The sequence below is a fragment of the Ciconia boyciana genome, chromosome 2 (genome assembly GCF_034638445.1).
Source record: "Ciconia boyciana chromosome 2, ASM3463844v1, whole genome shotgun sequence".
Lineage (NCBI taxonomy): Eukaryota > Metazoa > Chordata > Aves > Ciconiiformes > Ciconiidae > Ciconia > Ciconia boyciana.
The window spans coordinates 13882051-14026229 of record NC_132935.1 but is presented as its reverse complement, the minus strand read 5'-3'; the positions used below and the strand labels follow the sequence as shown (position 1 = coordinate 14026229).

Below are 144179 nucleotides of genomic sequence, written 5' to 3'. Positions count from 1 at the left end.
GGAATAAAATGTCAAGATGGATGTCATCACATCCCAATGGATGTGATCAACAAAATAACAGCTATGTCTCTCTCCACCAACTAGCTAAAAGGAAACACAAGCTTTCTTAGGCATTGTGGGTTTTTGGAGAATGCATATTCCAAACTACAGTCTGACTGTAAGCCCTCTCTATCAAGTGACCCAGAAGAAGAATGATTTCAAATGGGGCCCTGAGCAATGACAAGCCTTTGAAAAATTAAATAGGAGACAGTTTGTGCAGTAGCCCTTGGGCCAGTCCAGGCAGGGCAAGATGTAAAAAATGTGCTCTACACTGCAGCCAGGGAGAATGGCCCTACTTGCAGCCTCTGGCAGAAAGCGCCAGGAGAGACTCGAGGTCGACCCTTATGGTTTTGGAGTTGGGGATACAGAGGATCTAAGGCCCACTATACTCCAAGTGAGAAATAGACAGTGGCAGCATATGAAGGGGTTTGAGCTGCTTCAGAAGTGGTTGGTACTGAAGCACAGTTCCACCCAGCACCCTGACTGCCGATGCTGGGCTGGATGTTCAAAGGGAGGGTCCCCTCTACACATAATGCAACTGATGCTACGTGGAGTAAGTGGGTTGCACTGATCACACAACAGGTTTGAATAGGAGACCCCAATCGCCCAGGAATCTTGGAACTGATCATGGACTGGCCTGAAGGCAAAGATTTCAGAATATCGCCAGAGGAGGAAGTGACGCGTGCTGAAGAGGTCCCACTGTACAATAAACTGCCAGAAAATGAGAAGCAATGTGCCCTGTTCACTGACGGGTCCTGTCATCTTGTGGGAAAGCATCGGAGCTGGAAGGCTGCTGTATGGAGTCCTATATGACAAGTCGCAGAAACTGCTGAAGGAGAAGGGGAATGAAGTCAGTTTGCAGAGGTGAAAGCCATCCAGCTGGCTTTAAACATTGCTGAATGAGAAAAGTGGCCAGTGCTCACTCTCTATACTGACTCACGGATGGTGGCAAATGCCCTGTGGGGATGGTTGCAGCAATGGAAGCAGAACAACTGGCAGCGCAGAGGCAAACCCATCTGGGCTGCTGCATTGTGGCAAGATATTGCTGCCCGGGTAGAGAACCTGGTTATAAAAGTATGTCACGTAGATGCTCACATACCCAAGGGTTGGGCCACTGAAGAACATCAAAACAACCAGCAAGTCGATCAGGCTGCTAAGATTGAAGTGGCTCAGGTGGATCTGGACTGGCAACATAAAGGTGAATTATTATAGCTCAGCGGGCCCATGACACCTCAAGCCATCAAGGAAGAGATGCAACATATAGATGGGCTCGTGATCGAGGGCTGGACTTGACCATGGACACTATTGCACAGGTTATCCATGAATGTGAAACATGCGCTGCAGTCAAACAAGCCAAGTGGTTAAAGCCTCTCTGGTATGGAGGATGATGGCTGAAAGATAAATACAGGGAGGCCTGGCAGATTGATTATATCACACTCCCACAAACCCACCAAGGCAAGCGCCATGTGCTTACAATGGTGGAAGCAACCACCGGATGGCTGGAAACATATCCCATGCCCCATGCCACCGCCTGGAACACTATCCTGGGCCTTGAAAAGAAAGTGCTATGGTGACATGGCACCCCAGAAAGAACTGAGTCAGACAACGGGACTCATTTCTGAAACCTCATAGACACCTGGGCCAAAGAGCATTGAGTGGGTATATCACATCCCCTGTCATGCACCAGCCTCTGGGAAAACTGAATGATACAATGGACTGTTAAAGACTACACTGAGAGCAATGGGTGATGGGACATTCAAACATTGGGATACACATTTAGCAAAGGCTACCTGGTTAGTCCGCGGCATCTGCCTATCGAGCTGGCCCTGCCTCAGGGACTGGCTGGGCGTCAGTTGGCAGGTGGTTAATGGTTGCATCACGTGGGGTTTTTTGGGTTTTGTTTATCTCTCTCTCTATTGTTGTTTTCCTTTTCATTACTATTATTATTACTATTATTATTATTATTATTATTATTATTATTATTATTAAATTATTAAACTGTTCTTATCTCAACCGGTGAGTTTTCTTACTTTTGCTCTTCAGATTCTTTCCCCCATCCCACCGTGGGGGAGGGTGAGAGAGTGGCTGTGTGCTGCTTGGTTGCCAGCTGGGGTTAAACCATGACACCCTCCCAGCATCTGCACAAGTTGTGCACAAGTTGTCCAGTTGTCCAGCAGTTGTCCAACTGCACAAGTTGTCCAGCTGTGGGATGAGCAGGTTCATGGTGCGCTGGGTGAAGAACTGGCTGAACGGCAGGGCTCAAAGGGTTGTAGTGAATGAGGCTACATCTGGCTGGCAACCAGTCACCAGCAGTGTTCCTCAGGGTTCAATTCTAGGGCCAGTTCTGTTCAATGTATTTATCAACGATCTGGATGCAGGAGTTGAATGTGCCATTAGCAAGTTTGCTGATGATACCAAACTGGGAGGTGCTGTTGACTCTCTTGAGGGACAAGAGGCCTTGCAGAGGGATCTAGATAGATGGGAGCATTGGGCAATGATTAATGGGAAGAAATTTTAAAAGTCCAAATGCTGGATTCTGCACCTAGGATGGAGTAATGCCGGGCACAAGTATAAATTGGGAGAGGAGTAGCTGGAGAGCACCCCTGCAGAAAGGGATCTGGGGGTGCTGGTCGACAGCAGGCTCAGTATGAGTGAGCAGTGTGCCCTGGCAGCCAAGAGGACAAACTGCATCCTGGGGTGCATCAAACACAGCATAACCAGGCGGTCAAAAGGGGTGATTATCCTGCCGTAGTCAGCATTAGTGCAGCCTCACCTTGAGTACTGTGTGCAGTTCTGGGCCCCACAATTTAAGAAGGATGTGAAGGTCCTTAATGTGTCCAGAGAAGGGCAACAAAGCTGGTGAAAGGGCTGGAAGGCATGTCCTATGAGGAGTGGCTAAGGACTTTGGGCTTGTCTAGTTGGGAGAAAAGGGGGTTGAGGAGCGACTTCATTGCTCTCTACAGCTTCCTGAGGAGGGTAAGTGGAGAGGGAGGTGCTGATCTCTTCTCCCTGGTATCCAGTGATAGGACGCATGGGAATGGTTCAAAGGTGTGCTAGGGGAGGTTTAGACTGGACATTAGGAAGGATTTCTTTACCGAGAGGGTGGTCAAACACTGGAACAGGCTAGAGAGGTGGTCGATGCCCCAGGCCTGTCAGTGTTTAAGAGGCACTTGGACAATGCCCTTAATAACATGCTTTAACTTGGTCAGCCCTGAATTGGTCAGGCAGTTGGACTAGATGATCGTTGTAGGTCCCTTCCAACAGAAATATTCTATTCTATTCTATTCTATTCTATTCTATTCTATTCTATTCTATGCTATGCTATGCTATGCTATGCTATGCTATGCTATGCTATTCTATTCCATTCCATTCCATTCTATTCTAGGGAAGAGCCCCTGCAGCCTATGTCTTTCAGGACCTTCCCTCCCAGGAAACACGCCTCTGGTCCTCTCTGATCCCTGGGCCTGGGACCCTATTTAAATCCATCAGCTGGTACTCTTGCCCCTTGGCTGATTCCCAGTTCTTGTGTGCTGTTGTCACATAGCAGGCCAGCTGCTTCCCCAGGTCATTTCAGGGACCATGTGCTCCATTGCAATGGGACATATTTAGCAGGGAGGGTACTGGAATGCCAGTTAGGCTTGCAGAGACCTCAGTGGGAACCAGTCTCAGCCCCTGATGCATAGGAAAACAGAAGGTTGCTTCAAGGGCACTGGGCTGGTGTCCAAAAAGAAACAAGGTCAGGAGTGAAAAAGGGGGAGAGGTGTTGATGTCAGGCTCACCAGCATATTCTTGTCACCCCCACCCCCTTTTTTCCATGAGGGCACAATATTAGCTGTCTTCCCTGGTATTTCCCTGGTATTCCAAAGTGTATTAAAAATGAACATCTGCAAGCCAGAGAACACTTTAGCCAGCTGTCGTGGGACCCTGGGTTTATTCTTATTTGAGCTTCTGCTTTAAAATATTTATCTCTAGAAAATGCTACCTAATGTTGTCTTCGGCTACTAATGGCCTGGAAAATCTGTCATCTTTCTCCTAAGATATAAACTCATCTTGCGCTTTCTAGGTACAGAACAGATATTTATTGAACTTGTCTCATCTGCAGCAGTATTAATAAGGTTAACATCTTTGTGTAGTAATAGGCTTATGTCATCTTTAGGATTTGTTCTATTACCAACACACTTAATGTACTTATTGTCCCTAATCCTACCAAGCATCATTTTCTCTGTAATAGCTTTAGCTTTGTGTAGGAGTGTATCTGCAAGTGTATTATTGTCTTTTCCATTTAGCTTGCTGTATATTTTAACATCTGTGTTTATCTCTCACCAGATTTTAATAGATACCCTCCTTTTTCTTGATTGTGGAACTGTACCTCTTTGGCCATTCACAAAGTCCTTCCATCAAAAAATTTCAATTTATTTTTGACTGTCTAGATTTTCCTTCCCCATCCACCCCTCTCACAAGTTTCATGTCTTTAGTCTTTCTAAATCTCTGTTATACATTGAGACTGTTTTGGGTCTGCCTGGACTGAATATACTCCCCTTGGTAAACATTAGTCCTGCAGCAACCGTCAACTTGTTGATCGATGGTAAGTCTTTATCCATTATGACGAGAACTGAAATAGTACTAGCCAGTTGTGACAGAATGTCTGCATTTTGGCTGTTTAGTACAAATATTTAACAGCAAAATATTAATTGAACAAGCACCACAACCTTCTGTGGCTTTTTTTATTTATTTATTTTAGAAGACATTATGGACAATGGAATAAATCTGCCTTCTGGGTATATGAAGTGAAAAGCCAGAGTTAACCCACCTGATCAGTTATTCACATATGAATTTTAAAGGTGCCTTTCAGAATCATAGCTGGCTGTGACGGAGGCCCTTTCCTCCAGTGCTTTTGCTGAGCTCTTGGTCTTAAAACATTTATTAATTGGGCTCTTAGCCCAGACCTACGTGTGTATTGGAGATGCAGACGGTAGCAAGTGACTCTACGGTTAGCCAAAGAGCTGCTGCACAGACTGATGAATATTTAATGGCAAAACACAATTGAAATATTTCTACAGCAACAAGCACAGCGACTGATTTGGAATTGAAATTAATTCACCCTTTGTACAAGCATAGTATCTTATTTCCTACCATGCTTGTAGCTTTAAGATGCTTTTGCCACTAGGCCTTTTGCTTTTAAGGTTACAGTAGCAATGATAGATCGACACAGTTTCAAGACTGCAAAGACTGCTAAGCCTGCTACAGGGACTAATGCAGATAAATGGCATCCTTTCCAGGCAGATTTTATAGTCCAAAACCAGACATACAGGACATTCCTGGGTCACTTACATTTTATTACTTCAGCTGAAATAAATCACATGATCTGCCTCTTTTATTCATCCTCCCATCCTAGAAGCCACCTGGCTTCTTCATCTTCTGTTTCACAGGCATTTACAATACAGCTGGTAGTCAAGGTTTACTGAGAGAGAAGCCAGATAAGGGACAGATGTGCATTTAATTGAAAATAAAGGCTGCCTGTTTGTTATCAATAAATCAGTGAATAACACAGCCACAAGCACATAACTCTGGTCCACCTACTCACTGGTTATGGTAATAACTTAGCTTTTCCATAGCTCTTCAGATTGCTCCATCTTGCATAGGTCATGCTGAATAACCTTCTGAAGTTGTTTCACAAACAAGGAAGTGTAGGATACAGAATATTTAATTGCTCAAGCCCATGGAGGCAGCATAGTCCACAATAAACCTGCATAGCACTTGGGCAGTAGGCTTCCTCCAGCACACAATATAGTTGGCCGTCACCACGAGCTGCTTAAAATTTGTTCCTTTGCCCTGACTTGTTGTGAGAGTCTTCATAGGGGCAGGACTGTCAGTGGTGCTGCTTCTAACGACCTAAGCTTGGTGATGGATGGCTCCAGGGGTTGCTGGTGGGGTAGATGCCTGTGAGATGTCTTGGGAGGTCCCAAAAAACAACTGAGAAGGATATGGGCTTGGGAGTGAAGGTGGGAGTGGCAAAGGTAAAATCTAGAGAATATTGAATATGAGAGGTAGGTTTTGCAGGAGGGAGAAGCGTGGAAGAGGAAAAGGATGCTGTAAGTGGAGGGGAGGTAAGATTGGGGTATTGGGTACGGGAAAAGATTGGGAATACAGTGGGTGTCCTGCGATGGAAGTCCTGCGATGGAAGTCAGGTAGGAACTATAAGGCAAGGGGGGGTGTAAGAGTGTCAGTCTATATCAGACAAGCTATTCCCTATACCTCTGATGTAATTTACTGTGCAGTGGCTGAGTATGCACTCTGGTGACCTATTCACAGTGGCTGCAACATCAACCCAGCAGCTGCTGAGCCAAAGCTGCTGCCTGTGGCTGGACTGGACGTGAGGGTTTGATGCCTACCACCATTAGCAAAACAGTTAACTTCCATGCACTCATCTATGGTAAGTGCTTTAATTCCTTACAGCCCTCAATGTCCTGCCTGAACCATCTTTTCAGGAGATGGATGCTTGAGACATGGGTCACAGGGCTGCAGGGACACAGCTGTACAACATAGGGTAGGGAAGGTATGTGAACTATATAGTCAAGGAAGATTATTTTTGTCACAAAGCCAGTATATTCATCTTAACAACCTGGAGTGAATCCAAGTGTCATTCTCAGACATTCTGGTATGACTGTGGGCAAACAATCTAGCATCTCTGGTCCAAGTTTAGTGAAGAACATAAGCCAGGCTTGATATTAAGCATATAGCAATGGGAAAAACATAAAATGGTATACATACACTTCAAGACCTCTAAGGAAAAGTATTTTTAGGATAAATTTTTATAACTATTTTCCATGGATGCAGACTATCTAGGAAAGACTATTTGGACGTCCCATGACTGGAAACAGCCTTCAGTCCAAACCCAAAATCTTGGATTGATTCTTTTCAGCTTAAAGCCAAAAAGTCCAACTCAGAAAAGTTTTTGCAGTATCACTTGGATGTGCTTTTTGCTGCTTGACAAGTAGGAGGTTCCTTGACCACAGAGTAGCTCCTGTTCTGCACAGAGATGTTGCCCTCCCAAACTGCAGTGGGATGCTATGAAAATCCCTGGTAGCTACAGTCCTTGGGGAACTCAGCCCAGGGAGAGCAATGAGCAAAGAGCACAGAGGAAACTGGCAGAAATCACTCCCATAGTGAGTTGAAATTAAATATTTGTGTTTAGTGTAAACAAACAAACAAAAAGCCTAACACAAAATCATTTTGCCCTGAAAAAACATTTTGATGAAAAGCTCTGTGAAAGCCTGGTAAACTGCCTCTTCTTCTCACTTCAAACAACCCCCAAAGCAAGCTTTTCATTGAGTGTATATGTTTCTGCCTCCTGATAATGGCTTCGCAAGCAGTGAAATATGGCCACTGCTACTAGCTCACTAATGCCTTGTTTGGGGACAAAAGGGACATCCCCATGTGGGTAAAGTGGCATCTGTTTTGTATGAATAGGCAGAGGCCCTTAGCCAGCTTGTGCCAGTATAATTAAGGCAGTGCAAACCCTTATCCCTGACTTCTACACAGTGAAGAGGCTTTAAACAGATAGAAGAGTAATTATTCCAATTTAATTTATTTCTGCGAATTCAGATGAGTAAACTCTACAAGACAAAGTTTTCTTTAATATATGTTAATTTGCTTCTACGCTGCATTTTTTTAATTATCTATTTTGGCTAAAAAAATCATGCCTTCCACAACTCCAGTTACTGCAGTTATTACAAAAAGTGTGCAGAGTCTTGCCATCTCCGCTCATAACCTGCTTTTATCTTGCTCACATTTTGTCTTTGAGTCTAGGCTCTGTACTATACATTCTTACAGCATCTAGCACAGTATATCAGACATGGATTTTAAATCCCATGATAATACACGTTAGATTAAAATAATGGGATTCGTGGCTTACACTTACTGAGTCACTGCTTTCTGCTGCAGTGATTGTGATTGTTTCACCTCTGCTGTTCTGCCCGGGCACTTGAAGCTTCACATAACCATGCTTTGAAGTGCTTCTTCCAAGTTCACAATTTACTGTTTGAAATGTCTGATGTAATGCTATCTAATCCTTTCCAGGGCTTCAGGGAAGACAAGCTTTCAATTTGGTGAAAAATGTATTTCTGTAAGGCGATTAGAATAAAATGAAATAGAAACCACTTGTGGAGTGATCATTGCAAGGCAGCTTGATAAGGGTCTCTTTTTGAATGAAGCAGAGGCCAGCTCCTGCCCCACTAAAAGCAATGGCAGGTTAGCTGTCAGCCTCCATAAGCTCCAGATCAAACTACAGCTTCCATTCAGGACATATTTTTATTTGTTTTTAATAAGGTTGATGTTCAGGAAGAGGTCAAATGTAAAACATAGGACCTGTTTTATAGGATACTTGAATCCCTCTTTTTTTTAAGCGGCCGTACAGATTAGAAACCATACGTGGAGGACCTGAGTAATCTCACACCTGGTAGCAATCACTACTCTGCATTATGCACTCCCTTCCTAACATCATATGTGAGCAGATGGGGTCTTTCCTCCAAGGGTGCTTTTTATTCATGTTCTTGAATTGAAGTTATCACTGTGATCTTAAACCATTTTTATTAGAGAGTCTGTTTTAAATCAAGAGAGAAGGGGGGCTTGCAATGAAGAAAAAACACTGGTGGGTAAAATGAACCACTACAGAGACAAAAATAAACAAAGAGGAATTTCCTCAATGCCCTATTTCATCTTCCTTTTTCCTTTTTATTAAATAAAACATACTAAATAATTTAACATTATATTGTTTTTATAAGCACTGTCATTAAAGTAGTTGCTTGTTTAGAACTGAAAGAAACAGCTTAGCTTCTTTCCCTCTTTCTTACTCTTCTTTTTTTCTTATTATTCTTTCTTTTTTACTATTCTTTCTTTCTTTCTTTCTCTCTTTCTTTTTCTCTTTCTTTTATTTTTCTTTTGTATATATTCAATTCATTATCAGAAAGGAAATAAGAATCCCTTAAGGGAAAAATTTAGTCTCAGGACTCAAACTGTACCAACAAGTTAAGGTAATGGGGTGTTTTGCTGCTTCATTTTCTTGGTCCTCCTGTATTTGACTCCAAAATGGTACCAGTAAATATGAGAGGAAACTCCATGTTAATTTTAAGTGTCTCATCTTTGAAAAATAAATGTTGATGCAGTTATCAAACAATAGTAACGATAATAATACACTCTGACAGTGGTATTTTATGGCGAGTCCAGCTGAGAGCTGGACATGAAAAATGCACAGCTCAGGTTTTTCCTAGATTAGGGGAAGTGTCTGAAGATTGATTACAAGCTCTGTGTAACTGCAGTGGGGTAGTAGGAGATATTTTGCCAGTGCAGCCACCTTTTCTGTTCTTCTGCCTACAGTTACCAGCCACTCCATACAGGCAGGAGGACAGGAAGGGCATCTACCTTCACCCAGCCCAGAGCTGGTAGCACTAATACATGCTGAAGGGCTGATTAAGCCAGTGTGCCCAACTGTGGTGGCCCACTGGCCACATCAATGGCTCAGCTGCAGGAGCCACCTCTCTTGCAAAGTCCTGAAATCTGCCCAGCACGATTCATGAGTAGTAGCTAGCCAGAGCTGGAAGTTTAGATTAGACTACGCCAACTCAAGCTAGCTGAGCCCAGATTAGGTTTCAGGTGTTGACATACAGACATAGCAGATGAAACACCGATAGCTGAGGCAGTTGTGGTCTCCAGCTGCCTCCCTGGGTGCCTCACTCTTGTCTGTTCCCATCTTTTGTGGCAAGAACGGGCAAATCACAGGTAGAAATGAACACCTGTAGTTCATTGAATTAGGAAGTCAAACTGAATTTGTCACTGGGCTGGGGCAGCACACCACACTCCCATCGTTTAGGAGCAACTTCATGCATAGTTCAAGCTTGCAGGCTGCAGTGGCAGTGGAAGAGAGAGATAGGGAAGCTACCACAGCTGGGGGTGATAGCTGTTGCTGCAGGCTGGGTTGTATCCTGCTGCGTTTGTAAGTCAACTTCCTTAACCACTTTCTTCAGGGTAAATGTGCCATGACCCCAGTAGTTGTATTTTTAGCAAGCTGAGTTACAGCATGGGTGGAACATAAACTCAGCCATTTTTCCATGCTCACTGCAAGCTAGCTTGACTTGATCCCTAACCTGAAATTCTTACAGTCTCGACAGATCTTACAACTGGATGCAAATACATTCAGTTGAGTTCTAGTGAAATGCTGGGGCTAGCTGGAGTGGACAAAACCAAGATAAGCTTTTTAAAAACAGCTCAAACCACATCATATCCTTTCCAGGGCAACTGTGCAAACATAGTAGCAGCAATGATTAAGAAAAATACTGAAAAACACTTTGCTAGCACTTTGGGAACTACAGAGTGGGTGAACTCCCAAGAGATCTGGGTATTTGGGTGGCCTGTGTACGGTACGTATATCTTATGCTCCAAAAATCCATTCCCCCCAAATTTAAATTATTGCCTTTCCTACTTGCACAAACTCAAAAGGCCAGAGGAACCTGTTCTGAGTTAGCTCGACTTTTCCAGGGAAAAAGGTCAACCTAGTACAGTAAAGCCACCTCTTCCAGCTTCGTGCTGGGAAGTTGCAGATCTTCTTGGGGATGGGAATAGAAAGACGTGTAAATAATTTCATCACCCATCATTGAAAGGAGAGTGAAACAGACTGAACAGTTCCCAAAATAAAATTATATCAAATTTTCCAGTTTTTAAAGTGAATTTAATAACTTACATGTACTTTCAAAAAGCTTTATTAAAGTTGTGACTGCAAGCAGTAACCTCTTCTCCACTAACTTACAGAGCCTGGGATTTCAGTAACTTAAATACATTTATGAAAACCAGGAAATCTTTGATTAAAACTTCCTTTATATACTTTGCAAGAGTAGTTCAACAAAAGGTCAAATGTCCCACTTGCATGAACCACATCTCAGGCAGGCCAAGGCGTATAATGTTGAATATCTCTCTAAATAAATAGTCCTCATCACTTTATTTTTCTAAGAAACATAACCTCTCACTATTAATGTTTGAATAGTTGGGGTAAAATTAACAACTTGAATTTTCATTGCCCACAACACAGCAACATTTCTGAGTTTAAAAAAAGTCGCATTTAAAAATAATTTGGGTGCCTCTTTTAACATCCAGATTTCAGCTGGAAGTCACAGAAAGTCAAAGATAGAAGCAGCAATACCGTGAGAAAAAATAAACGCATAGTATTTCAAGCCGAGTGCAATACAAGAGGTAAAGGAACTGTCTTTCACAAGATTAACAGCTAGGCCTGTGTGCCAAAAAATTAAAGGTCTCCCATCGTTATCTTACACTCTCCCTTACGCAGATTCCTGGACCAGATCCTCAGATGATATCAGCTGGTGGGTGCAGCTACATTCATGCGAGTAGCATTACAGTGATTTAAGCTAGATGATAATCAGCCTCACCGGTTTCGGGAAGTGAGTTTTATTATTCATTTGATTGAAAGGTATTTTCCAATTGTTGTGAAGTGGGAAATGTGTTTCGAATTCATCATTTTTTAAGCCTCACACACATTGTTTGGCAAACAAGGATTGTTTTGGTTGTCCGGGACTCCTCCATCGCATCCTCCCAAATGTGAGATTTTCCTCTGTTCTCCAATGGGCCATTCTGGTCCAGTTAAACACACAGTGGCCAGCTTTGCAAAGCAGTAAGCCTTCTTTAGAATGAGGCCTTTTGGTTTCATCTGTAATCTTTGTGGAAAAACTGGACATTACAGTAGAAGGATTATGCTAAATTGCTTTCTGCCACTGAAGAGCTGGACAAAGCAGTAGTTCAAGGCATGGAATGAGCATTTTGAAATAAGCACTTAGTCACTGAATTCAGTACCAAGAAATTAACCTAAACGATTTCAATTTACATATGTTTGTAATTTGCATCCCAGCTTTACACCTTACAGAGACTCCCTTGTTTGCTGTTACTGTAGTAAATGTTTGTTCACAGGCTGCTTAAAATCAAGCAGGGAGGTCAAGCTGGGACCAAATCCAAGGCTGACTGCCTTGCCCTGTCTGCATGCCTTGTCTGAATATCCTCCGAGGGCTCGAAACTGTTTGGTGGACTTGAACGGTGCAAGACTGAGTCCAAAGTCTGTTACTGCAATACAGGGGTTCCCCAGTCATGCTGGGATCTGTGAATCAAACCAGAGACCTTCATGCAAATGCTTTCTCCTCCTACCACTCCTTTCTGTGGTGAATTGCTCTCTGGAGGATACTCTGGCTTTCTCTCTCGCTATTGCTCTATGGACATTTTGCAGGGAATATGTTGTCTTTCCTTGGATACATAAATTCATATCACCTTCAGATGATCGTATCCAATAAACAAATGTGGGTGCCTGTGAGTTAGAAGAGGTAACCTTCATGTGCATGGCTTTCTGGCTGGTATTCAGAATTTTATTCCTAATCTTTCTGTATCAGACATTAGCCAGCCTCCTGCTCCTTTCTTCTCTCATTCTTCTCCATCAGATGCCTTTGCAGATTGATACTGCTCTCCTATGAGGTTTTACCTTTCTATTTTCCATTTGGCACAGAGTAATCTCCAAATGGAAAATCTCCATGGCAGGACGAGGAGCACCAACGTTGTGCCCATCAACAGTACCACTCAGTTCTGTCCCAGGTAAAGGAAGGAATCAACCAGGGGTAATGCAGATGCAGATGTCTGTAGAGCCCAGGGGGCTGTCTGTAGCTTTCCAGCTGACACTAGATGATGTAGTCTATGTGCTTGTGCATCTTGTGCTGTGGTCACAGCACATGACTCTCCTTCATTCTCCTTTCAAACTGAGGCTCCCTCTGCCCCAGCAGTGAAACTGAATGGTGCAGAGAAGGTTTTATGTTTTCAGGTGCTAAATTCCCTTTAGAATGACAGGATTTGTATAGTATCTGCGATCAGTGTCTGCAGAGATATATGTATGATGTTCTCTGGGGTGCCAGAGAGCATAGTAACAGGGTCATGCAAGTCTATCCCCAGTGTCCGACAGCTGCAGGGGCCCATTTCAAACTGTTAGTGCACTTCAGAACACAGGAATATTTATCCATGCAAAAATAATAGTGTTTTACAGAAATGGCCCAATATTTCTCAATCAGGGTCACGAACCCCTTGAAGGTCACAAGACCATTCAGAAGGGTCATGAAATTTTAGGCAGCAGAAGTCAGCAGCAGCTCAGTTCCTCCAGAGAGGCAAAGTGAGAATAGTCTGTAAGTATTGGCTGTCAGTGCTTGCAGTAGCAAGGGAATTGCTAACTACACCACCTTTAATTGCTGTCAGCGCTCAGTGCTGGCAAGGGCAGGGAGGAGAGCACAAGCATGTGCGCCCAGCAGTAACACCGCTCTTGCTGTCTCGCCCTGAAGGAATGGACCTGCAGTGGGCTTGGGAAGGGACTGTCACATGGAGAAAGATGAACCAAAAGGGAAACGTGCTTTGTAAATGCTTGAGAAACCCCAGCAGAGTATAATGCTTTTGCATCAGAGGAGGGTAAGGAAAGCAGTGCCTCTGCTGCTGGGTAGGGTCTGCCTCGGGGCTCGGTGTTCGGTAACACCACCTTGTCCATAGTCTTCAACAACCTCTGCCATTTTGTTTATTGCTTTTCTGCTTCCTGCAGTGTTTCATTTCATCAGCTTAAGGGTCACTGCAGTCTTTTCACTTAATCACTATACAAATTATTTAGCTGGCTCACTTATTTCCTTTTTTTCTTTACTCCCATACTCTGCAGACCCTGCAGAGCTAAATTCCAGTGTGAAAGGTTTAAGACTCCAGACAGTTGTGAAACTACTTTGGCAAATTAGCATCTTTGGTTGAGATTAGTCTCAAAGTTGTTATGTGACATCTGAAGACAAAAACCTGTAAATCTTTCTAAAATGCTAGGCCAATAGATTTGATATATAATAAATACTGAAATTCTGTAAAACATTGCAATCCATTTTATCATCTTTTCTAAACAGAGAGAGCAAAGTCAGGAAATTCATTGCTGAGGAGTTATACTTTTCTTTGAACCTACTTGATACTAAACATTTGGGGAGTTAAAGCAGCCAGGTTTCAATGTAAACAGGCAAATGACTGAATTAAGTGCACAAAGTGAACTATCCATTTTTTCCTTATGTGTTGAGTGAGCTCTTATGATAATGGGATAATAATGCTTTGTAATCATTTAGTGCTTTCCAGCTAGAGAAGTACAGTAAAGCCTTAATCTTTTTAGTGTCACTACTTAAATGTTATTTGTCTTACCTGCCTACCCTCTCTCATACGCTATAAATGTTATATTCCTACCTTCCTGTCCTCTGTTAGGCCATAGATCCATGCTTTCTACGTGTACCAGCAAAAGGTTTACAAACCCCAGAGACTCACAGCTACCTCATCATCAAAAATTACCACTTTCTCAGAAATGCCACTTAAATGGCTCTTTGTTCATGACCTAATCAATTTTATTTAAATCAAGCCAGCCTAGCTTAGGCTAGGCTTTAAATAACAAACTTTTACTAAGCAAGATTGCTTTGACTAGAATAATTGAAGGAGACGCTCCAAGAGCTATTCAGTCCCTGCATCTGAGGAGGTGATGTCCTAGATTAGGTGGGAAGTGAGGAGTGGAGATGACGCCTGGGGATGTAACTGCTTCAGCCATTACAGCTGGAACTTGAAAAGAATATATGCCAACGACATTATTAGCATGCTGCTGTCAAACGCCCTGCGGGCTTTTCCACTTTTTATTACCTGCTACTGTAATTTTCTCTAAAAAGTTTGGATCATATCCCCTGCTGCATCCTATGCACAAGAATGACTCCCCAGTTCCCCCAGTCTGTTATGTTGTCTCTTTAAATCTCACCTCTGTTGTAATGCTCAGTAACGGCTGGTGGTCTGTGCTCTCTGCTGGGTGCTCTCATCCAAAGTAGTATCTATATCCTTCTGCTCTGCCTGGTATGTCCATCACTTTTCCTTCCTCCTCACCCAGATTGAGCGATAATTTCATATCCTTTCATGCTGTGCTGACGACACTTAGAATTACATGACCACGATCAGACAGGCATCCCTAGATACATAGCAAAATAGCAGTAACATCAGCAGAGGACGTAAGCGGCTCCCCCTAACTCATGCAAGTGGACTGCCGTGCAGATGGGGAAAGAGCTTGGATCTTTTCTCTTGGTTATCTGCTGTAACTGCATACTCCTCCTTCCTAGCATCCCTCTCCAAAACATACTGACATCAGTTAACCTTTTCATTGCATTGAGCCTTTGCTTTTGCCTTTATGGTGATGGAAACCTCTGTAATACCAACAGTCCTCAAGGAATGCTGTTAGAGCCCAAAGGATAGTGAAGTTGTTTATTTTAAGGGTTAAAATCTGAGGAGACAGAATGAAATAAATAGGACAAATTCACATGCCAGAAATTGCATCTTGCAAGTACAGAGTGGAAGGATGTTACCGACTGTCTGCAACTGTGAGGGCAGGAAGCCTTCAAGGGGCTGCCTGGTGGCCTGGCTGAGATGTATAGGCTAGGATGTACAGTCACTGACTCACCTGGAAGACAAGATTTGCCATGAGGGGTTGTTGCCAAGGGGCTCCCTTTTCCAAAAGCACTGCCTTGCACCAATCACCTGGATGCACTCGCTTTGGCTGGGCTCTGCCACAGTCCAGCCCTGCAGGCTCCAGGCTCAGAGACACTGATGACTGACAGCCACACTTGCCATTTTGAGGGGGCCAGACTGGTGACAAGCCAGGACAACTGCCTGTGTTTAGCTATGGCAGTTGTTACAACCAGCATATCACATGGTGGAGAGAAGGCTGAAGCTTGTTGTTTCAGAAAAAGGTGGCTGGGGGGTATGTCCCACAGGACAGGCACTTTTGGGCACAGAGATGGGTGTAATTGCACCAATAAAATGTCTATAGACACCCTGCTTTCAAAACTTTATCTTAATACAATCCCCCAAACCATGGGCCATTATTGAAAGTCTTCTCCCAAACTGCAGTTCTTTGCACTAACAACTCCTTTCTTGTCTAGGGGGGGGCTTACCAAGAGTCCACCCTGTGCTGCGACCTTTGTGTATTGGTGTGGACTCCAAGGAAAGCGGTAGCCAAGCCGCCTACGTCATCTCAGCTGTAAACAGAGCTCCCTCTCACACCCCTCCCTTGCTGCCTGCCACACATCCTTCTGCCGTCCTCCACAAAGACATGGTTTTCTGGAGGAGGCCAAGCTCCGCTTACCAATTACATCAGCACCCCTCGGTGAGCACATATGCTTCCACTTCAGAGCCTTGTTTCATTTGCTTCTTGTCTCTGTAAAAAGAAGTTTCCTTGAAAACTGTTCTTCCAAGTGCGCTGCCTACGTTTTTCTCATTACAAATAATATTTTCCTATTCTTTCTCTTGGGAATGTTTTCATTGTCCCCTGTTGTTCTCTGTATCATTTGCTAATAAAATAATTGGGAAGTGTTCATAGTAGCTGAACTGTGCAGAATTTCTCCCTGTTATGTTCTTGCCTTTTTCCCTTCCCTATCACAAAAGTGGTGTCTTATTCCCACTAAAACAAGATTTAAAGATGACAGCTATCTTCGTATGGTGTCAATTGGTATAAAGAGGAGAAATGTGGACTGATTTCTTTAACCCAGTCCTGTACATGCTCATTACTGCAGGTATCCAAATGTTCTCTGCTTGCTGAATAAGGAAATATCAGAGGGATTTCTAGCTTAACAAAGAGCTATTTGGCTGACTACAGGTTTGCTGGATCGAGCTCTCAATAGGTTCTGCACAAAATCTTCGTTTATTTTACTCTGCTGAAATTGTTCAAATGGCTTCTCATTATCATTGGGTGGGACTGAAGAGAAGCACTGATGTCAGTTTTGTGATAAGTCCTGTTGTTTAAGTAATTCATAGTTTAGGCTGGGACACATTTGACCCTTCTAAATAATTGGCTTTTTTTTTTTTCCTTTAGCATCAATAAAAGAAGAAAGAACAAACTAACTACCATTGGCAAGGGAAGAAATTCTAGTAAACAAAAACAAATGAGTTCCTTGTAAATATCACTCTGGGCCTGTCCCTCCTAAATCATATAATACCCTATATCAAACCTATCTGCAGAGTTTTTTGAAACTCTTCACTGGGAAGGGACTTCCTAAATTCAAAAGGCTTCAGACTCTGTGTTTCAAGGATTTAAAAAAACCCCAGTCCTCTGCTGAGCTTCGGACCTGTGAGTAGCCACACTGAAGTTAATGGGATTACTCACGAATTTAAAAGTTAAGCACTTGGTGAGAGAGCCTGGACACTGACCCTGTGCTTGCAGGAAAGAAGCTGTCCTGAGCTGCTGTCCCGTCATCCCTCTGTGACAACTGCTCATGAGGCCCTCAAAGATGAATGAGGGGGTCATGTTCTCCCAGGAGGTTTTCAAAGCAAGAAGCCGTGAGTGAGTCTACATCCTTCACTCTCACAATTACACTGACCTAGTGACTTTGGTGCTTGGGTTGTAATCAGGGAAATTTTAGTTTCCCAGTACTTGTACGGCTGCTCGCAAAGACATGGGTGCAATTTTCACATCCACACGCTGGTCTAATATAGTGTTCACATTAGTGCATCTGCTCATGGAGCTAAAACATAGTGGCGGATTTGGCCTGCACTCTATGAAAGAGGTTTTAGAGGGTTACTGCTGCGTCCAAACATGTTTCACAGCTGACATTTGTCAATGAAAAAGCAGAGCTCAATGAAAAGCCTAAATGTTCACAAGGAACCTCTTTACTGTGGGGTTAATGAGGACTTGAAAGGACTTGCACTCTGGCCTTAGCTGTGTATGTTTGTCTTTTCTTTTACTTTCATCTCTCCTCCCTGAGCCCTGGTCTCTTTTCATTCTTTTTTCCTGCTTTTAATTTGTGCCTCTGTATTAAACCAACCAACCTTCCTTCCTTCCTTTGCTCCTTCCTTTCTTTCTCTCTTTCTCTCTCTCTCTTTCTTCATTTACACTGTTTTGGGAGTCTGACTTTGACAGATTGTTAACAACAGAAACCACAAAAGTGTCTATTGCTTGAACCTACTCATGGCCTCTCTTGCTAACACGCAATGATTATTAGTGATAACATTACACGGCAAATGATGTAATAGACTCAGAAGGAAAATTCTGTTTTTGTTTGAAGATGTAAAGGTTTAACTTTGCAGGGTTTAACTCAGTCTTTTTTGATCTGCAACACATGGCCAGATGAAATACAGTATCTGCCTGTTTTAATGCTTTTTCCTTTCTCCTTTAAATATAGTAAGCTCATAAAGAATTGTTACATCTCATACTTAAGAGAACAAGAGTGCATATTGTCATGCAAAGAGTACTATGTATCCTAATGGAACAAATTATTCGATGTTATTGCACATACACTACCTGCTATGCTCAATAATGCATAGTATAAATAAAAATATGAACCTGTTAGAATACTAATTTTTCCATATTTCCCCCCCACAAAGAGTAGTCTAAAAACTCATGCAGACAAAGTGAGGCTGCTATAACATGCAGGAAAGAGTTTTGTAAAAAGGCTTTAAATTAAAAACTAAACTTTCAAACATAGTTCAAATGTGTAAATAGAAGAATGTCTCAGCTTGCTGATCCTAATATCTGTAATTGCATCAAACTTCAGTGAAGCTAATCCCTGCTCCCAATGCTCCGATATACCCTTGTGTTGTCTCCCAGTCCCTGGTTTATAAAGACAACATTTCTCCTCCTTGAGCCTAATTAAATTGTACTTTAAAATTAACTATGGAATAATTGGGAAATAATAAATGAATGCTTCACCACGTAAAATGCTTTCTAGGATGACATACTTAATAAGACTTAATGTAAGGTTGTAGGTAAATGGGTGAATTGACTCACCGTATTGAGTGGTCCAGATTCCCAGTATAGATCAGTTATCCTAGTTTCTATAGGTCCTTACATTGCCTTCATCTCTACAGGCTACACTTACTTACAGTATAAATTTAACAGTGTGAAGGAATATTCCCAGGCCCTGCAAGTCAATCTTCTATAGTTTTAAATTATTAGAGAAGTTTCTGGCATATTTTTGGCCCATGTCAGCAGTTTCTCAAATTGTTCCCAGGCATGGTTCTGAGATTAGCACATGGCAGGAGCTATTCCCAATAGGCATTCACCCTGTTTTGCAGAGCAGAGATTTTAATATACTGATGTAGTATTTAATAGAATTTAGTAGTATTGGTTTTGGCAGTGCTCTATACCAGGTGGCCTCAGTGCCAGACAGGAGTCCTGGCCACATGTAATTTTTATTAGAGATGTAGCCTTAGTGCCGAAGCACCCACTAGTTGTATGTTAAGTGGCACAACTGATAGTATGATATATAACTGCATTAATTCTTCAGGAGAACAGCTAGGACAATATGTAGCCTTTGGCTTCAGCAGACCTAGCATAGTTGCTCTTTTAGTTGTATGTATTGTTCCTCTCTAGAGGGCAGGTTGAGGAAATGCAGTGAACTCTGAAGATCTTTCCTTCCTTGGGGAGTTTATTCCTGCTCCTTAGACAAAAGTGTAGCTTAGGCCAAAGCATAATATATTGTACTAGGAAGAGAAAGACCCTTTGTATTAAAGGAAAAGGGTCATCAACCATGTGCCTTTGAAACTTTTAAAGATTTTTAGGGTATGCTGATGTGTAGTAACCTAGACCCTTCTCTTATCAAGGCTTACATTCCCACAGAGATGTCCTCCAACATTCATGGCTTGCAGAATTTACCTACCTCCTGATACCTTAATGCTCAGCTATTCTGGAATGCAGTGATACACACACACCAGACAGCAAAGGCATGTACAATTGCAGTCAGTTTGTTGTCCACCAGAATTAGTCAGACCCTGGAGCTGCTGTGCATGATTGTCATTAACAATATCAAGAAATTAATGAGAATTTTTTGAAGCATTTTTGCTTGCCTACCTGCCTACCCTCTGCTTTGATAGGATTAAGCCTTGGTAAGCTCTGTTTGACCAAAAACTGATCTCGTCCAAGATTTGGACTACACAGTGGAAGAGGTACAGACATGAGGAAGGTAATGCTGTGTCCTCTGCACGTTGATGGTGTTCAAATACTTGTCCTCTGTATTGGTACTCCTTTTGCCAGTCTCTGGGTAAACTGGACATTGTCTTGGCAATCACATTTTCTAAACCTAATAACTTAATAAGTCACCTCCAGGACCTTAATGACATTTTGCTGCAACATGCCTATTAGCTGACTGTATTTGTTCTAGTTTTCTGCACTGGAAAAAGAGGTGTATTCCCTAAAATCCTGTGCTGAAAGACTGTAATGCCAAACTCTAGTGGCAGCCATAGTAAATAAAACGCTGATCTGAGCCAAGTAACTGACAAAGGTGATAATTATTTGCCCTAGCTTTGCATGCCTGTAATGCAGAAATCTGTATCTGAGCGAGGCACCAAAAAATCCTTAAGGACAGAAATAGACTTCTGCGGAAAGCAATTCTTCTGTTCTGTTTTGTTGTTGGGGTTTTTTTTGCTATCTACCTTAGGCTGAGATAAATTGTGTGCATGAAATCATGGCCTATTTGTCTCTACTGACTGTAATAAATGAGCAAATTCCCAGCTCAGATGAAGATGTCTACATCACAGACATCCAAAGATGTTATGAACTTCATCCCTACTCAAACCATGTTTCCAACCTTATTAGTAATTTTGAAGAATGGATCTAAAGAAAACATATTGTTGAGATTTACATTGGGATGAAATGTCAATATGGCAAATATATTCCTATTAATTTCTGTCTTTTTATCATCTTTATAGGTTTTTAAAGTCCTTCATACATGATAAAATGCATCACTGTTCTGTGCATTTAGAGATAAAAATTAAGCTTAGCAGAAATACCTGCATTATATACACATGTACAATGTATACACACAGCCATGTGTTCATGAGCAACAGTTTGAAAAGCAAAGACATTCATAGAATAAGCTCTTTCAAGCCATGGGGCTAGAGATTCTAGCTACACCCAATAAAATTAATTTCTTTCAATTAAACAAGAAATGCCAACAGCATTAAAAAAAACTTTATAGAAGGACAAGATAGTTGGAATGGCTTAAGAGGGAAGTGATTGAATCAGCTCAATGCTTGCTAATATTGACTACATATTAAAGGAAAATCAGGAGTTTTTATATTTTTCTGACAATCTGTGAGTCTGGGTCTTGTAAACATACATTTGAAACTAAATTGTTTATCTTGGTATAAATTCTGGAGAGGATAGCTGTAGGTTTGGGGTTATTTTTGCTCATTTGGTTGGGGTTTTTTGCTAAATTAAGGCCTGCTTCACAGAGAATCACAAAGAAAAATGAAGTCATTGTTAGCTGATTTCATACCTATGCAGTCCTGCTTGGAAGTCCTGCCACCAACGACGTGTGCCATATGAACAAAATCTGGGACTAATTAAGTGAGAGTGAACTCCTAACCCATTTGAACTGTCATGCTGAAGGTCTGGCACAAAGGATCCGGGAGTTTACAAAGACTAATCAGCATTGCAGGGTCCTGTGGGCTACTCTTCACACAAGTGCCTTTGTAGTAAAATGAGCCTTCAAAGTGACTGTTGCACACTGAGAACAACAAAGACAGCGACAAGGAGATGCTCATTGGACATCGACTTGCTTTTGTTCAAAGACAGTTCTTTGCTCTCTTTAGAAAACAAGAAATTATCTCAGCCTTAAAGTCATCTGTCTAATCATAGCTCCATATCCACTGATGTCTGGTGAAAATAAAAGCTAGAGAAGACAGGTTTTCTTTGGTAAAAATTGGCTACTTTTTCCATGTAGCATACCTGCTGCATTCTGATTATGATAAGGGCAGAATTCACAAAAGTTTCTCAGTTAAATCACCTGGAGATTTCAGCAGTAAAGTGAGCTAAATATAAGAGCCAAGAAAAATTTTCCTGTAATTCCTGAGTTCAAGCAGCTGCATCATGAACTTGGGCATAGACACCAAACCATGGAGCAGGGTCCACACTGCAAGGTCTCCTTGAGACTGCAGGGTCTTTGCATGGTCTGTAACTGCTATCAGGTTTTTTGGGACTTGTTTTGGGCTGTGATCTAACAGTTCCAACCCTGTTGGTGTCCTGTCCATGTGTCACATGATGTCAAACAATACAGTTTCTGAGTTTATCTAGTTTTGTTTTGTGAGTTGGGCATTTAAAAAATCTTGGGTAGTTATGCACATCAAAGAAAAAATAAAGTAATATTGACAATAACATTACTGAAGTGGCAAAGTCAAACACTCCACTCTTAAAACCACAATTAACTAGTGTTTAAAATGGTGGGATAATTACAGCATCTTAGAGGGATTTGATTGAAAGATTTCTGGATTTTTCTGCCACATAGTTTGATAACCCTTTAAGTTCTGAACAAAACCATCCCACTTTAATCTCCTACTTCCACACAGGCTGTTGCTTTATTTGTTGGGGTTTTTTATTAGTTCTGTTACAGCCTCATGTAAGTCTTCTCATCAAGATCTGAACCCCCTTTTCTTTATTTGCTGTATCAGTGTATGAAGATGGTCAATACACCAAAGAGTTCACTGCAAGAAATCTTGACAGAGATTTACCCATTGATCCTCCCAACAGCCCACTCAGACCTAAAGGTAAAGAGAAAGGAGCACAAGCATTGGGACCACCTGGAATATCTTCAGCAGTGAGAGTTCATCAAAAGATGGTATTGCATCAATTTGAAAACACTCCAAGGTTTTATATTTGCTTCAAATGAATTTTATTCAGAAGGTATTGTGGGTCTTTGAGGTGGTGGTGGTGGGACACAACACAGGGTTTGTAGAAAAGCTTGTGTTAATAACCTGAGAAGCAAAGTTCTGATGGCGCTCTGTTCCATCAAAGCATCTTTAAGGCTTTATTTCTATTTGAATTCTGAACGGAAAGCAAATTTTAAAAGCAACCCATGAAAAAGAGTTGTGGCCAACTTTATATGATGCCTCTGCTATATTTATGAGGAATAAAAGCCAGAGTATCTAAGTGTCTTGCTTAGATTTAGGTAGCTCATGAAATACTTCCCTTTCTTCTTTACTCTTTTCATATGCATTTCTTCTGGGTTGCTTTTAGGCACAGTGGGTGTGGGCTTGATAGAGCCTGAGAGCCTAGACCAGTGTCTCTGTTCCTGTGTTGTAGCAGATAAAGAGCTCAGGTCCTTACTGAAAAGTTTTCAACAATCAAGGATGTTGAAAAATTTGAATTAAAAAGGTGGAATGAAGTTTCAGTTCTACAGAGTTCAGACAAAGAAAAGAAAGCAAAAATAAAACCTTCAACTGTTAAACCAGTTCATCCTGTTTTCAAAAATGCAAGCAAACCCAAATGCCTAGAAGACAGCAGAGCTGGAAAGATCAAAGGGAAAGCAAAAACAGATCTGAAAACAAGTGGACTTTGCTTTCACATCCTACACTTGGCTGTGAAAAATATGGCTGTGGCTAGACATCCTTGGCCAGCCCCGGTGGTGCCGGCTGAGGACACTGCCATAGCCATCCCACTCCTGTCAGCTTCCTACCATGCCCTCGAGGGAGGCTGCTGCCTCCTCAGATCCTCTGTCTGAGACAGACGACAGGCTAAAACCAACACTTTTTAGTCAAAATAAGCTGTGTAAGAAAGGGCTTACTGTCAATATTCCTGAGACTTGCCTGGCTGTGTGGCCACACTGGATGAGGAAACACCATGCTGAGCTCTGGAGCCAACATGTTGCAGGGGCGACGACCATGGGTGGTGGGGCAGAGACAAAGCACCAGTGGCCAGGGTGTGGGGAAAAGAGGCTTGATCGCCCCATGCCACAGAGGTGGCAGGTGGTGCGTGAGCATCTCGTCGACTGTTCGGACAAGTTGGCCAAGGGGATATGAAGCAATTGAGGAGGCACAAGCTAACCCCCATGATCCAGGATGGGTTACAGTCCCCAACAGGATGAGAGAAGAAACCAGAGGAGGTGGCTTCCTCAACTGGCAAAGGTGTGTGCAGGGGGGGTGCCTACGCACAGCTTCAAGTTAACAACAGTTTCCCGGGAAGCAAAATTCACACTGGCTGCAACAACATGCTTGCTGCTCCCCACATATACACAGTCTTTTGCTTTGCACTTTTAATAAATATCTTCCTCTATATGCCATTAATTGTGTAGTTTGTCAGAGGTGATAAGGAGTATGGGATTTGGCTCACTGGCCAAGTACACTTTTGTCTTGTGTGGTGTGTGTTTACTCATAAATTCATCATTTTGGTATACTTTGGGTTCCAGAGAGTTAATGCTGAAAACGTCTTTTAGAAAAAAAATGGCCTGAGGTGGTTGCGAAGCTATGGGGCAACAACACGTGGCAATCCTCTGTATAACGGCTCACGGCAGTATTTATTTTCATTTGAGAAACAGCGAGAGCAGGGCCTGCCCCAGACATCTCTCACGCCATTCAGAAAGCGATGTTTATGGACAGCTGCAGGGAGTTACTCACAAGAGGCTTAAACAGGGAGGGGAAAAAAGGGCCATTCCTCCAGGCCCACCCAGCCACTGGGTTTTTCAGCTGAAGGGCAGGCTCAGTTTCATCCCAACCGGCCGGTGAAAACTGAGCCCAAACAACTGTCAGGATCACAAAAGCCTCAGAGATGGAAAAGACGGTGATAAATGTGGTGGCAAGTTGTTCCCTTGGAGCCACCCGACGTGACTCTTGTTTGGACACTGTCGTGGGGTTAACAGTGGTTTGTGGGCTAACACGAGGAAACAAGAAAGGGTCATTCACAGACATCAGAAAGATGTTTGGAAAAATGTTTAAAGTGCTTATTAGTTCAGAGGCCCTTTCAACACCAACAGCTCCACGTGTTTCACCGGAGATGCAGCTGAGTTGCACGAGTAATCCTACGCTCAGTTGAAGCAGCATAAATCCAGTTTGGGCAGCGTTTTGTAGCTCCCACAGTGTTATCTGTCTGTCCATCTCACTGCCTGTTCATCTGTCCATGCTGTTTTTCACTGTTACCCGTCACCATGTCATACAAATATCTTCCGTATAAAGCTGCAGGCTGTGCCCTTATTGTGCATCATGGTGTCTGTAGTGTTTCCCCTGTCTTAGTGAGGGTGGAGGGATAAAAACTCCTCCCAGCAGAGGGATTTCTGCCTTTTAAGACTTAATGACTTATTTTAATGCCTTACTGGTACACAGCTTTTGTATTTCTTAGATGTGTTTTGGGGTTTTTACTGTTGTTGGTATGCTGGTCAGATATGGAGAGGTTAAAAGAAAAGGAGGGAATTTTCTTATTGTCATGACCAAAATGGAGCCAAATCCCAGTTCTTTCTCAACCTTCTACAGACACAAAGTACCAGCTCTCCCAGTATAGAAATGGAGAAACACCCACACCGCCCCCCGCTTCAGTTACTCCACTGTGTGCTGTGATGATGATGTGGGGTGAGTAAATTTAAAGAACTCTCTCTCACTTGACATTTATCTAAGATTTTAGCAAAGATTCTGCCCTTTTATACCACCTAGTTGCACAGTTATATGCCATAAATCTTCTGTGACTTATGAAAACGTGATGTATAGTACAAAACAGTTTCTCTTGCATTCTAGGGAAATCCAAACGCCTTGTCCATGAGTACCTTGAAATTGAAAACAAGATTAAATCTATATTGCCTTCACCAAGGCTTTGGTTATGGTTTCATATTAAATACAGGTAGTCATCTGCTTGACCAGAATTTAAGTCGGTTATGTTTTCATCTTGATCAAAGCTACTGAACAAGCTGGAAAATGTTTCATGTTTCATATTTAATTTTTTGAGAATTAAAATAAATCTATCAAGTATGGAAAATATTAGTGGTTTCTGCTCTTCAACATGTGGAGTCTGTGCACACACAGACAATACGATTTTCAAATGCACTTACCAATGGTCTGACTAAAATCTTTGCACGTCAGTGTAAAAACAGCTACTATTAATTTGCTTCAGAGTTAAAATAATAATATTGATAAATGCACATAACGCATTTCACCACAGGAGTCTAGTCAAACATTAATAAGATTTAGAACATCTATGAAAGTGTTAATTTAAATCTGTTTTATCAGTTGTCATAAACTCAAAGCTCCAGTGGGCCTGTAAGTATTCTGTTCTGCTGCTGCCAAAAAGGAGTTAACACTATTATGTGCCAAAAGCAGAGAGAGGATACAAACATGTAAAAAGTGTTCATAGCCACGTACTGACGTGAAATCGGTATGTCAGATCCACCTTGCCACTGCTGGCCCAGCGCCCCGCACTACCAAGGAAGGTAATGAATACTAAGGGTAAATGTCTTCCTACACCCATATTTGGTGATCACTTTGACCCCAACCATGGGAGGAGACACAACAACAAAACATCTCAAAAAGGACTCTCTCTGTAGTGTTTCTGCTACTGATTTACCCCATCTGGTACTGTCTCCAGGGATGGTAAGTCTCTGAGACTTCAGAAGACTTGAAACATAAACATGAAAAACATTGCTGAGAACTATGAGGAGCGCCGTTTTCTTTCCTAGGACCAAAAGGGAACAAAAATGGGAGAAACAGACTCAGAGGACCCAATATAGAAACAAACTGAGCCAAAGAAGTAAAAGACTGCATGTGATGGTTTTCACAGTAGCTTCTTTGACAATATCAATATCAAGCCATTGCTATGAAGAAAACACTGAGATTGTCACTCTGCAGTCATGCCTAGCCAACAAAGCTGAACTTCAGTCAGGTCCTTAAATCCCAGCAACATTTACCATGTCCATAAATGTTTTGCCAAGGTAGGCTCATAAATACCTGGCAGCACCACTTCAGTATTACTCAGTACCCATCTGTCAGGAGTGTCACCACTTCTCAAGCAAATGCTTCAGGTAAAAAATAATCTTTCAAAACTGTGAGAAAATTAGCTTTTGAGTAGATCCAAGAATAAGTTCCCAAAGAAAGCCACAATTCTAAGCTCTCATATAAATGTCCCCTTGGCATTTAAGGTTGCAATTTTCTTTCTTTAAAGACTGTATGTTTTCACTATACTCTTAGATGAATTTTTAAGTAAGTCTACTAGTGGTATGGCTGTTTTCGAGAAGAGCTAGTGCCATGCTCTCTACCTGTCTAAAGGAACATTCTCCAGTAATGAGATGAACCTCACAGTGACATACAAGCAAATTGCAAATGAGCTTTTCCCTGGAGATCCATATGCTACAGTGAGTCCAGAGTGCCTGACCTGCTGAAATGAGAGTGGCTGCAAAAGGTAGAGTTGGATTCATCTGCAAGATATACACCACAGGGAAGAACAGCTTACAGGTTTCCTTACACACTGCCCTGTGAATGAGTTTTGTGTTTTTCAGGAAGGATTGTCTGGAGGGGCAGACTCAGCCTCCTTACGCTATCTATCCTGCTGTTTTGCCTATAATTTCCTGCTTTGTCATCCAAATAGCAGTAAGTGCAGCGTGGGCTGTCCCCATCTGAATTCTGTACACTTGGCTGTTTTATTGGCATCCCACTGGAAACTGGTGCACAGTCTGTGGGCCACAAATTCTGTGCTAACCAGCCAGGTGTGCTTGGCCGCAAGGGCTCTGCATGCTCTGGAAGGTATGCTTCAGCTGCTGGACTTGCCACAGTGCTCTCTACATGGAAGGGCAGGCTGGCCTTGAGGCAGTGCAGACAAGCCCCATACGCCATGCTGTTGTTAAGGGTGAACCCTGGTAAACAGAAGCTCCATGTAAAATGATGGACCTTGGCTACATGCCCCCACCACCCAGGGAGCCCTGCAGGGAAATGACCTAAGTGTACCCTGGCCCTCCACCCCTTCGGCTTGGTTTCCAGAAGGAGGAATGCAAGAGCTCAGGCAAGATGGAAACAACTGGACGTTGGCCAAGGCCTTACTCAGATGGCCAGGGGCAAGAGACTGGAGACAGCCTGGTGGGGCTCAGTCGAAGAAGAGCCAGCTCTTACCCATTTCTGACGTGGAGAAAGGCCAGTTTTGCCACTCCTTACCGCCTGACCCAGAACATCAAACCAGTGAGTTAGGTCACTTTTAAAATGTCCATTTTCTTTAAAATGTCCACCAGCAGCCATCTGCACTGTGAAGCTGCCTTGTACCCAAGGCAGCTTTAATCCCACAGATTCAGGTAACCAGACCACCATGGCTATGGCAGCTCTAGGCTTGGTGTGGGCTGCACAAATCCACATGGGACTGTGGGGACCTCTACAGCAGCTGCTTAAAAACAGACACATCATTAGGCAGAACACAATTTAATGAATAGCAGTGTCTCACAGACCACATGCCTGGTTTTAGCCCCTTTCTAATGCAACTAAAATGCTCACACTAAAATAATACATGCTTAAGCTACCAAAAGGTACTTTGCATTTGGGAAGTCCATACCATCAGTTCCTGCAGCTCAGCTAGATACAGCCACATCTTTTTCTCTGCTAACTTTACCAGGCACCTAAACACTTAAGCTCTCGTTCCAAGAAGTACTCAGCAGATTTCCAATGATAATTCAAACTGTATAAGTTTCTGCTGGTGTGAAACAAGGTAGGATATTACCCTGATCTCCATGCAATGTGGGAAACCTGAACTGAGCTGAACTGAGTAGCTATGTCAATCACCCAGAGTACAGGGGACATGAAAAAGGCGGGGGAAAGGATGATGTCTTAGTCTGCACATGAGACTCTCAGGATATGGTAGGAAAATAAGGTCTTTTAACTTCTATGTGTTTTATATGTTTACCTTACATGTTCTGACTGAGCTTTCCAAAGTTGTGCAAAGATGTTGGACCACCGTCCCTGTTAAAGCTCAGGAACTTAATAATCAAATCTCCTAGGCAGATGTGAAAACTTCAGCCAAAGTATATCATCTGTAATTTAACTCGTTTTACTGTATTTTCCAATAAGTGGAAGAAAACTCAAAATGAAACTTCCCGTGCTATTTTTTTGCCTGCAGACCTGAGCAAGGCAGCTATTTGTCCTGCCATTGCTGTGGACTCACATGTGTTTTCCAGTTTAGATGTTGGCATATTCATTACGACCAAAAAGGCAAATGCGTGCTCTGAACAGCCCGCTTGTTTGAATCTGATCTCACAATGGCCTGTTTTCTTTCAAAATATGCCCTTTGAGAATGTTATTATGCTTGTTATAAAGTAAATGAACTTCACTTCCTCACCGCCATAGCCATTAGGCTGACAATGACAGCAGGCAAACATAATCAGCAAGTGCAGTCAACAACAGAAGGAAGCAAAATCAACTTGCTTTTAAACAGCCCTTTACAAATGACAATAAGGAACATTCCGCACCTCAGATACTTATTTCCAGTTCAGTACGAGAGGAAGCATATCCAAGATACCATCAGATGTAGCCAAGAAATTCTGCTCTAATTGACACTCCATCCATAATTCATGGTGTTGTGGGAAATGAAAAAGGAACCACAGTATCTGTTTGAGATAGATAGACAATCACATATGAATTTTCCTGATCTTCATAGGAGACTAGAGGTGAAGAGCTGTGAAGAGGTTATGGGGAAGAAGGTCAGGATAGATATTAATGGTCCACATCTTTTTTTTTAATTGTCCTTTTAATATATTTTTTGAAACTACACTCACAAAAATTGTCCACTGGAAAAAAGTTATAAACTGCTGAATATCCACAGTTTCAGTAAGTAAGTTATTTTTCAGCCTCTCAGGAAATTAAGTCTAATCAAAATTATGCAACTCACTCAAAAGTTATGTAGCAGTCTAAAATCTTTGACCAAATTTGAATTAGCACTTTATCTGTGCCTGATTTGGGATAATAATGGTCCCTGGAATACCTCGTTATGGAGTCTCATGAACCTACTGGGTCATTTCCAATGCTGTGGTCCTTAAGGAGCCTTTGGCTGTGGTTGAATGTGTAGGTCAAAATCTCTGTCATCTTATCTGTCACACTCACCTATCTTTCATGGAGTAATTTTGTTGAAGTGTCCCAGGGCAGTGGATCCTGGAGTTCACAAATTTAATAGGCACATGTAGGAAACACGTACCTCTTAAAGCAATTTTTATGCTTTTTATCTGTGGTGTTTAGAAACATTCATTATAACATCAGAACATAATCAGAAGACTCCAGGAGCTGATGTCTCTTTTACAAATGGATTTAGTGTTATAATTGTATTTACTGCATAGAATGTCACCTAGTAATCCCTGCTTCAGATCTGTAACTTGTGTTTGAGGTTAGGATAAATTTCAGGAAAGCCCAGACGCTTAGCTTTAGAAGTCCATGAACAGTGGAGAAGGTTTATGAAATCCAGGACACAATACAAAAGGGAAAGCCTGGAGCAGTCTCTGTCATGAAAGTTCTCATGTTCCCAGGTAATGTGGCAATGCTGGGAAGCCTAGTCTTAGAGGCTTAAATATTGTGAGCCAGATTCTCAACTGGTACAGATAGGCAAATCCCACTAAAGTCAATGAAAGTGTTCAAATATATAATGGCTAAAAATACAGCCTGAAATTTCTCTTCTGAGTTTTCTCTCTTTGTTTTTGACCAACTGTTCTCAAGGGCACTGTTCTGAAATGTAACCAGCTAAGGCTGATGTTAAAGGGTAAAAGAAAAAATCCCCAAGCTAGATTTTAGAGTTTCTTGACAGCCAAAGACACAGTTGTTTGATTTACACACTGTGAAAAGCCATTGAATTAACCTAATTAATTAATTAGGATTGGGGTTTCAGCTGAAGAAAAATCCCACCCCTGTATTTGTTTTCATCAACTCAAATCCCATGGAAAAGTATTGCCTTCTTATCTATTGAAGGTAATAACTTGCATGTTTGAAATAGAGGGCCCTCACTGACATAATGTATGACATAATTAGCTTTCTTCATGTGTTGACCTGGCCAATACATTTTATCCCTGAGACAAAATGGTTGAGTTTTCCTCCAATATACTTTCAAGAACTAATGTGTTTTCTCAGACAGACTGTAGTATGCTTCAAAGTTACTTTCTCATGCCAGATTACTTCTGGGGTGTAACTTCTTTGCCTTCAGCAGAAATACAATTCCCAAATGAATTGGTCCTATCTGTGAGTTTTAAAATCAGATTGTTTGTAATTATACATTTTCATTAACTTCAGAACTCCAACTGGTGCATCAGTACAGCTGTAATGTTTGGGAGCGCCCTGAATGCATCAAAAATGTTAACACCAGCCCTCTGTAGTTCTAGACTGAAGATTTCCACATGGACTGGAAAGAAATACGGTCACCAATTTAATAGTTAAATCAAAGCTTGGGAGGTTACCAAATTGCCCAGATGTATCTGTCTTGCTGCTGGAATCCCTTGTTGCTTTGCATGAATACAGGATTCTCTTCTAAAAGTGATTACAAGTGTTTGAGTTTAGAAATGTCAGGAGGAAAAAGGAAAATAATGATAGAAAAGTTCATGGCAGTCAGCCCTTCCTTCATTCCAGCCTCCTAACACACAGTGTAAGGAGGGACTTCTTCATGACTGCATCAAGAGTCTTACATGACAGCAGCTGCACATAATTTCATCAATAACAATAGATGAAAAATATGCTCATAACTTCCTTTGGTTGCTTGTTCTGTGGCCAACATAAATGTCCATGGATAGCAAGGATAAGTAAATAAATGGTTTCCACAGGATAAGGATAAGGTAGGTTGGATAAGGATGTCGATAAGGTAGCTGTTTGCTTTCTTCTCTGCCTTTTGATACCTCTTTTCTATACTGTTCTTTACTATACCCTTGTCTGAAACATTATTCTGAATTAGGTTTTGAATGATTTAGTATTTGAACTGCAGAATTGGACACAGTCATGGACCAGGATCCTAGTGTGCTACATGATCAAAGAGAACAAAGTCCTTGCCCAAGAAAGTTTGTAGTCTATAACTTGAGAAACAACAGATAAAGAAACAGACAAATACAGAGAATCAGTGAGCATAATATGACTGTATTTGCAGTGGTAAATTATAGCTGCCCAGGACCAGTCGGTGGCTCTAATGCCACCAGGCACACTTATCTTCTGAAACAAGGGGCCCATACTCTCTCCACCAAAAGGAAATGTCTTTGGCCTGCACTAATCTCTTAAATCCTGCCTGGGGATTATATGGGAGATGAACCCAGACAGCACAGTGCCATGGACCATCCTAACAACCTGCCAGTAGAGACCATTGAGTTCCTGTGTCCAGAGCATTGTTTGGTACTGCTTTATTTGCTAGTATAGATGGAGTCACTGACCATCCTGATGGGGCTTGATCAAAGCAAACCAACTGCCTTTCCAATGACATAAAATATAAGAAACTATATACGATGTGTCCAGATCATCTTAATAAAAATGTAATCTCAGCAAATAGGCTCACTGTTAGGGTAAACCATATGAACAAAATTGAAATGCTTTGTTTTTTTTTCTTCACCAGAACAGTTTGTAAAACAAACATATCCAAGAGTTTTGGAAAGGTTAGAAACCCTCAGGCTTTTGTGCGTAAATCAGCCTCTAATGAATAGGGGGTTAGCAGGTGATTTTCTTCCAGGGCAAGTTATTTCTCTGAACAACTTCTTTTCTCCCTCCAGAACAGATGGTAGTGTTCAATGTCTAACACAGATTACCAAAAGAGATGGACATCTTATGTTTCATTTGTGCATGCATTTTTGTACATTTGCTATGTTAGACAAATCTGTTTTCTTGAAACACATCCCCACACATACGCATTAAGCCTACAACACCCAGGGTTTGTGCGTATGTGATGTATATAAAACAAAGCCACAAAAGCAATCAAAGACACCTTTAAACCATCTATTAGTGTACTGCAGTGTAAACCGTTTATGCCTTAGTCTAGAGGAAAATGTTTTCCCAGTCCTATAACCACTATATTTCAAGGCAGTGCATCATAACACACTGTCTGTCCTATAGTGGTGGTGATGGATTGTATGGCGAGGTTGCTACTGTAATCCTACAAAAAGAAAGTGAGAAACAAAAAAGGTTTTGCAAAAAAATTGGACTTGTTCACATAAGGATTTGCAGTAGATTGAAAAATTGTAAGAATTGAAAAAATATAGTCTGTTATGTGCCTTGATGTGGGTCATGGTCCCTTCATGCTGATAACTGGATCTTAATCCAAGTGCATCACTAGCTGTACTAGCACAGTCATACTGCCCTATGAATGTCCAGGCAGATGTATTCAAACCACCCCTGTTTAACTATGCATTGACCCTTCTCCATCTCCCTCATGCCCTCACAGCTTTTTTCTTATTCATAACATTTTTGTTTTTTCTTTAGAGGAACATGAAGGAAAAGATCCCTCTGGCTTTGCAGTAATGAGGTAAGAAATTGAGTTTCTGTTTTCATAGCTGCAGCAGTAGCAGTATTTCTTGAGGAGTGATAGTCACCAGAGAAATTACAATACCAAGATTTCTCTGTGTTCTTTGTGAGTTTTGATGGTGGTTATTTAACTGTGGCACCAAACCCCATTAGCCCTTAGACTCTTTGCTATCCATTCGTATCACTTCAGTTGGGTGTAATGATAGCATCCACTCATGTTCACAGACAAGAACATTCTGCATGCAGTACAAATGACTGGCAGATCCTTTTTAGACACTATGGACCATTTAGTCCCTTTATCTCCTCAAGACAACACAATTTAATTGGGCCAGCCAGAGACACAGCATTGATGTTTGAATACTGCAAGAGTTTCTTGCAGCCAAAAGTTCTGTGATTTAGCATCAAGCTAAGCAATCTCTGTTTTAAAGAGCCAATGCGCTTCAGATGACATAATTTTCTTCATTAGTGAAACAGGACTGAAGTGTTTTCCCTGAAGACATGGTGACCATAGAGCTGCTGGTTGGAGGTATGCTCGCTCTGTCTCCTCATTGGCAAAGACAACTGCTGGCTCCCTGTCCCCAGATACTGAATCCCACTCCCCTGTTGTCCCCTTCTGTTGGACCATGGCATGTAGTGGAAATCAGTTCAGTTAAATTATTCAGACTTAATTTAAAAAAATCTATTTTTAACCCAGACCATTTCACTAATTCAAAGCCCAGTGTGGGCCCGTAGGCAGTGTGACCAGCACTGAGAAGGTGAGGGCTTCAAGGGTCAGGGACAGAGCAGGAGGGGAAGGGAGAGGAAAACGAGGATCCAGCCATATGGGTGGCTTGAGGTGGCATCAACAGGGAGAAAAAAGTGGAATCAGTTTTCCTGTATCGTGGGAAACTAATGAGCAAAGTACCATTTCAGAAACTGGACTTGAGACCAATCAGGCTAGAACTCAATTGCTGTGAATGGGGCAGAAATACTTTCTAATGAGCACCAGGCTTTACACTGTGATTTAAAGCATAAACCCTCAATTTAAGTGGCATGTAAACTAATTAATGCAATGCAATGAAAATGAGTAATAGTTTTTTTAAAGGCCACAATGGAAAGAAGTTTAACTGCTGCTTCTTGTTAAGTAAAGAGTTCCAAACCTCAAACATAAGTTGCAGCACTTTTATTAAAAGTCTTAAAAAATTATACAGAAAATCTGTCCCTATTCTTTTTAAATAAAGAAGATTATTCACCTTCTACTATACTTTCTACACTTCTCATTTCTAGCTTACTGCAAACTTTTCCCAAGAAATATTTTGGGCTAATACTTACTAATTTCTCAATGCCAACAAGTTTAGTCCTAACCTAGTCTGTCTGATATTTGTGACATAAAAGAAGGAGCTTGAGGAGAACCAGAGCCAGCCTTGAACATGAAGCAAATGTTGCTCCCACTAAAATCAATGGAGATGTACAATTCACTGTAACGAAGGCTTTTGTGTATTCATTGCTGAGAGAATAAACAGGTTTAATGACTTTAATATTATGATCATGTAAGACTCTGCCAGAACATATATTAGTATGCTTTTTTCAGATAATTTCTTATTTTTCCAAAACCAACTTGATGATGATTGTCAGAACTGTTTTATTTATCCACCTGAAATTAAATCAAATACACCAAAGACTCATAAATTGGTTAGAAAACAAATCCAACCAAAGTTTTCCAACTCCCCTGGACTCTGCCCTAGTGCCATACATAATTTATGAGTTAAATTAAATCTCAAAGCATGTCAGTGAGCTTTGTATAAGGCAAAGACCATACATAGGTGCTGGAGAAATTCACTTGGCCTTTGGAAGGGATGCTAGACACGTGCAAGGGCTTATGCCTGCATGGGAGCAGAGCCAGGCAAAGTACAGGTATGAATGATGATAGCTGTCTTCCTTTGCAGCCAGGGCATCTAGGGAGACTCCCTATGTGGCATAGCCCTCCTCAAACAACTTAATTTAATCCTTCAGCTGTGACATCCCTCTTGTCATTCCCTTTTGCCATCACCTCATATGTCACAGAAGTGTTATTCATTCATTTATTATTAGAACTGGGCATTGACAAGTATATTTTAATAACTTGTATTCCTTACAAAGGCTGTTTATTAAGCTAATATTTCTAGGCCTCTTTACAATTAATCATAAAGTGTCCAAGACATATATTTTCATTATCTCTCTGTCTTTTTGATTGGATGAAAGCCCAAAAAACTTGTATCCTAAGATGAGAGTCTGCTGGCACAACTCTGTGTGTTTGATATCATGTAATTCCATTGCTGCAAGAACAATAACCAGTATGGCAACTTTGCTGATTTATTGACTTGGCCAACTGAAAATGCACCTTTTTCACTCTGTAGAGGAAAAAAGTGTTCTAGTTAAAACAATTGGAAAAAAATGGGTTTAATGCTATTTGTTTGAGAACTGAGGTACATAATGTGAAAATAATCTTGAAGCTGACAGCATTTTCACTGGCAGTGCTTTTCTGGTCTGAGCTGCACGTCTTTGATTGATCTGAGAGAGTGAGAGAAAGAGAGAAGAGCCAAATTGCCATGATTTTTTTCCAATATGACATTTTGACTGCAGTTTTAGGTCTGATCAGGATTTCTTCAGTTGAAAGTTTTCTTATGGGAAAAAGATGATTCACACAAATCTGACTTTTCCCAGATATGGACCAGTTCTGAAGACATTTTCATTGAGAAAAAACTCTCCCACCCTACAGACTAGCCAGTAGACCAGTGGCAACATTGCAGGTAACACTGGACACTGACCTGGATGTAGGAAACCAGCTGTACCTCTCCTCCTTGTCCTGGTTAAAGAATTGGAATTTCTGAAAGAAATGCAAACAAATTAGAGATCTTGTACTCCTTTTCAAATGTAATTTGGTGACAATATAAATTATTAGTCCTGCAAACACAACGTGCAATAGTAGAAAGCAGATGTTAGGGAGAAAATAGAGTATGAAAATGGCAAATTATCAGTGGGTTTAAAATTAACCCCTTTTCTGCAAACACATCTTCCTAGAGATATTAATCCTGTGCAAAGTCCAGCTGAGATCACTGGTGCACCACATGAATCTGGGCATCTGTCTTGAGGGAGAGGACTGTGGGTTGGCGGCTTATGTCCCTTACATTAGTTTTCTTTAATGAAGCAGGGCACAAAGCTTTTTAAAGTAGATGTTGCTCAGTTTCTTTTCCACAATGTAACATTCTTTGAGTTCGTCTGGTGAAAAATGCTAAATAAAAAAAGTCAGGTGTTAGAACTACTGCACAGCTTTCACTGCACAGCACTTCTCACCTATTACCAATTTGGAGAGATGCTTTTCAGGTCAGGATCCTTTTTTTCTGATGTGTCAAAACAGCTCCTACAGTAGTAAAAAGTGAGAACATTTAATACAAATAATATATAAAATATATATAATATATTTTTAAGAGTTCCTAGATTAGTATTTTACAGGAAACATTTGTCTAGAATGAAGTCATAAATGAACTTTGTTGGCTTCCTTATTTTTTAAATGTAGTTAATTCTTCCCAAATTGTCAGTGAATACATTTTGCAATGTTTCTGCAGCAATCTATCAACAATCACTTCATCTGAATCTGATTAAATAGAGCAAAGTCACTGAGCATGACCAATTCCTTCTTAGTTTGCCCTGAAAAGCCTAACAAGAATAAAAGTTTCTTGCATTCCTTGTTTCCACTCAGCATTGTATTTGTGTGCAAAATCCAGGAAAAAGATCGGATAGGCAACATGAGCATGTTGGGGCTTTCTCTCCTTTGAAACAAGTTCCTGAAACAAATTCCAGGTACGTGACCCTTACAAAAAGAGCTGAATTAGAAGCTATTTGGGATCTTTTGTTAGTCAGTCACTTTCCTTTCCCCCATGACTTTACAAACTCACACAAGCTGGGTTTCCAGTCCTTTGTGTGAAGCCAGGGATACATTAAGGAAGGGGAATCCACAAAGAAGCAGGTAAATGGTTACTGAAGAAACATTTGTGTCATAACCTGCAGCCACCCAGAAGCAGCTGTCAAAGAGCCAGTGAGCCATAAAATGGCAAGGGTCAGCTATCCACCGGGACTAGTTTTCCAAAGAGAATATAGTCATAAATCCAGAGCTATGCTCAGAAAGAATTTGGATTCCTTAGGTGCTGGATACAGATGCTTTCTAGACTTCCATAACATGATCTTCAAAGACCCTATTCTTGTAAAAATGTAAAATGCTCGTAAAAAAGAATGTTAAAAGTCTTGTAAAAATGAATAAACAAAACAAAATTTGATATTCAGCAATCTTTCTTCTCCTAGCCTTGCTCTGAGATACATTTGTGTTCATTGTCAGGAATTAAATGCACCTGGCAAATCTAGGATATGGGAGAGCTCTAGTGGACACAGAGGTATTAGTTTCCCTCACTCCCTCAAAATAGTGAAGACTTGTTTTGGGTAGTTTCACTTGCCACAGGTCTTTCTTTTCAATATGCTTCTGATGCAGTGTTTTGAGAACAGGAGAAAATAAAAATGCACAATGACATAATTTGGTGGGATTTTTTTAATTAGATAACACTGTCAGACTTGTTAATGAATGTGCGTTTGTCTCTCTTTATCTGATATTGTTTGAACTTCTTGTTAGCTTTGTTTGGAAATCCCTTACCCATCTCTGACCCACAAGTTCTCATCACCCTTTTTTCTCAAAAGGTCTAGTAAAGTCCAGCCCAGAGCAGTTGTTATAACCTGGATTGAGTTTGGAAGATCACTGTTCTCATTTCAGACCTGAAAGCAATGAAAGCTTGTCTGCTTTTTTGCAGCTATACTTATTGGTTTAATACAAGATATGACCTCTGCCTATACATCTTGCCTGTCTGACTGCAGTCATCTGGTCCTCAAAGTTATAATCTCAACATCTTCCTACTTCAGCCATCAATATATGAGTTCCTCGTAATAAAAATGGCTGTGTGAGCTTGTTTCCTTACAAGCTTGGAAAATGTTAAGCTTTTGCTTAGATTTTCTGGTAATATTAATTATTATCTATAATTTAAGTTGGAAATGTCCATATTATATCACACGGTTGCAAAGAGATCAGCCCATTCCCCCAGTGGACAAATGTACTTGAGCACTGTGGAAGGACAGCAGCTTTATTTATCCAGTTTGACTTTTCTGTTAGACATACAGAAAAAGATTGCGCTGATCTTACATGGTGCACAGGGGAAACTGAATTAAGCAGCAGTAGGGGCATGGAAGAGCAGCGCCTAACACCAGATGCTTGAGGCCTGAAAGTGTAAGTTAAATTGCTGAAGGACACCAGAGGTACAGGAGTGAACCTAGGGACAGAAGACAAGGGTAGGGCAGCCTGGGTACAACACTGGGGTGGAGTGTGAATGGCAGGTGTGGGATTCTAATTAAATCAACAATAAGTTGTAGAAATTAACTGGGAGCTGAAGTGTGCATCAGTAATTAGTGTTCCTGTCTCTCTAAGTCTTTCCAAACCAACCTTCTCTAACTCATCCACCATACTGATATCTGTGCTTTCATAGGCCTTCATTATCTTCAACTGTTTTGTTTATCATCTGTTGCTCACTTTAAGAAAATCCATTTCCAACTGAACAACCCACCTTTTGTTTATGAAATTTCAAGCAGACACTTCAGTGCTTTTTCTCCAAGCTGCCTTCAGTCTCACAGAAGGAGCTCCTATAAACTCCTGCAAATTAAACTCATCAATCTCTTTCACACTATTTGAGCTGCTAGACTGGTAAGATCATGAATGTGCTGCCTATCTCTCTGACCAATATTGTCTCACTCTTTCTTTATGATTGTTTATATCTATTTATTGTCTCTGGTCTTACCTTTAGTTTGCAATTTCTTGGGGAGGGCTTCCTGCCTGGTCACTGCTTGTCCAGGGCTCAGGTCAGTGGATCTTGGCTCTCAGCTGAGACACTCGGGCATAACATTAGTGCCACCAATAGATGAGGATGGCATTGGTAGGGATGGCTAACTGATGCCAAAATTTTTATCTGCATAAGAACTGAAAATTGTTTCAACAGGCAGAAAGTTGTTCAGATTCATAAAAGCCTTGAGAGCCAGCTGGAGCCTATGGGACCCTGGTAAGCTCACTCTTACACCAGTGTACTCAGGAGAAAGCTGGAAGGACTCTTTCCTATGCCTGCTGGGAATGGGTAAAGTAGTACAAAAAGGAAAGCAAAGGACAAAACTCCCACATGATTAGGATCAGACAATCAGAGAATAGTTTGTATTGGAAGGTACCTCAGGAGGTCTTCTAGTCCAATACAAAATTTGAACTTTTGGGGGAAAAAACATCTCATAAATTTAGCAGCAATCTCATTTTTTTCTGTGGAGGGGAGAAGCTGATTTATGATATTTGAACTCTCTGGATTGGCAAGAGGATGGTGGCAGGATCACAGGCACAGGTTCTGACAGTCCATTTGGAAGCTGTACAAATGGGAAGTTAATTGGATAAGCAGGCACAAATAGCCCATATAATGCCAGGATTTTCAAATTTATGCCTTTGAATGCCGCCTGGTTTTTTGTCCAAGTTATTAAGGCATCTCATTTTCTGGAAGCACTGAACATTCGAACCTTTGAAAATCAGGCCCTGGAAAACTGATGCAAATCAGACACCAAAAATGTATGTTTCCAGAACCACCAACTATTTTTTAAAATCTTGCTGTGATTTAGATATTCCCTTTGTTGATAATCATTAAAATATGGTAATTGTTACCAGGCCTCTGCTAAATTTCAAAAGAAAACTGATACTCACTTTAAAGTAACAGGAAAGCTGCTTATTTTCAATTTTAAAAAATAAGCACATCCCTATCTAGTGATCCTTCCTAATGAAGCATGCCTGACATCTCCAACTGCCAAGCAAACAGGGAAATAAGCTGTCCAAATTGCTGTGCAGCCAGATACTTGCTCACTCCAGGAGAGCTGCCAGATCGCTCTCATTTGGAAAGAGCCACCTTCAGTCTGGAGGTAACTTTCATTTCTTCTAGCTGTGGTGGAGGATTTAGCATTGTGTACATTGCAGTAGGGCTTTATATATGTGAGGCTGTCTCGTGTTGTGCTAGGCTGCCTGTCGCTCACTCTGTCCCCATCATAAGTCAGTTTTAATATTGCTGAAGATGCATTTCCTAACTGATCCACAGTTCAGTACAAAGAATTTATTTCCCCATTCCCAGTTTCTGCCTCACATGAGATGATTTGGAAATGGATTGAACTATTTTGTGCTTACCTGGAAGCAACTATACTAGTTGCTGTAGGGGGGCTTCCCCCATGAAGGGGAAGGGAGAAAGTCTGTCTGATTGCAAAGAGGGGATATGGCAAAAATAGTTTAAAAAATATTTTTATTAGTAGATAAAGACTTCCCGGTCACAACAACAAAGAAAATGTCATCATGGTGGTTCATCTAGCTGTATTTCCTGCCTCTAGAGTTGAAGGCAGCTTAGATGTTTCATCTTAGACATCTGAGTCTGATCTCACAGACTTCAAGTTTGGTCATAGGTATGAATTAGACTGTGACAGATACTTGAGTGAAAGGACACCCTCCCTTAGCAGCAGCCATTGCAGCATTACTGTCTCTTATGACTCAATTACAGAGCAGATGTGCTCCAAAGGGGTCTGATTTGCCACCTAGGTGAAGATATGCACATAGCTTGGCAAGGGCACTCTGAAAAAGATTGATACTCCTGGTGGCCTTGGGCACATGGAAAAGTGCTACAGATTAAATTGAGAGATATTATAGAAATGTAGTTGGGATGCTTGACATAGGGGCATGGGTCCTTTTAAAACAGGGAGAAAAGAAAAAAAATATTTTTAAGTAAGTGCTACATAGCAGGGGCATTACTTTTTCTTCACCTAGAGAGGATCTATAAAAAGTAATCAGTATCATAATATGCATTTTCCATACTCATTGAAGAAATAGAATAACTAGAGTTGCTTGTGAAAAGTCTGCTCTTGCCTGAGCATGCACTGGGGCTGCAACTGTGTGTGTACAGATTCATGCAAAATATCCCAAAGGTTCAAACAAAACAGGTGCTGCCTTCTGCTGACAGCTGGTGGTGGACAGTCCACTGCTTTGGGGCTGGAGGTCCCACATCACACCTCTCTCACAGCCCAGGATGGGGTCACCGCATAGGCAGAGATTTTCACACTTGTCAGTGTAGGCTGCATCCTAAAAAATAAATAACAATAAAAGTAGCCTCTTAATTCTTCCAGAATAAAATCCTTTAGCAATATTATAACTTCCTTCTATTCATCTTCATATTAAAAGAAAAATTAAACCAGCAAATCAGCAGCTCATGTTATTAGCCATACTGGTTTCCGATAATCTCTGTCACCCACCAGGTTCACTGGCTAGTTTGATGGATAAGGATCTGCGGACAATTAATCATTGTCTTTGTAATACTCTAGTCACCAAACATGTATTTATGTGTTGTACGCTTGTTGCTAAACGAGAATAATCCAGAGCGGCTGCCCGCGTCATCACCCCAGGTTGCCATGGAGATGAGTCACAACATCTCTCTCTCTCAGGATGGCTTCCCGCTCGGGGAGCTCTTCGAGGGTTTTCCCTGCTTTCGTTACACAGTGAAAAGGAGCTTTGTGAAGCAAAATTGATGATTTAGTTCTGCTGTGCAGTCAGAGATATAATTCCTCCAGCGGTGCTAAAACTTTTATGAAATCTACTTCTGTGGCCACTCAAAAGCTCTCAAACATATCTTTGCATGAAAACAGTTTAGATGTGAATCCTAAACATTCTCTTTCTCTTAAGCAAAAGGTGTAGAATGAACTTACCACCCTTTTTCTGTGCACTAGAGTTTGCAAAGCAGGGCCTGGTAAGGTCTGTGGGGGGGCACCTAGCTGTGTGTCAGAGAGTCTCTATGGATGAGCTTCAAAGGAGAATTTAGATAAAAATTTACTGGCATTTGTGGCTTCTCCACCATTACCCCAGGACCCGCACGGTGCAAGCACTCCCCAGCTCCATCTGACTCCAGATCAGTCTCAGCCTGTGATCTGATTTCCATTGATTTTGGCAGAGCGCTTCATAGATTTTCTGCTGAGTTTCATGCCAGCAGCAGGACAGGTAAGTCTTGACCTGGATGAAGCCAGAACAACAAGGACAGAAAACAGAACTGGAAAATGTAATATTGCTGCTAACCGTGTGTGCTTTCTGAAAGACGGCATATAGTTTCCCCCTTTCTCAGCGGAGTTCAAGGTCATGAATCCTCCATGGAAGGTAACATCATCTAGCGGAGCAAGTAGCTATCCAAAGCTACTGCACAGTGGAGAGGGACTTAAGAAATCCCCTTGTCCTCTGACGTTTCTAGTGGATATATTTCCTCAAAGCACTGCTTTTGGGCAGCACTCTGCTCCTTTGCTTTACTTGTCAGCTCCAGTCTCCTCACTCAGTGCACAAACATCTGTCTCAGGATGAAAATTAAATGCTGTAATGCTGAGCGTTGCAAAGCACTAAATCCTGGAGATTAGCATTGCTGGGGAATGGATGCAGAGCAAAAACTGCAGGTTGTGTGCTACAAATACCTGTGCTGGTCAGGTAGTTACAGTCACAGGCAGATAACCACAGGTGGTTACTTGGACACTTGGGCTTTAAAAAATGCGCATTGCCCAAGCACTCTCCTCACACAGGCGTATGGTCATAATGTGCAGTTTTTAACCTCTGTAATAGGATTTTTTGTCAATTCAGAACAAAAACCACCAAGTTTTGAAACTCCGTTTAAAAGAAATTGGATACGAATATTGTTGGATTGAACAAAGTGTTTCATTTTGATCTGGGATTCTTTTGGTAGAAGGATATAACATATAAAAGAGAAAAATGGCATAAACTCAAGGTTATTCTGAATTGAAAACTCAAAAGGCTCATCATAAAAAATGCTTAAATGGGACAGAGATTTCAGCTGTGTCAGACCATTTATTCCTGGTCCACTCTCAAAAGGAGATTCAAACGTAGTTGCAATGATTTCGCAAATGGCATTTTGATTTCAAAGGAACTGCATTTTCCAATTAAAAAAAAAAAAAGCTGTAGCATGAAAGATTTCTTGATCAGCCCCAGTGAGTGAGAAAACTTCAGCAGTTGAATACAACACGCAAAGCCTGGGAAGGGGAATTAAAAGTTCCTGAAATGTAAATACAGAGGATTTTTTTTTATTATTAAAAAAAAAAAGAGGTTTTGACATCATGCGATATTGGAGTGTGAGGGCTGCAGAGGCCCCACCCTGCATCTGGCAGGCAGGGAGGTAACTGAAAGCTGCTCCGGTCTCCCGTGGGCCATCTCCTCACTGGTGGGAAGCCTGGGGTAACGGAGGGGGGTTTCTGGGCGAAAGCAGTCGGGAGCACCCTGGGGAGCCCTATAAAAATGACTCACTTGCAAGGGGTGGGGGCGTTTTTTGGAAGAAGGTTAGTGGGGAGCAGGCTGCTCTGCTAGCCCTTGGGGACTGGGACTGTGAAAAGACTGGGAGTTTTTATAGCCTGAGCAGGCTGCTGCTTCTCTTTTAACACAGGAGGGAAGGGGAAGGGGAGGAGGATAGAGGGAGGGAATTGTTTTGGTTTTTGTTTGGGTAACAAAATCAGGAGAAACCGTTTGGTAGAGTTATCTAGCATGACTTATTTTTGCTTGCATGTTTTGCTGACATAAAGTTACAGGCGGTTTGCCGTAATCAAGGCTTACGCTGAGGTTTTTGTTAAGTGCTCGGTACAGAGCTGTTTTAGCAAAAGCCCCCATGTTTCTGCTGGGAAAACCTGTGCTCTTACAGACAGCTTATTTCACTCAGTCAAAGTGGATGTTAGGGGAGAAAGATTATCATAAATATGCTGCTAAAAGACTACTTCTGCCACAGCTGTTCACACCAGAGCACTTTCCTGATTTTAGCATCCCCTCCACAGTCTTGGTAATTGTCTTGAACGCTATATTTATGTGACAGTGATTTGTTTTGCCTTTTGCGCTATGGTTGCAAGCAGTGCCATAAAGATTTTTTCAATGTGGTGGAAAAGTAGTTCAGGTTAATCTGTGTTTCTTGAGAAATGAGGGCAAACCAAATGCTTAACTCCAAATCCTATCTTTCATTGAATATTTTTCTGGAATTCACTTTAGAAATAAAATAGAAGTGAGGTAAATGCCAGTTAAACTGTGGACATTAAGTCTGGACTGAATTATTTTCATTTTCTCAAAGCTGAGCTCTTGTAGTGACCCAAAATGTATAGCTAATATTTTTTTTTAAATATTCCAACTTCAGTTGAAAATTAGTTGTCTTCTGATCTCAGGCAAAGTGATTTCAAATAATAATATTACTTGTGGAATGGAAATTATGCTACTCTCACTGTTCTGCTTTTGTTAGTTTTGTTTTTCATGACTGGCTTTTTTCCAAGCCAAAACTAACAGGTATTAGATCAGTGAAATTACAAAAGAACTTTGCATGAATGCCCTGGACTGAAACCAGTATAGCATTTTACATAAATTTGAGTATAACACTTTGCTACATCTCCTGTTGTTTGCAAAGACACGGCCAGATTCTTTACAGATTGTCTTTTTCACCTTTTTGAAGGAAGGGCTCAACATTAAGAGAAGGAAATATGTTTCTAAACAGCTTTTGCAAAATGTCTTATGACGCATAAAAACCAACAAAATAATCAAAAAACCCCAACAAAATAATCAAACTATATCTCCTTTGTTGTATACTTTGGACTTACTGCACCAAAGAGAAAGTACGAGCATGTGACAGGTTAGGATCCGAAAGAAGATGCAGCAAAGATGTATCTTTCATTTTAGATGTGTCCACACACTCCCTTTGGTTATGTTGCAGGGTGATGTGGCCATGCTAACATTAGACTTGCTAGTCCAGATGTTGGTAGCTGTCTCTTCATAGTGGTTAAGAGCTGAGCATTCACTATGCTGCTCTGGTGATTTCATAGCCAGCCCCAGTTCACATGGTTTTCAGGATGCTGATGGTAGCTTTAAAGTTAATTTGGGTATGTCTCCACTATACTGTCATCACTGCCATGGCACTGACTTATTTCTACAGGAAATGTCAGGCCTCCAGAGGAAATTTGGTAGTTACTAATGTCTGCAATTTTCTTATTTTCTGTCCTTCTCCCATTCCTGCTTTCCATCCCCACCCCCATTCATGCTTTGCTCCAGACTCACAGCCTACAGCAATATGTGGAGGATATAATATTCCAGTACAACGCCAAACATAAAACAAGACGTGTGGCGAATTGTAATGACAAGGTTGATCTGGGTCTGTGTGTGGAGGGACTGTTTGCAGCACACGACTCAGAGAGCTGGGTTAACATGATGAATGCATTTAAGCCATGGCATCTGAAGGATCCCAGCAAAATAGCTCACTGTCTTCTCCCCTAAATGAGGCCTTTTCAGTACTCAGCTCTATAAACGTGGAAAACTGAGTTCAATGTTTGCGGGTGTTTGCTGTTTCAGAACTGGCTTAACTTTCTAATGGCAAGCAAAACAATGTGTTACTTTTCTGGGTGTCCCATGCCCCCGTGCTCCCCAGCTGGTGCCCATGAGCACTGCCAGGCACTCTGTCCCAGTTCCTGTCCCTTGGTGGATGCGCCCTGAGGTCTATGGGTTTGTTTCCAGCTGGGCATGTATTGGTGGCTGGCTGTGAAAAGATGGCATTTGCAGTTGCACGGGTCTAGGCCCTGCTCCTTCGTTATCTTGTGTGTATGTCCCACCACTGTCTGTTTTTTTGACTCTCCCACCTGATTCCTACCTTTCTAGCTGATGGTGGGGGTAGCTCAGGCCCTCCATGAAGCAACATGACTTCTCGTCTGCTTCCCCTCGCTGTGCTGCGCATGGTGAGTATCCCCCCACCCTGCACTGGCCGCTCAGGGCTGCCGAGTCCCAGGGTACCAGAGAAGCCGTGGACCTGTGCAGACAGATAAACATGTGATGTCCCAGATACAGCATCCTACTACAGCCTCCCTCCTTTGTCAGAGCCAGGGCAGAAGCAGAGCTAGAACCACATCACCCAACATGTGGAGCCTTATGCTTTGAGCAATTGCAGCCTGAGGTCTCTGATTTCCAAACTGCTGTGCCTGGTGGAGCACTGAGCCCATACATAAGATAATGCCAAACTGAAACCTTCTTTGAGTTTTGGGTTTCCAGGGTTTGAGCTGAACTTATTGACCTATAGAAACTTAATTCCTTCAGCCAACACATGAATACATATAGACAGGACTGAACTTCAGGTACATCCTTCCTCCCTTATGTTCACTTTAAGTGGCAGCATCACAGAAATGTTCCTGAATGATGAACTCTGTGCCAAAGGCATTCCTGGCAAGTCATTTCCTCCCTTTCCTGAGCCTCAAAAAATGTAGGAGATAAAGACTTATCTTGGTAGCTGGTATTTGTTGTAACAGGGTGAATTGGTAGAGCTGTATCACAGAAATCATGACTCAGAAAAAAAGCATCTGACAGATGGAAATGAAGTGTCTTTTCAGTAAATGTCATCTGATTAGACTACTCAGTTTTTTGTGTAAGTAAGTCCCTTTTTATTGCTTCTATGACCAGGTTAAGATAAATAGCTAGAAGCAAAAACATTAAATATTTTTCTTTTATTTTCTGTTTTCCTCTATTACATGTAATTGTTGAAATGACAAAAATACACAGAAACTCTGTGTATCAAAAAACAAAGTATCTCTGCTGCCATAGTTATAATGCCATTTCCCTTCTACATACGGGAGTGCATCCCTTGCTTGCAGGGTGCTGCAACCTTTTCACTGCCAGAAGGTACTGGATTTTGTAAGTCAGCCCTGGCCCAGGAGGGTCTTGTTTCACCAGCGAGCATATGAAATAGACGCTTATAGCCGGGCTTCGTGTGCTGCAGCAGCGCAATTCCCATCCCATCAAAGGACTGAGCAGGAGGTAATCTCCCTACGGGGTGCCTGTTGGACCAGAACAAAGTGACAGTATTTTCTCTCAGTGGCAAGAGGCATTCATAGATGGGTCTGCAAGAGATTAGAAAATGCTTTTAATTCACCCAAGAGTGAATTTCCTCTCGTTTCTGGGACTGTTTCCTCCCCTGCGATCGCTCATGAACTTTCTCCTTTTGGGTGACAGTAGCAGTGTCCCAGTAGAAAGTACTTCTTGGGATGGTTATGGCCATGAAGGAGACACAGGTCCCTTACCTTCTTTGAAGAGTTGCTCAGAAGAAATAACTAGTGCTTCAGCAGGCCGGATTTGTTTCACACAACGTCTGAGACATCTTGAACAGTGGTGGTGCTCTTACCCACTTGGAAAGCGTATGAGAACCAAAGATCCCATTTCCAGGATGCATTCGGCTCCAGAAGGTTGCACTGCTAGGCAAGCCTTGGCCTTGTTGTTGCTGACCACCTGGACGCGTTTCACATCAGGGAGAAAGTGGGGGCAGTAATGATTATACAGTACACACAGGAGAGTCAATAATAGTGCCAAAAGGCAACAAACAAAGGAGTATTGAGACAGGGTTTGTTATTGTAAGATTATACTCAATTTAGTCATTCTATGACTATGTATATTCTTCTGTTTATTTATGTAATAAGCTGCCCTTGTAAGGCTCTGGCAGATTAAAAAATGGAGTCTTTCCAGATGTGTGAAAAAGGCAGTTACTTGGAGAGGATTTTATACACTGTGTTGCTACAAGAGATTTTAACTCACCAATCATCATCAAGAATATTTGGATTTTCCTTGCTAAACCACAAAAACCTTAATGGGGAAAATCATTAAACATATAAAGTTATAGCAATATAAATATTTGACTAAAACCATTATTGAGATGGCTCTTGGGAACCTGTGTTTCTGTAAACTTTAAGGTCTATAATGAATACACACATACCCTTCTTCCTCTCTTCTTTCTCTCCCGCCATGAAAGGCCAAAATTCCTTCAAGTTACGGATGTGAGGCTGAGTAACTTTATGAAGTTTTCCTTCCTTGCCTTGTCCTAAGAACACAATTTTCATCCCAGTGTATGGCATAGCAAAAGGTAGGTTAATGTCTGATGAACAAATGTAAATGTTTAAAAATGAGCTGAGAAAGCCATATAATAGCAGAGCCAGGGAGGCCACCTTGTAGCGCCTGTGTTTTATGATCTGTGCTTTTAACAGCACAAGTGTGAGTATATTATAGTTCGTATTTGAAAGGAGAAGAAAATCTTTTACATGTCTTTCCTAAAATGTGCGATCACAGCAAACCTCTGCAAATTAACCCCTATGAAGCCAGTTATACGAAGGGCCTCATTACACAGAAAAGTTGTATGACCTTCAACATCACTGATCATTTGTTTTGGAGCATTTTTTTCTTACTGCTGGCTTCACAGGAATGGAAGAGTTGCTATATCAATTGTGGGCCTTTCTGCCCTTTTTTTCTGGAGAAGGAGAGAGAGAAAGGAACTCGGGATTTGAAACCTCGGTCTTTTCTCTACGTGAACAAGGAAGCTCACAAAAGAAAAGCTTAACTTGGATTCTATTTTTTGCCATATTTTAGAAGCCTACATAAGTTCAAAATAAGGACCTGAGCCTATGATGCAGTGAGCACCCTCTGGGAATTACAGCCTGAAGCCTGAATGGATAAGGTGAGGGGAAGTAATGGTGGGCTGTTTCCTGGATCCAGGATGCCTCTCTGGCTCCTCCAGGAGCCAAAGGACTGGGAGATCCCTCTGGTCTGTCTCTGGTCTCTCTCTGAGGAATTTGTCTGTCATAGCTCCCCCTCTTCAACACCCCTTTAACTTTGAAACAGATCATAATAATTTCCAGAACTGAACTTCACAGCTGCCTCTGGTAGGACAGAGAAGGCCTTTTGACCTCTTACCAGAACAAGGTGAAGCCCTCCACAGATCTGCTGGGCATTGCTCTTCACCCTCAAGCTGACCAGTGCCTGTAGGCGCTGACTCTAACTTCACACAGTTGCTTTATGTAGGATGCACTGTATGCCTTTAGAAAGAGTTTTTTGGATGCAGCCCAATTGGTTTCCTTCTCTGTCCCCTTTGAAGTGACGTCACTATTTTGAATTTACGTGGTTAAACCAGAGTAGCCTTAAACACAGTGTATTCATGTGCCAGGAAATTGTGGATCTAGTGAAAGCTCACAACAAATCAAAGCAAAGTATGAAGCTCTATGTTTTATGTCTTTATTAACAAGTTTAATAAAATTTTAAATTTAATTACTTGTATAATCAAACAAAGGCTCCATAGTATACTGCATGGTTTTAGGGCCCACAGATATTGCAGAAGGGGCTATGCCTTTTCCATAAGCCTTTAAGGGATTTAATGACAATCACATTTCAAAAGTCAGTTCAACTGGAAATGTAACTGGAAGTCATCAAGATGACTTAATGACTTAAGGCCCTAAGATATAGTACCTGGCTATAGTGTGCTTGTGTGGGAACAATGAAGGATATATTCTTCACACACCCACCACACAGTCTATTTTCCCTTCCTTATAGTATGTCTTAAGAATAACACACAGTAAAGCGCTGTCACTGGCTAAGCACCGAATGTCATTATAGCATCCCATCCTTCCCCCTGAAAACTGTGCTATTCAGCAGAGGCAACAGCCTTGAGATACGCAACCCTTTTGGTGCTCTCTTTGCAGGCTGTGTTGTGTGCAGATACTGTCTTTACTAAAAACTTCTGCATTCTGCTGAAGATATCCTTCCATCAATAGTGTCTCGATTTGGCATCCTCTAGTGCATATGTGCTAGAAGTATACGTTGACCCCATTTGGGTTTTGATGTATGGAAAAGTACAGCTTTGCCCATTGAAACATATAGTTGTCTGTAGTTGCACCAAAACTTCTTTGGAAGAGACTGGTAAGTAGAAAAGAGATAAAAGATACTAAGGATAATGCCCTTTCTAAGCAAAAGTGTAAAAATATAGAATAATACCAGTAATGACACTCTCGGCTGGGGTAGAAAAGGTCTACCTGAGGTGTAATATTGACCTTTAAGGACAGTTATGTCATTTCTTTGCACAGTAGTCAATAGGAATGTAAATCAAAGGCTTGGGACATCCTTGTCATAGAATCATAGAATCGTTTAGGTTGGAAAAGACCTTTAAGATCATCAAGTCCAACTGTTAACCTAACACTGCCAAGTCCACCACTAAACCATGGCCCTAAGCACCACATCTACATGCCTTTTAAATACCTCCAGGGATGGTGACTCAACCACTTCCCTGGGCAGCCTGTTCCAATGCTTGACAACCCTTTCGGTGAAGACATTTTTCCTAATATCCCATCTAAACCTCCCCTGGCACAACTTGAGGCCATTTCCCCTCCTCTTATCGCTTGTTACTTGGGAGAAGAGATTGACACCCACCTCACTACAACCTCTTTTCAGGTAGTTGTAGAGAGCAATACAGTCTCTCCTCAGCTTCCTTTTCTCCAGGCTAAACAATCCCAGTTCCCTCAGCTGCTCCTCACAGGACTTGTGCTCTAGACCCTTCACCAGCTTCGTTGCCCTTCTCTGGACATGCTCCAGCACCTCAATGTCTGTCTTGTAGTGAGGGGCCCAAAACTGAACACAGTATTCGAGGTGCGGCCTCACCAGTGCTGAGTACAGGGGCACGATCACTTCCCTAGTCCTGCTGGCCACACTATTTCTGATACAAGCGAGGATGCCATTGGCTTTCTTGGCCACCTGGGCACACTGCTGGCTCATATTCAGGCGGCTGTTGACCAACACCCCCAGGTCCTTTTCCACCAGGCAGCTTTCCAGCCACTCTTCCCCAAGTCTGTAGCATTGCATGGGGTTGTTGTGACCCAAGTGCAGGACCTGGCACTTAGCATCGTTGAATCTCATACAATTGGCCTTGGCCCATTGATCCAGCCTGTCCAGATCCCTCTGTCATGCAACAGGAACAAAGTCCAATCTGCCGCCCTGCAACAAGCGCAATACAGTACTCAGCCAAGCAAAAATTCGTCCCTCTCTCTGCAGTTTCAACCCCTGTCAGACCACATGTGTCCAACCCAATAGATATGTTGCCTGTGAGATCTTGGCTTTATCCCATTGGTGGTCATGGCAGATATGGAAGGATTAAGCAGGGCCTTGGCCATCAACCCAAGCAGTGACAGCCGCCCATAGGCTAAAGGAGGTATGCACAGAGCTGCTATGTGTGCAAGTGGGAATGGGGATGATCACATTAAGTTACCCTCCCACAAGACTGTAGCTGGCTTGTTGTGTGTAACACCACCACCAATAGGAGCTGATCTGACAGAAAGGCTCAGTTTCTATATAATAAAGAACTACTCTCTATGTGAATGATTTCAGCTTACTTAGTGGACAGCTGTTGGAAAAACAATCTGGGAAGTAACATAACAGATCAAGATGAGAAACCTCTTGACATGGAATCAGAGAGTCATTTCAAAACATCGGCACGTTTCCTGACCACAGGCTGAAACAGCAGAGTTGTTTTGTCCATGCAGAACATCCCTGAAATAAAGAGACCAGAAGAGAATTAAAGAACTAAAACCCCTTTCTCAGGAAGGAAGAGACAAAGCAGTAAGTCCAAGGATGCTCTTTGCAAGCTCAAGTTGAAAGAAAGATAAGCTGGAGGGAAGGGCATTTATGTTGTAGACTTTATTGTTTTTTGGTTTTGTTTGCTCTTAGATGCCTTGATTCTAAAATGTTCTTGTGGGGTTTTCCCTCAAGGCTTTGTTCAATGCTTCAGTCAGTGCTTACTGTGCTGGGATTAAGTCCAAGGCTTAGTCTAGTTTATTACGGAAATCACAGTAAAGAAAAGGAGACAACTGCCCAGTCTGAGCTATGATGACTGGAGAGCAGAGAAGGAGGTGAGCTTGGGGAGGCCACAGGAGTTAGAGGCTCTGCGTACCCTATGACTGTGAAGGGCACAGGGTGTCATTTTCTCTTGTGTACCATCTTCTCATTCAAGTAAAAAAAGACAGAGGTAGAGCACTTGCACTGTAAAGCAGCTATAATAGAGAAATCTGTCTTTGGTTTTATGAAATCCATTGCAAATGGCCATGGAAGAGTTTCGGTAGTCAGAGGTCTGTGCCTGGCATGTTCTCTGTTGGTGTCCATCCTAGACCTTCTGTCATCAAAGGATGAGGTGGTGGGAACTGCAAGATGAAATTTCCACAGTGAAATTCAGCCTGCCAGCTCAGACTGTCAACGAGACACTGCATTTAAAGATACACTGTGAACTTTTCAGGCAAAGTTGGAGGAACAGCCAGCCAAAGAAGTCCTTCAGCTAGGACTCCCTGGGTAACAGGCAGTTTGCATCACTGTCTTGAACCCGAGCAGTTAAATTCTGCCTTAACTGGCTTTGGTTTTCAAAGTAGGTGGTCTGAGCAGGAACTGCTGTTCCTGAGGAGAAATACAGGTGGCTGACGGCTGAGCTCAGTCTTCAGCCCCGCAAATGGCAATGGGGAGCAGTATTGCTGGGAGCCTCAGAAACTCTTTCTTCCCTCTGAGCACACGTTTCCACTGCTCCCTGTCCCCCAGCATACTGTGCAGCCATAAATCCTGCCCCCAAGCTCCCTCACTTTGCTCAATTGTTAACTTTCACACATTATTTTTTTTTGCTGGATTTTGCAGTGCTGAAATTTCACCAGGGCTGCAGTAATTTCAAATTTTGGCCCATTTAGCATCAGGACAACTGCCCAAGTCCATTTATTACAAACACATGTTATGGATTCAGTTAAAACAAACAGTCTCTTATTTTCTCAAGTCACAATAATCACACTCCAGACTTACTTAAAGCAAACATAATTTAAAAGCAGTATTTTTTTTTATAGCAAATCTGTTCTAGTAGTGGGTCTGAGATCAAAAGGTAGGCAAAGCCCTAACATAGGCTAAATGAAACAACAAAACATATCAGAAAAGGTTAAATCATAGTGTTTGCAAGGTTGTCTCAGTCTCTGTTTTCACCCTCCCACTTCTTTTCTTAGTTTTTATATTTAAGACAAACAAAATGAAACAAAAATAAATAAAGGACAGCAAAATAATGCAATGCCCAGAAGACAGGATGTGTCTCACAGCCAGCTTGGAACTTTTCTGCATCCTTCCCAGCCTCGGTCCGTGGGGATGGTGGCTGGAACCAGTGCCTTTATGCAAGCACAGTTAGCATTCACTTGTCTGCCCTTGATTTGTTTCAGAAGAAATCACCCACAGCTTCAGAGTGGGCTAGAAACAGGGATAGATGTTCCGAAGGAAATGCCTCAAGGTGAATGATGCCACGCATCTGGTTTATGAGTGACGTGCTTGGATGCTGTCCCTGCGGTGTTTCCACCATCAGAGCAGCTGAGCTTTCTGTGATGAGACAGACCACTGCCATTCAATGTCACACTCTTTAAGAGAGCCAAGGTTGAAGCCTGTCTCACTGTTATTAGGGGGATTAGTTGAAAGAAAGCAAGCTTTTATATCTCTTTCATCAAGTAGAGCCAATAAGTTTAACAAGTTTGGGCATATGAGAGCTGACTTGTCAAAATGAAAGAGAAAGGTTTTTGCAATGCTCCTACCTCAGGTTAGCACAGGACAACACTGTTGGAAAGGTTTGGCACATGTTTTAGTCTGTGACCAGTGCTGGTCTGTGGTTTTATTAGTCAAACAAAGCTCAGAAGTACCAAATACCAGTGGTGCTCCCCCACTGAATGGAGAAGCTCTTTTGGTGTCAGTGGGTAGGGAAGGTATAACGTAGTGCCATTAAAACTTGTTTGGAGGCACAAATTAAGTATTTGTGAAGAGTTTTCATGCTCTGTGAAGTCAGATGGACAGGTTTGCTGGCACCTGCCCTGGGGCACAATGCCCTTACAGCCTGGATAATTGACCAGGGTGAGAGTCCGGTTCAACAAACACACCTTCATTTCAGTCATTCAGCAGGGAAGGTGAAGCAGAAAGTTGAAGCACTGTCCTTGATTATTATGCTATTCTGTACTTTTTGCTACAGATTTCTGTAAGGATCTGTGTATGGTATCAAGGTCTCCCCACATCTCACTGTTCAGCATGTCAGTTCCTCCTGTGGTCACCAACATGACACAAGTGTGACTGCCTTTGAGAACAACCCACCAAAACCTGTGACCCAGGCACAGCAGAGAGCCTCAGACTGCAGCCTCTACTCTTATGTTTTTTCCGTAGAAGCTCATGGTGGTGAGTGCTCGCTGTTGGCAGGAGGTGAGAGGGAGAGGGAAGGGTAACACAGACCAGTTGGTGATGATAATCCATGAGGTCATCCACAAAGTATCCAACTGGCCTGGGCTCCCAATATTTTCCATGCCTCAGTCAGCTCCTTTTGTGCATAGTTCATTCTTTCATTGTGATCTCACCTGAAATGTCAAAGGTCTCCTTATGTGCCATGCTCTTGATGACTTTGAGCAGGACTACTCTTTCACAAGTAACATGAGATCTCAACGCAAGGCCACAACAGAGGAGTTATTAAATGCTTCTGCACTTCCACAGCTCTTCAGTGCATGGGGGCAGGTTCCCAGTGGGTGCTAATTGGTGTTGTTTGCCAGAGCTTGTAGCAGGATGCCATTCTACCTAGGCTGTGCATCTAATCCCAATTTTGCGTTCCCGTATACTGCTGTGTGAAGCATCAGCTGAAAATGATGCTACTTAGTATTTTGAAAGGCATCTTCTACACAGAGTGGAAGGCAGCTCCTAGTAATTCTCCACTTGACAGTTATTTAATACATTTCATCTCTGGTTTCAGTTCTGCATTTAGATTTACAAAAAAAGGATTCCTGACATTTTGTCAGTTTTTTCATCCATGCCTGTATTCCCACTTCATCTCACATTTCCTCAGCTCATTACAGCAACCCCTGCTATGACAGGATAAAGCCATACACAAAAAGCCCTTTCATGGCTACTTCGCATCGATATCTATTTTTGAGAGAGAAACTGAACTGAAGCAGCATGACCCTCTAATTCACTTTTTCTCCTTGTCAGCAACTGGATTGACAGGGCTGGGGTACAGACAGACACACTGTCACCTCCAGTTTAAATGCCCCACTGGGACATAAATTCAGAGTGAAAGGAGTGAAAAAAATCCAGCCCAGCCAAAATCTAAAACATATTTAATATATATGCCAGATGAGGACAGCTATCATCTCCTTTTGTGAAGAGAAGCTTGATGCTTGCGAGACAGCTTCTGTACTGAAGAAAAAATAGGTTGTGGGCTCCTTAGACCTGTAAAAGCTTGACGTGCAGTTGTTGCCTGAATGCCAAATTATCTTTGGGCTTTTACCTAGCAGGTATCTTTCTCCCAGCACAGCCTATCTGTTAGTGACCCTTCTCCTGTTTGTTTGCTATAACAGCTTAGAAGATGAGGACTTTCTTCTCCTACACCTGTTTTAGCCAAGGTGGGGTAGGCCAGAAGGTCACAGGGCTTTTCTGTTTGTTTTGTTGTTTCTTCTGGCTTGTAGCACAAGAAGGAGGAGAGATTCAATGAAATTCCAAGTTCAAAATGGAAGAGAGAAAATACTTCTTCACATTTTGGCACCTATAGTGATACGTGTCTTGACACAGCATCAAGAAAATTAAGACTAGGGAATATTTTAAAACAAGATTAGATTTGGCAATGTATTCTGAAGAAAACATGAAGGTGCAGATCTTGAAAGTCAATGCCAGAAATATTTTGGAAATGACAGAAACCCTGTGCCTCAAGATTTTATCTAATCTCTCTTCAGGATTAGGAGGAGATCTTTGTAGATTTTAGATGATACTTCAACTGTTTTACAGGGGATTGTTGATAGCTTTGTCAGATATATACCTGGTGTTGATCTTTCTCAGACAGAATCTTGGACTAGCCAGGCTTCCGGGCATACTGAAAAACCTTATATTATTATTAACTCCACCTCCTCTAAACCTTTTCTGGAAGTGGCTTATGTTAGCCTAAATTCTCCTCCCAGAGAAATCAGACTCCTCCAAATCCATTCGGTTTCTGAAAATTCTAGCTTTTGCCAGCTCCAAGCCTGGAAATACCCCTTTAGCTCTCATGTCACCCCCCTGCCCCAGTCCCTGAGCTCAAAGAATGCTGCTCACTGTATGGTTGCCTCCTTGGTTTTCCTGTCATTGTGCAAGTTAATGCCATTTGGAGTGCAATTGCTGCCAATAGGATCGAAACAGGTGCTGAGAACTAGGTAGTGATCCTAAGTATTAGCTCCATCGGGTATTTAATTACTTGAATTATTTTATTTTTTGAGTAATTGAAGTAACGCTGGCTCAAACTGTTGGACAGAAGTGAATTTCGGTCAATGTAAACGTAGCCACGCCACAGAGGAGGGCAGTTATTCTGCCATGGATCCATTCCCTTCTCCCCCATGAACTCTCTGTGTTACCAGAAAGAACCTCCGTTAGTCTCCTGGCACATTTGGGTCACTGCACCCGATAAAGCAGATAACACTCTTTCTTTCTTCAAGAAGGAATTATCACCTTCAGGAAGGTGTGAGAATTAATACATAAGAAATCACAAAACCACCCCATGGCCACAAATTAATAGACAACCTCTTCACACTAAGCAGCTTGATCAACCTTGCCATGAGCTGAGGGTGAAAAAGCGTATCCTTGCACAATCACACCTTGGACACGTGTCCACTAGCGTCAATTGCTCTGTACAGTAATGTCAAACTCGTTCCACAGCCAGCGCCAAATCCACGTCCAGCTGCTCCCAGAAGGCCAGGCTATGAATTTCAGACAACATATTTTTTCACAGCCCAGGCTGGCACACCCACTGACCTCATGGGGAGGACTGCACATACTTCAAGGGTAGAATACGGCTTTTAAGTAGTAAATTGTTGTTTATCTGCTTAATGCCTTCTTACAGTCAGTGTTGCTGAGTAAAAAGATGTGTTCCCCTTCCAGGTCTCTGAGCTTTCTCCCTGATGTTCTCCATTCCTTGTTCTCTTCTCTCCCTCTTCCCATCCATCTCTTCCTCCTTCTGTATTTCCTTCCCTGTAATAGCTCCCAGCTTCCACCATGAAGCAAAGAAATACTTCATATCTCCATCCTTGAGATAAGAGCTGTCATTAGATGAAACTTACTCATTCAAGATAAACCCAGTAAATTGGATTTCAACTAGATATGGTTTCCACACATGCAGAGCTCACTCTGTGCTAACCTTTTGGTTTAACCAGGCTGGTAGTACAACATTTTAGTTTAAATCCCATAATTTTAGATGCTGTCCAGGCATTAAATTCAATCTCTAAATAACTTAAATTAACCACAAACTAGCCTTTCAGACTGTCTGTAGGCCCAGGAAAGCAATCCTGCCACAGTTACATTAATAAAACATTTTGCAAAGCTCTCTTGCAATCTATGTGGTTGCAGAAAGTATATCGACATTTAGTTTCTGTGCATTTCCAAGCCTCTTGGTGATACAATGTTTGTGGTTTTAGATGATTCTTTTCAGTGAAAATATTGCTGAAATTGCCTGGTTTTTAAGTAGCTGGACTTTATTTTTCTTTTTCAAAGTTGTTAAACAACAATAATTCTTTTCTTCACTCTTTACTTTTTCGGGCGATGAGGGGGGTGGGAAGCCCCAGTTAAATGAAGGGGTTTGACCCTGGAGGAATGTGGGAGAGGAAATGGAAGGAGACTAGTAGGGATATTTTTTTGGCAAGAAATACCCAAAGACCTCTGGGTATTTTAACAAAATTGAAAGCATAACAAGAACAGCAAGGTAAGGTGGTGTAATATTTTACCAGAATAGGAACCAAGGAGGAAAATAACACAGGTTTTGCCCCTTCCTCTGCAGTCCCACCTATGCTAGAATGCAGCCCGAGGGAATATTCAATCACACGCAGTGCAAACATCCACTGCAAAACCAGGGGTGATTCAAGGGGGAGATTTTGAGAAAAACAGAGCAGAGTGAAGAGGGTGCCAGTCAGCACACACTCACCTGTTGTCTTCAGTTCATGTGTCTGTGAAATTGGCTAGTGGGGTTAGACCTCTTAATTCTGACTTTGACACTGATCCATGCAGTAACCTCGATCATGTGAATTTCAGCTCGCTCTTATAAAGCCCCAGATGATTCCTGCAAACACTTCTCTCCTCCATGTGAACCAGCAAAAGCAGTCCCAGGACCAGACCCACCTCCTTGGAGGACATGGCACTGGGCTCAGTGGTAGGAAACTCCTGCTTTGCCAGTATGGGCAGTCTACCACTAAATTACCTGATGTCTTGCCAGTCCTGGCAGCTGCCATGGGATTGCTCCCCAGTCCTTTCCTGCAGAAGTGAGGTGGCAGGGTGGCAGGGCTCCCTGCACCCCACGTGCCGGCCACAGGACTCGGTGGGGGCAAGGGCTCACCTGCACCCACCGCTCCTGGAAAGGGCTCTTGCACATCACCCCAAATCCCCAGCTTTGGGAACCCCAGAAGGTTGGGCATACTCCCTATGTGCATAGTGTGAGTAACTTCCCTTTATTAAGGAATTGCTTAAAAAAGCACAGACAGCTTTAAATTAAGATGAGAAACCACAGAGTAGTGTAAATTACACATATAGACAGAGGGATAACTGGGGGAGGCCTGGGATAGACTGTCTATATACTTTTGGCAAGCTTTAGTAGATTTGGTAAATAACTGAGACAATATGTGTAGCGATGAAGGCGAGGTGTCTCATCCTCCTGGCTACTGGTCTGCCATGAAGTGACCCACACTCCACTCCTGTGAGCTTAGAGAGCTGCTGGCAGAGAACTAAATGGAGGATCTGGGCCTAATTTACCCAAGAAAACAAGAAAAAGCTTTAGGAAAAAAACACTTATTGATTCTTACCCTAAATGTGTTTGTTTTCATAGCAGCAGGTGAATAATGTCAGAGGAGGAACTTTAATCACAACCAGAGCAAGTACACTACTGTGGCTTTAATTGAGGAATAATTAATTTCAAAGTAGTGCAAGTTACATTTTCTCAGGTTGCTCATTACACGGCATTTGTATGTAATCACTCACATACACACAACGCATCCTGGGACACATTAAGCATTTCATTTTCATGTATTTAAAAAGGAGCTTCTTGCTGTTAAATTGCTCACAGCCCTTCCAGAATCCACCAGTATTTATATAGCTTTTGTCAATGTTTATATTAACAGCAGAGGTGCTAACAGATCAGTAAGATAATTTTGCCTCAGGTCTGCACAGGAATTTTCTGTACTTTCCCAAAGGAATCTAGAAGATAATCCACAATATTTAACAAAAATGAATTCATTGTCAAATACGTTCCTTTTGTGCCATTCCTGTGGTTTCTTAGGTTATGATTGTTATGGTGGCTCTATCTTTCTCTCATACACATGCGTGTGTGTGCGTGCACACACACTGACACAGTACATCAGACATTGTTATGACTTAACTACTTTTTAGGACTATAATTAGTCCAGATTGTGCCAGCTCAATAAAGCTCCTAAAGCAAAAAGCCTTAACAGCTTTTTCTCCTCTTTCTAACCTGTAGCTTGCCTGGATGAAGGCTTTAGGCACCCTGGCACCAAGGGATGATTGCTTTCTTCCACAGGCAAATGCAAAATCCAGTAGAGACATCCTTCCTGCATGACAGCCGGCAGACTTGGCACTCTCCTTACACAGGACACTGTGCAAAGCCACTGGCTAGTCCATCCTGCAACTTCTATGTGGTTGCAAAAAGTGCAAAAAGTGAGAAACTGCTGGATGACAGGCTGACAGGATGCTCAGTGCACCTTGTCTCTATCAGACACATGTGCAATACTGTCCAAACATCTTTACCCAGCAATTTTCAGTTTAAGGAGTGTCTTCGTTACGACTGAAGAGCATGACCTACCATCTTGCCCGGGGTGTAACTGGGCAGGATCCCTTTGGGTCCTTGCCAGGAGAGATCACCACAAGAGCACAAACAGACATGTAATGGGTACCAAAGCAAGTCTGCATCTGAAGCTACGCCTAGGCTGGCCTGCAGTGAGAATTACGCATGTTGGTTAAAATCGAACGAGCAATAAACTTATGAGTATTGGATTCCAAAAACATAAGGGCACCCAGAAAATCATAAGAGTTTCTGAACGTTTCTCAGGGATGTGCAGCAATGCCAGTGTTAGATACCAGTCCTAGAACCAGGGGAATCTTTTTAAGAACATCTGTCAAGCTAATGGGTGCACAGATTCTGGATGTTATGTTTTTATTACTTAAAAATCCCTGTTCAGCAATTGTTCTTTCTTAAGACAGGTGAAATTTGCACTTCTGAATGTTTTCTTCAGGATTCATTGTCTTAAAGAGAAACCTAAGAGAAACCTAGGCATGTTATTAACCTGTACTGACTTAACTTACTGAAGAAAAATTTCAGGTGACATGGTTATGGATGCAGCATAATAATTTAATATATTACATTTCCTAATTAACAAATCTTTCATACTATTACAAGGAGTGAAGTTTCTTGGAATGTGAATTATTAGCACAAGTTACTCCCCAAATTTGTTTATGTCCATTAATTATTTGGTTTCTGAGGTAGCATTCAGGATTTCAGGAAAAGCAAAAACTGAAGTCTGGAATCCAGACAGGATTTTGTAGCCGCTTTAGATGCTTTCATCTAGCTTTACAAAGACTAGTTACTTCAGTGGGTATATACCTACTTACAAAGATACAGCATTCAATATATTAAATCAGTGTGCTGAAGGACACGTGGTTAAGCGAATCTCTTGAAAGATGATCTTTATCTGGCTATTGTGGCCAGCCATTTTCAGGTTCAATATAGTTCTTAGCACATGGCATGTAGGATATATTCATTTCCTATCTTCATGCCCGTTTTTCAAAGTCAAATATTCATATAAAGATGTCTGGTCAAATGTGAACCCTGAAAATTTAAAGTGTTTAATATCAGAATACTTTTTCAATACCTGAAACCACAAATTTTCAGATACTGTCTTGACTAATTTTTGCTTTTACATCTTTCTGACTTTGATAATCCCTAGCTTGTTTACAGATTGTGTCCTGATAACATGCTTTGTTGTCATCTTAGCACCTATAATTACTTCTATCCACCAAGTTCATCTTCTCTTTCTCTCCTTGTGAGCAGCATGCTTGGTAATTTTGATGAACAGGCTCATTTCCTGAGAGGAAATGTGTTTCATATTAAAAACCTCCACTTTGGTTGTCTTGTTTGTATATCTCCTAGCATACGTCTAGTTTGCTCTTTCTCTTGCTTTCCTTGTTTCTCTTAAAATTTGCCCTTTAGAAATGCAACAGTCCCACGTATGGTAGTTCCACTGTTTGAACTATAGTCCCTCTAGTAATCCCTTCAAAAATGTTGGCTGCATTCAGCTCCGTGATTACTTCCTGCCCTGTGCTTAAGAGGAAATATCATGTATGATTTGTACTTTTGATGCCTCCTCCTGCAGAAAGTTACCTGCAAATTCCAGCTTGCAAACAGCCTGATGAGCTAGTGAGGGTGTTTCTGAACACACAGATTATTGCAGTGAAATTCTTTAGTGATGGGCCTGAAACACAGGGCTGTTTTGTCTGCCTACCAGGGTGCTGTTTTTAGCATGTCTGTGCTAGCAGTCTTCTTATTCCCAGCCTCGTCTTTCCACTCTTGCTGCTGGCATCCTCCTGCCAGTTGGGGAATCTCTTTGCCAACTGCTTTTGGTCTTCATTGAAAATGAAAGACAACACCAACATTCAGTGGATGTATTTTACTTCTGGGAAAAAACTAAGCAATGCGAACTCTCTAAGCAGGTTAAGCAGTCTCAGGAGCTAAGACAAAAGCATGCAAAGTGTCCAATCTAACTTGCACATGGCCTTAAACAACCCATGTCTTCCAGCCCTTTGTTCATAGAAATTTCCCATGTAGCAATTTTGGGGCAGGGAAAAGCTGTCCAATATTTTGTATACATAGAAGCTGTGAAGCTCTCTGTTCAGACAGAAACATTTGAGGAACAAGTGACCCTTGTAACAGGATATGTGTGATCCCAAAAGGCAGTGCATCTACTTAACCAGATGACATCGCAGTCCTGCATATATTATCATAAAGATTGGTACAGGAAGGGGTTTAACTGAGAATACAAGTTATCCTGCAGAACAAAGGTGAGTTGAAGGTAATGGCACTTGAGCTATCGCTCCAGCATTCTAATGACAGGACATCAAAGTGAACCCTGGAGTTGCAAGCGCCGTTGTCTGATGAACACAGGAGAAACCTGGACTGGATCTGATGTTCAGCTGCTACGTCTTGTATGTTGGGCATGCTAAATTCACTGCCAAAACAAGTCAGCAGAGAGACAGCAAAATGGTTTTAACCACTTATGTTAGAGATAAATTTCTCTTTTCTGAAGCCTTAAGTGCCTTCTACACATTAGATAGTGCTGAATAAAGTGTTTCATATTGTTAAAATAAATCCCAAGTCATTACAAATATTTGCCTGTTTTGATAAAGGCATTTATATCAAAGCTTAACAACTGTTTGTAGCTGTATTGTGAGACATTTCGGTGTTCTTATCTTGGCACAAGGAGAAAAAGCAAATCTTTCAAAAAATTAAATGGTTGTTGTGAATCATCCCTATGAGACTAGATAAGGACAATTCCCCCTCCGTCTGTTGCACTTTGAACAAAGGGAGAAGAAAAGGTTTCCCTTTCCTACCTTGGGTTTCATCCAGATGTCAGCATCCTCAGAAATGTCTAGTACTTGCCCTCTGCCACACCAGGCTCACATTCAAGAAGTAACACAGCAGAGTGTGGGTAATTTAAGTGTAGTTGCTTTTATATGTATTGGTAGATGTAGTTAACGTGGTTAAGCATGGATGCTTGCTGCTGCTCTTTGTCGGATACCTTCAGACTCTGAAACGTGCTTGTGCTGAGATTTTCAAATGAAATTTGAAGTGATCCCTGTAACTCATTGAAGCAGCTCAAGCTGGGAGAATGTAGAGCACCTGCCTTCTGAAAATTGGGCACATACAAGGTATTTCAGTTCTGAGTGCTGGAAATCAGTAGTCACATGTGAACACCTTGACCTCACTCCTTTTCTGTTGAAGCTAAGGTGTCCATTTCACAGTGGTTTATTTTTGTCTGATGCAGCAGAATAAAAACAGCCCATAACCTGATTATCTCCCCAGGGATAGTTTGGGCAAACAATGCCAGTGTGTTCATTGTGCTTGCTGTCTCTATATACATTACAAATGGACAGAAAAGGAAATTTTCTCTATTAACTTATAAAGAGATTTATTAGATGTCAAAAATAAAAGATGTTCTGATGTTAGGCCTCAGTGCTGCACTGACAATGATGTTATTCATTTCAGACCATCTATGGTCTCACTTCTTTATTCAAATGTTCTTTAAGTGCTTCGGGAATGTGAATGTTGGTTCCATGGTGACAGGATGGAAAAAAAAATACGGAGCAAAAGACCCTTTCCAGATTGCACCCATTGCATTCATATGTCTATCCAGAGCTCAAAACAAAGAGAAAACAAAAACATACTTGTTCCACTGATAAAGCACATTACTGATTTCCCTAATGCTGGTCAGAGATCATGCTAATCAGGAGGTCTTGCTACTCCTATTGTCTTTTTACTCATATGAAAATAACATTTTCTTCAGCAAGGTGAACTTCCTAAAAGCTATTTCTGTGCTCAGCCATAACAATTCTCAAATGAATTAATTATTTGCTCTAGGATGAGGATAACATAATTTATTCTAATTAATTTGCAGCTTCCTCAGTTGCTTTGGTAATCTCAGACGCCTTGTCACCCTCAGCAACATATGTAGACTCTGATTCATGTGGGTTCATGTGAGTCCTGTGGTCCCACATGAATCGGAAGCAGGGATGAACCAGCCAGCAGACATGCCCTATGACATTTAGTTTCTGGGAACTCAAAAAAAAATCCCACCCATGTCTTCGTTCAGTGGTAATGTGATTTAAACTCTGCCTATTTAACACAGATGTGATCATGCTCACAAAGATGGTTAAACTATTTCACAATTGTATTTTTAACGAGAAATTACTGGTTACGTGGACCCAAACTGCAAGTTCAACTACGCTGTTTCTGTTTAAAGAGAAAAAGTAAGCATATGCATTACTATTCCTGGTGAGTTCGTTGCTCCTTGGGCTTCCTTGTACAGGAAACAGATGTAAACTGAGACATTCCATCTACCAGAGAAGTATGACATGCTGCCTTTCTCCTCTCTTCCCTTTTGGAAGACTTAATTCCCTGCAAGAAAGCCCAAATTTGGGAAGAAAGGGGAGAAGGCAGGGGGGGGAGGAAAAGAAAGAGAGAAAGAAAGAGAGAAAGAGAGAAAGAGAGAAAGAGAGAAAGAGAGAAAGAAAGAAAGAAAGAAAGAAAGAAAGAAAGAAAGAAAGAAAGAAAGAAAGAAAGAAAGAAAAAGAAAGAAAGAAAGAAAGAAAGAAAGAAAAAGAAAAAGAAAGAAAGAAAGAAAAAGGAAGGAAGGAAGAAAGAAATAAAGAGAAAGAAAGAAAAAGAAAACAAAAAAAGAAAACAAAAAAAGAAAAAGAAAAAGAAAAAGAAAAAGAAAAAGAAAAAGAAAAAGAAAAAAAGAAAAGAAAAAGAAAAAGAAAAAGAAAAAGAAAAAGAAAAAGAAAAAGAAAAAGAAAAAGAAAAAGAAAAAGAAAAAGAAAAAGAAAAAGAAAAAGAAAAAGAAAAAGAAAAAGGATGGAAGGAAGGATGGAAGGAAGGAAGGAAGAAAGGAAGAAAGAAAGAGAAAAGAAAGAAAGAAAAGGAAGAAAGAAAGAAAGTGCCCTTCTTCCCCTTGAACTAGGTCTTTCTTCTCAGGTCACCAATTCATTGCTTAGACTCTCCAAGCAATATTCACAAAATTCTTCTTCAAAACCTTTGTTTTCAGAATGCACCTTTTCTTCATTTGGACTTGTCACCTTCAATGAAACATCTTTCTGGGCAGAAGAGGAAGGTTTTCGCACAGGAGCAGTGCAAGGGAAAAGCAAAGACCCAGGGAGGGATTAGCCAAATTCCTTTTTGATCCAGGCACAAGGTAATCCACTTGCACTCCTGGTTTGGCCACAATCCTGTGCACAGTTCTGCTGGTGTTTGGCCTTGCCCAGGGAGGATGGTTTGCTGAGAGCAGTGAGGAGGCTCAGGATTGTAAAGTGAAGCTGGTGGGGGTTTACAAGCTTGAAGCTTCGGTCTGAAAGAACAAACTCCAGGAAAAACTCAGAAATAACTAACAAATCAATCAGGGTAGTTATAGCCAGGGCGCAGCACAGTGCATCACATCCATTTTCAATTCATATTTTCTATTTACACTTTGGTATCACCTAAGGATCCCAGTTTGGACTGAGTCTCAAAAATAGGGTCTTAACTGAGTACCAGATGCACTTGGGTGTCCATCCTGCACACATGGGCCTCCCTGCTCTTCTGTCATCAGAGCTTACTACAGCTGCCTCCTGCCCATGCACCCTAGTATGCTGGTTTTGGCTGAGATAGAGTTAATTTTTTCATAGTAGCTTGTATGGGACTATGTTTTGGATTTGTGCTGGAAACAGTGTTGATAATACAGGGATGTTTTCGTTGTTGCTGAGCAGTGCTTACACAGAGCCAAGGCCTTTTCTGCTTCTCACCCCACCCCACCAGCGAGTAGGCTGGGGGTGCACAAGAAGTTGGCAGGGGACACAGCCGGGACAGCTGACCCCAACTGACCAAAGGGATATTCCATACTGTATGATGTTTGGAGTTACGGCGTTTTGTCTTCCCAAGTAACAGCTATGCATGATGGAGCCCTGCTTTCCTGGAGATGGCTGAACTCCTGCCTGCCAAAGGGAAGTAGTGAATGAATTCCTTATTTTGCTTTGCTTGTGTGCACGGCTTTTGCTTTACCTATTAAACTGTCTTTATCTCAACCCACGAGTTTTCTCACTTTTACCCTTCCGATCCTCTCCCCCATCCCACCAGGGGGGAGTGAGTGAGCGGCTGGGTGGTGCTTAGTTGCTGGCTGGGCTTAAACCATGACACCTACTTACCAAAAAAACAAGCTGTGAAGAGAGATAGGGTGTCATCACATCACACAGCTGGACCCCAGAAGTAAAGTGCTCCTGGACCCCATGGTTAAATGCAGACATAGTGTCTAGCATTGTATGAACACAGAGCACTAGAAAGTTTACAGCCTGAGGAGCTTCTGGTCAAAAAGACAAACCAGATAACTACATATAACCACAAAAGCCACTTTTTGAAAGCTGAATTTGATACAAGATCTGTGTGTGTTTTCCCAGTTTCCTAATCCTAAATCATTCATTTCCCTTAACATCACCCACAGCATCCGTTTGGCAGTCAAATGCCTTCATAGTCCCCACACTGTTCAATTATCCCCTTTCCCTCCTGTCATATCAACCACAGGGTATCTGTGGCCATTTTTTTGAGGCATATTCTTTTGATACCATATAACTTCTATAATTGTGGGTGAGTTGGCCTTAGCAGTACGCCAGAAAAATGAGTGAAATGTCCTTTGCCTGGAATCTTCCCACAGGCTGAAGTCTCAGCACTCAGAAGATGCAAACCTTCAAAGTGGGGTCACAGACATGACGGAAAACATCTTTATCTCGACATGGATTAAGCATAAGTTAAAGAGTGATGGATTGCCCATCTCCTTTGCTTTGGATGCTGGGGCACATCACTTCCACTTGTGATACAGCTGCTGCACAGCTCTCAAAAGACATCAGAGTTGTACTCATCTTGCTGCTTCTGTCCTCTGCTGTTAAGGGTCCTCTGTTCTCCTGAAATCGAGACATCAGGCTAGACCTTTGCTGTTGTAACTCCTGCAATTGACAGGAGCCATGCTGCATTGCCTCAGCACTGGGGAGGCTCCGAGCAAATTCCTAAGCAGCTATTGGAAATCCTAACAGCTCACCCGATGCACAATGCTTCATAAAGCTGTGGTAATTTGACCATACATCTGAGCCTTCAGAGGAGCCCTATGATTCCCATCCAGAACAATTATGGCAGTTGACTCCAGGATAATTATTTTATCCTCCCATATGCAAGAATGGAGCTGCCGGTACTAAAATACACATTTTGCAAGCTACAGATGTGGGGAAGCAACTCCTAACTGCAATTGCCTCAATATGAGCCAATGAGATTTGGCACCAGCTAGCTAGCTTGGAGAAAAGGTCTTGTTATCATCTTCTGCATGCTTCAGTTCACACACTTTTTGCATGATTCTCTTTCCTGCCTTCTAACTTAATGATAAAAATCTTTCTTTCTTTAGGTGGCTCTGCTGGAGCAGGGGTGTTGGACCAGATGACCTCCAGAGGTCCCTTCCACCCTCAACCATTCTGTGATTCTCTGATTCTATCTACTGATAAGGCAGCTTTCAGATTACAATATTGCTTTCTTGGAAAAAAAACAGTTTAGGGGGAAAAAAAAAGAAAAGTGATAAACCCAATCAACACACGATGTACCTGTCTAGCTTACCACCATCCAACAGGCCATGTTCATCCTGATACATCCTACTTTCCCAAAAGTATGTTAAGGCTCCATAGTCTGGGTGTTAGTCTGTACCGCTAATGGGATCCAGATTATTCTCTCTGCTTCATGAAATGTGCTGTTAAACCCCAGTCAGTCTTATGGTCATATTCTTATAAAAATGAAGCCACTTTTGAACTTGTTTCAGCACTTTCATCTACCAGGCCCTAGATCTGTCAAACCAAACTTGCAGCTCAGAGGCAGAATGCAGAAGCTCCATAGCTAACACTCTTCCTATTCCCTTTCCAACATTTTTTGAGATGATATTACTTTGCATGGGTGGGTGGGTGAATTGTTTCTGGGTTTGGGGTTTTTTTGCTTTTCTTTCTAGTAGCAACTCACACTAAATGAAAGAAATGTGGGGGTATAGCAGAGATTCTGCTAGTGTAATTACATTGTTCATCTCAACTACTCACACACAGCTTTCAGAAAATTGTTATGAATCACTTGCCATAGTCATGAGAGAATGCTATTTTATTCCTATGTTAACCAGGAGTCCCTTAGTACCTTCCCTGTACCTCAGAAAAGGACAATAGCTAACCAAGAAGAAAAAGGGGGTGGGAAGTTTACTCTAATGAATATTTTAAATATTCATTTTTGGAGTGCACTGTCCCTTTTTGCATATATTATTTGAACAAATTTTCTCTTATAATTTCTCTAACACTTCAAAATCACCTTGAGTATTTATAGTGCACCAAACATTTTTGGATTGGGTTGTGACTCAAGACACAGCCATACATGAGACATACATGAGATGTGTTACTACAGATGTTTGTTGACACAGTGACACGTTTCTGAGTCAGACTGCCTTCTTTTTTATTCATCTAGTGGGTGGGACATAAATTATCGCTAGCCTATACTGTGTCAGCCGTTATAGTAGGGTGGATCAAGAGGTGTCTCTGTCTGTTCCTTAACTCTGTCCAAGGAGAGTGAGCAAGCTCACTGTTTTTATTTCTTCTTTAATATTTAATTCTGGTAACCTGTGGGAAACATATAGTCTAACTCACTGTGACCCAGCTCTAACACTCCTTCCTTCCTTGGTGTCTGTTTACAGCTCATCTGCATTCAGAATTATGCCTCCCTTATCCAATGACTGTCTGGCACTGATTTAGAGTGGTAGATACATATATGAAATCCACATCACTTCAAATAATTTGGCAACTCTACTACTCTGAAACTTGTTTTATATCAAATGTGACATTTCCTGTGTGTGGGACCATATCTTGCTTTAACACTATTAAGACCAATATCTTGCTGTTGCTTTTCCATTTGGTCCTTTAACTGCCATTTAATGGCAAGGGGGTGTGTCAGGGGCAATACCTCATGCTAAATGTAGTGAGTATTTAAATCCCTCCATTGATAAGGAGGAAGGGATGCTTGGTGTTCTCTATCAATAAATGGCATGCCTAAACAAAGGGCTTCATTGAGCTGGATGCCAGACTCTCATCCCAGTGATCAAGCACTTCCTAGCTCCATCTCAGGAACTGCCTGAACATATGGAGATAGTTAGCTTCCCAGTGACAGGAGAGTCAGAAACTGAAAGCAAAGCTGCCAGGAAAATCAAAGTGCTGCAAACCCAGGAGAAGTGAAAACTGTTGAATCCGTATAGGAACATCCACAAGGACACTGCTACATCCCAGTCTTTCTGTGCTCATTTTCTCTCGTGCATGTGTGATATTTGCATTTCACAAAGGTCAAGAGGAAAAAAAAAAGAGCTAGACATGAGAAAGAGCAATGATCAGATGTCAAAGAAATACCCTGCACACATAGTTTGTACCTACTCTAAACCTCTCAAAAGCAGAGAACAGTGTATACCCTGGCATTTGTAAGGTAAACTCAAAGGTTCATGAAGAAGTCAAATTTGTCCAATTTGGACAATTTGGAGCATTATCCCAAGTTACTAAGCCTCCAAGGAACATTTGACATCTGTAGGTCATAAACAAGCTGGGAGACAGGACAGAACGTACCAGCCATAGGTAAAAATAAAATACATATTGCAGTGTGTTCAGCAGGTAAATAAAGCATTGCTATAAGGATTGCAAGATACTTCGGGGCAGGTCAGAAAAGTTCAGGGGCAGATTTTGTTTCAAGATGAAGTGCTCCCCAAAATTCAGGTGTATGTTTTCCCTGGCTCTGAAATTGGTCCCAGCTGAGTTTTATTTCATGTTTTTTCTTGCTTTCCTTATTATTTTCCTCATTTGGATATTCTAATCAAAACCAATAGAGTTCCTTATGAGTATGTGGGAGTGAGAAAGCTGGCACTCACCAAGCACTTTGGTACTGATAATATTGAGAGAAGACTGATCCCTTCTCTAACTATGATGATGTTTAATGATTTTTACACATTTGTAGCAAGTTCCTTGAGAAATTAGCAGACTAAAGCCATTTTCCTCCTTTTCTTAACAAAAAACTTCAGCACATAGACAAAGCTGATACAGTAAAAGGATCTAAAAATTTCAGCATTCACCCATTCATACTGGTTTTCTCAAGAAGAAAAAGTAGTCATTTTCTAGTGAGAACTTTACCCTGTACCCACTTTTACAACCTTTATATACATACGTGAGCCAGTCTCACGGCAGAGCTGATCCCATGCATGAAGTTAGAAATAAAGGCCCAGCTCCTCAAATATGCATAGAAGAGTACATCAAGTACATCATGTTTAGTTATGTTGATATCAATGATAACCAAGCTCTTAGGCAGGATTTAGAAATGGGAATCATCTTGCTGAATTTTGGTTGTCTACTCGTGAACTAGTTGTCATGTCTCCCTTTCTGGATAAGGTAGGTCCACCCAGTACAATCAGTAGTATCCAAAGCCTGATGGTCATTTCAGGGTCAGATGAATCTACTCAGAAGAAAGTATGGTGACTGTATTGATGAACTCCACTGGGAATCTAAGGTGACTAACCCAAAGATAGAGACGTTCACTAAAGAAATCCACAATTTAGATGAATTCCCCCTCTTTTTTCTCTTCAGAAAACAAGGTCCTCTGGGCAGGAACTGGCCAATGTCTGGAACACTCATTGCTTTTCCTGAGCTGGGAAACATGGTTGACGTTTATGGCAAACAAATGCATTTCTATAAATTATGGCCCAAGATATAATCTTGGAAATACTTCCTTACATGAGTGCTATGTATCATATGGGCAAAACTACAAAGCTACGGAAGAGTAGTGCTCAGATAGTGGCAGAATGCTGTTTCTGCTTGACCGAGCAGATCAATAGTACCAAAGTTTGAAGTCAATGAAGTGTAGTTTTGATGAGATATTTTAAAACCAGATGATAGGCCAGATACCAGCAGGAAAGAGCTGCTGGGTATCATCTGCAGAGAGCTCAGCTGAGTCCAACTGTTAAATCTGCTTCTGATATTTTTTGCAGCATGCCTGCATGTTTGAGCTCACTGAGATACTTGTATGGAACACTGACTAGTATATAAATGCCGCTCACTCTGTAAATGTGATAACTATAAATGTAAGTCACCTCACTGGGCAGATCTTGTTGTATCAGCAGAAACCCACTTCTTTTCCTACACCGGGAGAGAGGAGATGGATTGTGAGCTAGAGGGATATCTCGCATTTAGGATGAGAGCACCACAGCTCGCTCTGTTTCAAAGTGAATAACCTCTCCATCTCCTGTTATCCCCAGCATCGTCCACAAATCAGTTGCAGAAGGTTGACGAAACCAGAAATGATGAAAGGCTTCTGGTGACAGAGACAGGGAGTGAACGAGAGACAGCCGCAGGCAGCGGCTTGTGCAGGCGGCTGTCCTGCCCTCCGCCGGCTGCTGCGGGGCATCCTGGGAACAGCTCGCCGTCCCAGGGGATGCCGAGGAAGCGGAGTCACGGCCTTCCACCCACCGCCTGCCCGGCACCAGCTGACGGAGTGGGCCGCAGGCACAGTAGGAAGTAATTACGACTACAAAAAGCCCCCAAGCCTACCTCAGAGGAGCCCCAGCTATGCCGATCGCACTCCTGCATCCAAGCGTTTTGCATAGTTCCCCCAACTCTTCCATTGTTTTGTTTTCTATAAAACAAAATAAAAAAAGTGGTATCAGAGATGCTTATGGTGACTGTATAATAATAAGAAGGTTAAAAAGACGTCTCTACGTGATACACAGTTTAGATAAACAGAGGTTTCAGCCCTGCTTCATGGATATTAGAAATAGCTTAGGACCATTTTCGTTCAGAAAATGTTGAACGTGGAAATTAAATGCCTTCCTGTAGTGAGGAGATAAGATGTATAAACAACAGTGCATGTTAAAATGCTGCCACATCTTCTTTTAATTAAGTATTACTAAGCCACCCCGATACGGTCCTTTTTGTGTCCTGTGAGTCAGCTGCAGCATAAGGACCTGTCAGATTTCTACTTGATTTGCAGTGGCCAGGGGTTAACAGATTCAAATAAGACAGGAAACACTCTGAACTTTCAAGCGAATCTCACACCTGTTTGGTGCCCTGAAAATAGCTTTTTGCTGATTCTGCCTCCAGGTTAGACTTGATGATCTTAAAGGTCTTTTCCAACCTAAACAATTCTATGATTCTATAAATTCCCAGCAGTTTTCAGGATAATTCTAGCTTGAATGGAAGTAGGCAGATCCCTGGACCTCAAAAGAAAGTGCTCTGTCTTTCTCTCCTTTGCAAATTTTCCAGTACAAATTCAGCAGGCCAATGATAGAAACTTTGTTTATTTGTTACTGAACGAGTTACTGGCAGTGAGCTGAACTTTCAACTTCGGAGATTAACAGCCATTTCTAGGTGGCCGGAGGTACAGCTTTCCCTAAAATAGGTATGGAGAGAGTCATCTCTTCTGCAGGGACTGTTACTATTACTGAGACAATCAACATTGTAATACCAAGTTACAGAAGGAAATAGAAATTTAAAACTAGTATAATAGAAGAAACATCTGTGCAACCTAACTGTGTTATTCAATATAAAAATCTTGTTCAATAGCTCCCCTAACATATTATTTCTTATCTGCTTGAGGGTGGTCTAACAGCACTTTGGATTATATTACAAACATAGATGGATTGGTTCAAACTGTCCTGCAGAACCCCCTCCTCCTCTCCTTGCTGTTACCTACTATCATTTGGGAACTGACCAGAAAATATGTGCTTCGGCCCTTCTGTTAAAAGGAAACTAAAGTGATTAGTTGAGGTCAGTAAGTAATGGGTTTTTCAGATAGGAAAGAAATTTGGTTTGGGTTAAACCAAAACAGAATTTGTCCAAGTTTTATAGTGAAATGAACAAAGTGAAAAAATGTGTTTTGGCTCAAGCTTTAATGTTTCCTGTAATCTGGAATGAAAATTTTTCTCTCATTGTCAGATTGTTTAACCCTTTTGCTTACCTTTTTGGGTTTTTTTTTTGAGATTCGGTTACTTTTGCTGACATGAAGTGTCAAATTGGGTTACTTTTGCTGAGATAAGTATCAAATGCAAAATTTCAGCACTTCTGACACAAAGGGGTTTGATATTACTTAATTCTTTCCTCTCTGCTTTTCCCCTTTCTTTTCAAGTCAGAACCATTTGACAATTTGAGGCTGAGTTTTCCAAGGAAAATAATATCTTCTTAAAACAACATGCTGTAAGCAGTTTACTACTGGCAAATAGTTCAGCTGTAGGAATTGGTAGCAAATCCTTGCATGAGCAAGAGGCTTGATCCTGCACTGAGGTCAGAGCTCCTCCGTTTTCCATATCAAAGTGCCTTCTATTCTGGCCTACAGTGGAATAACAGGACAATCAGGTCCTAAAAAAGATATTACTGTGATGTCTGTGTCCATTCCACTTTTCGCCATGCTTACTGCTGTTTCAGTGCTTCTATTCAACGAAGGATGCTAATGACTCCTTCAATGGGAGCTAGCAGCTCAATGGTACCCCAGGGATGGCTTGGCTGAGAAGCGGTTGGAAAGGAAGCAGGTTATGATACTCCACATTGTAGTTAAGGATTTAACACCAATGAAAGTGAAAGAAGAGATAGTCACAGGCAACTTAGTTTGCCATCTTAAAGACAGGGAAAGGCACCCATAGCAAATGACTGGAAGGCCACTGTCAAATTCACCTACTTACTTGAAAGGGGAATATTGCTCTAATTTACCTTGAAGAATGTATCTGACAGGACTGACAGTGCCAATTTTCTGCACGTGCTCTAGCAGTGGCTGTATTTTCTGATGTTTCCCAATCTTTGATCAACACAACATCCCAAAGAAGGTAATTCCTAAGTACTAGAAATACAGAAACACGGTCGAAAACTTGTATCAATTAGCATGTTCAGTGTGTGGCTTTCAACTTATTCTGGATGTTGATGTCTTGTTTCATTTGCTTTCTGGTTTAGCTTCATGGTGTTCTGTTACAGCAATAATGGGGGCCTATATTGTATTTTTCAGAGCTTTTCCTGGTGGGTACTGAGATGAGATACACAGTCACTAATATTCAGAACATGATGTGCACACACAGTCAGAAAGTGCAGTCCTTAGATGGTGTGCCAGGCAGGATTGCAAAAATATCTGTCTGCTTTTCAAGAACAAGCCTGTGCCTCTGTATTTGAAGGAGAAAGTTGCCTGTTTCCTTGTTAATCAGGCGTTGTAACTGGAAAGCTTCCCTCTTTACTACAGTTTTCCTTGAATCATATTTTAAATGCTGCAGGGAAGCAGTGAAATTAAATGAAAGGAGGATGTCAGGAACCACAAGGGGAAAAAAACCTCAATTTTGAGCTGCAGAGTTTGCTGTACAATGGTGTTCAGCTGTTTTAACAAGGCACAGATGTGCAACACATGGCCACAGGTGAAGACATGATGGGGAAGAGAATGGTGATGCCTCTGCATGCAGACAATGACCATTCCCAGCATCTGGTCCACCCTGAATCATATGCCCCTTCAGTCGGTCAGCCCCAGCAAGATGGCCACCCTCTCTGCCCTGATAACCCCAATATGGGGGGATTACCGGGGCAGCACAGCCAGGGGGTTGGGACCTGAATGTCATCACTGCAGGTGGGAACATGGTAGGGGCAAAGGCTGTGAGCTGAGCAGTTCAGGGTCCCTTGTCCTTAGAGGTTCCCACTGAACTATGTTTTTTAACGGTTTTTGTGTGCAATAGCCCACAAGATCTTTGGCCTAAGCAAGGTCTGAAGGATCACACCAACTACCTCAGGATGTTTGATTCTGGACAAGTGGGAGCAAGCCCTGGTTCGTGCCTAAGGTGAAAGTCAGGTGCCCAGATATGAGCGCCTAATGACTCTTTGAGGTTAGGGTATCCAGGACATTTGTTTGGAAGCTGGCCAGTGTGACACAGCATCTCCAGGGGACCTGCACCTTCAGGACTAGCAGCCAGAGGTTGGATAAAATGCACAAGACCTTCTAAAATACCTCTAGAAAACTATCACTGAGCACTGGATTTTCTTACCTAGTGTCTCATGTCTGGTGTTGAAACTAAGCATGTTGGAAGGTAGGGGAGGGTAAGACCAATCAAACTCTTCTCTTGAGTCTTTTCTTTCCTAATTGGGGAAAAAACAATCTTTCCCACTCTGGCAGTCATCCCTTTCCTCCTTCCTCCTTTCCTTGTCCTGCTGTGGTGTAGCTGATTTCACATCTGTTTACTCAAATGTTTTGTCAGCAGAGTGCAATACAAGTGTATGATTTTCTGCTGAAGAAGATGCTTTTGATCCACAGATTCTTGTAGGGAAGGGAGAAGAGAATGGATTTTATCACCTGTCTCTGCCCCTGATATATGCCAGAGTTCCCTTTAGCTAATAAAAGCCACATCAAATACCACAGAACTAGTATCTCCTACATGGCCAACATGGGTTGACACAGGGCGGCGGTGACCAAGAAGTCACACAGTGTCAGATGGACCATCTGACCAGCAGCCAGCATACAGTACCCAGTGAAGCTGCTGAAGATGGAGCACAGCCTCCAGGTGAATTCAGTGAAATACCTCCTTACCCTTCTTGTTTGTAGGTGTAGTATGTTTAGGGTTTTTCTGCCAAGTGAATGCACAATGGTATATTCTTTGCTAAGACCCACCAATTTTTTTTCATACCTCAATGATTCATTTCCTTCATGACTAAACGTTCCTGCTTGCAATATTCTTCCAATGTTAAACTCAATCACCCCTTGTGCTCGCATGGTGTTTGGCAGTTACTGCCCTGCATGAAAGCCACGGCTGAGCTACGGGGTGGTGGTTGTAGCTGTGTTCACACACCCCATTTCCAGGTGTTGAACTGCAGCCATGGGAAAAGGAATTGCTTCATCTTGTTCTGTTCATCTGTCAGCACAAAATTTTAGGCTTCTACTTTCATCATCACATGGATTTTTTTTAATTTTTGCATTTCAGTGGTCACATGTTAACAGATCCACCTGATTTAGAGATCTTGTCTTTCTGTTAGTAAAAGCTTTTGCCATATAAAAATCGTTGTATTTCTAGCTGATCATTGAGCTAACCAGAGAATCCATCATGGTAAATAGAGTTTGAAGGACAATTCTCACTTCCACTCACAGTAGGACCAAAAAAGGGAAAACAAATAGGCAAAACAAGAAAGGAGAGTGATCTCTCCTCTCTGTGGAGGAATCTGTCATTCCCAATTGTCTATTTCTAATGCAGCCAGCTTTTTCCAAAGTATTATCCTCTCTTGCAATTCATTAACTTCATTTTTACATTAAATTACAAGGCAGGCAAATATATACTTAGCCACTCAAGGATGGTATTTTCTTGCCACACTCGTTAAATTTTTGCCTTGAAATTTAACCTTCCAGCATGAGTTCATACAAAGAGGCAAAGAATACATAAAAGGAATATAGCATGTTACTCTGGCTCAGTCAGAAATATAAACTGACACTGTTTCATGTCGGTGGGAAGGTCCCTTTTGGTAACTACCGAATGCAGGGATTTCAGACACTCCCGCGTACCCCCAGCAGCCCCAGCAGCCTGCCAGGACTCGGGGCGCTGCTGCTGTTCCTGCAGGCTGCCAGCAGAGAGAGCAAAAGGTGCCCAGACCAAAACCATTAGTCAGCTCTCGCCTTGTACCCTTGATACACACAGGGCAAGGAGAAGGAAAAAGTGTTTCCTTATGCCGTACAGGGAACACAGGATTTTCTCATGTATTATAGAAAGCAGATATAGGTCAGCTACTTAACTGCAAAGAATATGGTTCGTTTAACCCTTTCAAAAAGCTACTGCAAAGAAGACTGGCACACGAGCTGTGACACTGTGTGGAAGCAACTGCTGTGATTCATCTAGTTGAAGCTCCAGCCAGCACTTAGATTTCATCCGTCCTGGGGCATGACCTCCATCCGTAAGGTGACTGTATGCTCCCACCACCAGAAAATATGAACAACTTTCAATCTTTTAATGTGTTCATTAAAAGGGGCTGACAGCTGGACTCCGTGTTTGCATCAGTCTGTAGGCTGAAGCCTTAACTATTGACCCAGTCTTACAAATGTATAAAATTGCAGCTACAGTCGATAGCCTGTGGCTGATGGCTGTGGCTGGACTGGTTCAAGAAGGGGGTTTGCATTTCTCTCTCAGCAGCAATGGCACTGTTCTCACTGCCCTGCCCAGAAACACTTCCACTTGTTACCGTGTGAAACTTTTTGGCATTTCATGTTAGCAAAAGCCACAAGGGAAAGGATTTGGGCTGACAGCTGGAAGCAGTGTTCAAACAGCAGTCAATGTGTGCTGAGGATGTTGCTGGTGTTTCAGATCTCCATAGCCCCCAGTCCAAAGCTGAGAAATAACTAGTACACATGGGACATGGCAGAGTGGGAACACAGGGTGAGAGGAATGACTGAAAGAGGAGGTTTTTTTTCCCTTTTTCTCTTTTATAACATTGAGTAAGAGCAGGTCTGTTATACATTAGTGTTTATGAACCAGACGGTAGTGAGCCTTTAGAAAGCGGATCTGGCCAGGGTCTTACGAAGTGGCTTGTTAGTCTAAACTGTATGTCTGTTGTTGGTTGACAGCCACCTGAATATGAGCCAGCAGTGTGCCCAGGTGGCCAAGAAAGCCAACGGCATCCTGGCTTGTATCAAAAATAGCATGGCCAGCAGGACTAGAGAAGTGATCGTGCCCCTGTACTCAACACTGGTGAGGCCGCACCTCGAATACTGTGTTCAGTTTTGGGCCCCCCACTACAAGAGAGACATTGAGGTGCTGGAGCGTGTCCAGAGAAGGGCAACGAAGCTGGTGAAGAGTCTAGAGCAGAAGTCTTATGAGGAGCAGCTGAGGGACCTGGGGTTGTTTAGCCTGGAGAAAAGGAGGCTGAGGGGAGACCTTATTGCTCTCTACACCTACCTGAAAGGAGGTTGTAGCGAGGTGGGGGTCGGTCTCTTCTCCCAGGTAACAAGTGATAGGACAAGAGGAAATGGCCTCAATTTGCACCAGGGGAGGTTTAGAGTGGATATTAGGAAATTTTACTTCATTGAAAGGGTTATCAAGCATTGGAACAGGCTGCCCAGTGAAGTGGTTGAGTCGCCATCCCTGGAAGTATTTAAAGGACGTTTGGATGAGGTGCTTAGGGACATGGTCTAGTGGTGGTCTTGGTAGCATTTGGTTTACGGTTGGACTCGATGATCTTAAAGGTCTTTTCCAACCTATACGATTCTGTGATTCTGCGATTCTGTGAAATGTACCTGAAAGGTACTAGTTCAATGGCCAGAAATACATCATCTCTCCTAACTCCTGCTGGTCTCGTGCACAGACATTTTACCCGGCTGCTCTCTGGCATTGCCTCCTTTATTTTTCATTACATTTTGAGCTGAACTCTAAGGTTCATCTGAACAACACTCTTCGCCTAAGGTAACTGTAACGATGCCGCTAACTGAAGCCAGCTGGGGCACAATTATACATCATTAACAGTAGCACAGTGTACTGGGGCTCTGCATTCACATTAAAGGGTGCTTGAGCCCTTCCTCCATGGTGCTGACTTTACAACTCCCTCTTGTCACTGCTTGGCATTTCTGCCACTTTTGCTGGCATTTTCTCATGAGATTTTGACTGAGATCCTGAGATCACAAAAATTGCATCTAGGAGCTAAGATTGCTGTTAAATATCCCCTTTCTTCCAGCAGTGTCATAAGCCCATTCTGTAATAAAAATTTTAAGGGAAACAATGCCACAGAACAGTAATGGACATGTGCAACCTGGATGAAATATCAGTAAGTCTCTCTCATGATCATTCCCTCATATCTGGATGAGGCATGGTGAAGAAAAACATTTAGATTCTTGCGTTCTGGATTTTAAGTTGCAATCCAGGAAAATGTTTTCCAGCATGAAGACAATCAGCAATACATAACTCAGGAAAACTCCAGAAAACTTTGGAAAACTCTGGAAGACTGGGTTGCCTGATGGTGTCACAGGTGTTGGAGTCTGAACAGACCTATGAATTTTACGTTATGAAGGCTATAACTGCCAACAGCTACGGTTATGAAATTGTTTTTATGATGAAACATGAAGCTGCATGGAGTGTCTTGTAGGCAGGATATATATATTTATATATATATATTCCTTGCCCTCCTCCCTCAACAATGTCTGGCAGCTCTCCTACACTCATCTATCATGATCAAGGTGTTTACAAGGGGGTCTATTGCCTTGCTCCCACTTCTTCACTGTGGCAGGTAACAAGAGAAAACTCCCCTTGCTATTGCTGGCGCACTCCTCACTGTGAGACTGCACAATCTTCTAGAGCTGGGTTCTGACTTCAGAGGAGGCATACAGAGATGTCTGCTTTGGAAAAAAAAAATGGAGAAAGGATGATAAATAATAAGCAAACAATATGCAGAAATGAAGAATGTTGTGGAGACAGGAGAGCCTGCAATTTCCTTTTACATGTTTTCAAGCTATTTCCTCAGTTATACTGTAAGAAAGACGTATTAGGCAGCAAGACAAAGCTTTATAGAAAGCCTCAAAGCTCAATTTAAGCCCAAAACAGCTAGCGTTTGTGCACTGCAAGAAGTGATTCTCCATCTGCAGAAGAACAGATAACCTAAGAGCTCACTTACTTACACCTTTGTTGTGTGATCCAGGGAAAGTTAAATAGTTAGCACAGGATGAAATGCATGGGAAGGAAAGAAGATGAAGGGTATCGTCTTCACCTATCAAGTTTTCTTGGGCTTCTAGCCTCAATTACAGGGCCTAATGGGCACCCTCATTTGGTTCCCATTAGCTGTAGAAATGGAGGGAAAAAATGCTGCCTTCACCTGAACCACGGGATGAAACAGCACTCCAAGCACTAAAAAAGTTACTGAATGTGCTCTGTTTCTTGAAGTAAACAAAACAGGAAGAAAAAATATGCTAGCATAACTTTTTTTCTCTAATTCTCTATTAATTTCAATTAATTACACCAGAGCAGGATTATTTTTTAGTATTTTCCCATTAATTTGAGATCGCTGTCCCTAGTGTTCACCAAAACAGAAATATGATTAGCTGAGCCAAACACACACAAAAATGGTATTTGAAGACAATGATTAAGCCCACACGGTCTGTGTTGTATAGGGCCTAGAGATTTCTCCTGAACTAATATTTGATGTTTGTCTGCTGAATAAACTACTCGGCTTTCATTAAGATCATCATTAAGAAAAAACACAGGCAAGGAATTACAATATATATTAACAACATGTATTATTACACTTCAGAGGGAACATTTATGAGCATAAGGAAATAATGTACTTTTTTTTATTATTATTTGCAGTACTTTCTTGGTGCACAAAGCAGATCTATTCTGCTAACCCTCACTGCTGAATTTTAAAAAGGAGCAGGAACATGCTACTAAATGTATTGTTTTCTTCTTCTTTTTTTTTTTTTAGTCACAAGAGTTTTATTCTCTGAAGGAAGCTTACCTTGTAATTTTTCAGTTTCACAATTCTTTTTCCTTCATATATTATGATATGCCTACCCTCAGACAGAGTGAATATTCTATGGCTACATCTATAGTCCCAGTGAAACAGTGTTGAAAACCTTTGATTCAAGGGATGGTAATGTACAAGGTAAGGTGCACCTTACAATGTTTTCTCATAAAGAAAAATAATCTCTTTTTAAATAAAAGCTTCCTAATCTAGGAAGAGGCAGCTAATTGTTATTAAAGGGTATAATGTAGTGCTCTGCTTAATCACCACTGAGGTTATTGATGATCTGAACCTGTTTCACTTAAAAAATATTCCACAGTGTACATAAAATATCCATGGTATTATTTCTCTGATGAGATGAGCAGCTGAGAGAAATGTTGGAAGGAGATAGTACACTGTTTGCTACAATTAAATAATGAATGGTATTGATAAATAAAAAGCCAAGTAGTTTAATTAGCTTCATGGATGTAGACATTAGTCATTTATATTTCTGAATATCTGAAAGAATATTCCTGTGGTCAAGACATTGATGGCTTCACATCTCAGTTACACATACTCAGTGCAAACCAGTGTCTCAGTCCCCATATGTAAGACATGGAAAACACTTCTTCCCTGATTTCACAGCTGTTGTTAGAAAAATCACACTCACTAATGGCCATGAAATAATGGGATGCTCAGGTGAAGAGTCAGGGGAGTGGTACGAATACAGAACAGGAATTCACCCATGAGACTATTGTACTCTATTGCCCTTGCCCAGGCAGAATTGCAAATCAGCTCTCTCCCTGTGGGCTGGACCAGTTGACAGGACTCCAAAGGAATCTTACCTGAGACTGGCCATGTATTTGTAAAATACAAAAGTGTTTTTCAGTGTTTTTCTCCTCAGACCTGTGGTCCCCTCAAGCTACCTTTGTGCCGAGAGCACAGAAATGCTGAGAAGATTGCTGAGATGTGCTCCTTACAGTGGCACAGTGTGTATGCCACATTCAAAATGCCAGACCACAATGATTAGTTAAATCTGAGCTAGGTTTACAAGAATAGAGTGGGTTTTGTACATAGCCACATGGATAGCTTAGAGTGCTGGATTTTCTATGAACAGCTCATACTAGCTCTCTTACTGCCAGAAAAATAGTCCGGAAATCTTCTTGCAACATCATTGTGATAATGTAGTATGTCTCCATAACATTTTCAAACTTTGTGGCATGCTGCCTGCTGGAAACAGCCAATAGGCTGTAGCCTGCGGTAGTACTGCAGTCTTTAATCTACAGTTTTATTAAACACAAAACCTTTAGATATTCAAGCTCGTTTTAAATTTGTGTGTAGATGTGAATGATGAATGCTGGACAAATTGTCAGATCTGTTTAGAAGAGCTTTGATTTCTATTTCCAGTTGGGCCCACTCCTTATCTGGAATATCAAGTACTGGGAAGCAATTTAGAAAATGGCAAACCACAACTTCAAGAAACTTCTGCTTCCTTGAAGTACCTTTTGCTACTGGCAAAACACAGGAGACTCAAAATTCTTACCCTAGACTTAAGTCCTCCTGCATTTGTGTGAAAAGTCCTTTCCTCTAATCAGTTTCAGATTCTTTTACAGAAGAGCCACAACTTAGTATTTTCATACAATTTAAAGAATTATAAGAAACACTCCCTCGTGTTTTGATATTTTTGTCTTACAATTGTTTTTCTTAGCAGATTTGATTAAGGATCTGACTCTTGGTTACTGCTAGAGATGAAGACCAAGCAATGGAATCAATTAGTAACATTGACCATCGTAGTAGCAATGCAGAATATTTGGGTTAATATTGTATAAAAGACTTCTGCATCCAGATAAGGTCTTACACAATTATTGTTGAATAAAAGTGGTGCTTTGGTACCCCCAGTGCTTGAGGAAATCTTGGAGAACAGAATCAAGGTCTACATAAGAAGAGGCTGAAGGATCTATCAGCCCTCTGGGAATTTTTTACTGTGTCCGCACTGCAAGCAGTGTCTGCTCTTCACAGAGCCCCAGCATTGCAAGGATCCGGGCTGTGGATCTCAAATCCCCATAACAAAAAAAAGGGGTGGTCACCTTCACTTCCGTTTTAACAAGGTACTAGATCTCATAACATGAACTGACCATACGGCTTATGTATGTGACCAAATGCATCACATCATTGCCATCAGCTTACATACACTTACATTTACAAGTTTTCCAGCAGCTGGAAAACTCTGTAGTGCCTCTCCCAGTTTCAAATGCAGTATTTAGTGGCTTTTGCCCTCCATGCCTCATGACAATGAGGACTGTGGTCCATTTTACCATCTAGGGAGTTACAAGTCTGTACAGCAAGCCTTCAGTGGAATGAGGACATTTCTGGGCCACAGGATTGTGTCTGATCTGAAATACCACCTGGTCTTATTGAATAAATTGAACTATTGTCTTTTTTATCAGGCCTTTAACAGTGACAAAGTGAATGCGGAGACTGAATTCAAACAAAACAAACAGTTCAGGCTGTGTGTTGTGCCTGAGTACCTTTTGAAACAAAGAACCAAAAAATATTTAATGTTATAATGACTTAAAATATTACATCTGTGAATGTATCAAAAAAGAGACATGCATATAAAAAATGTGGGAATAGGTTGTTTATATAAGCTTGGATAAGTATAAAACAAAGATCTAGCTACAGTCTTGTAGTAGTATTTTCTTTTCTTTAAAAATGAAAGATACACATTCAGGAATCATTGCAACATTAATAAAGGTTTTTTTTCTTTAGCCTCATCACACTGTCTTCTCTTCTTTCCAACTACATATTAGGGTGTCTGTTGAGAAGTCCCATATTTATGGTTTGGATCCTGCAACAGGCCATTTTTTTCTTTCTCATTCATGACCTTTCCCAACCATCTGGCTAGTAATGGGTTTACAAGTAATTTCATATTTTCTGGGGCTGCCTCCAGCCAAATCAATGTAGAAATAATAGCAACCATTTGGGATAAAACATATAATGTCAAATTCACCCAATATGACTGATCAAAGACACAATATGGAAAACTGCTTCCTATAATTTTATGGCATATTTGTTTCAGTTTTTAGATGATCTGCAGTTTCCCAGGTCCACTTTCCTAATTTATTTAGAATAAATTCATATTATTTCCTCATATACCAGACAAAATGATCTGTTATCTAAGTTGTTATAGATATGCAAGACAGGTATAGAATATACAATGGCACTGTATTTTTCTGCAAGTTATTTTCAGGACATTCCTGTGGACTAACTATATCATTCATTTCATTTCAACGTGACTGCATTTTCCCAGGTTGCAGCCACACCAAAAATCATGGAAGGAGGGTTTCTGTCACTGTGTTTCATTCTTGGCATCTTTAATTAAGAGAGGTACTACATGACCTTGAGTCTGCTGAGTGCCTCATAAAGTGGTGCTGGAAGGACTGGAGTCTGGTGCCAAACTGGACTTTGCTGTGGCAATCACAGGTTCTAATAGCATTGCTAATTTGCAATCATTCTGTAACAGGGAGTTTTCAGGTTCAGTGTTGTCACTGTGATGTGTGAGGCAGATCTCCAAGGGGCATGGAGGCACTCCTGCCCACTTCAGTGGGATATGGAGATGCCAGTGGCTAAATATGCCTCACAGAAATTCTTCAGATACTGACATTTCTGTAGCTACATGCTTACAGCAGCCACACTTGGATAGTATCAAACAGCAGAAGGTTAGATGATAGTTATGTATCTGATCCATGAGGTTGGATCAGTGTTGAAGGAATACAATAGCACTTCTTTCCTTGAAAGAAAGGGCAAAATCCTCTTCTAGACTTGAAAGAAAAAGTATCTCTAGGAAAGAAATCTCTAATGGCTAGAGACATTTTTCCATTCACCTCATGAAAGAAAGACTAAATCCTGTCCTCTCTTCTCACTGGTTCCTAATGAGAAGCTTAGGTTGCTCACTTCGGGGCAAACTTCTTTAAACCTGCTTTTGATCAACCAACTCTTCATGAATTGAGTAGCCACAAACTCTTCCAGTCACAAGTAGTTACATGTGGCATTGCAACAGGAGCACTGTGACATCTGCATCCTTCTTGTCAGTCTTTCCCCCCTTTTGGGTTTTAGAGAGTCTCGGCATCCATTTAAAGAACCTTTTGGCCCTACATGTAGCTGAGAACCCCTTGGCCATTTGTGTTCAGAGTTCTAGCCACCACTTGGGAAGTGTGAAACTACTCTGTTCTATTATATTGATTTTCTTCAGGCTTGTGATTTTTTTATGTGTGCCATTGGAAAAAGAAGAGCCACTTCTGTTGCTGAGTTGAGAAAGGACTGTGTCCACCAGGTAGTGTTTGTAGAAATGAGCACAAGAGCATAAGCAGAGGAAGAGAAGAAGGAGAAGAAGGGGCCTCTATTATGGAAGTGTTGGTTGTTCCTCACAGCAGCATACAAAGCCAAATGGAGACACTCCTGTGCAGTCCAAATTCTTGGACGTGGGCAAAGATTGCACTGAGTATTTTTAAGGAAAATTTTGTGTACGTCAAAAGGGGACTAGCAAGTTTTGATACTGGTAATTCTGTGGCACCACAAGGCTACACACAGGCTGTCACTTCCAACAGGAAGGTAATTCAGAGCTTTCTGAGCAACTTAATTTAAAGCTAGCAGTGCTATCTTTACCCAGCTCTGCAGCCACTTCTCTTAGTGCTATGTAAACTTAAGGTTAGCAACTGGGTTTATATTTTTTGTTGTAAGTGTTCCCTGCTGCCTTGCATAAGAAGAAGGTGCTCCCCACTTTCAGAGGCATTGTCAAAGAGTGTGTGCAGTTTCCATCAATTTCCATGGCAGGTACATTGCCTTTTGTGGTATGTCCCAAAGGAAATAGCTCCAAATACTACCATGCAAGAAAGCAGCACAGCAATACAGGCCACACTGGTTTTCTGCTCATATTGCAGGTGTGCCTGAGAGTCCCTGGACTACTACTGTCAGGCCTATGAAATGTAACTATTGGTATAAACCTGCTTGTTGCTAGGCATAAATTCACTACACTTGAGTAATCATCTTCACTGGAAAATACTTAGGAAAAACTGAAAATCCCAGATACAGGATAACGCCCGTGTCACTTTCCTTGACATGATCATTGCAATTGAACTCTGCGGGGCTCCAATCTTGGGTAGGATTTGGGTTATTGCTTTAAACTGAACACTTTAAGACTTGAAACACGCTTCCCCTGCTCTGCATCTGACTGTTCTGGAAGACAAATGGGACCACTGAGTGCTACTGAGGAGAAGTTCTCCACTCAACACAACACCCACAGCTCAGCTGAGCACCTCCGTGCACACGGAGGCCTGTATCTCCTCTCTTCCTCACCCCCTACAAAGTCTGTCTCTGCTCCAGCCTCGTCATCTGCACCTGCATATTGCATTCATTGCCAGACAGCAAGTGATTCCTGACAGACAGAAGGCAGTTTAGAAAAAGACATTTAAGAACAATTATGGCTTTAAAGTAAATTGATTTTTTGAAGAACCACTAAGAGTTAAGTATTTGCAGGTTGTCTAAAAGACAGAAAGCTGGACCATGACAATGGTCTACAGATATTTGAAGAATGCAAGCAGACAAAGGGAAAATTATTACCTGGATACAGAAATTGTGGATGTGAATGAATGCGAAATAAAAATGTAGAGCTTAGAGCCAGGAAAATCCCCATCTGAATGGAGCAGACTCCCAAGGGAAAGTGGTAAAAACACCATTTGTGGATGCAAAATGTTTAAAACAAAGTAGGGCTGCTTCCTATTTCTGTACACAAGGGAACAATTTTTCACTGACAAGGACGTAGATGACATGACCCGATAGACCTTTTCTACCACTAGCCTCCAGGACTGAAATCCAAGAGCTATATCCTGTACTACTGAAAACATGACTCAGGACAACAGTGTTATGCTGATTTCTATCACCTGAAGATCTGGCCTTACCTCAATTTTTTAAAGAATAAAACTGGGTAACTCACTTCCTGCATCAATAAACCTATGTGTGATAAATGTTGCGTGCAAGGAAGTATCAGATATACTGAACCTGTTCTGCAAAAACATTTTTCTGTTTGGAGGTACCGTAACAGTGCCAAAAAAAATCAAGCCTAATCAAACTTGTTGGTGTTTAAAGATTTATAGTTCATTCTTAGCCAAAAGCTGTAGTAATTAGCACCACACCAGGGCCTGGACACAATCCAGTTCTTTAAGGCATGACTAGTTAAGTGCCACACAGAGTGGTTTCGCTGAGGTGTCGTGATTTAACCCCAGCTGGCAACTAAGCCCCACCCAGCCGCTTGCTCACTCCCCTCTGGTGGGATGGGGGAGAGAATTGGAAGAATAAAAGTGAGAAAACTCATGGGTTGAGATAAAGACAATTTAATAGGTAAAGCAAAAGCTGTGCACGCAAGCAAAGTAAAATAAGGAATTCATTCACTACTTCCCATCAGCAGGCAGGTGTTCAGCCATCTCCAGGAAAGCAGGGCTCCATCACGCGTAATGGTTACTTGGGAAGACAAACATCATCTCTCCAAATGTCCCCTTCCTTTTTCTTCCCCTAGCTTTATATGCTGCGCATGATGTTATATGGTATGGAATATCCCTTTGGTCAGCTGCGGTCAGCTGTCCCAGCTGTGTCCCCTCCCAGCTTCTTGTGCACCTCCAGCTTACTCATTGGCAGGGTGGTGTGAGAAGCAGAAAAGGCCTTGAATCTGTATAAGCACTGCTCAGCCTGTATTATCATCCCTGTACCCTGTATCATCCCCAAAAACATCCCCGTATTATCAATACTATTTTCAGTACAAAACCAAAACATAGTCCCATACAAGCTACTATGGAAAAAAATTAACTCTATCCCAGTCAAAACCAGCTTGTGAGGTCAGACCTGGACATTGTTTCCTACTTGGAAAAAGCAAGTCTCTTTCATTCCTTCTTCTCTTTATGGAGACTATTTTTTCTGTCACCAAAGAGGAAATTGAGAATGAAATAGCCAATAGCATAGAGACTGGAATCAGCGCAGTAGGCAACAGAGATCCACCAGCCAAACCTCCCTGCTACAGGAACCACCAAGGCTGATGGAAGCTGCATAAATGCAATTCATAAGTGCAAGCAAATTAATCCCAAAGCGGGCAAGAGAATGACTGACCTGATTCATGCCACTTTGTAATGAAATTTTTGCTCAGCCCTCAAGAAGTTGACGTGGTTGTAAACCAATTTGGCCTGGCGTTGATACAACCCCCAAATGATACTGCAGCAAAAGGTGAGGAACACATAACCTTCCCTGAAAGGGGCTGGAAGTTACAAATAAGAAGTTAAAAAGCATTAAAGGGAAGCTTGATATAGCTATACAACAAAATCAAGTAAGCCAAATGTTACTTGAAAGGATGCGTTCTGGGTTTGTGCCAAAAGCCATCTCCGCCCTTCTTCCTCTAAAGATATCCCTCACAGGTGGCTTGAATGTATTTTTGAGCCTGTGGTGGGGCTGTAGATTCCACACGTGGTTTACTGACTGAGTCAGTCTTTGTGTAACTAATACATCCACAGGTCAGGTAGAAAGTGAGATACATCATTATGATGCCTGCCGCCAGTGCGAAGCATGAGTCAATGCAGTTATTTATAGCTGAAGCCCAGTACTTTGTGCTGGGATGTAATATAAGACTGAAACACAAAAATAATAATGGCAATGCCACTGCAAGTTCTGAGGGTGCTCCCTCACTCCTGTAGTTCCTGTACAAAACGTGCGATGGGAAGCTTTGCTTTCATGTGGTGATGGGAAATACCTGATCGACACTCACACCTGGCTGATCTAGGACAGAAAATACCGTGGGTCAGGCCATCAGGGCACAAGTTCACTGAGGACCTTGACGTGAGACAGCACATCACCTTTATCAGCTAACAGGCTAGCCTAGGAGGAAAACACAAACTCCAGCACTTTACCTCCAAGGGTATTTTTCCATCAGCTGTAGATCTTTCATGGACTGGCATTTTTCATGCATAGGTGATGTGCATAAAAAGCATGAAGATGGTCCAGATTTCTGAAAAATATGAAGGGCTCTGCAACTCCACCTATGTTATGAACTTCTTTCTGTTTTGTGCAGCACTTTGGAAGTTGTTCTACTTTTACAGTACCTGTACTTATAAAAGCAAGATTTACCATATTCATTTTCCTTTACCATGCAACACAGCTATAGATAACTTATTTTACACAAAGGACTGTAAGGTTATTTGCTAGGAAGAGAGATTTGAAAATATTTGAAAAAATATGATTTATTGCAATAAAGGAAAAATATTTTAAAAAACAGGTGGAAGAAAGCTTGATTTCTGGCCTGTTTTTCAGTTTCAATTAAAAAAAAAAAAGTGCAAGCAACCAGAAAAGAACATTACCTCCAAAAACTTCTCTGCACCGGACAGATTCTGAGAAGTTTGTGCCATGTACATAGGACGCATCTCCACTGGGTACTTATGGATGCTCTGAGGGTCAGATGCTGTGAGCCTCCCGATGAGAAATACAAAAGCAGTTCCGGTGGTTTGGAACGATTTCTACTTCACTGGGCCATTAAAAGATAGACACTGTGATCGCATAAAAAAAGTTTTGCATGACTCTACTGCCTTTCTGTGGTTTTCTGGCAGCACTGAGCAGCTGTGATCTGTAAGCGGAGAGGAAGGTTCCCACAGAATCCAGAGCGGTCTTCTAGGGAGGGAAGCGAAAATCACCTCCTTGATTCATCACTTTCTTACACCTTCCCTTTTTGTGACATCAGCAAGCGATGACTCCTGCATGAGCCAGCATGACAAGAATGTAATGTGAAAAAGGTTAATTTTATAGTTATGTGCTTTAGCCAATGACTACCTAGGGTAGCCTGCAGGATACAGACCTAAATCCTATGTGGTAGAGCTAGTATCAAACTGTTCTCCCAACTACTGCTGTTTAAATCAGTTAACCCAAATGCTGTAAAACTTAGCCTGGAATTTTTCACACATTAGTAAGCTAACAGCAGTTTGTTCATATTACTTACGGCTAGGGCTGGGGACCCATGCAGAGTTCCTTTAGCTCTTGAAACTTCTCTTTATCATTGGCACACGCCAAGGATAAACTGTGCTCAGCCTCTGTTCTCCCCCCACATTTATGAAAGTGGCATCATTTATCTACTCCCTAAAAGCAGTTTGAAGATTATTTAATATCTGAAACATGCTTTGAAAAAATAAAGCGCTGAATTTGTGCAATTCTTTTCCCAGAAGGGCAAGGATTCACCTCAAAAGCTTCAGCAAACTAGAGACTGTTCAAACAAATAGAAGTAACTTCAAAAGTCATCTATTACTTTTAATAGGATTTGACAGGGTTCTCCTGAAGTTGAAGAGTTTCCTGCTTCAGGGCTTGCAAACCTCATCCTGAAACTGTTCCATCTTGGAAAGAAAGATTGAGCCCATTTCAGAAGGAGCTGAATCACAGTGCTCCTTCTTTCTTCACTCACCCATGCGGTTTGACACTGTGTTACACTGTGTACAGTGTAGTTAACAGCCGTGGATTTTGTATAACGGAGGAATCACACAACTTTTGCAGTTGAAGAGGGATACTTTACTGTCAGCTGTTTGCAGCACTGTCTGGGAACTGGAGAGGAGAAATCAGCTACTGCTTGAGTGCCCTCTTTTCCCAGTGATTGTCAAGTGCTGCTGTAAAGTGAAGGTCCATCATGCCTGCACAGACCAGGAAAACCCCGTGTATTTGCTGCCGCCGCTCCCCCTGATGATCACCCAGCCCCTCCTGTGGCAGGAGAGAAATGAAATAAGGAATATTTTTAATTATAAATAAAAGATGAGCTCTTTAGCAGGTTGAAAACTTCAGAGTATATTTTGCACTTCACAGAAGGTCACAGCAGTGGAAGTCTGCTTGGGCTCAGTGGTGTTACTGTCTATCTGTGCAGTGTTTGAGACTGGCATCGGGTTTGGTGACTCCAGACCATGACGTTAAAACTTCAATATCCCTTTTTTACAGAACAGAGCAGTCACTTCAGCTTCAGCCCGACTCTGAAACCAGCCCTTGAAGAGATTTTGCTGTCTGCTCTGGTGTGGGAAACTGTGTCCCTGCCTCAGTGAAGTTGAGAGATGGTTCGATATTGTATATGGTACAATACACAGTAGGCTTACCACAAAAGCTTTTGAAACCTTCTGTTTCATGGGTGTTTCATGAACCAGTCTGTTAAGACAGGCTGCAACATCAATTTCTCTTGAAACAAGATATAAATATGGGCCTGAACCCAGGAGGTGTACTCCTGGGAAACTCCATCAGTGGCACTTTCATATAACCTGGGCATATGGGGAAAAAAACGCTACGAATGAACTTTTCTCCAACCTATCAAGACTATTCACTGTGGAAGCAAAAAAGCTGTGTAAAACATGCTAATTTGTCAGTGTAAAAAAGGAAAGATCTACTTACTGGCCACCTCTGACAAGGGAACAAAATATATTTGGAAAGGAAGATCAGCCCTTCCAGCCTGTTATCTTAATCTTTCTCTGCTACTTTTATATTTCTCACTCCCTCCCTTAGCTAGGAAGTCTTCTTACTCTCACTTGTACTTTAACTTTTATGCCTCAGCATTAGGTTCAAAGATAAGGGGTGTCTTCAACGCTTAGTATCAAATCTCTTCTTGAAGCTAACTCCTGCCACCAAAGAATGTTGCTAAGATTAAAACTGGCAGAAATTTAACAACTAACATTCTTCAGCTGCACCACGTGTCTGCCCACCTGTCCTAATGGCAAAATAAATGTGTTAGCTTAAACCAGCGCATTTTAGCTTACAATCTAGGTGTGTTAAGAACACTCGTGTAGCCAGTTATGGTGGCTCAGCTGCCTTGCCAAACCAGCACATTAAATTGCAGCTGATTGCATCCCCATCCTATAAACTGAAAACTAATTTCTTAAAAAAGAGTTGGTCCAGCAAGATTTCCTCTTCCTTTCTAATCACATAGGAATAACAGTTTAGTACCAGTGCTTTACCTACAGAAACAGGTGCAGACTGAGTGGAAGTCTGTATTTGTGACTCATACATGTATACCCAGTACAATTTTAAATTTGTATCAAATCTTTGTTAATTCATAAGAATGTGGTCGATATTTATTTGCTCTCTACAATTCTGTGACAGCCTTTTGGCAGAACTATGGTACTTTGTGTGTCTAAGTATGGAATGAAATGGGTTATCCCAGACTATCCAAAAGTAATTTCTATAGTCTTTTTTTTTTACTATGATAATTTCATTGAGCTCTACTGGGTACACAGTATGGTGGAAATGTTGTCTGGAGAGACAGAAAAGTGGCATCATTCAATCTCGAGCAGTAGGTCTAGATATATGTGAGTCTGCAATTATTGATATGACATAAAATTTCTCCCCAACACAGCCAGAAGGGTATTTCACACAAGTAAATATTTAAAGCAAATAGTACACTAGATCATCCTGTGGAGTGTGGAGAGACCTGAGCTAGCTCTAAAGGAACTAACTCAGGTACCGGGAGCTTTTTACCCATGGCTTCGTGCTAACTTGTCCAGCTCTGTATTTGGTGGTAGATTTTGTGCAGGTAACACAGAACTGTGCAGCCTGAACATGGCCCTTAAGAACATCACAGAATATTTATAGAACTTCATAGAAACTAAGATTTCATTGTAATCCAACCTCAAAAGACTCTTTTCTCATAAACCTGTCAGGAACTCCAGAACAGAAATTAAAACTACTGGAAAAGGTAAATTATCTTAATTTCACATTAGATACCACCCTTTGTGAATATGTCCCCCCACCATTACCCTTCTAGTAGCAGATAGTCTGAGATGTCATTGATCATTGCCATTAAAATAGATTCTAATAGACAATATTGTGATTAAAACCGTACACCTTCAGTTTTCTCACCAACCACATGCAATCCCTTTTAGCAATCTCAATATGAGTCTGTCACAAGCTTAATTTGCAATACAGTAGTTCGGTTGTAACAGTGGCTTCAGACCTATAAAATATCTACAGAAGGACGTCAAAACTCCATAAGTAATAGAGCTGGTAAAATGATACATAATTTAGTTGTAAATGACAATTATAATGGCATGGGAAAGTGAAAAACACTGGCTGATATTTAAATAGAAGTTTTCAGTTTGTGAATGTAAGTTTATGAGTCTCCTTGTTTACTTGAGTTTGAACACTCAACCTATAGCTTAGTTTAGTATCTAAAACAGACTCATCAACTATTTAAAACAAATTAACCTCCTCCTTCTTTACTGAAATTAGTACAGTTTCAAAGGATGTTTTCCCCCTTTTCTCATAAAGCTCCAGTGCTCCCACTTCATTAAAAAAGTATTTCAAAGTGTTGCAATCCTACCCAATTCTGGTAGGATCAACTCCACTTACCACTTTTGGCCATCTTTCCTGCTTGGCTATTCACATGACTGAAAAGTGATAAACCAATTTCAGGTTAAGCAGCTGAAAACTAAACTGAGATTGATGGTTAAGCATATCTGAGGAGCTTTCAGAGCTACCGGTGACTGACTAAGATTAGATTTGTTTAAATGATGGGAAGTAATTTTTGCATGATTTTTCACAGACACCATTTTATGGTTTAGCTGAAAATTTTAATTAATAATTACAACCAGGTTTATATGTTTGCACCACTACTTTTCTGGGCACTTCAGTTATCCCAGTTGACATAAGAAATGGATCCAATAAATGGGGTATTCTGAAAACAATGGGAAGTAGTACAGGACATAAATCTTAGCTCTACTCTTTGAAATACTAGGCATTCTGTTACACCATTTTTTTTAATTACATCAATTTTCTCAAAAGAAAATTGCACTTTTTCCAGGCAAATACCAATAGTGCTTGATATATTATAATTTCCACAAAGTTATATGCAAGATCAAAATTTAGAACAGATGAAAGGGACAAGTTCTTTTTGACTGGTACTTTCAATGTAATGCATCTTGGATTTGACCTCATTCTGTCATTCCAAAGAACATAAATATTACTGAAGAAAACAGACTAGCGATATTCTTCAAAATTGTATAAATATATTCCATATTACCTTATGTATATGCGACTCTTGATCTTCCTCTACTGCAGCACTGATGTTATTGTTACCATATGGTTGGCCATGTGCCTTCATTTACCCTGGTTCAGTGGTCCAACAAACAAGGGAGGAAAAGATTGGAATCACATTCAGTGCGTATAACTGATGAAATAAGGATATGTAACAGAAAAAGCAGTATGCCAAAGGAGAAAAACTTTCTCCAATGAACATGAGAACATGCCAAAAACTAAGGAATTTCACTTTTAAAGACAATTCTAATTTGTGAGCAAATCCAGTGGCTGTAAGGACAATATGTACTTAATGCCTTCCCCTCATCCCCTATGTTCAAGGTTTTGGCTTTGCTTTGCAAGAATTGCTTGATGAAGGAGCCACTTAAAGTGATGAAATACACAATATCCCAATGCCCATCCAAGTGATATATAACAAGGCTTGCCTGCATTATATTATTCTTTGGTCTATGGATTAATCCTGGCAGTTGTTTTCTAGCAAATATCAACCCTTGGTGGATCATGTTGAATCATTTACCTTGAAGTATGGGTTTCATTGTCATTCAACTAAACAATAATGCTTTGTTTACTTAACTGGATTCAGGCAGTGTAAGTTACCCAGGATATCTACAGAGTGAATTTTAGAGTATTATCTCTGTGAAACAATTCTGCCAACCCAAAAATACACGCCTGTATTCCTTTAAGACTTTGGGGTGAAATAGGCTCAGTTTACCACATCTAAACATTATGTTGCAACCATATCCACTTCCTCTCATCGTCTCCCTCCAGTTAGCCCTCAAGCCAACCAAATGTCCTCATCTGAAGCTAACAGAAGATTCTAATAAAAAATACAAATGTGCCTACTCTATACTAGTGCAAGACTGAGCCAGAGGAGGTTTGCTGTAACAACCTTTATTGCCTGGGTTTAAGAGTTTGAATCTCTATTACATGGTTATTCCCAATACATCAGTTTGGCACTAGGACTTATTGCCATGTATCCCAGAAGACTATCCCATGCAGAACAGAGCCTCTCTAAACACTGACTTATGATATATATAGGGCAAACATTTCTGTTGCAGAACAAATGTTTGAGGAAATGCTTTTTTTTGGGTGACTGCTGAACTTGGGTGATATATACATAGAAGACTGCATAGATACAACTGATGATGTGATTGCTATATGAAAAACAAATGGATATGAGTCACTCAGAAATAAAACAGCTAGCACAGGAGAACGGGCTTGGATAATTCTCAAAAGATCCATGGTCAGCTTGGGGTCCAGATATTCTGTGCGAGATAGTCCATGAGAAGTAAAGAAACATCATGATGCCAAAATATGATGGCAGTCTAATGTTTAAACATTTGGACAGCCTAGTACCTTATTCTCTTCTGATATCATTGTTGTAAGTGAAAAGGTATCCATTGCATTTGTCTGACCCTCAGCTGCTCTCTACAGCTTGCTGAGGAGGGGAAGGGGAGAGGGAGGTGCTGATCTCTTCTCCCTGGTATCCAGTGATAGGACGCGTGGGAATGGTTCAAAGCTGCGCCAGGGGAGGTTTAGACTGGACATTAGGAAGGATTTCTTTACCGAGAGGGTGGTCAAACACTGTAACAGGCTTCCTAGAGAGGTGGTCGATGCCCCAAGCCTCTCAGTGATTAAGAGGCATTTGGACAATGCCCTTAATGACATGCTTTAACTTGGTCAGCCCTGAATTGGTCAGGCAGTTGGACTAGATCGTTGGTCCCTTCCAACTGAAATAGTCTATTCTATTCTATTCTATTCTATTCTATTCTATTCTATTCTATTCTATTCTATTCTATTCTATTCTATCTACCTACTCCTGCATAGTTCTGAGTCATGCCACGATGTCATGGTTTAACCCCAGCCAGCAACTAAGCACCACACAGCCACCCGCTCACTCCCCACCTGTAGGATGGGGGAGAGAACTGGAAGTGTAAAAGTGAGAAAACTCGTGGGTTGAGATAAAGACAGTTTAATAGGTAAAGCAAAAGCCACACACGCAAGCAAAGCAAAGCAAGGAATTCATTCACTACTTCCCATCGGCAGGCAGGTGTTCAGCCATCTCAAGGAAAGCAGGGCTCCATCATGCGTAATGGTTACTTGGGAAGACAAAATGCCATAACTCCAAATTCCCCCCCCTTTCTTCTTCTTCCCCAGCTTTATATGCTGAGTATGACATCATATGGTATGGAATAGCCCTTTGGTCAGCTGGGGTCAGCTGTCCCAGCTGTGTCCTCTCCCAGCTTCTTGTGCACCTGGTAGAGCATGGGAAGCTGAAAAGTCCTTGATTTAGTATAAGCACTACTTAGCAACAACTAAAACATCCCTGTATTATCAACACTGTTTCCAGCACAAATCCAAAACATAGCCCCATACTAGCTACTCTAAAGAAAATTAACTCTATCCCAGCCAAAACCAGCACACAAGACCACTCTGGCCTTGGAAAAAAAAGAACTCAGTTACACGCATTAGTACTTACAAGATTTTATTACAGTGAGCATTTGGTAGGATGAGGACAATGGGATATCATGGTGGAAATTCTCTGCAGTACTTCCCACTGTTTGCTGAACAACGTCTGAAGAACTAGAGGTGAATACTTTTGCACGGGACTGTGCCAGGATAGCAGGGAATTGCTGAATGGGGCAGTACAAGCTAGAAACGAACCCATTGGCACTGAAGCAAGTTCAAAGAATGTAAGAGATTTAATGACTACTGTAGGCCTTGACTTTCTCGCTGAACATGCTAATGTTTACAGTTAATTGACTGAAAAGATCTGTATTATTTTCTGAATGTCATTTGTCCAGGGGACCTGTGTGTCTTCTATGCATTCCACATGGAGTGGGGTTAACAAAAGAAAAAGCTGCTCTAATTTTTAGGTAGCTGACCGCTGTTGGTGAATTTGAGTTGGCCAACGTTTTACCCCCTTGATTTCTGTATGTCTACTGTTGCTACTTATCAATTTTGTTAGCCTTTTAGTCTCCAAAAGATTTATATAAACTAATATTTCATGCAATGCTTCTTCCATATGTATATCTAATTATCTGTTTTTACTTTGCAAATAGACACCACTATGGAGAACAATACATGTTTTTAAAGGTAATGAGAAATGAGAACTGAAGCAGTATTAAAAGTGGAGCAGTTGGGTATGACAATTTGAGAGTACTAAGCAGATAGTGGCTAGGGCCATAGAAGAGAGGTGCTTGAGTGTTAGATCGTGCAGATAAAGAACACAGAGGGACTGCTGGTGTTTGGCTAATAAGAGTTCAGTTTCGTTTTCTGAACCTGGGCCAAACATGCTACAGCCCTATATATTGCAGTGTAAATACTGAGAAGCAGCAAAACACAAATTCATTAAACTGAGGCACCATAAAGAAAGGAAAACAAAGAAAGAAGGGAGCCACCCAGCAGTCCCCTAGTCCTGCTGTTGTGCTCTATTTGCCAGTGAAAAGTAGCAAGTTCAGTTTCTGGGGGTTCCTACTGAAAATTTGAGATACTCCAGTTTGTGATCCCACCTGGCAACATAGAAAACTAAGTTATACTATAAGGATGCAGGAGGATAAGCAATATTTCCCTGCATGCAGACACTGTCCCAAGGCTGAAAACAAGCACAGTCTGACTGGGGAAAAGCAGAAACTTTAAACACCTTGGAAGGACCTGGGTAATCAACAATGGAGGATGCTGCTAAGTCTTGCCCTACCCCTTACCACAACATCAAGTTTTCCCCAGTCTTCCAGTCGCACTGCGTGCTGCTTCATTTCATCTTTTGCATCTAGATGCCTTCAGAAGGGAGTGAAAGAAATCACCAAATAAAAAGTATAAACCACATTAGAAATACCGTCCTAAGTCCCCTCTTCCACCCACATCCTCACCTCAGCAGTGTGCTGGGTATACTCTTATTTCTCCTCTTCCCAGACCTACATCTGATATTCCTGGCTGCACATGTCCTGCCTGCACTAGGAGGGGAATTGCCTCCTAATATTAATTACAGTCTGGGAAATGAAGGCACTTTATTGAAAAATGAGAGCTCTGGGTTTGAGACCTCTTACTCTGAGAGATTAAGAACCTCATTTAACTTCCTGTGTGTAACTCCAGGGCAGAAGAAGGCTGCTTCCTCCTCAATTTGGTTGGGTCAGAAGTTGTTTTAGGAACACCTGTTGGGAGCTGTGAACTTTAAGCACAGGCATTTTTCATGAAAAAAGTAAAGTGAATTTGTTTACCTCTTACGCAGAATTTCTACTTGTAATATGTTTCCTAATCCTTCACTGGGTCATTGGTGAAAGCCCCAAACACTGCCTTTCCTTCCCTTGGAAAGAAATTGCATAATAAAACAGGTCTCATTAACAGGCAGTCATTAATTTTATATTAATATTTAGTGCAGAGTTACTTTAATTTCACATTTGAATTATGTTTCCAATGACATCTACAGCAAGCTTCTCTTATTAAATATATTTTTATTCCTATCATTATTATTTCTGTTTCAGAGATGGGTGAAGCACTAGACATTCAGGTCTCCATTTGCCAAATTTGTTCCCTACAAAAAACCTACAAGGGCTTTACTGGAACTGAGGTGGAAATTCAGTTTCTTTAACTGGCTGTACTGCTGGGTGGATCCTGCCTTCAAATTCCTGCTTCCTAGACGTACTTCACACCCATGTTAGAACAACCTCACTCACGCAACTATGCAGTGAGTATTTCCCCTGCCGAGAATGCTGTGTGACCACGGAGGAATGAGAGGAATGAGTCCTCTTTCATACTCGATTTGGTAATCTGCTACCAAAAGGCATCATTCACCACCGGAAAAAAATGCCTTAGAGTAACAAATCACTCAGATTCCTGGGAAACTAGTGGGAAAACCTGCCATCAGACAAGACAGTGTATCACATACTTTCATGTGAGTATTCGCCGTTTTGTTTTGCAATATTGCATAAGCATGGCAAACAAGTAGCCACTGTGTAATATATTCAGATATAAAGTCAAGTTTTGAAACCCACCCAAGATACTTTCTCTTCACTGGATTTCATCCTACAGTTTTACTGTATTATTACTCGGAAAACATGCTGAATCTTATATGAAAAAAATTTAATGTTCTGTTCTTATTCTCTGCCAAAATCTTTATACAACTCCAGATTGTACAAGTAGGTGCATGTTGAATTCTCTATTAAATATTTTTCATTCTTTGGGGAAAAGAACTCAACAGAATACATTATTCATCAGTCTTCCAACAAAAAACTGAAACTAAATAGAGCCTGAGACATCCTGAACCACAGAAAGATTGACTATCATGTCTAGTGAAAGGTCTGGGGAAGCCAGACAGACATTGTCTCCCATGCACATGAATAATTCATATAAAGTTTTTCAGACATGAAAAATAGTGGGATGTGGAATCAACCCTTACTACAAGCCAGCAACCATATTTGAACCCATATCCTCCTGAGCAGAATGCCAATATGTTCAGGAACAGAAGCAACTTTACCAGTTTCCATTCTGACACTGAGGGGGTTATTGAGATTTAAACACCTTTGCAGGTCATGATACATGAGGCTGCTTAGTGCCTTGGAGGCTACAGGGTCTAAAATGATAATGCACAAAGTGAAAAAAACCTACTGCTGATCTTAAATCCTTAAGTTATATTAGCTTCACCGGTTGCTGAATCAGGACCTGCTTCTTCACTGGTTTTTGAGATGGACTCACCAACTGGCAGTGAGATAAATGGGGCAGTCAAAACCTTTCAAGAATATCTGTACTCAGCTGATAATTACTTTGACAGCTAACATCTGGCCTGACATATTAGAGGACAGGTTAGTAAGCTGGATTGTGCCAAAAGAGGTTATGAGTACAAACGATGCTTTGTGAGTGTTGGGAAAAGTCTGAGTTCATGTTTTATTCAACTGTACGAGGTAATTGTGTGTAGAGTGTACTTTATAGTATTTCAGCCAGGCAGGTTACTGCCTTCTTTTTCCCAGAGGAACATAAGGATATCAATAATTCTGAAAACTGGCAGAAACAGGGGAAACAGAAGTAAATGCATAGCGCTATTCTGCTTTTAATGTAGACTGTAAGATACTTACAAGGGTGTTGGCCAACAAAGAAGAGCTTTCCCCATCCGATTTCATGCACAAAAATCAAAGCAAGCTGATAATATATCCATCTCTGTCTCTCAATTACAATTGTAAACCAGGTTAGCAGTCTTCAGGGAAGGGCTATTCCATTACAGAAAAAGTAAGTTAATTGATACATTTTATTAGAAAAACCTTTTCTCTTTTGCCTTTTTTTTTTCCTTACGAAAACGTAGAAATAGATTAAATACACCTCTGAGGATACAGTGATGAGCGAATCAATCTTGCTGGATGTGTAGACTATGGATAATGAGTGCTTCTTTGTTTAGAATAATATTCACAGTGGTTGGAGTTCTTATTAAATTTGGCTCTGTTATTGGTTGTAGCTTATTTATGTTAATTCTTTATTCCTGTGGGGCAGGTCAAAGGCAGAGATTTCAACAGTCCTTGCTGGTTAATAATTCTTGTATTTCATTCCAATTACTTTAGCAGATTTATTGTGTCAGAGAGATAGATGCAGCAAAACTCATGTATAAAGACCTTTCTACCAGTCAAACAGCATGATTTCTATTTCCAAGCACCAAGATAAAAGAAATTAGCTGTGCCTTAGCAATCGAACGTGAACAGGGGTAGTTCAGTAAGGCTGTTGGAAAGATCAAGGCCTGTGTTTTCCCTTGACTGTGCTTCATAGTAGAAAATTGAACTAACAACCTCAGTTGGTATCCATTTAATGTGACCAGCAAAATTTGACTGTTTTTTACATTTATCATTGGTCATTTACATTTACATTTACATTTATCACTGAATTTTACATTACATTTTTAATCTTTTTTTATTACTTTGTTATTATTTATTTGTGTTTCTATTTTAAAATGTTTATCTTCGTGTTGTATGCAGAAATTCTGCACTCAGCTGACTCTTGGAAATGAGTTGATAAGTCCATTGTAATGAAGAACAGCTACAAAACCCATTGGCTGACCATAACTGAGGGCTGTTATTCCAGGGGTAAACAAGTAAGAAAAACCTATTGATCTGGAGAAGTGGGAGTATATAACACTTATGGGTGCACTGGACAGCCCCCTGTCCATATTCTTCCCTCATCACTTTGTATCTATCATACAACCATAAGTAGCAGGTTTTACCTCTTCACATGACATCTAGTCACACAATGGGAGAGAACACTACGCAGCAGACGTTCTGTCATGTGGTATCAGGGACTGCAAGGTCCTTCAAGAAAGAAGGCAGCAGAAAGTGAGGTACTAGCACAGTTTGTCAGTCTTGCAACTTATTCTCTGAACATGTCTGAGAGGTTCCTGAAGAAGAACAGCAACAATAACTGAGCCACAGGTTCATTTCATAATTATGATGAGCTCCTGGGCTGCATGTTCCCCACTGTGTGGAGATAAGTGCTCCACAAATATCTGATCAGAGTCCTGTATTCAAAAGGGAAGATGCCAGTTTTGTCTACCTGAATACACAGGTAGACAAAAGGTAAAGAGGAAACAGAAGTACAGGAGATAGATGATTTGTCCAATATCACTTGGAAGCTGCAAATAAATCCCGAGTTTCATTACAGTGTCTTTGTCCATCAGATCATACTGTGGTGGGTTGACCTTGGCTGGCTGCCAGGATCCCAGCAAGCCACTCTCTCACTCCTCCTCCTTACCAGGACAGGGGGAGAAAATAAGATGAAAAACTCGTGGGTCGACATAAACACAGTTTAAGGAAGAAAAGCAAAGGCCACACACAGAAGCATGGCAAAGGAAAAAGATTTATTTTCTACTTTCTGTCAGCAGGCTATGTCCATCCACTTCCTGGGAAGCAGAGCCCCAGTATGCATAGCAGTTGCCTTGGAAGACAAGCACCTTAATAATGAATGCCCTCCCCTCCTCCTTTCTCTAAGATTTTTTGCTGAGCATGACATCATATGGTATGGAATATCCCTTTGGTCAGTTTGGGTCAGCTGTCCTGGCTATGTCCCCTCCCAGCCTCTTGCCCACACCAAGCCTACTGGCCTTTGGGAGTGGGGTGGGGGTGGAGAGAGCCTTGATGCTGTGGGAGCACTGCTCAGCAGTAGCCAAAACACTGGTGTGTTCTGAACACCGTTCTAGCTACAGCTACAAAGCACGGCACTATAAGGGCTGCTATGAGGAAAGTTAACTCCATCCCAGACAGACCACATATAAATACTAAACAAAATATACACCTTGAGTCATATTGGAGCCAACAAAATGTATTAACAAGGAATCAAAGAAAACCGCAGATAACTGGAGTGAAGGAAAGATGGGGGAATTGATTTGGTTTACTTTGATACTGTCCAGAAAATAATTGCAACAAGAAAACACAAGCTACAGGTTGCACGTGATTTTAGACAATGATTTTCCACTTGACCTATGAATTTTTACTTTGCAATATCCTGAGACTTCCTCTGTTGCTAAGTCCATTTGTACTCATTTGTAGGACACATTTCAAAATCTGTCTATAGACTGGGCTCAACAGAATGACACCAAATCTAAGATTAGAGCAGTAGCAAATCTAAAAATGATACCATGATCATGAAAGAAGACAAATACTCAGATACACAAAAGACACTCACTGCAAACATGGGGCCTGTGTAAATAAGTTCCTGTGTTCATTTTGCAGCTGACCATAACTGGGGCCCTTGCCATCTTATTTGTACCTTCTTACCTTGCACAGTTTAACAGGACAGAGTCTAGTTTCTTTCACACTCTTGATATTTTTCATATAAAAGCCCACCTCTGAGTCTATATCTACATACTTTGTGTTGCTCTGATTATGCAAGACCATCTGGATCCCAGCCCCTCCAGGGTCCATGACTCAAGGTCAGCCCACAGACTTACTACCCTGGTGCAATTCATATCTAGAAACAAAGACTTTAAGGTTGCCAGGCTCTCTTCTTGGGGGCTAATTTCATTTCTTAAGCAGGGATGTTCAAAATACTTCTAGCGCTATCATTTTAACCAGTTCTCCTAAAACTGCTTTCATGTAAGGATAGCTGGCAGCATGTAGCAATTATTCTAGCAGCTCTGTAGTTTTGTCCTCTCTCAAGAAACTGGGTAAAAAAGCTTCCCAGACACAAAGGGAGTGTGTTTGTATTGTCATTACAACCTGGTAAATCCTGGACGCAGGAGCTGCCTGCTGAGGCCAGGGTTATGTGTTCATGACTTATCCCATAGTCCTCTGTTCTTCTGCAGCCCAGGGCAGCCAGCCCAGAGCCAGACACAGCCCTGCAGAGCACAGCCTTGGCCTGGGGCCCTCAGTGCTCCCATCCCCCTGGCTGTCTCTGGTATAATGATTTAGTTCATAGTGTTTGTATGGGCAACGTATAAGCTCATTGTTCTTGTATGTTTGCATAGTCCTTTCCCAAACTCATGAACTTCCTGTAATCAATTAATTAAATTTTTGTTTCACTTAATTTGTGTTCTTGTGCTGTGACTCTAAGAGGTACAACACGGAGTTTGGAGCCTCAGAGGAGCTGAAGCTAAACACAACAGTGAGTTACATTTCTTCCTTCCCAATCCTAGATTGCTCCAGCATGTGTGGAGCCACCTGATATGGCTTAGCCCCAGTGGCTGCAGCTTCTGAGGACTGCTCCAAACGGACTCGACAGGGAGGGAGGAGTTTCCTTCAAACACAGCTTCAGTGGAGCTGAACTGGTAGGATCCTGCCAGAGGTAAAACTATTACGAGTCCTTTACCATGCACAAAAGAGCAAACTTTTCAGCTTTGCACTTTTTAGAGCAGAGTGTATATAAAATAACGAAGTGGGAAGACCAGAAAAACATTTCAGGTATTTATTTATTTAAGCCAAGAGTATAGTGAAGATTATGATAAGGATGAAAGCAATGTCCTAAGATCCTTCCAAACACCATGCACCATTCTCACATGGAAGAGGGCCTCTGTCCAATGGTTAAATTGAGACTAAAACTTCAGCATCTAGTGTCAGACAAATATGTGCTGACCCTGTTGGTGTTCAGAACAGCTTCTTGCTGGTTGTATAGCAAGAGGCTTGGAGTCTCTGAGGAGGTCAAATGTCTTGTCCCTCTGCAAGAGAGGTAAGAGCCCAGAAATATTTATTTTTGGTGTACCTATGATGCCCCAAAATGTATAGCTTCTCAGGCAGAAAGGGAGACAGGAACATGAAATCCCTAAGGCCCGTTCCCGAGTACTCACAGGACAATGGCTCCTGCTGTCAGCCTGTTACCTTTTCGATTGTTCCAGGCTGCAAGGGCAGAAGTGGCCAACAAAATCTGGGGGTCTGAACTGTGCAGAATTCTTCAAAAATATCATCCCATTGCCTCATCTCATCATTGTGAAGTGAATCTTATTTTTCTGGAGATGATGAATATCTGCAGAAGCCATTGACTCCAATGAAAACTCAGACTGAGACAATATTTGGTGTCTCAAGTTTGGCATCCAAAATAGTTCATATTGAAGTTAAGAACCCTGAATTAGTAGGCACTTCTCCAAACATTGGGTCTAAGAATCAGTATTTCTTGGTTTTCAAAATACTAAACCATTTGGGCAAGTATTTTACAGCCCTTCGTTGAAAGGAACTTTATAAACAAAAAGTATATGTTATTAAACAGACAAGGGAGAAAACCAGTTTCACTCAAATATGAGAAATTATCTATGAGAGCATAATGATAAGGAAAAGCTTTAAGGAAGTATTTGCGTATGTTTAGCAGGAAGGCACAGTAACTCAAGTATATATGCTAGTAAACTCAGAAAGTATGATAAAACGGAGGAACATATACTTTTCAATGAGCTCATGTGACGCAAAGCTGAGGGAAATTTGTTAGCATTATTCAGACAGGCCACAGAAAAGAAAAAAATATACATCCTACATGGATTGTTAGAGCATCCGAAGGCAACAGTTCACCTCATTGTATGGGTGTCACTCAGAAATCTGTACAGGACATGCAATAGTGGCAGGATACACTAATTACCCTGGCACAAATAAAACTGGAGAGGCATTGCCGTGAATTTATAGCAGAATAAAGAAACTCTTTTCATGGTCGCTGCTTCAGAACAGATGGAAGTTATTCACTCACCTAAATTGCTCCTCTACTTGCACTGTGTTACCCAGAAGAGTGTACTGCTATTTTTCTAGGAAAAGAACACATTGCAATATGCAATAGCAGTCTAAGTGGATCGATCGGGTCATTTGCGATTCAGGTGTTAGCAGTTAGCTGTTATGCTCCTTATGAAAGTTTCCAAGCAAATGAAAAAGGATAATTATTTTTCATTAGCTTTTTTTCAGTGAGGGCTCTTCAAGACAAATTGAATTTTAAAGCAGGATTGTTGCCATAAAGATTTACAGAAGGTCAGTTCAGAATAAACCTAATTGTAGTTATTCTGTAGAATTAATATAGGATCTGGCAGATGTTGTGGGCTTTGTTTGCAGCAGCGCAGTAGAATAACACAACTGCTTCGGTGAGTCATGAACACGGAAGTGGATTTTCACATAATGGACCATAGCAAAAAACAAGAGAGTGAGATTTGGAGAATGTCTGTATTTACAGTTTAGAAATTGTGGTGACTGGTATGTAGTTGCTGCTGGTTGTGCATAATCAGGCAAAGAGCAGTGGAGAGTATCTAACCTTAATGTTCCTCCTTGCTGGAACACTTGAAAAGGGAAGCAAGGTAATCGGAGATGAAATGAGTCCCTTCTCTTACCCATCTGCAATTACAGGGTTTGGAGGGAGCAGAAATTGCTTATGCAGGAGAAAAAGACTGAAGCAAGGAAAGGGATAGTTAGAATGTACCAAGAGTGACAAGGGGAAGAAAAGCAATGCTGGAGGACCAGACTCCAACCAAAGAAGGTTTCAGAGTGCTGAGGAAACAAACTCAGGGAAATACATACCCCTCAGATCTGTGTATTTTTCTTAAACTACTCAGGACAGACATCTATGTGTGTTTTATGCTCCAAATACATACTGTAATCAGGAAGGCTGACACCTTATTGGTGAGTTTCAAAGGTGGTAATTTAAGTTACAGGCAAATCCAGGGAATAGAATAGGTTTCAGGGCCAAGGATGGCAGGACCATAGTCTTATATTCAAGAAGGCAAAACCTACCTTGCAAGGTAAACTGAACTGTACTCTTCTGAGATCCAGGAGCAACTTGGACACACAGATATGTGGGCTGAGACCCAACACAACGGATTGGTGAGGGCACAGTCAACAGGACCTTAACAGTAAGGATGGACAGGAGACACCATCAGGTCTTTCTGTATCCATTTAACCATGTGGAGGCATCTAATCCTCCACCTACAGCCTTGTGAATAACTGCGTTAAATGCTTCTGGGAAATCTGGCGGTAGTCCTAGCACTGCAGATTGGCTGCTGGCCACCATCACAGGGGAAGTCAACCATAAGCGCTGCTGCGGTCATCTCCATGTCATGTTTGGGTCTGAACTTTGCTTATGTGTTCTACACTCTACCTCAGTTTTACAGCACTTTCTTAAGAGGAAACTTTACTCTTAGTGCCTGTCCCATGACTACTAGAAATCGCTGTGCTCGTTATTCAAGTTTTCAGATTCCTTGTATTTTTCAGTTTCTCTTTGTCCTGATTAATTTACCTTCTCCTCCTCCCTTATTCAGTGCTGCCAAGTACCTTTGCTTCTTGTTGGATAAGTAAGCAGAATCAGATGCCAAACAAGGCTCATGGGGACCTGGGAAGCTCAGCTGCCTCCCTCTAACCCTGAACAAGTCACTTGACACACGCATCCCCTTTCAGAAGAGAACTGAGGTTTTGTTACATTTTGGAAACTAATAGCAAAGTCTGTTCAGCTGCAGCTTTACCCGGAGCCACCTCCAAACATTACATGGCTATTTGAGTGATCAAAACAAAAGCAAAATAAATTAAGAACAAGAATCATCTCTGCCCTATTGAGAATTTCTATTAAAAATTGGAAGTCCTTTCCTTTATTGATGCTTCAGGCATGCCTGCAACAATAGAGTTGGAAGCACTTTCTGATCTAAACCCAAAGGCATAGTTGTCTTGTCAAAGTCAAACAGTAGGGCACTTTCTGTTTGTTTTTAGTTAAAAAAAAATATGGTCTATATATATAATGGTTAGCAATATGATATACTTTTTCTTAAGTGTGATATTCCATACTTACATGTCAGGGATGCATTTTAGAAAACCCTAATTTAGCTGAAAGAGAAAAGCAGGCTCATTTCTGCTGAAGGGGACTGATGAGTGCTTATGCTGAAAACACCAATAAATCTTCAGTTCTTTCTTCCCAGTTCCTTATGTTCTGTTTTCCCAAAGTTCTGGTTTTACAGTACAAGAGGAGTGCATGGGGTCCTTAAACAACTCTAAACGCTTTTACAGTTTGAAGCTGGGGGTAATATTTTTTTGGCCTCCTTCCCTCAATCAATTTATTTCAAACATAGTGAAAAGGTTGCATGTCATTCCTTCCTTTAGCGAGACTGTTTACAGGGCCTGCTGTTAATTCATCGTGGCAAAGTATTTCCCTTTTGTTCTTCCACAACTCTAAACTCGAGAGACCATTGAACGTGCTGCAGAAAAGAGTGGTTTAATCCACTCCAATTTACGACACAGCTAAGTTATCACAGCTTGAGGAACTCCCTTGTGTTTCACTGCCAAAGTCTCCTGAATGTGCTCCTACCAAATCCTTCCAAAAAGTCAGGTGAAGCATTTAAACCTTTTCCATGAGGATAACTGGTTTCTGCAGTGATGTGAAATGGGAAGATGCTGTACTCAAACAGCCAATGCTCAATGATCTATCGGCAGTGTGAAATAAGCCAGCCCTTGTTTGGGGTGTTTGAACAAAAACCATTCCCTTGGATAGACTGAGGTGATCTGCAACCTCCTGTTTACTTTTGTCTTTCTAAGACAAGATCAGGCACTGGCTTGGACCAGACCTTCTGCAAATGGTTGGTTAGTGCATGCAGGGATCATTTGCATGTCTTGGTGTCTGCTGAACACTTCAACCTGCCTTCGTGCTCCGTCTCCTAGCAAATGTATAGAATTATATCGGATTTATAATACGTAGGAGTTATATAGGATTTTAGGAAGCTGAGGAATCATTACACCCAGCCTTGTCACATTTGTATGCCTGCTGAGGATAAAAGTATGCAATGCCAACCATGCAGCAGATAGAAATAGAGGGAGTTTCACTGCTGACATGAGTTTGGCTACCTTCTTATCTTCTTCTGCAGAAAACCCAGGGGCAGGGGCAAGTATTGCCAGATGCAAGGTACGTCTCATCTCATGACCTGGGCTCAGAAACCCGAATCACCACATCCTTCCCCCGGCAATACACACACCCAGCATCACCTAGTCTCTCAAACTCCCTTTTACTTCAAGAGTATGCTTGAAAGTGGGCAGGCTGGCACTGGGTATGCCTTGAGGGATAGTGCTTCATGGCTGCTTTTATACCACAATATTTAGTCACCCAGCATGTTTTTGTTTATAGTTGCAAAGTTTACAATTGCACCATATGGAGCAGATTTTGTTTTACTTCAGTTTATCATCAGAAATCAGCTTCTCGGCACCAAGCCCAGCTGATTTCATATTCTGTTGGTTTAAGGGAAGTAATGTAGGATTCACTGTCTGTATATTCAGGCTCTTTAATTGACATAAACAAACAGAAAAACATTGTCTAGCATGAGTGGATGTTTACTCAGCCCTGCAGAATGGCAAAGCATATCACTATAAAAACCACACTATAAAAATAATCTGAGTTGTGATTGTTCTGAGGATCCTGCAGCACTTACACAATACAAGATAGAGTTATCTTTATTTAACCAGCATTCAAAACATGAATGCAAGATTGACTAAAAAATATCAGATAAATTGTTATGGTAGCTGTGTAAATGCAAAACCCAGCAGAGTCAACAGTGGGTTCAGGGCCTGTAAAGGGAGTTTTTCATTCCAGGGACAAAATGAATTTGCCTTTCATCTCTGAGGGCTAAAATGGTAGCCAAATTACCTGCAAATTACCTTAATACTCCAGAAGTATTAACTAGCCACAACAGCTTGTGGTCAGCCTCACTTGGTATTCCAGCTTCCATCATGGTCAAGGCCAGGTATTTTGGATGAAGATGCCCAGCACAGGAAGCTTTTTGTTTCGTTCTCCAGGTCTCCATCACATGAGAAGACATTTTTCCTTTGCTCAGTGATTGAACAGCCTATAACAACGGAACTTTTAACAGCTTTAAAACAGTTGCACGTGTCAAATATTTTAGTCTTGATTATATCTGATAGCATTTTCTAGTATTTCAAAAGTAAATTGGGCCTTCCTGGCAGAGTTCAGGGGAAGAATTACTTGGCAAAATGTGGTGTTACAGTAGATGACACCCTGCTGCTTGATGGATTTGCATTCCTAAACTAGGAGCTATGACTCCCCATACAGTGTTTGGAGAAAAGTAAGCTTCTGAGACTGGGACCCAGGAAAACTAAGATGCTAACCTGGAATCGGTCTGACCCACCTAGTAGGAAGTCCTGAGGAGGTGGATGTGACAGAGAGGAATGGGTGCTTAATGGTGGCTGATAGGAAATACCTCTGCCTATTCAGGACTGTGGGGGTCAGAGTTCCTACCCTGAAGGAGAGCAACCAATACCAGTAAGTCACAAACACATGAGGAGTCCTCTACCTCTTTTCTAAGGAAAATTTCAGCAATGTTTTTTCTGTGTACGGAACTGAATTCATAAGTTCCATGTTGCCAGCCTTAAATATCCTCTTATTTGTTTTTAAATACCTAGATGGGCTCATGTACTCTGCTTTGCAGCTGCTGTGTTGCCTGGGGTGGGACATGATGCTTACACAGCAGTGCTGCATCTGGTAGCTGGACCAGTTAATTTGTCTGACTCAAGGTGCCCCACTAAGAATACACTGTGACCTGAGATTCAGCTTCTTTGCTCTCTTCTGGTTTGAGGCATCCCCCTGGCATAGGAATTGCACAGGACCCATTGCTCACTGACAAATGGCAAAAAAACAAATTGCCAGGGCATATTTAAAGGACTCTGGCAAATCTAAAAGATAACCATAAGGTAGTGTTGGTGTGACTGCTACAAGGACTTCAAAAGATTGCTGTAAAAAATGAGCTGTATTTTATAAAGTTGTTTTTAAATAGCTGTCTTCTCTCCCTAGGCAGGCTAATGATAAGATTTTCAAAGGTGTAAAGTTTTTAGCCTAACTCCCTGATTATCTCATCAGTGTTAAAATACTTGTAATGAATATAGTACATAGTGATTTATTCCTTTTTATTCTTCCTGAGTATGAGGGAAATACAAACCAGGCAAATCCCTGGGGAATTCTGATGAACTACAGTCACTGGAGTGGAAAAAGTACTTTGCTCTTTAAATCTCAAAGAGCCTTCAGAGGAGCTCTTTTCTAAAGAATACCTCCTCTTAAAACCATAGGAAGGACTGTGAGGTGCTAGAAGTTACTGTGTTCTTGCAGTCTATTACCATTCCACTGGTATGTCCTTCCTGAAAGGAGACATCTAGTCCTTCTAGCAAGGACTAGAAGTAGATGTATAGGTAGCAAGTGTCTTATGACATATCCCCATACATTATGGAATTTTATTCAATATTCTGGATGAACACTTCCTTACCTTTTCTGCTAAACAAACTCAATTAAAATTAAATATTTATAATAAAGAATCCAAATTCAACTCATGCAGTCAACAGTATTTGATTACGTCAATCTATAAAGCTAACACATAGCTACCATTGAGCTGTCATGAGGAAGAATTGACATTTCAACTTCATTGCAGTTCTTCTAAAGGACAAGGCCAAAGGACAGCAGTGTTGAATAAAGTTTCCAAGCAATATTAAAGGTTATACCACATCACTTTCCTTTAACTTCTATCCCTAATATGAATTGGCCTTTGATTTTGGTTTTTCCACCTATTACTTTTCCCTCTGTGATTTTTAGAGTGGATGAACGGTTTAAGAAGCTAAACAGAAGCCACGAGAACTACAAGAATATCACTGTTGTATCAATTCAGCATTTTAATGGTCAGCTGTTATTCACAGATCTGCCATTTCAAGAGAAAGTATTTCAAGAAATCTTCATTTAACAAGAAATATAGACAGGGACCTTCTCCACCCTGTTTTCCAGGGTAAGCAGCTGTACATCAAGTTTTCCTAAACACAACGTGAACAGCTCTGAAGAAAAATTAACACAATCTGCTTTTCCTGGGACAAAGAAATTTTGTCTCAGGATTTTGTCCCAGTTTATTTTCTGAAAAAACAGCTCTTTCAGGAGAGGAGGTGATCCACATGCAGTATGACAGCACCTGACAAGTTTACATTTCTATCAAACACTGTAAAGCTCCTAGCATCTCCTCAGTCCACTTTCAGTTCCCACTAGTGACTTCTGGAAAACATCCAATGATCCAACATCCAAATTCCACAAGTCAGGAAAATAAATTATGTATATGAGCTTCACATCAGTTTCACTAAAATACATTTCCCCCATGTGCAAGGCTTTATTTATGAAACAATACATTTGTGGTCAAGACTTTTGGTACTATGTACAGAATCACATTTCACACTAATTAAACACCAATGCAGTGAAAATATACAGTTATTGTAGGCTAAATGCAGTTTTATTTTCCCACTAATTTCTACTCTATCTAATCCCTGTTTGCTTTTTTTAAAAACAGTTTTGATCACAATGATACTTCATAGCACATCAGGTGAAATCCACTATTAAAGTTAGAATATATCCCATATTAGGGATATGAAATACAGCAATCATGTTAGCAATGGGTCCTTGTAAGACTGGGGCAGCCATCCATATCTTAAAGGACACCTTCAGAGCTCCCTCTGAAATGTAAGCCAAAGACTGACCATTAAGAAGAGGGTTGGTTTTATGTGAAATATTTTTGAAATCTGACTATTGATAGGAAAAAGTCTGTTTTGATCAGCCCAAATTTGATGTTTCTGGTTAAAAAAGAACTCTGTTTTATATGTAATCCTACATCATTTGACCTACAATGGAATTAATATTTTCATCACATTTTGGCTATCCCTTTTTACTTTTTAGAGCTTTAAAAAGTAAAAATCAGTTCCAAAATAAAAAATCAAAAAGGTTTGTCTGGAAAATTTCATTGAATCCTTTTCTCAGAATTTGTTTTCTTTGACCATTTCCTCTTTGACAAAGTTATCTGTGGGGCTCAACAAGAACTTACAACTTGTCTCAACCAATCCAAATGTGCACTATTTAGCCATTGAGATATTCAATTGATTTAATCGTATCCAACCTATAGTTCTACTTGGCCCAAGTAGAGTCCAGCAACAAATGATAATTCCCTGGTAATTCCCTAAATGGCTTCAGAAGTGGCCTAGGAGTCCACTGAGTCACGGAGTGTTAAAGGAAGGTCAGCACCCATACGTACCAACCCACTGTGTAAGCCACCTTAGCTTCTCAAACAAATTAAATCTCTCTGTATTTTAGCAATTAAAACAGCATTTTTATAAAGCGTACCCTGGGTGAATTTAAACCAATAAACAGTAATTCATCATACACAATAAACAAATCAAACAATTAAATACTCAAACCAAACCACTAAGGCTCAGAGGCAATTTTATATATACATGGCTAGTGAATACAACAGCAATCAGGGTGTGCTTTCTATAAACTAACATGGAATGTTTGCCAAAAATAAACTGTAAGAAAGAGGACTGCACAACATGAAGAGGATGATAAAAAGCAATTTAAAATCGATACAACACTAACAGGATTTCAAAGTGCCCTTGTAAAAATTACAGAGGTGAGGACCAGCATTCCTTTTCTCTACCACTGTCTTGTCTAGAAAAATGTCTATGTCTCAGCTAGCTATTTTTCTCTACATAAAAAAAACCCTCCATATTTTTGCTATTCATACAAGGAAAAGCTTATTTTGAAGTCTACAATTTCCCTGCCAGTTGTGGTTTTCCACCCTCTCACAACTTCAGCCAATTTCTACATATTCCCAATTCATCACTAGAAAGGGAAGAAGCTGAATAATATTATTACACAAAACATTTTAAAGACACAAACACCCCCAAAACTTGTGCACAGCTTCTTTAAGGATGCCAAAAACAAGAGCATGGACACTTTCAGGCACATTTTCTTCTCACAAGCTAAACAAGCTTGCGTTACTGCTCATTTGTCACGGTAACGTGGGGGCTGCTGTAGACATCTACTCTCTGCTTATCATGCAAATATTCTGCAATGTAATAAAGTTTTCAAAAAAAAACCAGAGCCCAGATTTTTTTATCCCTAACAAATTTTAAAGTTAGACATTTAGGTGATGAGATTTCAGTATTATGTTGAACTGCACCAAATAATAATAAAAAAGCCACGTGTTCTTTTCAGGCTGCAGGACTGCTAGCTCTGTGTGTCAGCATTGTTTTGTTTGTCCAATGAAAGAGGGAGTGAAAATTGTGAGAAACAATTTTCAGGCATTACCAGCTTTGGTCTCAGCATGTAACCTTAACAAAGCAGGAGAGCAGCTAGCTATTTAGCATACTTAAGCCATGATGGGTTGCACTAAAATACTTGAACTCTTATGGAGCAGACAGACCTGCACCTGGTTGACAGCCATATATTGGTCTGTATGAAATTGATGGCACGTGGTAAATTATAGGCTTCTACAGGGCACACGTGTTAAATGTTAGCCCTGAGAGGCTTGTTAAGAGTGTTACAGCCCTAAAGAGCCCCTTAAAATAATAGGCTTTTATATTCATGGAGTTTTGCAAGTACCACAGATTGCATCTTGACCTGTCCTGTCCTGGGGATATAAACATTAGAAGCAAGGAACGAAGATGAGAAAATTTTCGTTTAAGCCAGCTACACTTAAATACATATATTGTTGTATCTTTTGTTTTTGCTTAGGGTAAAATGGACTAATTATGAATTTAACAATGTCTATCATAATTATAAACACAGATGTTCACAAAGTTAAGGGATATAGCTGCACTTAGTAACAGTGAATTCCTTTTGCCCCTGAAAATGCAGCCATATTTTGTTTTATTTTAATATAATAGACATGAACTATGTAGCTAATGGAGTTGATCTGACTGCAGAATGGCAAGATCCATCTTTTCACTGCTATCTTTGTATATCTATAGAGTGAAAACTGGTGCTAATTTACAGACAAACAGAAAAAATCCAAGAGCTTCTTAGCAGGGCTCCACAGACTGCTCTGTGTAGATGGACTTGAACTCTAAAGTTTGGAGGCATATGAAATCTTCCCAAACATCCTAGGTGTAGCAAGATCTCTCTTAAACTCAGACAACTCCACTACTAGTTGCCTACTTCAGGTACTTCCATTTACCGAGATAACCTTCTTCAGCCTCTGCACAGTGAGAAATGCAGCCCAGTGCACTCAGAGGGCTGAACTGTTAAACATGACACAACATGGATATTAGATATTTAGGTGACAGTATTTTCACAAATTCAGGGAAGATGGTTCATGGAGACTATAGAAATTGAGGCATGGTGACTGGAGAAAGGATACAGGTAAAAAGAGGATGAATGATAGGGTGGACAGAGCCTCCAAACTTTGGGCTGAGTTTCATCTGGGGATAGAGGTAAAACATGACTTTTTACCACTTTTTTAATGGCATATTCTCCATCAAATTATATTGGAGGAGATAAAAAAGAGCACGTCTATGTGAAGTTTATGTCTCAAGTTTATCAATAATTCAGTGTAGCAGAGATATGACACGAGGTCTCTCAGAGTTAAGAAGGTGCATATTCAGTGGGAATGCTGCACTGCTTTTACCAGCTACCTTTCCAAACCAGCTGGGTGACTTCATCATAGACTATCCTCAAAGTTTCCTAACTAAGCTATAGCAGAGCCCATCACAGTAATTTGAAAAATTTCAAATAACAGCTAGTATCACTAATATCCAGGCTGAATATTTGTTATGAAATGGTTGTTTAATCAACATCCTTTGTATCGTGTGCAGGGAGAAAAAGGCCAAATGTAGATCATGGCATAATATGCACATCAGAGGTTAAATTTTGACCCCACTACAGTCAATGGCAAAGCATGGTTCAATTTCTTCAAGAGTAACAGTCCAAGATGTCTTTCTCCAAGACATCTACTTTTCCCTGCTTCATGTACAACCTAGCTGCACCCTAGAAAAATTAACTATTGTCAGAAGAAATAAGGTATAATTCATTGTATCAACTTTGTCCTACACTGATGCTTAACTTTTAGATAAGTTAGACTAGATGGATCTCATTTCTGGATCCTCCCATGAGCAGTGGATAGACAAAGGCAGCTCTAGATGTAAGCTCAACCCTGTCCCAGAAACCAGTCTTAGGGTGGGTTGAATTACACTAAAAGTTTGCTCTTCTACTGACTGGAGAGGGAGTTTGGTTTACTGGTTTAAACAGTTCAGCCTTTAGACAGTTCATGTTAAGTGAGACAAAGCCAATCCATAATTAAGCCACTTGGAACTGTAATGTAGATCCACTTACCCTGTAGTTTAATGCTGTGTACTAGTTCTGCATATTTTGCTTTCCTCGTGGGAAAAAGTTATACTTCTCTAACCTTTTTGGTTATAGAAGACGTGACTATCTTCAGGTCACCTATCAGAGGTACCTAAGTTAAAGACTCAGCTATTAGTCTGGACAGTTCACACCCTAGAAAAGAAACAGTCAAACTGTCAATCACTACCCCAAGGAAACTCTATGGGAAAAGTCATCACAAGTATGAAAACAGGTATTTAATGGGGTCTGCATGTTCCTCACAAGCATGTCCATACTAAAGAGTCCTGCCACTTTTTTGATATATATAAAGTAACAGATTATTCAGATATAAATAAATCTTGGGTAAGCAGAGAAGAAGGGGACCCAGAGATCCTTTACTGTTCTGCAGAATTCTACTCCTTGCAGAGAACATTTGTCTACGTAATACAGCAGTCAACATGTTTGATATGGTCAACATTTTTTACATAGCTGGAATCAAGAAGGAAGCTATAACACTGAAGTGACTGCCCACAAGAAGTGGGTAACATCTCTTCAAGGAATTGAAATAGAACATTTTCTTCCCCTGCAAATGAGGTGTGGATTCCTCAGCACTGCATAATAGTTGAACAAAGTTTTTCCTTATAATGAACCATTCATTTGGATTTCACAATATCTCATCACTTCAGCCACAGCTGGTGACCATGCCAGGAGTACTTCTCACATATCATTTGCTATGTTTTCTTTCCTATTACTCCAAGGGGAGGTGGGGAGAGAAGTGTGGGGACAGAGCTGTAGTTCCTAGTGAAGATTTTACAGTGAATCTTTTTTTTCACAATAGCACTACTCAGAACTGCGCTGTTGGAGTGCTAGTGAGAACTACACACTGAACAACACTTTTTCCCTGTTATTAGTGGTCCTGCCAGTGTTTGGAGGACATGATGGTGTGTTATAACAGTGCTTCTTGCAACACCAAACATTAATGCTAGCACTTTGTGTGTATGTGTAAGAATAGTCCAACTGTGCCATACCAAAGGTCCTCCTAGATTGCTATCTTGTCCCCTACAGTGGCCAAAACAAAAGGGGTATGACAAGTTTAAAATGATCATTCTTTTGGAAGACTCTTTTAGCTCCCAGCAATTAGGGCCTTTTGGACACCCTCGGCCAAACATTTCAGCCAGACTACTAATGTTAACAGCTTCAAGGACTGCTTTTAAACTCATTTATCCTTTTGGCACCAACAATATCCTAACCCATGCTTCCAGATTTTATTTATACACCAAGTAGAAAACAAAGAAAAAAGAATGATGGCCTTGCACATTTTTTTAAGTAAGTATCAGATGTAATTTTACTCCATGATAAAAAAGTTCACCAATCTTGACTGGTTTAAATTTCTGTTCTGGTTCAGTGGCTGCTATATGACTTCTAAGAGCCTTTGACTGGCTACATAACACTTTCTGGGATGAACTACTCAGCAGAAGAAAGAAAAACAGTATTTCATATCTGTTTGAAACATTAGTTGTTATCCTGTCTCTGGCTAAACAAAATCCTCATCAGCCAACTTTTAGTGTAATGTTTTGCCTTTTCCAAGCACAGCCTCAAAAATGCTGATTTGTGCAATGTGCTGACAAAGGGATGGTGATAAGTGCAAAGATTATTTCTGCGGTGAAAAACTACCAGTCAGTATCCTTATCACACAACAAGGTATTTTACTTACTATAGGCTTGTTCTTTTTCACAGCAAAGGCTGTGGGCAGGCTGGGCTACAGCAAATATGTGATGGTGGAGTTAAGGATCCCAAAAGGAGGGAGCAAAGTAAGAAAAAAGGTTCACAACTCTGGAGAGAAGATTTTGGACTGTCTGGGGACCTGGTTGGAAGAATCTCATGGGAGATGATCCAGGAGAGTGGTTGATTTTCAACAATTGCCTTCTCCAAGCTCAAGAAAGGTCTATCTGGCTGTACAAGAAGTCAAGCAAAGGTGGCAGGACACCAACATAGATGAACAAGGAGCTCATGACAAAACTCAGACATAAAAAAGGAAGCATACAGGAGGTGGAAGCAGGATCAGGTCACTAAGGAGGAATACAGAGACACTGTCTGAGCATGCAGAGATGACATCTGAAAAGCCAAAGCCCATCTGGAGTTCAGTCTGGTGAAGGACATGTAAGGCAATGAGAAGGACTTCTACAGGTACATCAGCAGCAGAAGAAAGACTAGGGAAAATGTGGGCATGCTGCTGAACATGGCAGCGAACATGGTGACAGAGGACATAGAAAAGGCAAAGCTGCTCAATGTCCTTTCTGCCTTGGTCTTTATTGGTAAGACCGTTCTTCAGGAATCCCAGGCCCCTGACACCAGTGGAAAAGTCCAGGGCAAGAAAGACTTACCTTTGATAAATGAGGATCAGGTTAGGGAACATTTAAATAAAATGGACAAGCATATGAGGCCTAACAAGATGCACCCATAAGTGCTGAGGGAGCTGGTCAATGTCACTGCAAGGACACTCTCAATTATTTTTAAAAGGTCATGGTGACTGGAGAGGTTCCTGAGGACTGGAAGAAAGTACATGTCACTCCTACCTTCAAGAAGGGCAAGAAGGAGGATCCAGGGAACAGGCTGGTCAGCCTCACCTTGATCCCTGGGAAAGTGATGGAGCAATTAGTCCTAGAAACCATTTCCAAACATACGAAGGACAAGGTGATTGGGAGTAGTCAGCATGGATTCAGAAAAAAGGAAATCACACTTGACTAAACTGACAGCCTTCTACAATCAGATAACTGTCTCAGTGGATGTTGTTTATCTGGCTTTAGTAACACTGTTTCCCATAACTTCTTCATAGACAAACCAAAGAAGTGCAAGTTAGAAAAGTAGACAGTGAGATGGATTGAAAACTGGATGAATTTCCAGGCTGAGAGGATTGTGATGAGTGTCACAAAGTCTGGGTGGAGTCCATTTGCTAGTAGAGTATCCCTTGGGTGGATACAGGGGCCAATAGACTTTAATGTCTTCATTAATGTCTTTAATGTCTTCATTAAATTCTCTCTGGGAAGAAAGAATGGGAAGATCATGGAACAGATCCTCTTAGTAGCTATGCTAGAGCACATGGAGGACAGGGAGATGATTCGAGACAGCCAACATGGTTTCACCAAGGGCAAGTCTTGCCTGACCAACCTAGTGGCTTTCTACAAGGGAGTTACCACATCAGTGGACAAGGGAAAAGCAATGGATGTCATCTATCTGGATTTCTGTAAAGCCTTTGACACGGTCCCCCACAACATCCTTCTCTCTAAATTGGAGAGATGGATTTGATGGGTGGACTGTTCAGTGGATAAGGAATTGGTTGGATGGTCGCATCCAGAGGGTAGTGGTCAACAGCTGAATGTCCAGATGGAGATCGGTGATGAGTGGTGTCCCTCGGGTCCGTACTGGGACCAGTACTGTTTAATATTTTCATCAATGACATAGACAGTGGAATCAAGTGCGCCCTCAGTGAGTTTGCAGATGACACCAAGCTGAGTGGTGCAGCTGACACACCAGAAGGACGGGATGTCATCCAGAGGGACCTGGACAAGCTCAAGAAGTGGGCCTGTGTAAACCTCATGAGGTTCAACAAGGCCAAGTGCAGGGTCCTACACCTAGGTCGGGGCAATCCTTGGTTTCAATACAGGCTGGGAGATGATGTAATCGAGAGCAGCCCTGCGGAAAAGGACTTGGGGGTACTGATGGACAAAAAGCCAGACACGAGCTGACAATGTGCACTTGCAGCCCAGAAAGCCAACCCTATCCTGGGCTGCATCAAAATAAGCGTGGCCAGCAGGTCGAGGGAGGTGATTCTGCCCCTCTACTCTGCTCTGGTGAGATTTCACCTGGAGTACTGTGTCCAGCTCTGGAGCCCTCAGCACAAGAAGGACATGGAGCTGTTGGAGTGGGTCCAGAGGAGGGCCATGAAAATGATCCGAGGGCTGGAGCACCTCTCCTATGAAGACAGGCTGAGAGAGCTGGGGTTGTTCAGCCTGGAGAAGAGAAGGCTCTGGGGAGACCTTATAGCAACCTTCCAGTACTTAAAGGGGCCTATAGGAAAGACAGGGACAGACTTCTTAGCAAGGCCTGTTGTGACAGGACAAGGAGCAATGGTTTTAAACTAAGGCAGGCCAGATTTAGACTGGATTTAAGAAAGAAATTTTTTACAATGAGGGTGGTGAGGCACTGGAACAGGTTGCCCAGAGAGGTAGTGGAGGCTCCATCCCTGGAAACATTCAAGGTCAGGTTGGATGGGGCTCTGAGCAACCTGATCTAGTTGAAGATGTCCCTGCTCTTGCAGTGGGGTTGGACTAGATGACCTCTAAAGGTCCCTTCCAGTCCAAAGCATTCTATGATTCTATGATTCTATGATTAATGTCCTGGATGATGGGGCAAATCTCCAAAGGTCTGTTCCAACCCCAACCATTGTGTGATTCTCAAATGGCTTCACTAGAACTCTTCGTTTCAACAAATGAATCTACCTTTGCTGACTAATTTTAATATCTCAAATACAAAGACTGTGGCCTCAGGTCATAGGTTCCTTTATATTTTTATCTGTGGTGTTTTACTGCTGTGCTGCTTTACAGCTATTATTACATGTTAACAAAACCGTGATAGATTTTACCTGTTTTCTGAGCAGTCATCGATGAGGTCTCAGGTCTAAGAATGATCAATGAACTTCTACAGACTTAAATAAAGCCAGGATTTTCCTTCAAGTGTACAGGGCTTTGTATCTTGTATAAAGACATTTTACAAAACCAATAGAAATAAAACAAAATAAAAACCATGTAAAGTAAGATGAGAATATAATCATATACCACTAAATGTACCAAAAGCAAGTCTTCACTGGAAGAAGGAATTTCTAAACATCTCTAACAACAGCAATTTTATTTGTAATCAAACATGTAATCAAATCTAAACTCACATTCAGCAACTCTTTGTCACTTTTGCTCTCCCTCTTTTTTCCTTGTATCCTCTATTATTTCTGCTACCTAAATATGACAATGTCCAAAAAACCCCCCAGCCTTGATCTCATTTCACAGTCTAACAGTGCTACCCATTGAGAGGCCAAGTTTTGTGTGCATCTCTAGTACTGACAAAAAGGAGTTAAATCATCTTCATATCAAGACTATTCTCCTTAACTATCTCACTGAGAAACCATTTCACAATTTATTGGAGATCTCAAGAAGTCTGAGCTTGGTTCTGTTGTCTAAACATGAGATGCTCAGGGCAGCCTGCCTGACTTTCAGCTGACAGTCCAGAAGTCCATGGATCTCCTTTAGGTCCTGTGTCATACTTACCATCCCCTCTGGATATCTCAGATACCATAGGAAGTCTGCAATAGCATTATTGCTTCATAGCATCTGGGCTTCTAGAAGCCGTCATGAATGAGGATGACTGGCAGACCCTGTACTTGTCTTGCAGACCTCCGTTGTTGGCTGTACGACTTTCAGAAAGGGATCCATAAACTCTAGTCACTTGCTAGGGATAGTCCCTTTGGACTTTAACAGTCTATAGAATCACAGAATCACAGTCAAGAGAAGGTTGAGTTTAGACACCGCAACAGCCTTCAAAATTGTAACAGATGGTCTGTAGAAAGGGGCAAGTGACCAGGTTCAAACTGTAAATACATTTATATTTATTGCATCCATTTACACTGGTTACTGCTGGCTCAGCAGGGAAATAAAATTCCATGTATGAATGAAAAAGTATATGCCTTGCCTTCAACTACAATGGGACAATCATGTCTAAAAATGTGGAGATTTTTTAATGTAAATGGATTTTAAGAACCTCGGTGTTTAATCTGAAATCTCTAAAATAATGCACTCACTATATCATCATTACAACCTGAAGAATAACTCAGCTCTTGAAGCATACACAGTAGGAAGCTACAAACTGATCTCTCTTCATCTTTTATTCACCAAGTACTGTAAAAACCAAAGATATGGTTGTTTGTTTTCTTCATACGCACCATCCATAAAGCATTCATGTCATTGGCATTCAGTTGTCACCATAGTAAATAACAGCTAATGGCACACTGGTGCAGAATTCATTAAGAGTCTTTGGTTTTAAGTATCAGCACCAAGTCTGTTTAATGTATAATATGGCAGACTTCATTACTGATAATAATAAGCAATATGTTTCCCTAAGATTTGCTATCTTTCCTTCACACAAGCAAAGCCAATGTGTCCGCTGGGTGTTTGTTTGGCTTTCCTTTCGTGTCATTGGAGGAGATCAAGATAGCCACTCAGCAGTTATTATGTGAAGTTAGCGCAAGCAACCTCTCTGGCTCAGCTTTCTGTGACTTATTTTGAACATAATTACGTATAAAAAATAAAACCCAACTGTAAATAAACACAGAGAATCTGATGCCAAGTGATTAGAGCACAAAGGGGACCCAGAGCAAAGGTCCCATTGCTCCATTCTTAACGCCTCCATTTCTTTATAATTAATAACAGTCTGTACTCCACTCCAAAGGTGAAATGTTCAAATCTTTGAATGTTAACAGAGTTTTTTAGCTAGAGAGTTAATTCAGGCAGCATATTAACTGAATACCCAACACAAACTATACGTACTGTCATGGATTCATCTCAGATAAACTGTGGCTGAGGCTCCCAGCTGAAGTTGGCTCCTTGGCTTTCTCCAGGCTGCATCAAGAAAGAAAGGCAGCTTCAGATGATTGTTTAACCCTCTTCTCCTACACAACATGTTTCTCAGCACGGGAAGGATAAACCTCCCCCTCCCCAATTAGGGAAGGACTCCATGTTACCAGCTCAGCATGGAAACCTACCTTCCAGAGAGCAGAGATTTATATGAGATGATGCCTATTCTTGGAAACCAAAGTCAACTCTGATGGGGTGAGCGGGATTTCACTCTAAACCAGATTCTGCTCTTCTTAAACATGCTGAGTTCTTCTGCTTTCTATTCCCAACTGGGCTACCTATTTTCCTTCTCCAATAAATGGCATTAAAAACTTACTCAGAATAAAAAAAAAAAATTACAAAAAGTTATAGTTATTTGTAGTTATTGTACCCAACTTCCTCTCCCAGAATGTCTCTGTGATATACAAAATCAATTTACCCATCAGGAGCATTTGATCTGCAGCTCTGCCAGCTGGTACTGGCCTCTCAGAGACACCCTGCTGTTATTTCACCTGTGTTGTGATGATAATTAATGGTCCATCTCCAGTTATAATCTGTCTCTGTTGGAAACTGTCTGTGTAATAGGTAACACTTCCTACTCTAGTGCTTGGACTTGAAAAGTTCCACCCACGAAGAAGTCTGAGCATTGCATACCATGACACTAACATGCTGTACCCCTCCCCACTGTGCCTGAGTGTCCCAGGTACACCACCTGCACTCTTGGTCACGTGAGGTAGATTTGGCTGTGTGCCTCCTGTTACATTCTAAATTTGAAGAATGAAGAGGAGGCACACCTTTTTATTTACGTATACATATATATAAATAACAATAATAATGCAATTAAAATAATAATGTACAAACTTCTTAGTTTCTACCCCTTTTCCTGGTGCCATGCTCACCCTTCTCCTGCTCCTCTGCATGTTAAGGTGAGTGGTTTCACGCTGATGTTGGCAGTAGTGGGATGTTGGAGGGAGTAGGCAGCATTTGGAGTCCTTTGTCAGGAGGAATAAGATGTTCATGCAGAAGGTTTCCTCTTCCCATCTGCTGCTTTCTTCCTTTTAACTCTTTTTTTCTTTTTTCCTTCAATATAGTGTGATTTATATATGCCCGCTAACACGTATTTCTAGTGTTCTCTTTCCTCATTGGTCTGCTGTTCCAGGTTACATCTACATTTAGTACACATAGTGCCATTTACACATTTTAGATACTATGTGCTGTTTTTGTTACCCCTGTAACCAATTTTGTCCAAGTCTGCAGCATCTCCACTGCTCAAGGTCTCTCCTGTTGTATCAGGCCTGTATTTCTCTACGCTGCATCATCGTGTTAGGGTCATAAACATCTCATTCTACCTAGAAGAGCTGCTTGTTACTGCTAGCTATGTAAAACTATAGTTGTACAACACAAAGATATATAAAAAAAATTAAAAAGTTAGATATAGACACCTGGTCAGTTAGACAAATTACTGTCACAGCTGAACCAAGTCAAACAAAGATATAGGCAGCTCAAGAAAGGTTTGGCCAGAGCAGACCTAACAAGCCTCTGTCCTGAGGTCTCACAAACTCAATACAAAGTTTATGGCCTGTTACTAGCCATAGTAATACCATATTTGTAGGGCCATATGGTTACACTCCTTCTGAAGTGTACACTCCTCCCCTTTTCCTCAAGATCCTCACTCCAAATACATTTCATAGATGAGTCAAGCATGAGAGAGAGAGGAGATAGGGAAATGTTCAGCTATTCTCAAAGCCAGGTCTTCCAAATGACAAAGTCAAAGGGAGGAGATGTTTTCCTAGGGGCTGATTATTATAGGGGCTGAAATTTCCTTTTTAGGAAATTTCATTTTTGCCTACTGTTTTTAACATTCATAAGATAAAGTTGACAATGAACTGACTTTTAATTTATTAACTGAAAAATATTTCTTGCTGAGAACTCCAAAGCTGGTTATTTATTGTGAAAACCAGAGTCCTGTCAACAAAAATTAGAAATGGTTTTGGGGTTTTGGTCAGTTTATTTCAGGGAAAAAAGCAATTCTCCCAGCCAGCACTCAGTGTCCGGATGAGCAGAATCCCAAGTCAATCCATGGCACTGAGCACAACCTGCCACCTCCTCTGCTGATAGCAAAAGATTCAGCATAGTCATGTGCAATAAAGAACTGGATGGAGATGCAAGGCTCATCAGAAAAGTGGCAGAGATTACACCCTACCTGTGACATCCATAGGCAAATGAAAGCTCATCCATCAGGGACAAAGTGCCTATCAACTACAGAACAGCCCCTCTCCAGGATTAGGACTCCTCTGACACCCAGTATCAAAATCTCTTGAAACTGAAGACAAAGCTAAAAACTGATAATATAAAAACATGCTCAAAAACCAGGCAATAGCTAAAAAATAAATTGGGAGCTGGCACAGAATAATACATTGCAAACACGGCTGTTTACTGGCAGCTGTTACAAACAATATTCTTCTTCCCTTTCTCCTCCTCCTCCCCACCTCTCCCCCCCCCTTTTTTTTTTGAGACTCAGAGAAGCGAAGAGTTCTCATGCTTAGCTGGCTTTGTTTATTTACTGCCCCGGAGACATCTTAAGTTGCTCACAGCCAGTTGGTAGGAAGTGAAAAGCAATATTACAGGATAAATAATGAGGTTGACAGGACAACCATGCACTTTAGGGAACAGTTGTGTTCATGGGTAGGTTTGTTTCAGTTCCTAGAGAGGGCCAAATGCATGCCAGCAACAGAAGGAGAAAATAAGAATGCTAAAAAATGACAGGCCGCAGAATGAGTCCCTTCTGATATAGAGGACAGGAGCATTACAATTGAATGTTTTCCCTCCTAAGTAAGTTGTCTGGCCCTGTCAACCATCTTCATGATTAACCTGGAACTCATTGCCACAGGACTTCATCAAGGCAAAAATTTTGGTAAAGCCAAAGTAGAAGTGGACATTTATGTGGATTATGAGGTTAACCAGAATTACAGTATTAAAGAGTTTAACATATTAAAAAATGAGGGGTTTTGAAAAAGCCATCCATATTGCTTCAGTGCAGAAGATAATCTCCCTGGGGGACTGTTTGGAATAATTTTATACAAGTAATAATGATCCATGATCCACTGTAGATATTTTTCTTATAACACTTCAAATTTTCTGTGTCACTTATTACTGATGAAAAAGACTTCTTCAGTCTGGCTACACCCATGCAGTTAAAGTAAATGTTTTCAAAATGGTTCTCTAGAATTGAGGTCACATACACAAAAGTCCTTCTTTATATTATTAAACTGTTGTCCTTCAAAATAGGCAAATTGCACCTACATTATCTCCTGAGAATGATCCCTTGTTCTTGCTAATTCCTGACCACAAGAACTGGGTAAGTGCTAACTGGTCCAGGCCAAACCTGATCAAGCCAAACCTGCCCCAGTGCCAGGGATCCTTCTAACAGTTAATCAGCCTGGGCTGGTTCCAGTGCCAGTGCTCACGCTTTGGCACTGTTTAGTTCATTAGTAGAAGAGTTCAATATAACTACTATGATAGTATTCTTTAGTCGAAGGGACCCAATGTGCCGGTCAGGCAATGGTCTTGTGGCACAGCACATCAGTCCCATGCACTAAGACGATGTATGCAAGCTCTGCAGCCACCCCCAAGCCTTTTCCTTTAAGACCCTTTTGAACACCTATCCCAGTGCAGGATACAGCTTGCCCCTGTGTGTAGGCTCAAAGGAAGCATGACCCTCTTCTAACAACCACCAGTGGATGACAGCTTTGCTCAACACTTTACAGCTTAGACCTAATTCCAATGAGAACTTTTAAAATGACAAATAGTCATTAATTGGTAGAATCTCTCATAGAAAAAATGCATTATTTCAGAGCTAGAAGATGGATTTAATATATTAGTATGTGACTTGACATGATTAATATGTACCCTCAGTCCAATAAAAGTTTTCTTCCCTTCACCTTCACATATGTTCAGTATGCTGCTTGCACAAGTTTTAAGTTTGCCTTCATTGATTCAGTGACAACAGCCCCTACCCAGTTTGTATTTTTTCCTTCAAAAGCAATGTATTCATCTGAGTTGCATCTGCCTCATGTGGTAAAATACAAATCCAAGTACAGATTGTTAAATGCATAACTAAGCTATTTACCTTGTAACAGATTAATTAAAATACTTTACATCTGTAGTCAGCCATGCAATGTGGCCACTGGCACTAACTTACTGCTAACCACTACATTCTGAGGGGCACAAGGGATTTAAAAATATGTACATAAACACTTCATCTTTTCCGTTTACTGTAGCAACTTTTTCCTGAAGAGAGCAATTTGCTAGGATATGTGACAATTTCATCATGCCCTGTCTTGTTCGTGCATGTTGTCCTGTATTTCCTAAAAAATGTCTGTATAGATTTCCTAAATTGGCTTCCACCTTGAGTATTTGTCATCAGAATAGTAGAGCCGTGGGCATAGTGAAATTTTTAACTCGGTTTCTGTGGAAAAATACAGATATATAAGAATTTAAAAATTATTCTAAACCAAAATGTTTAGCTGAAAAGTAAATGCTCTGCTTTGCTCTCTGGATATTTAAAATTACCATTTTTCTTAACTGAGGTCATTTCATAAAAAAACCCACCTTTTCATCATGAGAAGTTAAAATGTTCCATTTTGAAAATTTCAAAATATCTTGATATTTTCTCCCCTTTCCCTTTTATTTCTTCCTGAAGCTATTCATAAATTGCCTCTGCATTTATGAATGTTTTTATCTCAAAAGGGCATTTTCTGGTAAATCTCTTATTAATCAAAACAGGTTCAGGGAGAAGGGGCAGGTCTTTAAAGAGGTCTCTGTTTCTTATACTGTGGGCAGCCTACCAAAATAATGTGTCATCTTTTGAGTCAAATGCAAAAGCACAAAATTAGGATGTGGGTCAAAGGGAAAAACATCTGACTCCAAATTTGATATTAGAATTGACTTTTGTCTACATTGCCTCGACAGTTCAGCCCTGATGCTGCCAAGTAGACTGCACAGCTCGTGTAATGTGATGCTATGTTGGTCTAAGTTTATGCTCAGACAATTGATTAGTAGTTGAGCATTGTAGGTTAAAAGGCAGCTTCAGTGTGTATCAGCCAGTCAGTGAGGGATCACAGCCAACAATAATAGGCAATGTGACCTATGCTAAAGGAAAACAGGAAACTATCAACTGCAAGGATGTAAGAAAGGAAACTCTGTGACCTTTCCTACTGCTTCAATGAGATGGCCTGTAACTATGCTACTAAAGGGCATCTCAAAATTTGGCCTTTGGTACCTTAAACTTGTCTTTCCTAGAACCAAATTGAGCTCTTATTTGGGTGTTTTTCTCTTCTAGCTGGACATCTTTTCTCACAAAATACAGGTGATCAAGATATTTGAGACTTCTACCCACCTTTCAATCTGGGTTGAAGTGGCCCAAGAGGTCCAAGTATTCTTTTGGTGAGAAGTGACTAAGAGGCACACAAATAGACCTCATGAAAACTTTGCCTTCCTTTCCTCAGAAAATCAGGCTCAAAAAGCACTAAATTAAAATCCTGCAATATGATGACAGGGAAGGAAGAAGGATAATATTGTCATTTTATAGGAACAGATCTCATGATGGTGAGAACTGTCTAGTCATCCAGATAAACAGACCAACATTTTCAGATGTGTTTTTCACTCATGAGTGAGGCCTCAGACACTCATGTGGCAGGCAGGATGATCTCAAGGTATAAGAAATCTTGGAACAGTCACAAAGTATTTTGATCACTAATAAGAAAGGTTTAAAGTCCTGTCAGCCACCATCATTAATAGACAAGAAGACTTGGCACGGACCGGAAATCACCATATGCTACACACTCTGTGTGCAAAACACTAGCTGGATATATCAAAGCACTACACGTTCAACGAACAAGGATTCTCTTGCGTAAGACCATTACTGTCTATACCATCCTAATGTAGCTTTAATGGATGAAGAACACATTAGCACATTAATAGTATCCCTAGACTGTGTGTAAACTAGTTTCAGGCATATCTTCTTTATAGGAAGATATTACCAATCAATGTTCTTTAAAATAGGTATATTTGGCACACTTTTGCTCCTGCTCCAAGACAATGTCTCTCTCAAAGGAACAGAGACGTTTTCTGATATTCTAGCAAAGTATAGAGTTGGCATCTCTTGTAAAAATGATTGTTTATTATACATTGTGTCTATCTACCTTAAACACCTGTCTTGGGGTAAGATGTTTTACTTCCTGGAAGTACTCATCTCCTCCAGTGAGTATTATGAGATCTTGGATGAATAGGTTGGACTGAACATCTAACTTAAAATCTACATAAAGATGGGCAGACCCACCTGTTCTACCATACAACAAATGCTGCATGCACTTATCATTTGTGTCTTTGTTTCCTCCTACCTAGTGGAAATGCTAATAAATATTTCCTTAATTTGCTTGGGTGTTTATATATTATTATAAAGAGATAGAGAAGATATTTCAAGCAAGGAGTAAGAACTCCTGAAAATAATTGTCATAGTTCATACTAATCACTGTTGTGCCCATTGTGGGAAAAAAAAAAAAGATTGCTCTGGCAAATTTCATTCATCACTCAAAGAAAAACAGAATGTACGGCTATATCTAGGGTCCTCCCTTAGCAGATGTGTGATCTCTAAGTTTGCAGCCACAGTAATAATGGATAGCGAATAATGAGCTCTTCAGAGGGACAGAGATAGTCTATATCCCAGATCCAGGAGATCGTAAAGCATTAAGCAGCACCTTTTGTAAGGAGGCCAGCACACAGCTAGTTATCCCATCAATGGAGGGTATATTTGGACATTAGTACTAGCTAGAGGGCCTTATGAATGAGGAGGAAGAAAGCCACATGCCATGAACTGGCATCCAGAGCAGGTCATGTAAATAAAAATGGTTCTTCAACTCAGTGAGTAAAGAGTGGCCTGTTCATACTCTGTAATGGAGATAGTACTTACACATACCATCAGCAAAACTAAGAAGACTTAAAATCAGCTTGGCTTCACTTCAAGTTCTCAGACTACTGAGGAAAATGGAGGATCCTTGTGGAATTGCTAAAACAACTGTTGACTGTGAGGTTGCTTTAATAAACACAATTCCTTGTACAGTTTACAACAAGCTAACTGCAGAGGCCACATGGGTCTCAGTTCCTAAAGAAATAACAGAGAGGCCTTTGTAAATACACATGCAACGCAATCTCAGTAAAATTGCACCCATTGTGCTAGATTATTTTGTTGCCCTGGATCTAGGCAACTGCATGGTTCATAACAATGGAAAAGTCACTTTTAACTGGGCCTCTTCAGAGTCTGAACATGCTGCCTTTTCTAGGAATATGCTGGCAGTTACGACATTGTCTTCTCTCTGTTCAGTTCCTGTGCTTCTCCTAAGCTCTGTTTACTTTGGATATACGTGGGCTGTTAGTAGCAATTCAAGGTCACTGCCAAATCCCTGAGAACTATTGACTGGAGAGAGAGAGTAAAATGCTCCGGCTACCTGCTAGAAATTTCTCATTCTCTCTCACTTCTTCTGTCAAATCTGTAAAATACTTACAACTCTTTAAAGCCCTCTTATTTCCAATAAAACACTGAGAAAGTGGTACTGATATTCTAGAGATGTGTGCTTCCAGATAAGACAGTCCTTGTGGTATTTTAAGGCCAATCCTATCAAGGTCTGAAAGCATCTACTTCACATTTTGTTGCTGGCCAAGTGAGCACAGAAATTACACATATATCCACGGTGTCCACATCGCTGGTGTAACGTCGATGCACGTGGAGCCCACCTTCTGCCCATGCACCCACTCCTGTCTGTGATACTACTGCAGCTCCCAGAGCTATTGATTAGCTCTGTAGATAGTAGCAGATGTCTCTAACTGGTCTTTGTCCTTATTTTGGAGATTTTCCCTGCCAAGCAGAAAAGCTAGATACTTTCAGAAAAGACATAACCAGTAAAAATGAGAAGCAGAGAACAAAGTGCCAAACTGCTGAAATCACATCAAGCTTCTTGCAGGGAAAGCTTGCAGGAACACAGGCATTACCTGATGGTAAAGAGGAGAACATATATCTAACCACAACCATGCCTAAAATCCTTGAATTCTAGATATAACGGTCACTGACTGGCATCAAAAGGGAAATATATAGTATCCTCTCATGGGAGACTTGTTCTACGCCACTAACAGAAAAACCTCCATTAACTTCTGTCAAATGTATATCAATACCATGGTACTGAAATTGGAACATTTTCTGGAGTGTGAATGGTAATTCCACATTAAGGACCAATGCAATCTAAGAAATTTCATAGATTTCTCCCTCAAATGAATTTATGTTTCTTCATTACTTACGAGGGTCCAATAGGAATATCTTGTTCCTTTATAGTATTATGTATTTTCTGCTTGTTTTTACAGTGCTCTTCCCATTTCATGAGTCTTTATTTACTCTCTAATGGGATGTTTAAATTATGGCTGGAGAAGATATTACGAAATGAGTAGGAAAGAACTGTAAAGTCCATCTAGCATTACAATGAGGATTTGTGTTGTTTCTTTTACCTAAAGTATGAAAGAAAAAAAATACACACTTAAGTCTGTCATACTCTGTAGCTGAAAATACTGTGGGACTTTGCATCCTTGAATGCTACTCTAAAATGGAGGTTGATCATCCATCTCTCTTCCAAGCCACCACACTCTTTCACAACAACAGCAGATGCTTTCCTCAGGGCTAGGAAAAAAAACATAAGGGTTGGAGGTTTCTGATAAAGTAAAAGCACATGTACACCCTAGGATATATTTCAAAGCACATTTTCATAATTTGCTATTAGGAAAAAAAATCAACTCCATGTTTCAGATCTCCAGCGTGGATCTGAAAGTCTATGTGTGATCTTTGGAGCATCACTGAGCAGCAGTACTCTAGACTGCTCTTAAATATCTCCAGGAAAGAAATATCTACAGATCTCCTGAGTAAGATATTCCTATGTGTTACTGTCTTTATGGTTATCTCTTTTCAGTACCATGTTTCCAGAAATATTCTCTGCTGTAAACCACAGGCACTGACTTCTTGTTCTTCCCCTTAGACACAAGGAAAGGAAAGAATCACAGTCCATTTTACAGAAGTCTTACACATATTGCAAAACCGTTACACATCCTCCTTCAGTCCACCCTATTCCAAACCAAACCACCTCAAATCTGTCCATTTTTCTTCTCGCAAGCTTTATTTCTTAAAGCTCTGTTTTATTATTGCTTCTCTCTGCTGCACTCACACCTTTCATGCCCAATGTTGGAAGAGTTCTCCAGCCCAGGCTCACTGTCACCAAGCAGAGCAGAATCATCACTTTCTGTGTTTTGGTAAAAAAAACACTGTGCAGAGACATAATAATGGTTGGACTATCTGCAGGCATGCAGAGGAGGAAGAAGGGAAACCTTAGGGATATTCTGAAGAGAGCAAGGTGGATTTGGGCAGACATGAGTTTACTCTGCCTGTACTTCAAGCTGGCCAGGTGGGAGCCATGGCCAGCTAGGAGCCATTCTCCTCCATGGAAAAACTTATGAGATCAAATCTGGAGTACTGTGTCCAGTTTTGGGGTTCCCTGCACAAGGCAGATACTGACAATAGCAAGGCTATTGCAGGGCCACCAGTGGAGCACAGGATGTATGAGAGGGGGCTGAGAGAACCAGGTTTATTCAGTCTTAAGAAGACAAGCCTAGTCTTCTCCTTTACAAACATGCCTTCCCCCAGGTGCTATTGCCCCTAACCATTTTTGTTATTCCTCCACCTAACCCACAACCTCTCTTTCAGAAGGTAAATGAGAGATCAGCAACCCACATCTGCTGGCTTAATGTAATGTCTTGGCACCATCAGCACAGTGAATGCAGGACTCGGCGCACTGAAGGATACTGACAGAGTCCTTGTGAATGAAACAAAGCAAGCCAGGCCTTATTTTGAAAATATCAAAACTAAATCATTTGGGACATTTTGGATTATTTTTTATGTCAGAGGAAATCATAGTAAACCGATCTTTTTCATGGAAAAAATTACTCAGTTGTAAAACATTATAAAGCTCTTCTGAAGAGCATGAAAGAAACATCTCTATCCCCACCTGCACTCTAGTCTCTGGGCATGCAGGAAGAGAGCAGGCTGAGACATAGCACATGTGAGATAGTTTGGCTTGTTCACTGCTCCTTACACCATAATCACCTGTAATTACTTCAAATGGTTAAGTAATTCCAGTTAGAGTAGCAGCTGCTGTACATCCCTAGAAACTACTGCAATGGTAAATTCAGGTTCTTTTTATTAAGTGTGGTGAGCACAAGCAGATTGCTCAAGTCATTAGTTTGGTTACTCTGAAGTTCCTTGATATATTAGACTGTAATAGTTCCTTTGTTTAAATATAACAGCATGCACATCCACCAGATCTCCCAGATAAATGTTGTAAGCTTATACACTAGAGCTGAGAAGGCCCAGTTTCTGTAATAATTATAGAGAATTAGTCCTGTTCTAGCAAACTATGTTCTGTTCATCAATAAAAATAATGTATATCCATAATATATTGTTTTACCAACCAGACAGAGTGGGAACATGCCATCAATATACCTGAAGTAGACTATTCATTAAGTAGAAAACCATTCAAACATTATAAAAGATGACATTGATCTTTATCAAAAGTAGACCCAAAGCCTTCTTCAACAGCCTTTTATTTTTCAGAGAATAGTTAATCCCAGATATTTTAATCCTGATTTAGAATATGCACTCTCACCACTGCCATAAACACCTAAATAGACAGACGAGTGCTCACAAATGGATCAAGTCACATAAAATAAAATGTAAGTAACAGGTGCCTGAATACAAGCATAGTTAGACACAGAATATGTATTTTATACATTATAGTTATGTACAGCTTGTTTGAAATGGATAGAAGAAACACTTCTGAATACTATTACAGGCAAATACAAGCACTCATCTAAAGGCAAGTTGATCACTATATAGAAGTGCACATTGCTTGCTGAATCTTCCCTTCTGCAGGCTCCTTTAGGTGCCTTCCTTTGTGCTACTTTTCTGCCTCCTCCCTTCTGCAAAAAGAACAGCAAAGAAATCATGGGATGCAAAAACAATGGATGTCTTGAGCTGAGTAACAGTCTGTCCTTCTCTCCTGTCCTCAGCCTGTCCAGGCAGGCATGTTGTTCAGCTTCTTTATTATGGTCCTTTTTTGTGTCCATGGTTCCACAAAATCCCAAAATGCTGACTCTGGTCTCTTAGGTGTCCTCTGAGGGAGGGTCTCCAAAGACAGCTATAAAAAAGGTCCTTTTTTCCTGCTGTTTCACTGGTATGACAGACAGCAAACATGAGAATATTGACTAAAAATTAATGTTGGTGCTTTAATGTCCCTGGCAGATTTATTTTGTCTCAGGGAGATGAAAGGACTAAATATCTTTCCAAACCCTTGCCAAGGCCTTTATAGCCATGGCTATGCCTTCCAAATTGGTTTGAGTTGCTTACAAATCACTAAAGAATGATTAAAGAGACAGCATTCATAATTTAGTTTTTTATTGCTCATTCTTAGGGAAGGTGACATGATCTGTCTCTTCCAGCACTTCCTCCCACCCCAGCTTTAGCAGGGAAGGAGGGCTTCCTACTCAGCACAGAAATTTCTCTGTTCTAGAAAAATGAGCAGTATTAATATCTACCAGTCATGTGGTCTCTCTGAAACACATTCAGATGTTATGCTTATCAGAGCTGATGTCTCAGCCTAGGCTGGGTCTTGTACAGGTGGACAGCAATTGCCATCTTTGCGGTGTGCCATCTGATTACTGCAAAGTATAAATCCTGTGTAATTCCACTTGTAAGGTAGAGTGGAATCTGTAGTTCTCGATCTTGTCCCTTGCATCTCCTCTCAAGGCCATGTTCACCTCTCCCTTACCTATCTACTGGTTTAATGACAATACTATATCATCAAGGTCTTCAGCTAATTTAGATTACATATACAGCTACCCTCCTACATCACTGCTCCTTCAGCGTAGAAAGGAACTCTCTCTCAGTGTGAAAAAGTGGAAAAAAACCCATACTCTTATGGAAGTGATTGTTATTGTGACTAAAACTAGGCAAAGTATTAAACAAAGACTCCAAGTGAATGACATTTAGTGAAGGGCATGTTTCTGTTCTTCTCAGGGAGAAAATATTGTTCTCATGACAGATTATTAGAGGCAAGGTTCTTTACAGATGCTCTGGGAGGGACAGAGTGTTTTCACACATGCTTTTCTACTTTGCACCCAGGACGTACTAAGTAGTTTTTATATTATTTATAGATTTACAGGCTCTGTTTCTCTTTAGAAGAATGATTTAATTAACTCAGTTTGCAAGAGCTAGGCCAGTCACTTTGGACAAAATAGGAGTGAAAAAATTAACCTGTGTATTCCTGAAGAAGAAAGGCCTTTGTTCTGAATAAAGGAACAAAGAGATGACACATATTGGGTGTCTTCATTTACAAAAATACTACTGCCTGTGTCAGGGTTCACCTATTATTAGGTGATTTCAGATGAATCAGATATTACACTGGAAAAACTTCATCATGCATTCAACATTTATTCGGCTGCAAGTGGAATTGCTTGGAGACCACACTGTCATTTCCAGGGAGGAAGCTTGAACTCTGTTTTAACGTAACACTGCTAGCAGCTTCCACCCCTGTGACTAAAAAAAGTAGTGAGAGTTACTGAAATGGTTCTGAAGAAATCAAAAAAGCTGAAACAGTTTATCAGCACAATCTTCCTCTATTTAACATAAATCTTCTGTGGAGGGTTTACTCGTGACATGCTCCAGAGAGTGCATGAGTCATAAGGGAAGTGCATTTGGTTGACATTTTCCATCTGCTGATAGTGGGTTGCAGCCTTCAAGTGCCAAAACTGAAGCACAAATTAAAGATATAGACATGGGGATTCCTACTCCTAGGATAAAATTGGACTCAGAGCATAATTCCTCATGAGCTGAATTAAACAATTGTTTGTTATGATATTTGAAGAGGTAGGGGGTTAATATTTGATTTTGAATGGGGCCAGACATCTGCACCCCTCCCTGCCTTCAGTGGGGATGTGGACCCTCAGCACCTGCTTGGATGAGACCCTTCAGCCATTATACAAAGGGAGTGAAGAATATGAAGATGATGAACAGTGACATCTCTAATTTTTGTCTGGAAAAATAGCTCATGATCACAGCTGGTTAAGATACAAAATGACCAAATGATTAATCAGCAGAAATGTGGGCTGTGTTGTTACTGCATCAAAGCATGGAAGGCCAAACAAACTCTCAGCTGGAGTACAGATGCTGAAAGCAAGCTGACAGCCAAAAGCGATGTGTCCCTCGAGAATGGGAAGGAGGAGAGATTTTCCCATGCTGATTTGTCTCCTCTACTACTCTCATTCCCTCTCTGGAGTTGATCCACTAATGGATGAAGTGCATTTTTGATGAAGTCCAAATTTGTAATTGGGACCTAGTGTAGAAATCTATGATTTTTCTGGCTCACAAAGGACAACACAAGGAAAAAAAAAAAAAAGGAAGAAAAAAACTATCTCCACCTTTTCTGTTATGCAGAAGAAGCCAAGAGGAGATTAAAGGAGGATTTTTCACAGTGGCCAATGATTTTTTGGAAGGTTTGGGATTTTGGGGAGCCCAGCTTTTAACATCTGAAAGAATTTAAATTCTTCAATAGGCTGAAAATCAGGGCTGACCATTATTTTTCCATAAAAGTAGCCTAAAATTACTCATCACTTGGAAATCTCAGTCACATTAACTGCCCCAGCATCACACAAGCAGTCTGAATGAGAAGTTAGAGTGTCTTGTGCCCCAGGATCATGAAGTTCTCCTCTCTGTATTTTGCCCATGAGGGTAGATTTTCAAAGACAGATCGACTAGGAGCATAAAACAAAACAAAACAAAAACGTTTCTTTTGAACAGAACCCAATGACACCGCTGATGTATAGGTATCTGAAAGTAGGACAACAGCCTGGAGAAACCTTCAAAGACTCTATCTCCAACACACAGTTTGCAACCACAGGTAACAACGGAAGGCCCCTCCTACAAGAGGGGCCAGCACAGTTCTTCTGAGAAACACGAAGTCACAGAATGGATTAGGTTCAAAGGAAACTCTGGAGGTCATATGGTACCATCCTCTGCTCATATCAGGGCTTGTTTTTGAGCACATTGTTCAGAGCCATGTCTAGTTCAGTTTAAGTATCTGCAAGGATGGGGATCCCACAGCCTCTGTGGACATCTGTTCCAGTGTTTGATTGCCCTTGTGAAGAACAAAGAATGTTTTCCTTATATGCAGTCAGAGCATCCTTCACTGAAACTTGTGTTCATTGCTTCATATCCTTTCACTGTCTACCTCTGAGAAGAGACTAACTTCATCTTCTCTATACCCTCCCATTACGTAGTTGCAGCCAGCAGTAAGATCCCACTGAGCTGTCTCTCCTCCAGGCTAAGCTAGCCCAGCTCTCTCAGCCTCTCCTCATACATCGTGTGCTCTGGCTCCATGACCTTCTTGGTGGCCCTCAATGGGACCCGATCCAGACTGACAATGTCATTCTTGTAATGGAGAGCACAAAACTGGATGCAGGAATATAGATGTGGTCTCACGAGTGCCAAACAAGAGTACCAAACATTATCCTGACCTGCTGGCTGCCTTCTTTCTCGTACAGTCCAGTATGTGGTTGCTCTTCTTTGCAGCAGGGACACACTGCTGCCTCAAGTTCATGTTGTTGACTACCAGGACCCCCAGGTCCTTTCCTGCAAAGCTCCTCCTCCAGATTGCATTATTGCATGGTCTTATTTCGTACCATGTGCAGAACTTCACTCATGTCTTTGATAAACTTCATGAGCTTTCCATCAGCCCATTTCTCCAGCCTCTCTAGATCTGCCTGAAGAGTAGCTCTGTCCTCCAGCATGTCAGATGCCTCCCCCAGTTTGGTGTCATCTGAAACTTACTGAGGGTTTTTGAGAGGATCCAGTGCCTAAGCTACTATGATTTGCAATTTCTTAAGATTTCAACCACATCATTCTATTGAATGTATTTCAATTTGCTTTATTTGTTATTTGAATTATTGGATCTTGTGAAGCTTACATTGCACAGTCTAGGGGTTTATTTCAATGCTTTGAAGAGATTTTAGTAATTCTTAGGTAGTCACTGCTTTGTCTGAATCTTTATAAGGTTATTCTCCAGAGTTATATACAAGGCCAGACTGGATTAATAGAATGGTGCCGTACTTGCATTGATAGTTTCAGCAATGTTTTGGTTATTGAACATGAAACATAGGTTTGTAGGTTATTACAAATTATCCACACACTCAGTGATATCTCTTAGGTGCTCAAGGAGCTTCCATTTAAACCACACTGGTTTTATGCCAGTATGCCACTTCTGCAGCTTCTCCTGGAGAATGAATGAAACACACTGATACGCTGGCATTTCCCGATAACCTTTGGGACATAACACAGTGTCCATAAAGGCAAAAAATCTCTTTACTGAAGAGGAACAAGTCTTTGCTTCCATATGGAGCTGCCTTCAGGCATGGAAAAGCCAGATTGTTAAGTATCAACCAAACTGTACTTCATTATCTTCCCTAGCTTTGTTCATTTGACACAGCAGTTGCTGAGATGAATATGTGTTACGAATATGTGAAATCTTATATGTCTTTCAGAGAAATAGAAAAGATAAGACAGAAAAAATCCTCTTGGGAATGTGCAACTGATCTGCTTACTTCAGAGCTCATCTGGTATGATAACTGATTACAGCTCTAACTGAATGACTAAGAAACACATTTACAGATTTATAGACACTGTAACAGGCCTTCAAAGAATAGCTCCTTGATAATTGGCTGAAAGACCTTTCCTTGATCTACTGAAATGCCTTAAGAGTTGATCTAACCAACAGCAATAAATTATTTGATTCTTTTCAGAGCAGACACTGCCAGTTTGAGTTTCCACATGCTAAAAGCAGTTTTTATTTTGTAGTAACTCCTGTCGGAAACCAGATAGCCTGTTGATGGTCAAAAATGTTGGGTTTGGGGTTTTGTTTGTTTGTTTGTTTGTTTGTTTTTGTTTTTGTTTTTGTAAAGGGCCATGTATTCTTGGGGGACTCTTAAGGCAATAGCCAGCATAAAATCTCTAATTCACTTGCATATTATCGATATACTTTTCCATACATTGCATAGGTAACATATCCATATATCTATTCCTACACAGAGAAAAGTTATCTGCATTTGCCACAGCAATATTTAGTCCCAATGATGAACCTTCAAGCTGCACTCAGATGTACACACCAGTGAATTCCTAAAATATTCTACTAAAGCCAGCAAGGGTCTGAAGATGCCCTGTTTTAATCCTTATTTTACTGACCATGGACTAAGATGCCTAGGAGCATATCTTAAATGAAGACAGACCTAGCTAGTTCATGTGGCAGTGGTACGGTTAGCATTTTGTTATTTAACGCTTCTATACCACAAGTATGTGCAACACATCTTTTGGCCCTGTTTTGCACATTATAAGGTATTCGTCTGTTTGGGCAAAGCAAAAAAGGAACTATGGATGTAAATATTTCTCCTGTAAGAGAATCATGTTCTGATGCAATGGAATTGTTACTGAAATGAATAGAATCGTACAGTTGCAAGGCTTTCAAAGAGGTAAAGTGTTTGTAGTGTAGAGATTTTAACAGTAATATTCATTATCTCCAAATAGTATAACATCAAAATAGCTTTAAAGATCTGTGTATGTACGTTTTAGGAATTCATTGAGATTAATTTATTATAAGAGCATTACTGGCCAAGAAAAGAATTAAGGATGATGTTTTTTAATGAAACACAAATTACTGAGTTTTAGAAGAGAATAAGCAAATAACACTGTCTGATGTTACAGATGAGGCTGTGGGGATGTTGGAGAGGAATCTTCTCCAAATCTATTAACATGCAAGTGGTGAATGCACACACTAGAAAAAGCGAAAACAAAGTGAAATCTGAGGACTTGTAAAGCAAGCCACCCCACTGTGGAGAATCCTCCCCACAAGGCCATTACTTGGACCTCTGCTGGTTTTAATCTATATAAATGACTGAGACAGATGGAAAAGAGTATGCAAGCTGCATTCACTGATTACATCAAGTGAGTGAGCAGAAAAAGGAACCGGGTTTCCTCTGAAATCAGGCTGCTATGCAGTAAATAAAAATCAGCATTGACAAACATAAATGAATACGTGCTATATGCAGCAGTAAACGGCCCAGAAGGTGAAATGAAACAAAACAAGAAAAAGCCAAAGAAGGGGGGGACCTCAGGGAGACACAGGATTCATCTCAAAAACACCTTTTGCGATGGATGCAAATAACTTATTTTCATTTGAAACCTTGTGTATCCTGCCAATAAGGAACCCGCCTGGAAAGCTGGAGTGCTGTATTTCTCTCTGTGTCCCCCCATGTATTTATCATCACTGCACCATTAAAAACATGTAAAATCAGCCAGGTGCTGTCTCACATCATTTAAGATATTCAGGATAACAATTGTGCCTGCATTGCCAAGTCCCATAGCTGTTTCACAAAAACTAACAATACATCTCAGCCAAAATAAACAAGAAAAGAAAAACAATTGTTATTTTATTTAGCCTACTTGAAGTACCAGCCTAAATCATGACAAAAGTGAAGTGGCATTTTTACAAATCTCCCAATGGAAGGCTAGATATATAGGACCTTCCTAAATAAGAGATTATGAAACAATTCTGGAATTACTTGGAAGATTCTGTGTTATTTCCTAAGGGCTACCAGATTTTGAATGCACATGCTCCGAAGTAAAATTATTTGACTACTATTTTATAACCTCATTGACTGTGCAAAAGAAGAAAGACTACTCACTTCTTGTGAACATGGTCTTTGTCTCTGAAGCCTGCCCATGAGGATTCATAAAAACTGGAGGCAGAGATGGACTATCTTAAGAGCCCATAACAGCTCTCCTCACTGGAGAAATGATCACCCTTCCTTTGGTTTCATGGACATGCCCCTTGAGTGACCTTGGGAAGGCTGAACCCAAAAAACATGTCTGGGAGGTTAGGTAGACTTAAAGGCCAGAGTCAAGAGTCCAGATTTCTGCAGGTGTGACCATGATCTCATGCAGATAACCTGGATTCATGAGGCTGTGGGCAATCTCATGGAATAGAGACACACAATGTACATAAATCTTCCTGCACTGTTTTACCCTCTATTACTTCTCTCTTGTAGCAACATTGAGTGATAAAGGTATCTTCTCCTTTCCCCTCAAATCTGTAGCTTTGCTTTTATGCTTACTAAGCTAAACCCAAAATTAAGCCTGTGTTTAGATGGTAGAAAGTCCTGCTCAAGCCAGTATAAACTGTTGCTGCTCTGTGCTGCATGTTCCCATTTACCCACCACCCACTTCCAGATGCCAGCATGAGAGGTTGTGCCACCACTTGTTGACCCAGATCTTCTGTAAAACATTCCTCCCACCCCTTCTTCCTGCCCTGAAAACCCTCCCAAATCAAATTCACTGCATGACCATTCAAACACTTACACTAGCACAGGGCAGAGGATGGCCAGGGCTGGAGCACAGACTGCTGGGAGAGGGCAGGCAATGGTGTCAGTCACTTAAATAGCATTGCTGAAGAAATATCACTCAGTTAACAGATGCCCAAAGCCTCCTTGGGGAACAGCCAGGCCATCCTCTTAGATTGTTTATCACAAGAAATTTGAAAGGGCTAAAAGTGATCTGGCCAACAATAAAGCTTTTTTACTGAGAAGGACATTTAGGTCACTTACACTTCTTGCAAAGCCTTTTTATACTTTTAGAACCTCAGGAACTGATGCTGTAGATGCTCATTATTGCTGGCCAAAAAATGACATGGGAAGGAGACCATGGATTGCCAGTGCTTTTGCACTCTCTGGCTCTAGGAGTCAGAAGAGAATGAATCCCCAGGGCAGATTAGGAGAGAAGGAGCCTTTGTCCGCAATACACTCTCAGTATAAACTCTTACAATCCTAAACTGGAATACATAATTCAGGGGATGTAAAGTCTTTCACAGGAGGGGGATGAGGGAGAAGGCAATTTCACAGTGCCCTCCTCTGTCCTTTTGTACCAGACTACAATGCAAGACAGCAGAACCACAGAAAAAATAAAGTTGAGGACAGGCAGGGTTGTAGGACTAGGACAGCCCATGCCACCCTGTACAGAGCAGCACAGATGAGCAATCTGAGGAGGGGGTGATGGAAGTTAAAGGTAATTAAAGGAAAACAAATGCAGAACAGATGTCAGAAAGCACATTTTCCTTTAGAGAATAATAAATGCATGTGGTGGCCTTCCAGACAAGGTTACTAGGGCAGGAATAACAAGGTCATTTCATAAACAATTAGCTGCTCTTCAGGGTGAAAGTGAAATGTTAGCAGTGACCAAGTTGGACAGCTGACACAGGAACAAAGAATATATTCTTTCCTTTCCTTTGCACTAGGGACATTCCTCTTTTAACACTCTTGTTTTCACAGTTACTGTTTCCTTGCAAGAATTCCCTGATAAACCTCAATCCCTCTGTCCACTAAGGCCATCAGGAAGAAGCTGGTTAGTGTCTGCTCTGATAGAGGTAGGGGTGTGTGTATGTGCATATGTGCATGACCCAGAATATATGTCTGATGCGAACTCTCATCTGTTAGGAACAGAAGACCACAAACATATTTGACCCATGGGCAGTCGATAACCAGTTTCCAGTTGGTAATAACTTAAAGTTGCTTCTGATCCTGGACTATGATTGAAAAGGCATTAAATGGCTACTTAACCAAGACAGTCTCTCAGGCTGTAATAAGGCCTTAGGTACATTACTGGAAAACTTCTGTATTATTAAAATTCTTTCAGGAAAACACTTGGGTTCAGGTACCTAGAAATCTGTCTAGCTCCCAGCTGTGTCATTCACCAGCTGATCAACAACTGTGCCATTGCTTATTTTGGTAATTTACTTCTATTACTGGCTAAACAACGCTTTCACTGATGATGCGAGAGTAGCTCAGATGGGGAGGAAGAGCATGAAATTACAAAGGATACAGAAAGAAGGCACTGAAGTGCTTCCTTTTTTTTTTTAACCTAAGGATGTCACCAGTGTATTCTTAAAAGCTCATTATTATAATTGCAACTAAGAATGGCTGGGAGAACTAGCTGCTTCTGCAAACTAGCTTCTTCTGCAAAAATCACAGCTAAAATATAGGTTTTCATGGTGTTAATTTTACAAGCATCCAGCAAGCTTCAACAAAATAAAATATCTTTATTTCCACTGTGGAACATCTAATGTGCCCTACATCAACCTCTGCTGGATACCAATTAGAGCACTTCTTATTCTCCAGAGGCAAGTAGAAAAGCTCTTGTTTAGACGTTCATGTATGTATACGTATCCAGCAGGTCAAAGAATACATAAAGAGATTTATTTTCCTTCCAAAACTCTTGTCCAGTCCACTCAAGGAAATAGTCTGCTCTCTGTATTAACATGGAACAGATTGATCTTCATATCAGATCTTACTATCCAAAAAGGATTTGGTCTGAATGAGAATAAGTTGCCAAATAGAAGAATGAAAGCAAGCTACTAACCCTGAGACTCAGCAGCTCTTGGACTCAGACCAAATACAGGACAAAACAATATAGCAGCACCCATTGAGAAAGGAAAGCAGAGTTCATTTGAATTCTATCAGCTTGGTTGGCTTGGCCTGGCTTTTTTACTCCATTTTTAAAAGCTACCTGCTTGAATACCCCACTCCCTTTTTGATGCAAGCAAATAAGGGGCATGAGGACAAAGGGGAAAAAACTCAACAAAGAAAGAGAGAAGGCAAAATCCATTCCTCTCACTTTGTGGGTTGTTTTTTTTTTCAAGTCAGGTTTGAAAAAAAACCAGCATTTTCAGCAAAATTTTAAAAAACACAAACACCTTTTTTTTTCTTTTTTCATTCAAAAAGAATACATTGAATTAAAATGAAGTCTATATTTCAGTGCCTAGAAATATTTTGATTAAATCTAGACAAAATAATTAATTTCTTTTATCTGCAAAAATGAAGACAGCACAGAGCTCAGATACCCCTCAGAGCCTGCAGGCTACAGAAAACTAGGAGAGGGGTTGGGTTGGAAGTTTTCAGCTTGGCTAATAATTTTCCTTAGGTTTTACTCTGGGGCTAGTGCTGGATGCTGAGATAGGTGTTTGATGCTTGATAAATGGAAAATTATGTAGCAGAACTCAGCTAGACACTAGAAATAAGATGGTAGGTTTGTGATGGCCTAAACAAAAGCAGAACAATTGAACATTTTTATTTTTACATTTTGTCAGCCTAATCCTCCTTAGCCTCCTTTCGGCAATTGTCATTTCTTTGTGAGCCCTTGTCCTTTGCAAAGGCCTGAGTCTTGGAAGAGGGTCCTGCTTGTTGAATACATTCGCTAGCAGCTTTCCTGCCCTGCTCAGGTGAAGGCTCCCTACCCTCTTTCCATTAAAACCAGGGGCATTAATACAGATATTACAGACAGCACTGCTCGCAACTAAAGCAGATTACTCGGCCCTCACACAAGCATTTTCCCTGGCAGACCCCTACACACAGTAGCACTTAGAGCAGTAGGAAAGAAGAACAGCAGGAGGGTGGGCTAGAAAGGGACATTTCCAGCCACAGATTTACTGGGAAGGGGAAAGGAGATGTGGTCCTCACCTTCTGGGCACATATATGTCAGGCTGGGGGACATGTTTCTGGGAGGGTTGCTGAGAAAGACGTTAGAACATGGATGATATATGGTAAAAAGGGCCAAAAATGTGGACTGAATGAGCTGGAATGACATGAGTTACACACAGGGAGCCATGTATAGCCAAATGAAGCAATGACACTGCTGGCATACCTTAGCTATAAGTAAAAAATCTATTGCAAGTGATGAAAGTGGATGCAGGGATGTGAAACAACTGCAAACCATATCAACTACAGGAAGGATTCATGGATTTACAACCAGCATTGGTTGGACAACTAGTCCATTTAGATTTAAGGCAATAAATGAGGTTCAAATATAAAATGCAATGAAACCCGTGCAAATAAATCTGTGAGTGCTCATATCCACAACACATTTCGTCCAGAATGACAGGAAATTATTTAAAGTGAAGAGGATTTACAAGGAAACAAAGGGACAAGACTAAGTTAGGCAAGGGTCCATATTATCATAGTCGTCTTGTGGATGCTCACCTTTCAAAAACCAACTTCAGACCTTTTGGGACACCTCTGAAAATCAGCACAGCTTTTGCTTCTTCTGTCCATTTGACAGCCAACACGGATTACTGGTATGAACATTAAGAATGGGAATCTTATACCCTTACACAGTTGCAAACTTAGCTTTTCAGAAGCTCACCCATTGCAAAAGTGGTCTTCCATCCAAATTATTTCAA

General features: G+C 41.1%; 4 long non-coding RNA genes across 4 annotated transcripts; 2 read left to right on the top strand and 2 right to left on the bottom strand.

Moving 5' to 3' along the window:
• Window positions 1-40687: 40687 nt before the first annotated feature.
• LOC140647394 (uncharacterized) lies at window positions 40688-47739 on the bottom strand. Its single transcript, XR_012040750.1, has 3 exons — window positions 47473-47739; window positions 46056-46211; window positions 40688-41485 (listed from the first exon to the last, which is right to left on the bottom strand). It is a non-coding gene; the product is annotated as an uncharacterized lncRNA (long non-coding RNA).
• Window positions 43540-48305, top strand: LOC140647396 (uncharacterized). The gene is made up of 3 exons (XR_012040752.1): window positions 43540-43610; window positions 46064-46140; window positions 48195-48305. It is a non-coding gene; the product is annotated as an uncharacterized lncRNA (long non-coding RNA).
• Window positions 48306-51663: 3358 nt separating this feature from the next.
• On the bottom strand, window positions 51664-89171 carry LOC140647395 (uncharacterized). The gene is made up of 3 exons (XR_012040751.1): window positions 88897-89171; window positions 71636-71720; window positions 51664-51748 (listed from the first exon to the last, which is right to left on the bottom strand). It is a non-coding gene; the product is annotated as an uncharacterized lncRNA (long non-coding RNA).
• On the top strand, window positions 64903-71746 carry LOC140647392 (uncharacterized). Its single transcript, XR_012040749.1, has 3 exons — window positions 64903-67345; window positions 67444-67698; window positions 71344-71746. It is a non-coding gene; the product is annotated as an uncharacterized lncRNA (long non-coding RNA).
• Window positions 89172-144179: the final 55008 nt, after the last annotated feature.